This window comes from Cricetulus griseus, chromosome 5 (genome assembly GCF_003668045.3).
Source record: "Cricetulus griseus strain 17A/GY chromosome 5, alternate assembly CriGri-PICRH-1.0, whole genome shotgun sequence".
NCBI classification, from domain to species: domain Eukaryota; kingdom Metazoa; phylum Chordata; class Mammalia; order Rodentia; family Cricetidae; genus Cricetulus; species Cricetulus griseus.
In genome coordinates this window covers 116,325,315-116,469,493 of record NC_048598.1, presented here as the reverse complement: position 1 = coordinate 116,469,493, position 144,179 = coordinate 116,325,315, and the positions used below count along the sequence as shown (strand labels likewise).

General features: G+C 42.3%; 4 protein-coding genes and 1 non-coding gene across 10 annotated transcripts in view; 1 reads left to right on the top strand and 4 right to left on the bottom strand.

Moving 5' to 3' along the window:
- Sptlc2 (serine palmitoyltransferase long chain base subunit 2) overlaps positions 1-47,201 on the bottom strand; it is a 71,347-nt gene extending 24,146 nt beyond the window's left edge. Inside the window, 8 exon segments of the mRNA NM_001246680.1 lie at positions 6,198-6,417; positions 7,619-7,724; positions 12,662-12,755; positions 15,885-16,009; positions 18,730-18,878; positions 20,334-20,488; positions 32,743-32,937; positions 46,970-47,201. Coding sequence (NP_001233609.1) covers positions 6,198-6,417; positions 7,619-7,724; positions 12,662-12,755; positions 15,885-16,009; positions 18,730-18,878; positions 20,334-20,488; positions 32,743-32,937; positions 46,970-47,095 — 1,170 coding nt within the window. The 5' untranslated portion in view covers positions 47,096-47,201.
- Positions 47,202-86,824: 39,623 nt separating this feature from the next.
- Alkbh1 (alkB homolog 1, histone H2A dioxygenase) lies at positions 86,825-111,213 on the bottom strand. 5 transcript variants are annotated; one of them, XR_004770383.1, is made up of 9 exons: positions 111,003-111,213; positions 108,502-108,610; positions 107,429-107,530; positions 105,631-105,793; positions 98,910-99,000; positions 96,739-96,932; positions 94,806-95,049; positions 89,152-89,370; positions 86,825-86,947 (listed from the first exon to the last, which is right to left on the bottom strand). XR_004770383.1 is itself a non-coding variant. In XM_035445946.1 (8 exons), exons 1-8 carry the CDS (start codon positions 111,183-111,185, stop codon positions 93,032-93,034), a joined length of 1,119 nt encoding a protein of 372 aa, XP_035301837.1. In that variant the 5' UTR covers positions 111,186-111,213; the 3' UTR covers positions 92,179-93,031. The 5 variants fall into 5 exon arrangements, 4 of the variants coding, with proteins under 4 accessions (XP_035301837.1, XP_035301836.1, XP_035301838.1 ...); XM_035445946.1 differs by lacking the exons at positions 86,825-86,947; positions 89,152-89,370 and adding an exon at positions 92,179-93,064; XM_035445945.1 differs by lacking the exons at positions 86,825-86,947; positions 89,152-89,370 and having other exon boundaries at positions 92,179-95,049.
- On the bottom strand, positions 104,704-104,782 carry Mir3068 (microRNA mir-3068). The gene has a single exon (NR_162761.1). It is a non-coding gene; the product is annotated as a microRNA mir-3068 (primary transcript).
- Positions 111,214-111,256: 43 nt separating the features above from the next.
- Slirp (SRA stem-loop interacting RNA binding protein) lies at positions 111,257-115,148 on the top strand. Of its 2 annotated transcripts, none has more exons than XM_027418629.2 (4): positions 111,257-111,388; positions 112,878-112,936; positions 114,540-114,647; positions 115,033-115,148. In XM_027418629.2, the coding sequence occupies exons 1-4, from the start codon at positions 111,292-111,294 to the stop codon at positions 115,102-115,104; spliced, it is 336 nt and encodes a 111-aa protein (XP_027274430.1). In that variant the 5' UTR covers positions 111,257-111,291; the 3' UTR covers positions 115,105-115,148. The 2 variants fall into 2 exon arrangements, with proteins under 2 accessions (XP_027274430.1, XP_027274429.1); XM_027418628.2 differs by having other exon boundaries at positions 115,015-115,143.
- On the bottom strand, positions 115,145-143,759 carry Snw1 (SNW domain containing 1). Its single transcript, XM_027418624.2, has 14 exons — positions 143,653-143,759; positions 139,927-140,080; positions 134,777-134,938; positions 128,789-128,884; positions 128,593-128,699; positions 127,252-127,356; positions 125,837-125,906; positions 125,061-125,126; positions 123,012-123,128; positions 121,951-122,092; positions 119,666-119,762; positions 118,168-118,285; positions 115,870-116,033; positions 115,145-115,789 (listed from the first exon to the last, which is right to left on the bottom strand). The coding sequence occupies exons 1-14, from the start codon at positions 143,664-143,666 to the stop codon at positions 115,591-115,593; spliced, it is 1,611 nt and encodes a 536-aa protein (XP_027274425.1). The 5' UTR covers positions 143,667-143,759; the 3' UTR covers positions 115,145-115,590.
- Between the last annotated feature and the right edge of the window lie 420 nt (positions 143,760-144,179).

Here is a 144,179-nt window from a genome sequence, read left to right as displayed (position 1 = left end):
AGGCCTGGAGCAGGGTGCTAAGCAGAGCCTCAAAATCAACCAACACCATCACAGCTCACAGCTGCCCAACAAGGATGTCAGAAACAGCAAAGTCTTGGGTTTTGCTTTGTTTTCAAATTCATTTTTAAAGAATCATTCTAAATTTGAAGAACAAATCATTTGATGTTACAGATTAGTACACAAAGATGAACTAAGAAAGTGCTGAACTGCCTTTTGAGATATAATGATTCATTTTTACATGTCTACCCTAAACATACACAGTCATGCTTATATCCTAAGTAACAATTTTCCTGAGCTGGGAGTGCATCACTCAGTTGTGTAGCAAACCTTGGCAGGTGTGAGGGCCCTGAGTTCAATCTGTAGCACTCCACCCTTCCCAATATTCTTCAGAAAGAGATTCATAAATTGGCAGAAATTCATTAAGTCATTAAAATATTATCACTGAGTAAAATAAATTAATCATTCTCATCAGGATGATTAAAAAACACACACAACTGATTTTATATCAGCTTTGATTGTTTTCCTGTACCTTTTAATACCGAGTATTTTGCCTGCACATGTGTATGTGTACCAAGTGTGTCTGTGTGATCCTCTACACTCTGGAACTGGAGTTACAGCTGTCTGGTAACCAACATGTGGGTGCTGGGAACTGAACCCAGATCCTCTCCAAGAACAACAGGAGCTTTTAGCTGCTAAGCCAATTCTCTAGATCCTCATTTAAATCATTTCTGGGTTGTTTTGTTTTTTTCAAGACAGGATTTCTCTGACCATCCTAGAACTAAATCTGTAGATCAAGTTGGCCTCAAATTCAGACATCCACCTGCTGAGATTAAAGTCGTGCACCACCACCACCACCAGAGCAAATCTTTCAAAATAAAATATGCACGAGAATCTGGTATATTATTAGGTGTGATATTACATGCTTATAACTCTAATTTCGGGATGATTAGGCAGGATTGCAAGTCTAAGGCTAGTCTGGGTTACAAAGTGAGACTATGTCATAAGTGAAGAGGAGCAAGCAGCAGCATATGTACCAGAAACAGTAAAAAGACACAAAATATAACCATGAAGTAGGCTGGTGCTTCTAAAGCTCTCAAAATTGTACACTAAAGCACAAATATGTTATATCAATACAGAAATGACACTCTGTATGACTTATTATCCTTTAATTCATAACAATATATCTTATTAAAAATTAGTTAACTTCCAAAGCTAGCTTTTCTAATTAATAAAAAGGTAAAAATTGATTATGAAATTTATCAAACCTGATTAGAAGCAACTGAAAATGGGTCTTTCTGCTGGGTGGTGGTGTAGGCCTTTAATCCCAGCACTTGAGAGGCAGAGGTAGGTGGATCTCTATGAGTTAGAAGCCAGCTTGGTCTACAGAGTGAGTTCCAGGATTACACAGAGAAACCCTGTCTCAAAACCCACCTCCACCCCACCCCACCCCACCATCCCACAAAAAAAAAAAAAAGGAAGAAAATGGGTCTTTCTAAAGGCAACCAATTATTAGAAGAATGTCTTTATTCAGTCATCAGTGTCCTAGCTGGAATGAACAGACATTTGTTCAAGTCTTCCCAGGACAAGTATACAACAGAGAGGTAACTGGATGTACAACTCTAGCAGAATTTACTAGAACAATCCCAGGTAGTTAGACTGAGGCTAATGCCTAATAAGAGTAGAAGTGTTTTTTGTGAGGACTATGAATGATGCCTGCAGATATACACCACACACAAATAAAACTGAAGTGCGCGCAAGTGTTATGAAATGTTTCCTGTAGTAAATGGCTTTTCCACACACACTTCAATTCACAGCAAGACTGCAAGAGACACCTAAACATAGAAGAGAAGAGTACTGATGCCAGGCAGTGGCGCACACCTTTAATCCCAGCACTCAGGAGGCAGAGGCAGGTGGAGCTCTCTGTGAGTTCAAGGCCAGCCTGGTCTACAGAATGAATTCCAGGACCAGTCAGGGCTACACAGACAAACCCTGTTTTGAAAAACCAAAACCAAACACAAACAAGATGGTCACGATATTTTCCTTACTTAAAGGCTTCCACAATTTCTTGATCAGGTCATCCTACAAAGTCTAACTGAAGTCTGTTTCAAAGCTAACTTGGGAAGTTCTGCTTCTGAGGTGATCTGACTAGTCTATTCATTCTAACCAACAAATACCTGTAAGTATTGAACAATGTGACATTAAGAAAGGACAGAACCTGGTATCAGGTCACAGATTCCTCTCTCATGCATGGCCCCCTTTTCAGTAACACCATCTTTCATGTAGAATTGGTCCGTAACTGCTGGGTCCATCCCACTCATCAAAATTTCCAGGGTTTCTTCTGGCTGCCTGATTGCCCAAATCTGGTAAATGGAAAGTGTACAAGTAACTGTGGCCAGAAATTATGCACCCCATAATCTATTTGAGAAAACTGTTACCACATAATTCCATTTCCCCCTGGAAATTCTGGATGTAGGTACTCTTGACAACAAGGTTTCATGAAATTTTTTTAATTGAATGAAACCCACTGTAATCATTGTAAGGGGAACTGGCTGATATCACATGCCTTCAAAACAAAGCATTTCTTGCAGATAAACATGCTATTTTTAATGAATACACAAACTTCTTGCTTCCTGCTTGTTGGTTTGTGTCAGTATCAGCAGTACATATCCTTCCAAAGCATTCCACTTATGACCTAGGGTGGCACAAGGATCCTCAGACCCCTGGTCTATGCTGCACTGCTGTCAGAGAACCAAACCCCTAGCAGATTCCTGGTCCCTAGTGAGTATCCAACAACCACAGAAAACGAATTAAACTAAATCTCTTTTCCTACTAGTACTTCTGTGGGTTGTTCAAGTTTTGTTACAAAACTTCAGTTTCCTCTAACTACAATTTTATGTTAACTTTTTAAAAAGAGTAATAAAAGTGTCCTGACTTTTGTTACTGTTGGGAGTTAATGCTAAACATATGCCTGTTGGTAGCAGAGGCAAATATAGTACCCTTTCTTGTCAGGCCTGGTGATAGCCCTGGACTTTCCCATCAGGGTAGGAAAAGCACTACTTAATGACCACTGCTACACTGTATACATTGAGAATGACTATTCTTTAATGTTCCAATTGTTTAGTTCTAAGAAAAAATTCAGAGTATTTATGAGCACTTACCATATGAGTGCTTGGCATACATTTCTTTTTTTCTTTTTTTTTAATTTTTTAAAAAATTTATTTTTCTTTTTTTAATAATTTTTTAATTTAAACTAAAAACAATCTTATTTTACATACCAATCTCAGTTCCCTCTTCCTCCCATCCACCCATGCCTCCCAACTACCCCCCCATCCACTCCCCAGGGAGGTTGAGGCCTCCCATCAGGACCCATCCAAGTCTGTCACATCATTTGGAGCAGGGCCTAGGCCTCCCCCATGTATCTAGGCTGAGAGAGTATCCCTCCATAGGCAATGGCCTCCCAAAGTGCATTCATGCACTAGGAATAAATACTGGTTCTACTGCCAGAGGCCTCATAGACTTCCCTGGTCTCTCAACCAACACCCACGTTCAGAGGGCCTGGTTCAGTCTTATGCTGGTTCCCCAGCTATCAGACTGAGGTCCATGAACTCCCACTTGCTCAGGTCAACTGTTTCTATGTGCTTCCCCAGCATAGTCTTGAACCCTTTGCTCATCCCTCCTCCCTCTCTTCAACTGGATCCCAGGAGTTTGGCTCAGTGTTTAGCTGTGGGTGTGTCTGCTTCTGCTTCCATCAGCTACTGGGTGAAGGCTCTAGGATAGCATTTAAGGTAGTCATCAACCTCATTATAGGGGAAGGACATTTAAGATAGCTTCTCTACTATTGCTTAGATTCTTAGTTGGGGTCATCCTTGTGGATCCCTGGACATTTCCCTAGTGCCTGATTTCTTTTTAAACCTTTAATGGCTTCCTCTATTAAGGCATCTCTTTTCTTGCTCTCCTCTATTCTTCCCTTGACTCTATCTTCCTGATTCCTTATGTTCTCCTCCTTCCTATCCCTCCCCCTCTTATGCTCCCAATTTGCTCAGGAGATCTTGTTCCTTTCCCATTCTCCAGGGAACCCTGTATCAAGGCTGACCAAGGTATTCCACCATAGGGAATGGGCTCCAAAAAGTCAGTTCATGTATCTGGGATAGGTCCTGGTGCACTGCCGGGGAACCCCCTCCAACAGATCAAGTTACATAACTGTCACCCACATTCAGAGGGTCTAGTTCAGTCCCCTGAACTAGGTTCCCCAGCTATCAGTCCACAGTCTGTGAACTCCCACTAGCTCAGATCAGCTGTGGTTTTCCCTTTCATGCTCTTGACCCCATGCTCATATGATCCCTCCTCCCTCTCTTCAAATGAACTCCAGGAGCTCAGCCCAGTGCTTGGCTTCCATCAGTTATTAGATGTAGGTTCTATGATGACAATTAGAGTAGTCACTAATCTGATTAAAGAGGAAGGCCTGTTCAGATACCCTCTCCACTATTACTAGGAGTCTTAGCTGGGGTCATCCTTGAGGATTCCTGAGAACACACAATCATACCACAAGGACATTTGCTCAACTATGTTCATAGAAGCATTATTTGTAATAGCCAGAACCTGGAAACAACCCAGATGCCCACCAACCAAAGAAAGGATAAAGAAAATGTGGTATATTTACACGATGGAGTATTACACTGACATCTTGAAATTTGCAGGCAAATGGATGAAACTAGGAAAAAACTATCCTTGAGTGAGGTAACCCAGACCCAGAAAGACAAACATAGTATGTACTCACTCATAAGTGGATATTAGATGTAAAGCAAAGGATAACCAGGCTACAATCCATAACCCCAGAGAAGATAGGTAAAAAGGAGGACCCTAAGAGGGACATACATGGAAGGCCCCAGGAAGGGAAAATAGTTAAGATCTCCTGTGTAAACTGGGAGAGGATAGAAGGGAGGGGGTGGGGATGGGAATATGAGGGATCAGGAAGACCCCAAGAAGGGTAGGGATGGAAGGGGGAGAGCAATGAAAGATATCTTGATAGAGGGAGCCATTATGGGGTTAGGGAGAAATCTGGTGCTAGACAAATTCTCAGGCACACATTTCTTAATAATGTTACAAGTTTTTTTTTCCTTTTCCGTCTAAGAGTCAAACTGAGGTCAGAACACATGTCAGCCAGCTCTTCACTACAGAATTATAGGCCTGGCCAAGTTCTTTTCTAGCCAATAGCTTTATGGAAACATAAGTCACATTCCACCATTGTCAGCTTTGTAAAGTGTACAATTCAATGGATTTTGGCATAGAGTGGTGCAACCCTTACCATGACCTAATTTTAGAATATTTTCATCATCCTACAAGGAACACATCGGATCCATTAATGGTTATTTTCCATTTCCCCATCTCCTTAACCCCTGGCAACTACTAATCCACATTCAGTTTCAATACCTACTCTAGATAAAACAAAAGAAGACCATTATATAATATAAGCTTTTGTGACTCACTTCAGTTACCATGTCTGCAAAATGCATCTGTGTTGCAGCATAGGCACACATCATTTTAAACTATTACCACATTACAAGTCCCCCCCCATTTACTTTTACTGATGAGGACACTAAATAGTTAAAAATGCCTTCCCCAAGGTTTCACAAAACAAAAACACATTCAAATGCAGACAATACACATGATTTTGAATAGATTTTTTTCTTTCTTTCTTTCTAGACAGGGTTTCTCTGTGTACTTGCATGGATTCTTAATTGCCTTAGAGGTCATATATAATTTTAAAGGTGAAAAATAGGCTTTACAGTACACCAGTGCTAACAAAACCTTCTCTTGTTTGTGGATTCTGATCTTCCATTCCCATTGGCTCCTGCGACAACCCTCTGAAAGTGTGAGCACAACTCAAACCCAACAGAAGACTGTGTGGCAAACAGGAAGCACCACTGTGCACTCTTTTACAAAAGAGTATTCTATATTTCAGACCAGAATGTAGTTTAGAAAGAAGCTCAAATGAGCAAACAACAAACAATGAACAGAACCAGCCTTCAGCTCAGCAAGAGATAGCAGAGTCACTCCCCAGGCATCTGAAGTAGGAAGTCTACCAGCACTAGAACATGAGCCACAAGCACATCCAGGATCCCCAAATCCCATTTCAGGACCCATCTACTTCTAGGAAGGTCCCATCTCTAATTGGCCACTCCAAAAGGGCTGCTTACCTTCTTGCCTCCAATGTATCCTCCAGAAGCACCAAAGCTCTTTGTGAATGTTCCCATCATAACATCTACATCCTCGGGATCCAAGCCAAAGTAGTCTACCACACCTCGCCCTGAAGGGCCAAGGGCCCCAATGCTGTGTGCCTCATCCAGATACAAGTATGCCTTGTACTTCTTCTTGAGAGCAATCACTTCAGGAAGGCGAACAATAGACCCTTCCATGCTAGCAAAACAGGGTTAAAAAAACACACAATGAGACTTTTTAACTCTCAAAATTAGCAACTGGCCACTTTGTTTTTAATGCTTTGAAAATTAAAAACCTGAAAATTCTACCTCTGGTTTTAAACTAGTTATGTGACTTGGCAGGAAACAGGAGGTTGACTTCTCAAGAGTAAGTGCTACATTGTAATTGGTTTTATTTCACAACAGAAAGAATTAAAGTTACAGAAGATTATTTCTGTTTGCTTTTGTGGGGCTAGGGGGTTAAAAAGGGGCTCTTGCATATGCTAGGAAAGTACTCTACCAGTGGGCCACATCTCCAGCCCACAAGAGTCTTCTAAAGCTTGCAATTACAAGTAACATTAGGCTCTGTGCTCATTATACATGCCTTGAGTTCCTGCCCAGGGATTTCTTCAGTGGATTGTGGCCTCGGACATGTAAGCCAAAGCCAAATAAACCCTTTCTATGCAAGCTTGCTTTTGGTCATGGTCTTCATCACAGCAATAGACATCTAAGGTAGGCTGTCCAATTAACAAAAGAAAAACATCTTAAAATTAAAATACAGCTTGGCATGGGGCATATGCCTGTAAATCCTAGTACCCAAGAGGCAGAGGCAGAATCAGGAGTTTAAGGTCAGTGTGGCTACATGAGACCATATCTCAAAAATAAATAAACAAATAAATAAATAAAAAATAAAATAATAGTAATAACAACAAAAAGTAACTTATTTTTAATTATTTTGATGTTATTTGTTTTGTTTGGTTTTGTTTTGCGGGGCTGGACATTGAACCCCAGGGCTCATGTATGCTAGATAAGAGCACAACCACTATGCTAGGGTCCTGCCATGTATTTGGAGGTCCCCAAATAGATGGTTCACCTGTCTCAGCCTTGTGAGTACTGGAATTACAGGTATGTACTCTCACATCTAGCTTTGTCATTTATTTTTGATAAATTAGAATCTTTTATATGTAAGCTTTTCATACACAGTAGAAAAAATAACCTCGATAGAAGAAGGATCTGGGAGCGGTGTACTATACAGACTTAAAGACCTTTGGGCTCAGTGCCTCCTGTTTTCAGGTATTTAACAAGTCATGAACACTGTCTCCTTAGTTTCTAGAGCGGACTTGTCTAGCCAGCCCTTGAGCTGAAAGCTTACATGTCTTTACAGGCCTAGGCCATATATAAGCGCAATAGAGAGAGAGTACCTATATATGCCTTCCACAAGGATTAGGATTTTCTTCCAGGGCCTTCTTGTCCGAGGTTGACCATAAACAATGGCATCTTTCAAAAGCTTCTCCAAGCTTTGCATATCTATGGCACAAAGAAAGAATTCAGTCCTAAAGTATCTTTTTTCCTAACAGTATTAGAAAAATGAGAATATACATTTCTTATTCAGAAGTATCTCAGATAGCAAAGGACATTAGCATAATTAGAGATGAGAAGAAAAAATATTAAGATATTACTTCATGCCGGGCATTGGTGGCGCACGCCTTTAATCCCAGCACTCGGGAGGCAGAGGCAGGCGGATCTCTGTGAGTTCGAGACCAGCCTGGCCTACAAGAGCTAGTTCCAAGACAGCCTCCAAAGCCACAGAGAAACCCTATCTCGAAAAAAACCAAAAAAAAAAAAAAAAAAAAAAGATATTACTTCATTAATTGACATTTAAATATGCCAAATGTTCAAAGCTATCAACAAGATCAAATGACTGGTAACTATATTAGTTGGTTAGATAGAAAATTACTGTTTTTATGTTAAACTCTCAGCCTCTGAATGAGCTTTTTTGTGTTTTTAAAAATCAAACTGCATCTTTAATTCAAGTGATTCATCTAGAAACAAGTGTATAAAGACCAAACAAGAGTAAATAAAATACATGTTCCTCTTAAAAAGCAAATATGCATGGACCTGGAGAGACTGCTTATGGTTTTAGAGCACTTATTGTTCTTTCAAGGACCCAGGTTTCAAGGACCTGTGGATACTGGTAATCAAAAGTCTAGTTCCAAGGGATCTAATGTTCTCTTCTGACCTCTGTGACCACCAAGCATGTACATGCAGGTAAAACACTCACACATAAGTCAAAACAAATACATCTTTTAAAAAAAGTAATCACGGAGAAAGAACTTCAAAGTGCATGATCTATTTTCTTTTACCCAGGATGCAATCAATAGATGCTATTAAACAGCCTTCTCTTTGTACTGGTTAAAAATATTCCACTCATGCTGGGAGGTGGTGGCAAACACCTTTAATCCCAGCATAAGTGAGGCAGAGGCAGGTGAATCTGTGAGTTCGAGGCCAGCCTGGTTTACAAGAGCAAGTTCCAGAGCAGGCTCCAAAGCTACAGAGAAACCTTGTCTCGAAAATAATAATAATAATAATAATAATAATAATAATAATGATTTATAGATAGACAGACAGACAGAAAGATGCATTCCAGTCTGGGACATGGATGAGTCTAAGCTTAAAAACAAACAAACAAAATAATGATTTACAGACAGATGATAGACAGACAGACAGACAGGTACACTCCAGTCTGGGACATGGATGAGTCTAAGCTTAAGCCAGCTTGGCAATCAGTTGAGACTGTTCCATGTTCACTTCATCAGATGCACTGTTGAAAGACAGTGTTTGGGGCTATCATTAATAAGGACCACAATTTTCCTCTGGAATGCTTTGAACTCCATTGGTTCCATCTCTATAGATTTTATACTCAAATAATTTGAATGATATTTGAAAAAACTTCTCCCTAAAAATCTAAGCAACAATAAGTCTGAGGTATATGTCAAGCTAGTGGAAGACCCTACACTATAAGCTTTGATTCTGTGTTCCTTTAACTGCTTGTTATTGAAAGAGGGGGTCAAAATTGCACTACTTTGTCCTTATAATTGAACTTTGATAGGAAAGGGAAATAATGTGATAAAAACACACAGCAGGATGACCAAAGGTCACAGCTGTGTCACACCTTTCAGTAAATGCAACATAGAAATCAGTATACTGCTTGACGGGAAACAGGCAGCACTCTCCAGAGCAGTAAACCTGCCTGACCCAGAGCAGGAGACAAGTAAGTCTGTACTCACTGTTGTTGTTTCCTATGTTTATATACAGAAAGGAGACAGAATGTAAACAGTGGTTCAACATTTTAGACAAAGATAACAGGAAAAGAAAGCTGACTATAGTAGTGCACAGCTGCAATCCTAGGACACAGGAGGTTGAAACAGGAGAACAGCCTAGGCTGTATGGTAAGCTCCAGGCTAGCCAGGGCTACACAATAAGACACTGTCTCAAAAAACAAGCAAGCAGCAACAGTGAAAAGTCTACAAACTTTAGACAAAGGGAACTATCTATAACAAGAATGCTTGGGCAGATTACCTACTTAGGAAAACTATTTCCATCTTTCTTTCATCATATACCCTATAAATTCCATGTAAATTAAAATTTACATATGCCATTAAATTCCCACAGGAAAATGTGAGAACATTTTCCCCCTTAATGAAGAAGCATTAAATACAATCTAAAAGTCAAAGACATTTTGATGAGTCAAAATAATAAGACATTTAAATAAAAATAGTGCAACATAAGATACCAATAAAAAGACATCAGCTTGAGAATGATCAGCTTATAAAGAAACATCTACAAATACAATAGCTGCATAAAAAATTGCTCTACACCTAAAAAAGAAATAAGACCCCAAATATTGTGTCCTTATTAGGTTCAGAATGATTTAAAATGATACATAATAAGCCATGCTGGTGAGTGAGAACAAGTGGCCAATGCCACATTATCTGGAAAGGTATTAAAAATGTACACCCTTTTTCACTGGGCACTCTGAGGCTGCTCAACATCAGTCAGATGATCTTGCAAATATGTGAGTGGAGTACTGTTTCTAGTTTAAAAGCGGAACAATGGTGTGTCTAGACACATGACACTTAAGGATAAGAAGAGTCAGAGGTATGGACAAGAGGTTAAAAGTTTCACAATGAAAAGGTCTCAATCACAACAACACACTGTTCCAATCTCACTGTAGAACATTTTACATAAGATAAAACAGAAAAAGAATTAAGTTATTGTCATCCAATCCTTCCAGAGGTACAGACCTAATATTTTGGTCTATATTATTCTACAGTTTCATCTATATACAGTTTGGCAAAAGAAGATATTTAAAATACAACTGGGTGATCTTTCTCCTTATATGTGTTTTAAATTATGAAAACTATGGTTTTTATAAGTTTTTTTATAAGATTGTGATTTCTGCACTTTAATTTTTCAAAACTATTATTTATGCACTTTAAAAACAGCGCACAAAGGTATTTCCACTTAAGGAACAAGTTTTAGCTTTAAGATACCATTCCCTAACATCTCTGTATATTACTGCACAGAACATTTGTCTGACCTTGTTTTTCTTGTACATGTGTACATAAGCATGTGTGTGGTATGTGTGTATATATATTTGTGGATATTCATACATGTGCAGGTACACATGCATATGTAGGTATTTGTAGAGTCCAAAGGCTGATGTCATGTGTCTTTCTCAATCGTACTCCACCTTATTTTTTGAGACATTGTCTCCCCTGAACCTCATGAATTGAGCCAGATTAGCTAGCTCCGAAGATCTTCTGGCCTCCATCTCCTGGTGCTGAGATTATAGGTATGAGGTTACATGCCCATTTTTTCTGAGTGCTGAGAATCTGAACTCAGGTTTTCACACCTGTATGGCAGACACCTTATAAAATGAACCATCTCCCCAAATACTGTCTGTTGTACCTTTAATTTTTTTTAATGCAAACAGCAAGAAGTTTTATTCAGCAACCGGCTTGCTGGGGTCCAGCACATTACTCATGCAGGAGCAGAGGAGCTGGACCCCGAGCTGGGGTCTAGGGGCTTCTTAAAGGCAAAAACTGCAAACGGATGGGGTCTGGGGTGAGCGAGGGTAACAGTTCTGATTGGCCTGTTCCAGGTAGCTGACCGCAATCTCCGGGCTTATGGGTCGTTCAGGGCAGTTACATCTCTATCTCTGGGAACCGTTTGCCAGGGTGGAATTCCTCAACCTTAACGGTCCTTTCCTGTTAAGGTCATAAATTCAGGTTCTCACGTATTTGCAAAGAAAATATCTTAGGCTGGGGTCCATCAGGATCTCATTGCATGGCGGGCAAATGAGATACCACCCAGCCAAAAAGAGAAGCTTTTAAAAGGGAGAGACCATAAGGTTGGAGGCCACAAATTACAGAGTTTCCATGGTTACTTAAGGTCATACAAAGTACAGAGTTAGTAACTATACTTTTTTTTTTCTCCTCACAATTTTGTGATGGTTTTAATTTGCTATCTTCTAAACACTCATTACACACAAACCCATTAGGATGCAAAATGAATCATATCTACTTGAAGCACCTGTGCACAAGCAAACAGTACAAGATGTTGGCTGATCAATGTTTTTTTTTTCTTTTTCTTTTTAATTTAAATTAGAAAGAAGCTTCATTTACATGTCAATCCCCATTCCCTCTCCCTCCCCTCCTTCCCTGCCCCCCCCACTAACACCCTATCCAATACCATTTCTACTCCCCAGTGAGAGTGAGGCCTTCCATGGGTGTCTTCAGAGTCTGCCATAATCCTTTGGGATTAATATTTATTTTTATTATTAATTATGAGTGCATATGTCTGCATGAGTGCAAATTTCTGTAGAGGTCAGAAGAGGGTGTCAAATCCCCTAGATCTGGAGTCACACATACTTGTGAGCAGCCTTAAGTGGGTAATGGGAAGCAAACTCAGGTCCTCTGTAAAAGTTGCACGCACTCTTTAACTACTGAGCTATCGTTCCAGCCCCAAACTTTTCGTGTGTGTGTGTGCGCGCGTGTGCGCGTATATGTGTGATGAGAGGAGGAGAAGGCTCATTCCACAGCACAACTGTAGGGTAAGAAGACAACTTTATGAAGTCAGTTCTCTGTCACACAGATACTGTTTACCTGCTGAGTATCTTGCTAGTCCCATCTGTTATATTTTATTTAATTGTTTGACTATTAACATCTCTTCACTAATCTTATTTACTCCTCCTAGTGTTATAACAAGACACACTATAGGTATCCAGTAAATGTATTTGAACAAAGATTTGTAAACAAGGAAATAAGATGAAAAACTTAAAAGTCAAATCAAGGGAAGGAGTATAATTTGCACAAAGGAATCCTATCACCATTTCACCACCACTATCCCAAAGAATATCAAACATTAAAGCCAATGGCAAAGCCTAGGAGTAACTAACTCACTGTTATGCTTGAAGATTCGAATGGTTGCTCCCGACAGTCTGGCTCCTAGAACCAGTGATGCATGGTTCAGTTCATCACTCAGAATCAGGCAACCCTGCAAAATCACAAGCACAGGAAGTTAAGATACCAAAATCACTAGCACAGGAAGGTAAGATACTAACAAATGTTGGTGATTACTGTTTTTCAAAGATACTTTAGAAACACATGCAGAATTCTAGCCTATACATAATAGTTTCTTCATCTTGTCATTTTAAATATCCAGATAAATAGCAACATGTTCTTATTTAAACCTAAAATCTAGCAGTCTTTAAAAGGTTCCGGTATCTTTGAGAGAATTTTGATGTATCAGTTTTGTTAAAAATGGCGGCTATAAAAATAGTGCTTTTTCCTTCACTATTAACATGTCTCAGTTCAGGGAAGAACCTATTTATAAGCCCCAATCACATAGTATACAGGCTGTGGTTTAGCCTCTTAGAATCCCCAAACACACTTTAACACAAATTAAGGAGAGAGCAAAGCCTGACATCCTTGGTGGTTTATTTCTTACTCTTCCATCCCTCATGGGACCCTGCTAAAACAGAAACTGCGAAACAGGTTTTTGTCTTTCAAAAATGGCCTCAACGGGGATACAGGTATTATAAAGCTCAGTGGTAGAGAGTATTTGCCTAGCATGTACAAGGCCTTAGGTTGGATCTCTGACACTACAATTAACAAATGAGCAAATAAATAAGTAAATTTCCACATGGAAATCATTTCAAAATACCCCACTGGTCCAAACAAAAACAACTTAATCAATAAAAGAAAGTATTCATAGCCAGGAATGTGGTGATATCTTGTTTATATCTAACAAATAAACCTTGCCTGACGATGAGAGGGCAGAGCTAGCCACTAGTTAACCATAGTCTGGAGGTCTGTACAGACAGATAGGAAGTGATAAGGCTGGGTGGAGAGAGGAATATAAGGTGGAAGGAGGCAGGAGCTTGGCCTCTGTTTTCTGTCTAAGGATTTTGTAGAGATAAGAATTCTAGTGGCTGGCTGCTTTGCTTTTCTGATCTTTTAGCTTTTACCCTCTAGTATCTGACTCAGGGTTTTTATTATTAAGACCAATTAGATCTCTGAATTTGAGGCCATCCTGGTCTACAAAGTGAGTTCCAGGACAGTCAGGGCGACACAGAGAAACACAGTCTCAAAAAAACAAAAACAAAAACAAAAAAACACAAGACACTAATGTTGGTATCCCAAATAATGAGATACTCATGAGTCCATATAGATATAAAGAAGGAACAACTCCATAAAACTCCAATGAATAAATATAGAACCAATGAGAAAAATTACTCTAAGACTACCAAAGCATTTAACAGTCACTGATTATACATATCCACACTAAAATTAGTGTATTAAAGTTTAATAAAAAAATAACAGTTACATAGCCTGAAGTTTCTCTGCCATGGTAATTGGTAAGTTAGAGTAGAAAGTCTTGCCTGATATCTTAGCCAACAAATCAGAGTTTGTTTATATTAGTACATATATTGGTGCCATGTATCTTATGCAACACACTGAGTTGAATGTCATTTCCATAATACACACCACCAGTTGTGACCACTGATGCGGAGAGACATTCTACAAAATAGGGGCCAGCCAGAGCGTAGAAGCCAGGAAGTACACAGGAAAAGACTGGGAGCTACAAGTAAATGAATATGGAGCCTCAACAGAGGCTAGACTGGACACGTCCAATAGCAGACATGAAGTATGTTCTGCATTTGTCAGTGTGCTGCGTAACAGTTAACTTCTGAGCTTTGGGAAATGCTGCACTGGTAAGTAAGATGCTATCATAGAGGGACTCCACACCCTCTGTAGCTCTTCCGTAAGTCTAAATTGAAAACACCGGGAGAAGAGCGGTAGGATCACTCTTTTGTAAGCCATCAGAGTCGCTACTTACCATGCAAGGCTCTAATGTACCTTAAAAGCATTCTCCCAACACATATAATTCAATTTCCGTCTCTTTCCACATAATTTATTTTTCAGGCAAAATTTGCAAGGCTGTTTTTCAGATCCTCTAGTCAACATTTTTAGGTATCAGTTTGGCTTTTTTCTTTTGTCTACTGTGAGGTTCTATTACATAGTTGGTTTAAAAATAAATTGAATATGAAATATTAGGAGGAGACATCTAAGTGCATATGCTTTAGGCAGTTTGGTAAGGGTTTTAAGTCATTATTTTGTTATATCGCATGAAATAGGTATTAGTATCATCTTCAGCTTACAAAGAGAAGTCACTCTTATCCACACACGAGTGGAAGAGACTCAACACAAAGCTCCTGATTTTAGATTGTGTGTTCTATCGGCCTTTAAGATGAACAACCAATAAGTTTGGAGAGATTCAGGATCGGATTCAAAGTTACTACCCTTAAGAGATCAAACAATAGTTACTACCATTTCAACGATAATTTGGAAGATTAATCTTTAAGTTAGTCCCTTTCATATTAGTACAGGAGAAATCCAAGTCTAAACAATGATTTACTAGAGATCAAGAGGACCAGAAGTGTAATGTGACATGTTCACTGTCATGGATAAGTTTGACCATATAATCAACAGACAAGCAAAACCCAAGTCTGAGGTAATCCACTGCTTCTGTGAATGTGCTATTACTAAACATGCACACAAACAACGGAGAAAACAACTTCAGGGGTTCTGTTCAAGCTGACAGTGCTGAGCAGCTCCATTCAGAAAGCATTTTACCTCTCCTTAATTGATCTCTCACAAGTTCTATCATAAAATGGATATGCAGAGATATAGATACACGCACGCACGCACGCACGCACACACACACACACACACACACACACACACACACACACACACACACACACACACACACACGAGAGTATATTTAACTTAGCTATATTATCAAGGTAAATGCGCTTTCTTATTTTTATACTTAGACAAACCATAAACTTTCTGAATTAAACATTTCATAATTTTAATCTTTTGACTTTTTTTTATCAGAATTCCTTGAAAATTGAACAAGAGGGAAGGACCATGGGTTCTAAGAGAAAAATAACTGGTATTGGCTCTGCAAGACATACTTGCCAAAAATCTGTGATAAGAGCATCTTTGGAAATTGTGCTCGGTCTAATGTTAATAATACCTCAACTGGATCTTAATGTGCTTATCAAAACAAAACAACATATATATAGGAGAACTGCCACAAATGATGCCTTCTTACTTTGCCAACAAGAGCAGGAATGTTCATTGAATTTGTTGCAAATCCCATGCCATAAGTCATAGCAGCTTCCACACCCAAAAACCTTGCTACCAGTTTCTCCAGTTCTTCGTGCTTGTCCAGGTTTCCTGTATGAAGAAGTCAATTAACAAAATCAGTATCAACCTCAATTTTAAAATTACTACTTTATTAAGAGAAAACAGGGCCAGCAAGATGGATCAGTGGATAAAATCACTTGCTGCCAAGCCTGACCACCTGAGTTGAATCCCTGGAATGAACATGGCAGATGCAGAGAACCAACTCCTGAGAGTTGTCCTCTGACCCACACCACAGATACACATGATGCACACAACTGTAATAATATTTTTAGCAGGGTGGTGGATGGTACACGCCTTTAATCCCAGCACTCCAGAGACAGAGGCAGGAGGATCTCTGTGAGTTCGAAGCCAGCCTGGTCTACAAAGTGAGTTCCATGACAGCCAGAGCTGTTACACAGAGAGACCCTGTCTCAAAAAACCAAAAACAAATAATGAAGATTACTAACTCATGTTTTCACATTCTAGTCTCAGATCTAAGCCCTAAACAATCTAACAAAGTTTGCGTCCACATTTTTTAAATCATCAGTCCTACAAAACAGTGTAACTGATCTGTTCTAGAGAGAGGTAAACACTGGAGGATAAGCAACAAGATAGTAAAATGCTGCTGGTCAGCTAAGGTGCCAGCTGTGCCCATTACACCATCCATCCAATGGCACACTTGAAACCACTAGGAGTGCAATTATTCTCACTTTCAAATGACTGTTAGGTTTTCACTATGACTATCACAGTGGCTTTCAAATCCCTAATGACAGAATGATTTGCAAAGAGAACAGATACTGAAAAAAGGAGATTGTTGAACTTGAATGATATGCATTATTAAGACTTTGACAAATTTCTCATCTGTTGAACACCAACAATACTCCCTTATCTATCTCATGATGTTGTTATAAGGATTATGTGTGTGTTGAAAAAAAAAAAAAAAAGAAAGCCAAGCAGTGGTGTCACACGCCTTTAATAACTCAGGAAGAGGCAGGCAGATCTCTGTGAGTTCGAGACCAGCCTGGTTTACAAGAGCTAGTTCAAGGCAGCCTCCAAAGCCACAAAGAAACCCTGTCTCGAAACCCCGCCTCCCAAGAAAAGATGATGGCTGGCACTTGACAAAATTTACAGTGCCATAAAGATACACAGTGCTCACTGAACCCCATCACTGTAGTTCTCTCTTGCCCACAGCACAGACCTAACAGCCTGTGATTTCTCAAGCTTCAGCTACAAAACTTAAAGATGGAGTTTAAAGATGGATTTTCATTGAGTGGGGCAGTGGTGGCACACGTCTTTAATCCCAGCACTCAGAAGGCAGAGGCAAGAGGATCTCTGTGAATTTGAGTTCAGCCTGGTCTACAGAGTGAGTTGCAGGTCAGCCAGAGCTGTTACAAAGAGAAACCCTGTCTTGAAGCTACAGAGAAGCCCAGGGAAGGAGGGAGGGAGAGAGGGAGGGAGGGAGGGAGGGAGGGAGGGAGGGAGGGAGGGAGGGAGGGAAGGAAGGAGGGAGGGAGGAGAAAGTAAATCAACATACCCAAAACACTGGAAGACAAGAACTAAAACTCCATTTATGGAAACTTGTAATCCTTGATACAATTAGGTGAAAACTAATAAATATATAAGCATGAGTAATGTCAAAGAGTGAACTGTGCTTCACTAAAAAGACATTCTGAGGGGCTGAGGAAGGAGGCAGCTCTGTGGTAGAACAGATGTATAGCACATACAGGGCCCAGAGTCATAGTCCAGAACCAAAACAAAGTCGTAACTCCTTTTACTCAGAATGTAGCCATTTTGGAAAATCTTCACAAAAATAATCAAGATAAATAAGGCCAATGGGATTGGGCTAATAACATCCTGGACAAACAAACATATACAGAAGAGGAACAGAAGATGACAATATCTAACACACAGGAAGACAGCCATGGGACCACAGGCTAGGGAACACTGAGGTGCTGTCAGAGTGAGCTTGGTCCTGCTGACACCTCCATCTCATACTTCTCCACAATTCCCCATTTCTCATTCTTTGTTATAGTCGTCCTAGGAAGCCAACAGAGTTGGGAACTATGAGAAAGGTTAAATCTATGTCTTTATCAAGTAGATGATGATTTGATGAGAGAGGAGTGAGAACACTCATTGCATGAACTCCAGAGAGGCTTAAAGTGAGAGGCAGCAGCAATCAAGGCAGGCAAGGGTTAAAGCTGGGCTACAAACATGATATATAAAACACACAAAGCCAAGGATGGCAGAACACATCTGTTATCCCAGCATTCACAGGAGGATCACAAGTTTAAGGCTAGCCTGGGCTACCTAGGCATGCCTGACCCCTTTCCTCTTAATCCCAACCCCCCCCAAACCATAAACTCTCATTGCTGATGGGATTATACAATAGTGCAGCTGCTCTGGGAAGCAGCTCAAAAAGCTAATCATAGAATTACCATGTGATCTAGCAATACCACACCTAAGTACTAAGAGAAATGAAAATGTTATTTCAAAAATATATTCTTGCAGCCAAAAGGAAGAAATAAACCAAATGTCCATCAACGATGGAAACACACAATGGGTTGTTATTTAGTCACAAAGTAGAATGGCATGCTGATTCAGTCTATGAAATACTAATGCATACTACACATAGGTAATCTTGTGAACATACTCTGTGAAAAGAAGCTACACATGAAAGGTCACGATGTTGTATGATTCCATGTATACAAAAGTCCAAAAGCAAGTGTTTGTGGATTTCTTACACTAGCACTGTACCTGAAGCTCACACTTACCAATCTCCTGGCGAGTGCTGCACACTCCAGCTCCATACTCCTTGAGAACTTCAGCAGCTGCTTCCTGACATGATCCAGTGTTCCTTGCAAATCCAAGATAGTTGTAGGAACCCATGTTTATAACACCTTTAATTATATTCCCTGTGTACCTGTGTTTCAACAGTACAAAAATTAATGATACTCACAGCATGCCTAATACTTAAGTGTTTCATACATTGGTCACACAAAAGCATCCCACATAGAAACAGAGAGGACACTATCTGCAGAAAAGCAGCACAAACTCACCACTAACAAGGAAGATGAAAGGCACAACAAAATAACAGTGTGCACTGTGCACATGTACGAAATTGTCAAGGAATAAAAATCTGCACTTGGGAGGCAGAGGCAGGTGGATCTCTGTGAATTCAAGGCCAATCTGGTCTTCACAGCTACACAGAGACACCCTGCTTCAAAAAAAAACAAAAACAAAACCCAAAATGCTTAAAATGTTAATTTATTAAGTGATAAAAATTTAAAGTGTGATAGCCAATGTTGGCTTACAACATTCTTATAATCTAGCCTTCATTCAGTATTTTCTTCTGGAGGGCAACTTGGTACTACTTTGCACTGAAAGTTACATATATTCTGACTCAGCAATTCCACACATTGAGTACACACACACACACACACACACACACACACACACACACAGATCCTTGAAGAGCCACTGTCCTTCCATAGGCCCAGGGACCAGTGATATTGCCACTATGATGGGAGCTCAGTCAGCAAGGATGGGGAACCATCAGTCATCAGTCAGCAAGGTCCAGATGACTGATGGTTCCCCATCAACCCAAGGTGGAAGCAAAGTGCTGAAGCTTTAAGTGCCTAGGATCTGGGACTTAACCAGCATAAGATGGCTAGGGATGGCACCCCTACATTGTAGAATACTATTAGCCATTACAAATAATGAACTTATAGTGATAAACACACAGGCAATGCCTCGCCAGTATGTTAGCAAATAAAAAGAGCAAAAATAATTTATAACGTATGATCCCATTTTTGTGTATTAAAAAAGTAAGTTTGACACCAACCTGGTCTACAAAGTGAGTTCCAGGACAGCCAGAGCTACATAGTGAAATCCCGTTTCAAAAAAATAAACAATGCTGGGCAGTGGTGGTACATACCTTTAATCCCAGCACTCAGGAAGCAGGGGCAGGTGAATCTTTGAGTTTGAGGCCAGCCTATTTGCAGGACAGTCAGGGCTATACAGAGATACCCTGTCTTAAAACAAAACAAAATAAAACAAAACACAACCAACCAAATAAACAAAAAAAGAAAAAAAGAGAAAGAAACCAAACGACAAAACAAAAGAATCAAATGAAACAGAAAAAAAGATCTTAAATTTCAATGAGGACTGCGGGTGTAACTCACTGGTATAGCACCTGCCCAGCATGTTTGAGAGCCTGGATTTAAACTCCAGCACTCCCTCCAAAAAATATTTCAAGAACAATGAACAGTATTGCCAGGAAACTAATCATATTGTATCTTTAACTGCTGCTTTTGCTTAAGAGAATACTCAAAACAAATTCCTTTGTTATGAAGAAATAGTTTCTAAAACGACTCACTTGAATGACCAGTTGTAGTCATGGGACTGTCTCTCCATGATATCCACCCTGGCTCCTGGCACACTGCAGATGGGTCGGTTCCAGTTGTCTCTTATCCTCATGTAGAGGTTTCGTGTATAGAAGTTCTCGAAGTCCTGATACAATGACACAAAGTCCTGCCAACAAATAGAGAAACAGTATAAATTTAACTGATTTACTTAGAGAAAAGTCTTATGATTTTTCTTCTCATACCTCACAATGCCAATCATTTAATTAACTGACATATCAAAATTACATTTGGAGAGGCACTGATTCTATGTTTAAGTCTTTGATCAGATAAAAGTCACTTAGCTCTGGTGTTTGACCTATACTTCATGATTTCAAATAACTAAAACACAGGAATGTAGAACTGATTTAACTTAAAGATGGACTCACAGAAATAAACATCATATAACTCTGTCATTGAATCATTTCCCTTCCTAACAATCTGGGAAAAAACTGCCGTCCCACATTGCTTCTTCCATAATAAAGTAGGGGAAGATACCAGAAAAACCTTTATAATCCCAGTTGAAAAGGAAAAAAAATACAAAAATAATTCTAAAACTAAAATTTTTATCTTCTGCATATTCTCAAGGATCAAAATCAAACACCCCCCCCCCGGGGGGGGGGGGAATTAAAAAAAACCCACTAAAATATAGATTAGAGTAAATCTTTGGCCCTGGATTTTCCCTATTAGAAGGAAGTTAAGAGAAGTACATTCATTCTGGGCTGGAGAGATGACTTGTTCCACTTGCGAAAGACCCAGGTTCAGTTCCCAGGCCCCACATATCACCTGTAACTCCATCTTCAGGGGATTCAAGCCCTTGCAATGATATGCAAAATTCTACACATAAGCACACACATATACATAATTCAAAACAATATGAACAAACAAATAATCCTCTGAGTTTGAGGCCAGCATGTTACAGGACAGCCAGAGCTACACTGTGAGACCCTATTTGAAAACAAAGAAAAGTGCATTCTGACAATGGACTCCCTAGCCCACAGATTTTAGTCTTCCTTTCCTCTAAAAGCTAAAATTTAAGTCTGTAAAAAGTTAAGTTACAAAAAAACCAAAAAACGTTGTCATAGTAGAGCCAAAATGAATACACAGTACTATTCCCAGGTCAATGTGAACCCTTCCTGGAACACCATGATCAGTCCACATGAGATCTACATCAGTTCTCAACTCTCCAAGTTAAAGGGTAAGCCCAACAGAAAGAAAGTGGAAGTGTGCTTTACTGTAATCAGCACATCGCTGAGCTTGTAGCCATCAGGTCTGGGCTGGCTGTCAAACTACATTAATCTGTTAAGTAAACCTATCAAAAACATTTTAAAAACCATATGCTTCATATTAAAAAGACACTACATAAAATTTAGTGTAACCTTCCATTGACTTGGACTCAAAGGGCCTAAGCCCTATGCCTCTGAGTAGGTATCATCTCTTTAGTCAGCTCAGAAAAGTTCTTTGCATGTAAACAACAGACCATCTCTCTCACGATTCTTTATAATATTTACCTTTTTCTTAAGGAAAAATAAATGACCTCACATCCTACCATCTCTATCATTGTTCTAAGAAAATAAAGAATATTGGGGCTGGAGAGCAGTTTAAAGCATTTGCTGCTTGTGCAAGGACAGAGGCAGTTCCCAGCAGCTACAACTGTCTGTAACTCCAATTCTAGGAGATTCAATGCCCTCTGAACATGGTTCAGAGACATTTGCAGGCAAGGAACTCATACATATTTAAAAATGTATAACAATAATGTGTCAGTCACAACTGGAAGCTAACCATTTAAATCATCTGTTCCCTTTGATGGTCTCCCTTTCTATCAAGAATACCGCTGAGCAAAAGTAGGGACAGAGATACTCAAATTCTAATTAAATATTTTATTTGACTGCTATTCACCATTTTATTTATTTCCAAAAAGAAACACACACACACACACACACACACACACACACACACACACACACACACACACTCTCGAGTCTTCCATCTTCACACTGACTAGAGTAACAGTACCCATGTGTATTTTGTTGTTTTGGAGACGGAGTCGCACATAGCCCCAAAAGGTCTCAAATTCATCATGTAGCTAAGGATCCTTGGCTGTCTCCGCCTTAGGAGTGCTGAGATGACAACATGCCCTGTTTATATGGTGGTAGGACTGAACTAAGGGGCTCTGTGTATGGTAGGCAAGCCTTCATCAACTGAGCTACATCCCCAGTTCCTAACCTCTTCTAGTGAAACCACAGTATTTATCATCTCTATTCATTTTTACTTATTATTAGTGTGTACACATGCATGTGCATATATGTACTTGTGTGGGTATGCATGTCACAGCATTTGAGTAGGTCAGAAGACAGCTTCTTGGAGTTGGTTCTCTCCAAACATGAGTTCCATGGATCCAATTTAGGTTGCTAGGCTTGCATGACAAGTGCCTTCTATACTGAGTGATCTTACCAGCCCTGATAGACACAATATTTACAGATATTTTTTGCCCTACAAAATAAGTTAAATATAAAGAATTATGAGGGAGATGGTATTGTGTCTTGCATATCTGAAGAATCCTTTCTGATTCTAATAAGGGATTTTAAGCAGCTTCATTCAACTCTTTTCTAAACATCGCACATTAATGTTCAAGGATGAACTCTAAATACTTTAAGGAACTGTTTTCTCACAGTCAAGTTTTTATTAGCAACAAAAAATATGTTTTAAATATATCAGCATGGGAAACAAAACAATTCCCCCTGAGGTGGATCATGTAATAGAAGGGTTATCACAGGAAAAGGGTTGCATTGCAGGCTAGAGCATGGCAGAGCTTCACCACTCTGCCCTGAACTAAACACAACTGGTGACATCTGCTATCTGTGATTAAGAGAGGAGGAGTGAGTTCAAGTCTCCCAAGTTCAAGAGAACTTCATGATCAAGCTTCTCCTTACCACAGCAAGTCCCTGAGATGGGAGACACCAGTATACTGAATCAGAAGATGGAGCAAGGGATGCCGGGTCCAACAGCAATGGAACACAATGGTAGCAGAGAGACTCAGACCAAATTTAGCTTGTCTTGATCCCCTACCTAAGTTCTAAGGTGGCAGCTTCAGTGGCAGTTAAATCTGGAAACAGATCTAAGGACAGCTAATTAGATTCCATCAAGCTTAGCCCAGAAGAGAAATTGCTACTGAGTACCTCAGTCCCAGACACTCAGAGTGTCTTACTGTCTGAAAAATCTTGTACCTTTGATATTCTAGGACTAAGGAAAGATGGCTCAGTAGTAAAGGCACTTGCTACTAAGCCTATCTACCTCGATTCAATCCCCAGAACTCACATGAAAGGAGAGAACTGACTCCTGCATGTTTTTCTCTGACCTCTATACACATGCAGAGCATGGTTGACCTCCCTATAAACAGATAAAATTTTTAAAAATTTAATGTAGACTTGAAATATATTGAATTCTTGGACAGATTCTCAGGATACATTAAGGAAAAAAGTGGGTTGCTCTCTCTGCCAACAATGAAATCCTATCATTTCTACCCTACTTGACCATTTCTCTACCCTTCCCTCCTCCTAGCCTAGTCACTGTGGAATGACTTTAGTCAGGGCTGACCGATATTCATGATGTTCAGTCACTGAACAAACATTTACAGAGTAGTCCCTTCCAGGCACGAACTGAGCATGAGGGATAAGGTAAGTAAGCACAATTCCTATACTCCCTGAGGTCTCAGCATGGCAGCTGTACATGAGCACAGCTGATACCTGGTACAACAAAGGATGCACTATGAAGGGATCCCTGTTTAGGGATGGAGAAGGGTATCTAATTAGTACAAACAAGTCCAACAGCCTTCAAGGACGCATTCTTCATGGATATTCTTCCTAAAACTCCTTACTAGTACAAATAAATAGAAAGAACCAGTACCTAATTGAGACTATACACTATAATGTTAGGCTCAAAGATCTCATCAGTTAAGAGATTCCTTTACACAAGAGGAAAACTCATTTACAGACTTGTTAACTAGTGTTTCCAGGGGTCACTGGAAACACTACCAAAACTAATCTGAGGTCATCTTATTAAATTATAAATATCTGTTAGTAGCCTATTTAAGGCGAGCCTTTGAGAAAACATGCTACATTATTTAAAACAAAGAGATCTCACCTAGCGTAGTGTCTATGCAGGCCTTCCTTATAATTACAGGGGAGAAAATGAATGCTACCACTTTGAGACAGAACTTTCTAACTGTTGATGTCCATGATTTGCAATTCTGTCCCAACATAGGTGTCTATACATTGTTCTATAATGATGAGGTGGAAAAACAAATAATCCTAATAGCAGCATTTTGTCTTTTGAGTCCTGGGACTCAAGGTGTGTGCCACCATCACTTGGCTCTATGGCTTGCTAGTATGGCTTCTGGAATTAAAGTTGTGTATTACCACTGTCTAGCTCTATGGCTTGTGGCTAGATTTGCTTTCTGTATGCTCAGGCAATCTTTACTAAATCATAAATAAATATATCAACACATTCAATCACTGAGCGTCCATAAACAGTTCTTCCTTTGAAGTTGTTTGTCTAAAGTTCTTTAATCACAGTGAAGGACACACTAGGGTACAAATTGGACTATATCAAAAGACAAAATTTCTCTCAAACACAAACATTTGAGGCAAATAACACTGCTTTGATATTAGGATAACATGCTCAGAAATATGTCCACATAGACAATTTAGAGTTTTATCCTTGACTTTTTGTAAAGTGAAGGGAATAAAAGAGGAATGCATAAAACTATTGGAATCATGAAATAGTTTTTATGTTTATTTAAATATTGGATAAGCAAAGAAAAGAGAATGGAAAAGATAAAAAATCTATTAAAAGCAGGCAGAGGCAGGCGGATCACAGAGTCTGAGGCCAGTGTGGTCTATAGACAGAACAACATAGTGAGACAGTCCCAAAAAATTAAAACCAGGCCGGGCATTGGTGGCACATGCCTTTAATCCCAGCACTCGGGAGGTAGAGGCAGGTGGATCTCTGTGAGTTCAAGACCAGCCTGGTCTCCAGAGCAAGTGCCAGAATAGGCTCCAAAGCTACACAGAGAAGCCCTGCCTCGGAAAAACAAAAATAAATAAATAAATAAATAAACAAATAAATAAATAAATAAACAATAAAAACCAACAACATAGGGCTGTAGAGATGGCTCAAGAGTTAAGAGTACTAGATGCTCTTCCAGAGGACCTGGGAATGTTTTCCTGCATTCACAAGGCAGAAGTTCCAAAGAATTCCATGCCCTTTTCTGGCCTCTAAGGGCTCTGTATCTCTGATACACAGACATAACATACAGGCAAAACACTGATTGATATACATAAAGTAAAAATAAATGAATCTTGCCAGGAGGTGGTGTCACACATCTTTAATCCCAGCACGAGGGAGGCAGAGGCAGGTGGGATCTCTGTGAGTCCAAGGCCAGCCTGGTCTACAGAGCAAGTTCTAGGACAGGCTTCAAAGCTACAGAGAAACCCTGTCTCAAAAAACCGAAACAAACAAAAATGAATCTTAAAAAATAAAAATACATAAAAAGTCACACAGTGCTTTTAAAGGATATTCTTGTACTCTTAACTACAGGAAGTTGACACCCTCTTCTAGCTTCTGAGGCCACTACACACACAAACCACATATACATAGAGATATACATAAATACAAATAAAAAAATTAATCCTAAAAAAGTAAAATATAACTGTAATTCTCAAACTGGGTAGTGGTGGTGCACACTTTTAATCCCAGCCATTGGGAGACAGAGGCAGGTGGATCTTTCAGTTTGAGGATAGCCTGGTCTACACAGTAAGTTCCAGGCCAGCCTAAGCCACACAGAGAAACCCTGTCTCAAAAATACAACAACAACAACCCCCCCCCCCAAAAAAAAACCTACTTTTCCTGAAGGTACTAAAACATCTACCCATTTGGAAAAGACCAAGGTACTTCTGAATCTTACTCTACTTAACACTGAAGGCCATAATGAAATAAGTATCTTGATGCTGGCAGGTACTTGGTTCTACTAAAGATTCCAAAATGTTTGACAAGAATCAATGCAATAATGCATTCCAAATGCACGATACTGCAAAAAAAAAATTCTGTATTGTCAATTTTTATTTGGGCAATATTTATTTTTAAGTGAGGAAGATAACTTTAAGACAGAACTACAGAGGCTGGAGAGATGGCTCAGCAATTAAGAGCACTGGCTGCTCTTCCAGAGGCCCTGAGTTCAATTCCCAGAAACCACATGGTGGCTCACAACTATCTGTAATGAGATCTGGTGCCCTCTTCTGGCCTGCAGGCAGGCATGCAGGGAGAACACTGTATACATAATAAATAAATAAATAAATAAATAAATAAATAAATCTACAAATAGCAGAAATAGGGTTGGAGAGATGGCTCAGTTAAAGTATACTGTTCTTGTGGAGGACCCTAGTTCAGCCAGAGAAATTGGCCAGTTATCAGCAGAGAGAAGGACTGAAAGTACTCACCTCAGGATGAACTCAGGCCACACCAATAAGAAGGTCTGCAGATGGAGGAGGAACCAAAGGAGGAAAAATAGCCAAATATACAGAAGAAAAACCAAGAAATAGAAAATGTCCTAGAAGCCAGGACAAGATGACCAACTGTCAAATATAGCTGACAGATACTGCACAAAGTAAAAACTGAAAAAGCTCTATCAGATCATGTAACACAAGGGTATTGGTGACTCTGAGAAAAAATTATTTTAACAGACATGGTAGGGTCAAAAACCTGGCTGGATTAGGCTGAAGTGGGAAGCAAATACTGGAAATAGAAATGTCATGGACTTTACTCTAAAAGAAAAAGAAAGAATGGCAAAAACAAATTAGGAAGAAATGGAAATCATGAGAAAGCTTCTGCACTACAGGGCACATGCATGAGGCTCACACCTGCAGCCCCAGAAGTTACATTGGACACAGAGGAAGGGACTGAGATTGAGAGATAAAAACTTTTAAGACCAACTGAACTATTCAGAGACCTAGTCTCCAAAGAGGAGGGTAGTTCTGTAGGAAATAAAGGAATGCAACAGACAATATCTATTACAGGAGCCAAGCCACTGCCAGGCTAAATGCCTACCTGGGGGCATCAGAGGACCAGCCTACTCAATCACTCATTACTGCTAGCAAGCCCACTGAATGGCTGGATTCAAGTGGTGGACTTCACCACATTTTCACACATGGTTGTTTTGTTTTTGCTTTTTGAGGCAGGGTTTCTCTGTGTAATACCCTTGGCTGTCCTGGAACTTACTTTGTAGACCAGGCTGGCCTTGAACTCACAGAGATCTGCCTGCCTTTGCCTCCCGTGCTGAGACTAAAGTCATGTGCCACAAAGCCCAGCTACACCTTAGGTTTTGATAACCAAAGTGTTGTGGCATTTTTAAAATGCTGTAGAGACAGGTGAGGTGGCCCATGCCTGTAATCCTAGCAATTGGCAGGCTAAGGTAGGAGGATAGAAAGCAAACTCAAGGCCAGGAAATTCCAAACCAGGCTACACAATGAAACCCTGTCTCCAAAGGCTCTATAAAACAATAAATATAACTTCAGCATAGTCTAAAATATAAGGAAACTTCAATGTAGATTCTGAAACTACAATTGAAAGATCCGGAAATTCTAGTACCATTTATTTTATTTATTTTGATTCATTTTCAATACACTCTACCATTTTGACATGTCTTTCTAATTAAATTAAAGCTGTTACCTTTAATACAGTTCCTCATGTTGTGGTGACCACCAACCATAAAATTATTTTCATTGCTACTTTATAACTGCAATTTTTCTGTTATGAATTTTAATGTAAATATCTATATGCAACCCCAAAACGGTTGTGATCCACAAGTTGAGAAGTGCTAATCTAAGGAGTAACTCAGATAATCAAACAGGAACCAATTATTTATACTTTTACATTCACAGTTAACAGTAAACATAGATTCAAATAGTTATTTGCAAAGAAAATCTCAATTAAAGATTGAGTTGAAGCCTGGCAATCCAAACATTATAGCTTTTTGGATGGAAGGGACAGGAAGACAATATACTACACAGCTGCTCCAAACACAGCCCCAATAGCTGATGGGGAGGCAGAGGACTACACACCCAACACTAACACTGGAGTCAATGGATAAGGTGTTATATTTCCTGCAAAACTTTCCCCTCCCTTTAGTTTTCATTTGTTGATTTTTGAGATTATAATGACATCATTTCCCCCTTCCCTTTCCTTCCTCCAAACCCTCTCAGGTCTCTTTCAAAGTTGTTATTATGTGTCAAAATATGTCATTCAACTAATACAAAATATAACAAACTGTTGCAAACTCCTTTATTAGCAAGACCATGTGGTTTAGCTGTACCCAAAGCAGCACACTTCATTTCCTTGTGAGGAAGCATAGCACAGCGCACACTTGTCCTTGCGTACCCGCCTCTCTCTTTGGGGGAATGGTTTTAAGACAGAGTTTCTCATGTAACCCTGGCTATCCTGGAACTCACTCTATAGACCAGGTTAGCCTAGAACTCAGAGATCCACCTGCCTCTGCCTAGGATGGCAGATCTGCCTGTCTCTGTGCTGGAATTAAAACTATGCAACCACCATGCCTGGCTACTGTTTTTGAAATGGAATGAGGAAGATACTTGGGTTGTAGCTATGGAGGCAGATACCTCTGTCACAAGAGAAAATGGCAACAAGGTATTTGCACTGCATGATCCCAGCTAACACTTTCCCTCACTTTCCAGTTTAACTGGTAAGTCTGCCTGCTGTTTTCTCCAGGGCTTGACACCTATCCTCAGAACAAGTAAACGATGCTTTTATAAGAGAATGGAAATTGCTGTTTTCAACAGAAAAGAATCCTACTGGAATGAATCTGATTATTTTAGAACAATCTTTTCATAAACTATACAGACAAAGGTCCTCTTCCTTGACTCTCTCACTGTCTCCCCTTACTAATTCTTCTCGTGGTCAGAAGAGACTTTCTGTTCTGCATTTTAGTACAATACAAGCACTAGTTACTTCTTTGATTTTGCAAAAGTAAGATTTGTGCATGTATGGTTCCTCAACAAAATTAGAATCTACTTAAGAATAAAATCGTGGCCAGGCGGTGGTGGCGCACGCCTATAGTCCCAGCACTCGGGAGGCAGAAGCAGTTGAATCTCTGTGAGTTTGAGACCAGCCTGGTCTACAAGAGCTAGTTCCAGGACAGCCTACAAAGCCACAGAGAAACCCTGTCTCAAACACACACACACACACACACACACACACACACACACACACACACACACACACACACACGCCCTGAATGTCCTATTTTCACATAAAATTAAATATACATTAAGTAGCACCCAATAATTAAACTATCAACTTACCCTCCAGGAACACCACACAAGATCCAAAGATAAGGATTAATTCACAAAGTAACCCAGATTCATTGTTACAATTTCTTGTCAGCCCCCACATTCTTGGTAGCAGCTGCACAAGCCCATGACAGGCCCCCTGCTCAAATACTGCCCAGATCTCCCCATTGCCTCCTCCTTTGTCATTCAAAACTCATAAATATTTCAGGTCCTCCCAAATATTCCTCCTGCAGTTACAAAACTTTAGCTACTATCACTCACAACCACCTTCAATTTGGTCCAACAGAAAGTGATTATACAAATGAACCACTATACAGCACAGTAAGTAGCTAAAAAACTAACCGAGAGTGAACAAAGTGAGCACTTCTATGGATTCACTCTGGGTAGACGTACTCAGCTGGAATAAGAGAATCAAATATGTGTTCAGGTTTCCAATCATAAAAATTGGTTTTGTCTACTTAAGTTTTGAATAGGGCTTTACTGTGTTGTCTTTTTAAAAAATAAAACCAAAACTCTTTAAAAATGGTTTTTGGAGGGGTTTTTTTGTTGTTATTCTAAGACTTATTATTTATTTATATTTTGTGTGTATGGGTGTTTTACCTGCATGTATATCTGTGCACATGACCATATGAGTTGCCTGTAGAAGAGGCCAGAAGATGGTATCGGATCCCCTAGAACTGGAGTTATAGATGGTTGTGAACAACTATATGAGTGCTGGGAATCAAAGCCTGGAAGGAAGAGCAGCCAAAGCTCTTAACCACTGAGGCATTTCATTACCCCTGAAAAACACACTAAAAAAAAGGAAATTTTTTTTAAGTTTTTTTTTTTTTTTTTTTTTTTTTTTGAGCAGGGTCTGCTTATATAGTCCTGGAATTCATTATGTAGACCAGGCTAACCTTGAAATCAGAGATTTCTGACTCTGCCTCTCGAAGTGCTGGGACTAAGGTAAGTGTCTGTACCACCATAGCTGGCCTGAAAAATGAAATGAAATTAATTACCTTGTAGACATTTCAGGGCAATGTGTAGAAAGGCAATGTGTTATAGGGCTAGGCTGGAAAGCAGGCACAAAATGGTTGAGGTGAAAGAGAAAGACACTTGATCTTGAGTCCTCAGGGATCTGAATTTTCTTCTTTGTAAAACTTTTGTTCATTTTATGTGCTTGGGTGTTTTGTCTGCATGTATGTATGTGTACCCATGTGTTCCTGATGCCCTTGGAGGTCAGAAAATGGCACTGGGCCAGGTATGTTAGTGCATGCCTTTAATCCCAACACCAGCCTTGTCTATAAAGAGAGTTCCAAGACATCCAAGGCTATGTAGAGGAACCCAGCCTCAAAAATAAACAAACAAACAAATGAGTAAGTAAGTTGGGTCCCCGGGATTGGAGTTACAGATGCACAGGGTTGTGAGTTGCCACATAGATTCTAGGACTCAAACCAGGGTCCTCTAAAGAGTAGCTGAGCCATTATCTATAGCCTCAAGGGATCTGAAATTTCTGAGTCCATGTATATATGCACTGTTTGGGTCTGTTTTCCTAATAACTGACAAGGGCCTTTATCCAGGGTCTTGTTATGTTACCCAGGTTGAACTCCTGATCTCCAACAATCCTTCAACCTCAACCTCCCAAATATCTTAAACAGACCAGCCTGTTTTGTTTTGTTTGTTTCTGAGACAGAGTCTCACTCAATATTCCAGTCTGGCCTGAAACTCACAAGTTAGCCAAGGATGTCTTTGAACTCACAGCAATCCTTATAGACACTCACAGCTACTGGTAGATTCCCATGCTCCAATGGATGTCCCACACTCAGGCACATACAAGCAGCATAATTGAATGTAGTGGAATATTTTTTAAAAATAACTAAATGAAAAGGACAAAGTTGGGAGAGGTCCAGGGAGAATGAATAGAAGAGAGGATGAGGGTGGTGGTGGATATGATCACAACACATTGCATGAAATTCTCAAAAAGTAATTTAAAATTTTTTTTCAGCCTGGTGTTTATTAGGAATAGGTAACACATGTGCATTGTATTAAGTTGTAAAGGTATATATAAGAATATTCTGAGAAGAGTGGCCCGAAGTGAATCTGATGTTCCTCTTTGGAGAGAGACACTACCCTCTCTTTACTAAAACAGGAGCCTTTGATGCTGTAAACAGACTGCCCTAGCCACATTCAGCTTGGGGACATGTTTGTTTGGGGACAGGCACTGACCTGTGAACTGGACAAGAGAATCCAGTCTCTGTAGAACATTATAAACACAATGCAGGATCCAGAAAGAAAGGTGATCATTCCTTCCTCATCATATAAGCTGTAATGCTCCCCAACTTTTAGACACATTGCTTGTGATTTTTAGCTTTCTAATCTATGAATAAGGATACTATTGTCAGCTTCATTAAATTTTTGTGGTGTGGTTAAGTTAAAAAATTTAAATGTTGCACGGCAGTGGTAGTGCACATCTTTAATCCCAGCACTCAGAAAAAAGCAGGTAGGTGGTTCTCTGGAAGCCAGCCTGGTGTTCGATAACCAGGCTATAGAGAAACCCTGTCTCAAAAAGAACAAAAAAAAAGTTAAATATTTTGCTCTGTTTTTGTCCTAGATGTTTGTTTTACCCACATGTGAGTATTTTGCCTGCATGTTTGTATGTGGGTCAGAGGGTGCAGCTGTGAGCCCCCACATGGATACTAGGAACTGAACCCAGGTTCTCTGCAAGAGCAAGTGCTCTTAGCCACTGAGCGTCTCTCCAGCCCCAAATGTGTTGGTCTTTTCATGTCTTCAACATTGTCTTCAGCTTTCCTTGGAGTATTTTCACAAAGTTTTTGTTACAGTTGTTTGGTTTCTGCTTTGTTATGAGACAAGAGTCTCACTCTGTATCCTAGGCTGTCCTCAAAGTCACAGCAGTCCTCCTGTCTCAAAGTTTAACTCCATGTGCCCAGATTTCCACTTGGGAGGGGGAAAGACTGTGTGAAGATTGACAGCATTTCTACAAACAGATCCTATTTCACAGAACCAAAGACTCCCTGACAGTTACCTTTTGTTCTTCTCTTTCTGTTGCATGGTGGCACTTTTCAATTCTCCAATGCCTCAAGAAATCTCGAAGATATCCAAAGAGGGTGAGTACGCCATACCCTACATATGTGAGCACAGCAACCAACATGGGTGTTTCTTCAAAAACTTCATTAAACGGTCTTTTATAAAGTCCTCCATTTTCTGTAACATGATGAATCTAAGAGAGCAATTAAAAATGTATGTTGAAATCACAGCAAGAAAAAAATTTTCTACTTAAATATCTAAGTCCTGAGAGATTTGTAGAATAATATACCTTGGGAATTAAGTAACAGACTGATGAAACACTAAGGCTATGCTTATTTTCAGAGAAATGGTTTAAAAATCAATTATGAACAATGAAAGGGGGAGAGTAAGGACAGAATCAACAATGTTTAACACTGATTTTCTGAAACAGCTTCTAAGCACACTATTATATTCAGGGAGCATGATTTCCTTTGTTCTAATAAATAATATAAAAATATATAGACAACCTAGTCTAAAAGATACTGTTTTAACTTATTAACAAAGTAATCATATGTCCAAAAGTAAATTTGGTTTTATAATACAAAATATGTGCCAAGTTTTTACTACCAGCCGTTTTTTTTTTTGGGGGGGGGGCTTTTTCAAGACAGGGTTTCTATATAGCCCCAGCTGTCCTGGAACTAGCTCTATACACCAGGCTGGCCTTGAACTCATAGAAATCCACCTGTATCATCCTCTGAGTGAAGGGATTAAAGGCATGTGCAGCACGGCCTGGTCATAGCATTTTTTTGTTTTGTTTGTTTTTTTGAGACAGGGTTTCTCTGTGTAACAATTTTGGCTGTCCTGGAACTTGCTTTGTAAACCAGACTGGCCTTGAACTCAAGAGATCCACCTGCTTCTGCCTCCCCATTGTTAGGATTACAGGCATGCACCACCAGCACCCGGCTCATATTAGTCGTTCTTAATGCCAGTGAACTATAGTATTTCAAACGACTATTGGCATTAGGCTGCAGCAGGTGCCTATTAACCTTCTTCAATGGTAATGCACACATAAACATGAAAAGAGGGCTGGTGTGAGAGCTCAGCAGCTAAAGGCTTTTGCTATTAAGGCTGATTGATAACTTGAGTTCAATCCCTGGGATCCACACGATAACTGTCCTCTGACTCCCACACATGAGCTGTGTGTGGCACGCAGGTGCCCACAATAATACATGTAATATAGCCAGATGAGAAAAGTTCCTTGAAAGGGGTATGAGAAAGGGGTATGACTGTTCTTCCAGAGGTCCTAGTTCAATTCCCAGCAACCACAACCTCCTTGAATGAGATCTGGTGCCCTCTGCTGGCATGCAGGCAGAAGACATAATAATAAATAAAATCTTTAAAAAAAAGTTAAAAAAAAAAAAAAAGAAACCATGTACTTTGTAAAATAATCTTTAAAAAAAAATTAAGGGGTTTCAATGGAGGTACTCCACATGGGTGGATAAGGCTTCCCTGAGAAGACCCCTAAACACATGCACACACACTAAATAAAAATAAAAAATTAAAGAATAAAGCCTGGCAGTGGTTGCACACCTTTAATCCTAGCACTCGGGAGGCAAAGGCAGGCAGAACTCTGGAAGTTAAAGGCCAGCCTGGTCTACAGATCAAGTTCCAAGACAGCCAGGCCGACACAAACCCCCCCCCCCCAAAAACAACAACAACAAAAAATAACAAAAACAAATGAAAACCCGTCTGGGGAGTGGGAGGGAGAAGAATAACAACAAAGAAGGTAAATTTTTACTTAGGAAGGACAACTGTTAAGAACAAGCAGCAGGCTGGGTGGTGGTGGTGCATGTCTTTAATCCCAGCACTTGGGAGGCACAGTCAGAGTAAAGGTGGATCTCTGTGAGTTCAAGGTCAGCCTGGTCTACAGAGTGAGTTCCAGGACAGCTAGAGCTTCAGAGAAACCCTGTCTAGAAAAAAAAACAAAAGAAAAACAAACTAACTAGGAGCTGGGAAATGGGTGTCAGTTTGTGCCACGTAAAGCATGAAGTTCCCAGCACCTATATAACAAGCTAGTCATCTCAGTAATAGTGATATCCTGTCTCAAAAACAAATCTTCTAACAAAACAACAAAATAACCAACATTTGAAGGAAGTTTATCATTTTTGTGTTGAGTCCCATTTATAGCTATCCTGGGGCACAGGCTGAACACACCTGAGTTCTAGAGCCTCTCTAGGGAACCTTTATCTGCTTGTTAGCTCTCAACAGACCTCAGACACTGATGAAAACAAATCTATGCTGCAATCTCAATTTCTTCCCCCACAACTCTAAATTTACATTCCTATTAGTCTCTACCCTTTGGATTCCATGGCATCTCAAACTCAACAAAACATACTGAACTGATCTTCCTACCCAACCCCTCCCTCCCCTCTTACCTCTTTTGGGCACTAGTATCACCACCCAGTCCACCCTGACTCCCAAGTTTGCAGTCATCTTTAGCTCCACCTTATTTTCTGGCTTCCACCCAGAGTTAGTTCCAGACCTTCTTGTTTGGCACCAGGGAGTGTGTTTTGTTTCTGTCTTTTTAGACAGGGTCTCATGTAGCCAAAGATTATCTTGAACTCCTCCTGATCCTGTCTCCACATGCCAAATGCTAGCTAGGGTTACAGGTCTGTACCACCATACCAAATTGGCATCAGGGAATTATAAGGGGTGGGGGCCTGAAAATGTTTCATGTCTTGACAGATATAGGATTCAAACACACAGAAATTAAAATTCAACAGCTTGGTACAAGAGACTAGTGCATCCTACTCAATTATACAAAACAAACAAACAAAACCCTAAAACTCAGCACCCCCCACTCCAAAGACTACTGCAACATCCTTCTTGCTCTTTGGTCTCCACACCTGGGATCTCCCAACAGACCAATATCCATGCCCAAACAAATATAATCACAATACTCCCTTGCTCAAAAAGCATCGCTGTCTTTAAAAGACAAAGTCTCAAGTCACCATCATGGAACCCAACTAAGTCTGCAGCCTTGTGCAGCCTACATTTCTTCCTCTTAGCTCTTCCTGCATTCTTTGTTCCAGTAACAGCAAACTTTTGCCACAGGCTTTCAAAAAGAAAAAAAGAAACAAGAAAAAAAAAAAAAAAAAAAACTCCTCCAAGAATGAAACCCTTCATCAGTAATACCCACTGCTAAAAAGCCAAGACATAGTAAATTAAGTACATTACTTAGAAATGAGGAGATAAACCCCAAAAGCATGTTAAAATGAGAAAACAGAGAGACTAGGAAAGTATATGAGGCCACTAGCAGTGGGTCTAAGATCTAACACTAATGCACAAACTAACTTAGTGGAGCCCTTTCTATATGGAGAGATACCTTGCTCTGCCTAGACACAGGGGTGTGGGGGGTGGAGAGATGCCTTGGTCCTGCCTCAAACAGATGATGGGACAGATTAGTAGGCTTCCTAGGAGAGGCCTTACCCTCCTTATGGAGCAGATGGGAGGTGGGGGGCAAATGGGGGGGAGCGGGAGGAGAGGAGGGAGGGGGAACTGGGATTGGAATGTAAAAAACAAATTAAAAAACAAAACAAAACAAACCAGAAAACCACTGCCTCTGAAGAAGAGAGAAGAAAGCTGTAGTGTATTTCACAAACCTTATGGAATTCAAATGCTTAAGCATGTAAAGTTGAAGTGAAGGGATGCATTGATTGGGGGGGAGGGGAGGGACACAGAGAGAGAGAGAGAGGGAGGGAGGGAGGGGAGAGGGAGGAGCTGGAGAAATGGCTCAGAGGTTAAGAGCACTGGCTGTTCTTCCAGAGGTCCTGAGTTCAATTCCCAGCAACCACATGGTGGCTCACAACCATCTGTTATGAGATCTGGTGCCCTCTTCTGGTGTGCAGATATACATGGAAGCAGAATGTTGCATACATAATAAATAAAATCTTTAAAAAAAATGAGAATTGGAGTGGGAGGGAGGGAGAGAAAGTTGGGGAGTATAGTACAACAGTAGAGCAATTGAGTAATATGGGAGTGGAGGAAAATAGAGAGAAAAGGAGAAAAAATTCTTTCTGAGCCATTTGTGAATCAGCTACAGTTATTGTTACCTTTTAATATTTGAGGGTATTATTTATTAGAAACAAGAACACTGTATGATGGTGCACACCTTGGGAGGCAAAGGATCTCTCTGAGTTGAAGGCCTGCTTGGCATACAGGACAGTCAAGGCTACTTCAGAGATACCCTGTCTCAAACAAACAAACTAAAAAAAAGAAAAGAAAGAAAAACAGGTGCATGTGTTACACGGTAACCAATCAGAATTGATACAGTACTTTAATAATGATACTACAACATTATTAAAATTCTGCCACTTGTCCTTATGATATCCTTTACAAAAAAAGAAAATACTGGCAATATGGAATTCTGTCAGATTTGACTGCATTCTAAAATGACTTACAAAGACGGACTCCTGACTGAGTAGGTTTTCAAGAATCCCATGAAAGGATGCAGAGTAACCATACAGTGACTTAAATAGCAAAATGATTATTGGGGAAATCAAGGCATACATTTCTGATATGAACACAAGCTCATATAAGTATGACTTCATCAAGCAAATGAATGCATGCCTGCTGCACGCTAGGAGCTCAGAGTCCACTGTCTAGTGGATGGATGCTGTGTATTATTTTTAAGTCTTTATGTTCAGTTGCTGGGGAGGACTTCAGTTACAACCCCAGCACTCACATAAAAAGCCAGATAAGGTAGCATGTACTTTTTTTTTAAAGATTTTATTTATTTATTATGTATACAACATTCTGTTTCCATGTATATCTGCACACTAGAAGAGGGCACCAGATCTCATAACAGATGGTTGTGAGCCACCATGTGGTTGCTGGGAATTGAACTCAGGACCTCTGGAAGAGCAGTCGGTGCTCTTAACCTCTGAGCCATCTCTCTAGCCCCAGGTAGCATGTACTTTTGATCTCAGTGCTAGGGAGGAAGAGACAGGTGGATCCTTGGGAGTCACTGACCAACTAGCCTAACCTACGTAGCAAGCTCTAGGTCAGTGAGAGACCCTCTCTCAAAAACTTAAGTGGTTTTTTGTGCCACTTAATTGTAGCACTTTTTGTGCTACATAGTGGTTTGTGCCTTTAATCCGCTCAGGAGGTAGCAGCAGGTGAATCTCTCTGAGTTTAAGGCCAGCCTAATCTACATGGTAAGTCATGGGCTAGCCAAGGATACAAGGGATACAAGACCTTGTCTCAAATAATAATGCTGATAAATACTATGTAATAATAACATGAAATAATAAAGCAAAAGGTGCCTGAGGAACAATACCTAGTGTCCTCTCGCCTCTACATACCTCTGCATACACATGCAGGAACACACACACACACACACACACCTAACTTCCCACGTTTAACAAAATAAAATAAATAAACCTAATGTCCAATATGAGCCACCCATTTCTCTTCATCAACCCAAGAACTGTTATCATGCCTTCTGCAGTAAGGGAACCCACACATTTCCTTGTTCTTTAAAATCAGGTCTTCTAGCCTGGTGGTGGTGGTGGTGGTGATGCACACCTTTGATCCCAGCACTTGGGAGGCAGAGGCAGGCGTGGTCTACACAGCAAGTTCCAAGACAGGCTCCAAAGCTACACAGAGAAACCATGCCTTGAGAAAAACCAAATAAACAAATAAATAAATAAATAAAAAATCAGGGCTGCTGAAATTATCTTTTCACGGAATTACCCTCTCCCTACTGCATACCACACATACTAGAGGAAGAGCCAGGAGTCTCCTGAAAACCATACAAGGTATATGCCATGCTCTGAATGTGTTTCCACAAACAGTCTTGTTGATCGGCAGAGAAATTATGAAAATTAGGTAGGCCTTCTTGAAAGGTTCAGGCATTATGCTGGCCTGCCCCTGTTACCTGGTGGAATCCACTCAGGCAATACCCTGGTCAGCCCAAGGTTCCATGGGAAAGAAGTCTGCACGCAGGTGCAGAGGACCCCTTTAAAAGATAGGCCCCTGCACCTTTACGCTCTCTCTGCCCCTTTACTCTCTCTCTCTCTCTCTCTCTCTCTCTCTCTCTCTCTCTCTCTCTCTCTCTCTCTCTCTCTGTGTGTGTGTGCTCTCCCGTCTCTGTTTCCCTGCCCATTCTGCCGCGCCTTATAATAAACTTATAGTCAACATGTCTGTCTCAATATTTCTCTTTTCTTCTTTTTAAACAAAACAATAACAAAAATGTTGACTATAAGTTTATTATAAGGGCCGGTAGAATGGGGAGACTAAGAAGAGGAACAGGGTAATGGCTGACCGCCATGGCCGGTCGCCATAGAGAGACAGAGCGGGGAAACAGAGACAGGAGAGCACACACAGAGAGGGAGAGAGACAGGGGGAGAGAGAGAGACAGGGAGAGAGAGAGTAAAGGGGCAGGAGCCTATCTTTTAAAGGGTTCCTCTGCACCTGCGTGCAGACTTCTTTCCCATGGAACCTTGGGCTGACCAGGGTATTGCCTGAGTGGATTCCACCAGGTAACGGGCAGGCCAGCATAATGCCTGAACCTTTCACTTCTATTTTCTTGTAATTAGAGTAAGTCCTGAATTTGTGTGTGTTTGGTAGTTTGAATAAGAATGAACCCCATAGGTTCATATTATTTGCATGCTTAGTCCCCAGCTGATGAATTGCCTGGAAGGACTAGGAGGTATGGCCATGTTGGAGATGTATCATTGGCGGTAGGCTCTGAGGTTTCAAAAGACCACTCCAGACCCATTGTCTGTCTCTGCCTGCTGCCTATATATCAGGGTCCCAGCCATAGCTTCAGCAACCATGCCTGTCTGCTTTCCACCATGACAATGGACTAACCTGAAACTGTAAGCAAATCCCCAGTTAAATGATTTCAAGAGTTGCCTTGGTTATGGTGCCTCTTCAAGCAACAGAACAGTAACAACAGACTGAAAAGTGCTCCCCCAAACCAGCTGTAAAACATACTGTCTGCTACGACTACTCTACTGAAAACCCTAATCTTTTGCAGCTTTGCAAATGTATTTTTAAAAAATTTAGCCAAGCAGTGGTGGTGCATGCTTTTAATCCCAGCACTCAGAAGGCAGAGGCAGGTGGATCTCTGTGAGTCAGGTCAGCCTGGTCTACAGAGCTAGTTTCAGGACAGCTATGGCTGTTACACAGAGAAACCCTATCTCAACAAGGAAAAGAAATGCCACACTGACAAGCCTACAGGTAAATCTGTTTTCTCAATTGAGGTTCCCTTTGCCCAACTGACTCTAGTTTGGGTTAAGCTGACAAAAACAAAAACTAACACATACACACACACACACACACACTGAACTCCTAAGGAGTTTATAGGATATGCTAACACAACATATACCAAGCAACCACATAGGAAATTGTAAGAGCTTTTAATAGAGAAATTGTACTTGTCATATTTCAGTTGTAATGAGGTAATAAAGAAGGTTCTAGTTAAACTAAATGAAAAGGGGACTTATTGAAAGGAGGGTGGTTTGCCATAAGGGAGAAAACTAATGAGGACAAATAACTCTGAAAGACATAAAGCAGCAAGTTCCCAGGCCTCAGTAGCAGAGATTTCCTAACCCTTTCTCCTGGTAGTCAACCACCTTTCAGACTCTCTCATCACAAACTCCAATCTCTGTGACAGAGGGTTGCTGGGTTCCTTTTGGTTAACATTATGACCAAGGAAAATGGTCAAATTGCAGATGTGGCCATATGAGTCCACCCCACACATCAAAAGTGTTCTCAGACAAGAAAAATGGGTACATGTTAGAGATGTATGAGAACTGAGACAAAGAACAGGATATGTAGCAGAGCTGCCATTTGTTCAGCCTCCTATCTGAGCCTGTAATGCTGATTAATGCTTGACTGAAATACAAACTGCTACAGTGGAAGTCAGGGCAGTGTGAGACTCAAATGTACCCACAAGAACATACTGTGGAACACTTGGTCCCAAGCTGGCTGTGTTGTGGAGCCTTTGGGAGAACCCTAGCTGGTAGCAATCAGTCCTGGGAGCAGCAGGCCTTGAAAGTTATAGCAGAGCCTGATCCTAATCTAGAGCTCTCTGCTTCCTGGTCCACCATGACAGACTGGACTCCTAAAACTGTTGTTAGAGAAGGTAACTAACACAGCATTACCTTGTGCAGACATGCTTGCCCAGTGTACCTCTCAATGGGCACCTTCCTAGAAAGCTGAAGGCTTCTGTTGTGGGTTTACAGTAGGATAAATAAAAATCATGTCAAACGATGTTTCCTAGTAAGCCCTGGAAGCTAGTCTCAACCCACTTCACATGAGCTAGATACTGTCAAATGTTAGGGATTTTATCTGATAAAAGGAAATGTGATTATAACTTTGCCAATGTTTCCTACTGATAAAAACATGGCCGGCTTTGGCATAGCTTGTGTGATTTACACAAAGGCTAACACTATTCTCTCTACTATGTGTGGTATGCAGTAGGAGAGGCTAGAGCACTTCTGTAAAATTCCAAGAAAAGGCCTGCCTCCATTTTCATGGGCCTTTCTCATACCACTTCCCCCAAATTGTGTTCTTGCGCATTTAAAACTCAGTGTGTGCTACATGTATGTTATCTGAGGAGCGTTATGATTCTCTAGTGTTCTATCTTTGGTCCCTTACCAACTCCATGGCTTCAACTACCAACCATTCCCTCTCCCTCCCTGCCCGCCCCCCTGGTTTTTCGAGACAGGGTTTCTCTGTGTAATAGCCCTAGCTCTCCTGGAACTAGCTCTTTGTAGGCTGGCCTCGAACTCACAGAGATCAGCTTGCCTCTGCCTCCGGAGTGCTGGGATTAAAGGTGTAACTAAGTTTATTCTTTGACAATTAAATACATGTATATAGTGCATTCATTCTATTTAATCTCATCTTCAAGCTTCTCTTTCCTCCCACCCGTTTTCCCGTCTTTTTCCTTCAGAACCTTTCCCCATTTATGTCTTTTGTGTTGTTTTGTAACACTCTGAATTTTAACCAAGACAGTCGTGTGGTCACTCTGTGTTTTGTACACAGCTGAAGGCAACAAACTGTCCCTTCCCCAGAATCCATCAATAGCTAGATGAAGGCCCCTGGACCCCTCCCTATCCATCCATGACTGGGCTGTGCAGGCCCAGTGCAGGCAGTTGCAGATGCTGTAAGATCATGTTTGTAATGGCAGTGTTACACCATGAAAACAGCATTTCACATTTCTTCTCTGGGTCCTCTAGCAGATACTGTGTAAATGGTGTCTTTTCCTTTTTTTCTTAAGATTCGGTCTTATGTAGTCCAGGCTCAAACTCACTATGAACCTTGAACTTCTCTGTCGTCTTGTCCCCACTCCCAAGTACTGTACCACCACACTCAGGTTCTATGCAGTTCTAATGATAAAACTCAGAGCTTTGTGTCTGCTAGGCAAGCACTCTGTGATGGTGCCACACTCCCAGTCCTCTTTACTACTATTATTCTTCATACTTTCTCACTGCCTGAAAACATTGTTTAACTTCATTAATGAAATAGCCACCATTTAACTGTTTTTTTTTTCCTCAAATCACTTCCTCCCAATTGTGTTTTGCATGCCTGCTCTTCAACTTCTTCAACTCTTATGTGTATTTTTTCCAAGGAGTATTCTTAAGTTTAATGACCTTGGTATCTCCTAGTCTAGCTTAAGAACATCTTCTATATAGTTTATCAACGCCATAGCTTCAAAGACTATCCATCCCTTCAAATAACATCTCCTGAATGGTAGGCATATAATATAAACAGTAAAATCTCAAACCTTTGCTTTAGGGTTTTCAAATTAGGGGGGCGGGAGGAAGGGCTTATTTAAACTGATTCAAGATCATCACAATTGGGCTAGGGACATGGTTTATTTGGTAGAGTGCTTGACTAAACTGTATGAAGTCCCAGAATCATGGTGCTACCTGGGATTCCAACATCTGGGATTTAGAAACAGGGGGATCAGAAGCTTAAGGTCATCTTTGACTAAACAGCAACTTTGAGCCTGTTTGAAATGTTCACCTTAAAGAAAAGATCAATGATTCAAGAGATAGGCATGTTTAGCATGACTTAAACATTACACAATATAAACATGTATACATTTATTATAACATCACATAGATAAAATTTTAGTGTTTTCCTATCAATTGATTTAAAAACAAACCTGAACACAAAACAATTGTTCCAATGCTTTAAGATCTTACAGTGAATGTGCACCACTTCTACAATCAAGAGTAACAAATTTTTAAAAAAAGAAAAATAGCCTCAACTTCATTAAGAATCATGAAAACAGTATTAAAGATAACAAATGTAAAATAAAATTTCTGAGATTAAGCAGGTCAAGAGCAAAGGGTTTCCTAATATTCACAAATAATAAATTATAGAAACTACTCAGGAGGCAAGTGATTTGTGGCCACAAACCAAATCATTTATTTAATCCAGTAAGGCACAACCATTCTGCATAAAACACTGCCTCTACCCATCCCTCTCAATTGCCCATTCTACCAATAACTGAGTCAAGCAATTAGTTCTTTTGCTTAGAGGATGACAGGCTTCTAGTGTACCTGAGCACACCTAACAAATCAGCAAGTCTGTCCTCCCTGAACACCCATTTGAAATACTATCTTAGGAATCAAATTGTTTATAACTTCTTAAGAATTCTTTTTTGTTTGTTTTTCAAACCAGGGTCTCTCTTGTGTAGTCCTGGCTGTTCTGGAACTCACTATGACCAGGATGGCCTTGAACTCACAGAGATCACCACCACCTGGCTATATTGGTTTTTTAAAAAAGCAAAACCTGAGTCCAAACCTAAACTTTTATAAAGAATGGGTCTTTTTAAAAGTGAGGATAACAAAATAAAGCTGGATAACACACACAACTGTGTCATTTCCTTATTAATCAACTGTTAAATCCACAGAAATTAACCCCTGGTGATTAAGATCACTAAACAATGTTATTGCGGAAAAATTCACTGCAAACCCTCCATAAATCTTTTGGGTTTTTTTGTTTGTTTTTTTTTAAAGAATCCTATCAATCTCTGGAAATTCCCAGCACCTGGGTGGTGGTTGCAAGAGGATGAAAATAAGAAGTTCAAGGCCAGTTTGAGCTAAAAAGGTCACAGACTCAAAACAAGCAAACAAATAAAAGAACCCCAAAACAGAGACTAGTGTTAAGAAAATCTTGCAAAGAGATGAAACGACTAAATTACAAAGACACAAAGACACCATGAAGGTTCTTTCCAATTCTAATTTGGCCAGATTGTTCTCAGGCTACAAATAACCCTTTACACCTTCAATAAAGAACACTCCTCCCACTTCTTTAATGGCAGAGAGGAAATTGTTCAACTGCTATGGCTTGTGAAAACTCTCCGCCACTGTCATCATTGAACAGTAGTAACCTCTGTTTCGAAATACTTCCTTACCACATTATCTACTTATAAAACTCAGCCCCATCCAGGAGTTGCTGTTAACTCAGGCATTAATCTCTTTAAACATACCCTGTTGAGTGTATACAAACATCAGAAGTGGCTGCTTCCCCTTTAGAGAAGAAAGTCTACAAGTTTTTAATTTCTCTCCAAACCATTAAAAAGCAACATTAAGACATTCAAGGAAACAATTTTACATTCCAGCCATGTGATATTTAGTATTTTAGTGAAAGTATGACCCTTATATACCTAGTATCTTACTGTGTATTTTCAGACAGAATTGGCAGTATTTCCCCCCAGGATGCAAGGAAAGACAGGAAGGGGTTAGAGCACATACAATTAACACAAAAACTCAAAACTACTTGAAGAAATTCTCTTCTTCTCACAAACATAGCGCTCTTATTCCTCATAAATGTAATACCAGCTTTAAAATTACTTGTGAAAAATAGTTTTCTAGAAAGGATATTATAGTCCTTAGAACATTCCATTAAAACATTCTTCCAAATGCCATTGTGACTTGAGTGAAAATGTTCGATGAAAATAGGTTAAAAGAGCCAGCCAGGTGTAAGAAGATCAAACTTTTTTTTTGGGGGGGGGGAGATGAGGTTTATATAGTCCAGACTGGTTTTGAACATTCCTTCCAGCCTCAGCTTTCATCCGACAAACTAGGATTACAGGTGTTTGCCACCACACCCTGCTACAGTCACAGATTTTTATATTTCATTTTAATAACTTGGAATTTCTTCATCTTAATAGTTGGCAACCTCTTAAGAAATAGCATGCCTACAAATGCTAAATTGCTGGGATTCCAGGAGGTCAGAACTTGATTTACTGTTTAGTCAGAATATCTAGTGACTGAAAGGAACATTTAGACAGAAAGCACCTCTAACACATGACTGGCTTTGTTTGGACATCCTTTTTGCTCAACCACTCACCTATTATATCTTCTAGTTCCAACTGTTCCATTTCCCTGGTACATTCTATACAGTTACAATGTTGTCTCATTAGCCTCTCACACTGCTGGAGAAAACAGCAAGTTCTTCCAGGGCTCATACCTAACTGACCCCTCCCCTTTTGGAGACAGGCTCTCTCAACAAAGCCCTCAAAACTGTCCTCAAACTCACTCTGTAGACCTGAACTGAAGTGAGATCAGGGGCCTGAACTCACAGAGATCCACCTGCTTCTGCTTCCTCAGTGCTGGGATTAAGGCCAATGACGCCAAGCCGGGACCACAAATTGACTTGTATTACAGCCTCTCTCACATAGTCATTTTTCTGAAAACCAATCTTTTGAATCTAAGCACCTTACACATTATTCAAGGGAGGTCTTTTCTATGTATTCCCATCCTAAGCCTCCGCTCTTCCCCAGAGTCTCAATAACTCAGCATGAGCTGGAGAAAACCCTTCCACAGCATAGGGTTAACAGGTCTGTCACAGCTGCTGATTCAGGGGACAGGTAAGTATCTACGTCAACACCAAAGCAGGGCGCATCAACCTATCAAAACTGCAATAATCACATTCACTCCAGCTAAGGGGATAAAAACTATTCTTCCTGATATCTGCACACGATTTATGAGTGTTAAACTCAAAACCATCACAGCATTCTCTTCCGGCAACGTTAAGTCTTGCATCCTTTGAAGAAGCCCATCTTTATAAACATGCTTTTGTAGAGGAGTCAGTAATAAATAAATAAAAGACTGGTTTAAAAAATATAATCAGGAAGGTCGGGCGTGGTGGCCCCAGCACTTGGGAGGCAGAGGCTGGAAATTCTCTGTGAGTTCGAGACCAGCCTTTTCTAAAAAGCAGGACAGCCAGGGCTGTTATACAGAGAAACTATGTCTCGTGGGGAAAAAAAAAAAATACTGTCAGGAATTCAGAATTCTGTAAGGTATTTTAGAACTGCATGAATATGGTTGATGATTCAACTTTAGTTAATTAGTGTAAGGACTCATGACAATTTACCACTGGATTAAGCAATGCCCTCTATGATAGCTCTATTGTTTGATGAAAAGGGTCACCTAATCTAACCTGGAAAATGGGATGAGGTCTCACGTATCTCACAAGCGAACAACCCAAGGGGCTGCCCGACTAAGTCCACAGTCAAGGTTTTCCTGGTAAAGGAAGTTCAGAATACGGTAGGAAGAGGCTGCCTGGGTGTACTTTCACAACCGCACTGCTTAACTTTCTCGGAGCTTCATCTTCCTTTCGGGACTGCAAAACTCTACAGGAAGCATGTACTTGAGGGGACCGGAGGAGGAACCCTGGAGAAGGTACTGACAGGCTCCGAGGGAGTTCCTCTGCTGCCCACGGGGAGCGGCCTGCACTTTTCGCAGGATCGGGACTTGGGAGAGGAAGCCCAGCTTCCAGGGACCGGGAGCTCCGCATAGGTGAGGAGCAGGGCAGACTTAGGGAGTCCCGCGTGCCTGGGGAGCCGGGCAGAACTCGGGAACACCGCACACCTAAGAAGCCAGGTAGACCTAGGGAGTTCTGCATGGTTGAGAGCCCCTCATCGCTGGGGAGGCGGAGGCCCGCGGGGCTGGGTAGCCGGGTAGAACTGGGGAGCCCCACATGGTTGTTGAGTCTCACGCTGCCCTTGAGTCTCGCTCCCGCTCAGGGGGAGGCCCAGTCAATTCCGGGTCCCGGCCATCAGCGCACCTGAGTCGCGCCCAGCCGCCAGCCTGCCGCTGAGATCCGCCCGCGCGGCTGCCCGTCCGGCCCGGCCCGGCCCGGCCCGGCCCGGGCTTCGGCTCGCGGGGTCCCGGCCCACCGCCCCGGCCCCGCCCGGCGGCCTCTCGGTCCCGTCGTACCTGGCCGGCAGCCGCGGCTGTGGCGGTGCTGCTCCTCACGTACCCGTTCCTCACCTCCCCGTTCTTCACGCAGCCGTTCGCCCGCAGCGGGCGGCGGCAGCAGCAGCCTCCGGGTTCCGGCCGCATCGTCCCGGCAGCACCCGGCAGCAGGGCAGGCTCTGGAGGCGGCTGCGGCGCCAACTCCCGCTCCGCACCGCACCCACCTCCCCGAAACCGGAAATGGCTGCAGCGCCGCTGCCAATTCCCGGTCCGGCCGTCACGCGAGGGCGGGGCCAGCGGAGAAGATCAGGCTGGCCGAAGCCGGGCGGCCGGAGGGAGGGAACACGGGGCGGAGCCTGATGATTTCCGACCAATCCAAAGGCGAGATGGGCGGACCCCATGTTGATTTTGGCCAATCAAGGGCGAGAGAAAAGCGGCTTGCTGGCGTCAGGGGGCTTCTTTAGAGGAACCCGAGAGCTGGGCACTTGATTGGAGCCCTAGCCAAGTCGTAGGTGCGGCTTTGCTGCCTAATGGTCCAGACTGAGGAGGAGGCGGAGCCCGGAGAGAAGTAGCCAATTAGCGTGTGGAGAAAGAAACAGGGGTTGAGCCCATCTCCAGAGCGGGTTCCTGGTTCTCCAGCACAGGTGGTGGTTGCCCTCTGTGCCCTTCCTCCCGAGAGGTTCTCGGAATGAATCCAAGCCCAAGACAGGCAGCTCCCTTATTTCATTAGCAAATTCCTCTGTGGGTGTTAATAGAATAGCCTTTTTGACTGTCTCTCACCGTTCTTCACTGTGCGCTACTCGAACGCCTCTCGTGCTCATCACTTGTTCTGTCTGGGTTTTTCCCTATTCATTTCCTTGGAAGACTTTCCTTGAAAGTCCGGAGACCTGATCTATTTCCAGATCTTCTGATAACGGGAACTGAAACTTGAGAAATTAGCTACTTGAGGAGCCAACTTCTTTTAAAATTCTTCCCGCTTCATAGACTCATTTGCAGGAAATACGTTAGTAAAGCAATGGGCACCTATCAGAATACCTAATCCAAACCAATAGCAAAAGAAAGGGGATTGATCTGCATTACAGCATTACAGAGACCTTTAGTAACCCATAAAAAAATTTAGTATCATAATTAAGAGTATGACTCAGTCTGTGTTTGAATGCTGGCTGCCTCACCTACTAGCTGAGTAACCTCTATGTATCTCCTCCGCTCGGAGGAGTAATAATAGTTGCCATAAGAGAATCTAATGAGTTAATGCATGTGATGTATTTTGTGCAGGACCTAGCAATTAGTAAGTATTCATTAAGTTCTGGTTACTATTAATTGCTGAATTCGTCTGTGTGAATCCCAACATCACACAAACCCTACTCCCCGGAGCTGTAGAAATGAGTTGGCAACATATATGTTCTGCTCGATTTAGGAGAGGACCAGTCTAACAGAAACGGGAGAGAGTACAAAACTACTTTTGAGTCACAAAAATTCTGATCCCAAAATGAACATGAGAATCAAAAATAACAATATGGGGCCTGGAGAGATGATTCAGTAGCTAAGAGCACTTACTCCTTGTACAGATTACCTGGATTTGGTTCCTAGCACCCACATGGTGGCTCACAATGAGGCTTCCAAGCCTTATTCTGATTTTTGAAGGCACCAGGCACGAATCTTGAGCACATACATACATGCAGGCAAAACACTCAGAAACATAAATAAGTCTCACTTTTAAAAATTGAGGTTTTTGTTTTTCTTAAAGCTCTTTGTACCTTTAAACCAAGCATGGTATGCCTGGGTATAATGCCAGCACTCATGAGGTAGAGGCAGGAGGATCAAGATAATCTTTGACTATAAAACCAGTTCCAGGCCAGCGTGGGATATGAGTCCCTGTCTTAAACATGAGGGGGTGGGAGTGACTCAATCAATGGAAGACTGCCAGGAAAACATGAGGAGTTAAATCCAAATTCTGTACATCCAGTTAAAAATCCCAGTGCTGGGGACACAGAGACAGGAGGATTCCTAGAGTTATCTGACCAACCAATCTAACTGAAGTGGTGAGCTTCAAGTTCAGTCAAAGACTCTGTCTCAAAAATAAGGTAGAGAGGCTGGGTGGTGGTGGCATATACCTTTAATCTCAGCACTCTGGAGGCAGGCAGATCTCTGTGAGTTCGAAGCCAGCCTGGTCTACATAGCGAGTTCCAGGACAGGCCCCAAAGCTACATAAACACATATATACACTAAGAAGTGTATGCCTCATGAAGCGTACATTCCACTGAGAAACAAGATACAGGGCTGGAGAGATGGCTCAGTGTTTAAGAGCACTGGCTGCTCTACCAGAGGATGAAGATTGGAGCACCGCCTAGCTGATCATAAGCATATATATAGGTTATCTGATGCTCTGCAAAGGCATACATGCAGGCAAAACACACTCATGCAAGTAAAAAAAAAAAAGTGGTCAGTGGTGGTGCAGGCCTTTAATCCTAGCACTCAGAAGGCAGAGACAGGCAGATCGCTGTGTTCGAGACCAGCCCAGACTAGAGTGAGTTGCAGAGCTATTACATAGAGAAACCCTGTCTCCAAAAACAAAAAACAACAAAAAATTCTTTTAAAAGGATATACCCATATAAAGGAAGATTTTAAGATGAAGTTAAATAAAAGGGCAGGCAAACTTTTGAAGAAGGAGAAATAGGCAATAGGGGTTTCAAAATGGGACATTAGATGACAAAAACAAATCAAATTACCATATGCAGTAGAGGTATTCAGGGCAGAAATCTGGTTGAAAAAAAAAGAGCTAAGAGATTTGATTGGAACTTAGGTAGTGAGCTGAGAGAATGTGGAAAAGACTTGGATGAAAGATAGGCGATTAGATGAACCTCGAAAGGTAGGTGGGACTTAAAACTGGCTCTAAATGTACAGAAGAGTGTGATCTGGAGGGAAGGAGCCATGGCAGGACATGTGCAGAGCTGGACACAGCAGAGCCTGGCCTGGATCCTGGGAAGAGCCTGTCTCTTCCTCATGAGGACAGGACACCACCAGCTTGAGTTCCTTATCTTGTTCTGCCACTTACTCACCACTTGCGGCCTTAAAAGAGTCACACACACACACACACACACACACACACACACACACACACACACACACGCACACACAGCCCTGATCTCACTCACCATTTGAGGCTAATTCCTGTACTTCTTCCCTTGCTAGACTGTCATGTGCATCCATGATATAATACACAAAGGATCTGATTACTCAACAGGTTATTGCTAAATCACAAAAAGGACATCTCAGTATGAAACACCCCAGGCTCCACAAAAGCAGGAAAATAGTCCCTTCCAGATGCAGAAGCTATCTTCTCCTCATTCTATAGAACTTATATGCAAAGTCTCATACAGCTCTCCTTGTCTTCCAAAATGGCTTGAGCCACTTCTACTGTGATGCTTTTCTTGAAGTTCATCATCCCTATAAAATTAGACAGCCTGTGTCACATGGCTTTGGAATTCTCTGAGAGGGAGTGATTACAAACAAGACCTCTGTTGTCAAATACAGAAGAACTGAAGATCCAGCTCCAACACTAACAAACATTGTGACTTAGCAGAGCAGTCTAATTCTTGGTGACTCAATTCTTACGTGAGTAAAAACAGAATATACGTGCTTCACTGAGCTGAGAAAATTAACTTCTGACCCAGGGATTCAACATTGTCTTTTGCTTTCCACAGGCGCGTGCATGTACATGGTGTGCACACATGCTCACACACACACACACACACACACACACACACACACACACACACACATACACACACACACACACACACACACACACACACACGCACACACGCGCACACACACACACACACACACACACACACACACACATGCACTCACGCACCCGTGCAGGCACACACAAAAATAAAAATAAATTTTAAAAAGGAATTTTATTTTGTAAATAAAATTGTAAGGTGGTCTAATGAGGTGCACTGTTTAAATTTAGGGATGGGAAGAGGGCTAATAAAGGAAGAATCAAGGTTACAGACACGCTGAATACAGCTCATTTGTTGTTTTTAACATCCTTGCTTGAGATGTCTTTAGGAAAACATTATCTCTACTGGCAATTCTATCTTGACTGCCCAACAAGAAAAACAAATTAGGTTCCAGAGCAGGGGTCATTTCCCCTTCCCCCTTTTCATGTCCCTTAATTTTCCCTGTCTTTCTATCCCGCATCATCAGTGAGATTGCAAAAGACTCACAGGAAAGAAAGGCCCTTTTAGAAGTCAGCCACTTCTGTATAAAAAATAAATAAATAAAAAACACAAAGATGGACAGCTCATAGCGAGGATGCAATCTTGACATCAAGAGCTTATATTTAGCACCCCCTTTCCAAGTCCTCCATGCTTCATTAATTCGTCTCCCTGTTTGGCCATTCATTCAATAAATACTGTTTTGCTAGTTATTGTATTAGGTGTCACAATGATAGAAAGAAGAGCAAGGTCTCTGCCCTCAGCAAACTTTCAAGGTGTTCATGGGTGTGCTGGTGTGTACACGTGTATAGAGACTAGGTGTCATGCTCAGGGACATTATCCACCTCTTTTAAGATAGGGTCTTTGTTGTTGTTGTTCATTTTTCTGCTTTTTCAAGATAGGGTTTCCCTATATAGCTCTGGGTGTCCTGGAACTCACTCTGTAAACCAGGCTAGCCTCTAACTCAAGAGATCTGCCTGCCTCTGCCTCTGCCTCTGGAGTGCCCAGCCCAGCAAGACAGAGTCTGGAGATAACTTATTAGGCTAGGTGAGCTGGCCACTGAACCTCATGAGTCCTCCAATCTCTGTGTTCCCAGTGCTGGCATTACAAAGGCTCACTGTACCAAGCTTTTTCTTTTGGGTAACCAACTAGCTCCCAAATCATGACATGGAGACTTCTTATTAGTTATGAATGCTCGACCTAGCTTAGGTTCCTTTCTGGCTAGCTCTTCTAACGTAACCTGTTTCTCTTTATCTACCTTTTGCCTTGGGCTTTTTACTTTTCTTTCCTTCTGTATATTTTACTTTCACTACTTCCTCCACTGTCTCACTGGCTCTCTTTCGCCCTATTTTTCCCTCTTTCTCTTCTCTCTTTGTCTTCTTCTCTTGTTCCTCCCTAATCTAGATATCTCCTCCTATTTATTCTCTCTCCCTGCCAGTCCTGCCTATCCTTTCTCTGACTAGATATTGGCTGTCCAGCTTTTTATTAGACCAAAAAGGCACCTTAGGCAGGCAAGGCGAAACAAATACAACACATATTTACATAATTAAACACATGCAGCATAAACAAATGTAACACACCTTTACACAGTTAAAGTAACATTCTGCAGCATAAACAAATGTAACACATCTTTGCCTAGTTAAAATAATATTCCTATAGCCAGGCATTGGTGGTGCACGCCTTTAATCACAGCACTCGGGAGGCAAAGGCAGGTGGATCTCTTTGAGGCCAGCCTGGTCTACAGAGTGAGTGCCAGGATAGGCTCCAAAGCAATACAGAGAAACCCTGTCTCAAAAAGCCAAAAATAAATAAATAAATAAAATATTCCACAACAGCTCACCACTGTGCTGCGTTTCTGAGAGAATTCTGAAAGAACTCAGTTTGTCACACCAGTACACTAAGACATCTCCCTAGCCTTTATTTTTTTAAATACTGTGTTATGCAGTTCAGTCAAGCCTTGAATTCACTTAGTAACCCAAGATCTTTATAGTCAAAGATGACCTCGAACTCCTGACCCTTCTGCCTCCCCAACTGCTGGGATTACAGGGGAACAATACCATGTCTGCCTTCAGACTTGATTTGCAAGGGATGGGCTGGCCGTTTCCTTTTCCAGTATCCCTACTCTGATATAATACAGCCAAGGAAGCAGACTATTGTTCTCCTTGTGTTTCTGACCCCACTCTCAGTAGCATATTTGCATCTTCCAAAGCAGGACAAGTATGATTGTGCCTTCTTCTGGTCTCCATAAGTGTACCATTGTCAGGAGGATTAGGCTATGTAAAGGAATGATTGCATATAAATATGACGCTTTAGAGGGTATAAATGGTTTCTGATTACATACCTCAACAGTGCCCCCTGAGCATGCAGTAGAGTGTTTTAACCTGTGTCTTATAAAGCATTGACAATAGGAATTCTGAGCTAAGAGATGAGCTCCGGGAATGAGCCAGAGCTTGTCTCAAGGGCAGGTCTCTGCTTTTGTGTTTCCTTTGCTCTAGAAGCACCTCAGAGCTTCCCATCCAACCACCGCACCCCAAACTGCCACCCTGGGCTTCCTGTGAGCCGGCACTCAGCCAGCTAAATGTTGCAACCATCTGAGTGCAGCTTCAGGAAGAAGTGGACTCTTCTGGCTCCAGGGATTTATTACTGACACATCTCACCAGACTGGATCCAGGTGCCTTTATATTGGCACTGAGAATATGTTCCTACCCTTGGTTTGGAATCTGGTTTAGGTACTTTCTTTGGCTATGATTTAAAAACTGACCAAAACCCACTTGGAGAGGAAAGGGTTTATTTCACCTTCACACTTTCAGGTAACAGTCCATCTCCGAGGAAAGTCAGGAGAGGAACTCAAGGCAGGAAACTGCTCTAGGCAGGAACTGAAACAGAACCCACATAGAGCATTGCTTACGGGCTTGCTCTCCGAGGCTAGCTTTCTTACACAATCCAGGAGTCCTTGCACAGGAGTCCCTGTAGTAGGCTGGAATTTCCTTGTCAATCATTAAGAAAATGTTCCACAAGGCAGGATAGGCAAGTCTAAAGAATAACCTCAAGTGACTTCCCAGGTGACTCTAGTGTGTTAAGTTGACAAAAACTAACACGGGCCCCTTGCAGTTGTTTTGTTTTGTTTTCCTTATAATGACATGGCTCCTGGGAAGTATATCTTCCTTAGGACCACCTTGGAGCCTCCCAAAAGCTGAAGTTTCTAGTTCAGTGTCAGAGCACTTGTCTAGCATGTGGGGACTCTGGATTCCAATCCAGCACCACAAAATTAAACAAAGCAAAGCAAAACAAGCAAACAACTTTCCTTTCCTCGCTAAGACTGGACTTGGAGGTGCTTCATGCAGAGCCACACTGGAAAGTTCCTAACCATTGTGGTCTCAGCTCACCTTAGTCCCCACTGTGTGATGTGGCCTATTGAATTGCTGCCATTCATCCATCTGTCTATTTAAACTGGTCCTGCACCTTTGACTCACAGTCCTGTGCCTCTGCAGCTCCACTCAAGCCTGTGGTCCAGGCTTAACCCTATGATGCTACATCAACACTGTGTACCTCCCAGCAGTTCTATTGCCAGGGGCCTCAGCATCATATCTAACCATTGCACTGAGTCTCTTTGCATCTTTCCCTCTTCCTCTTTGAACTCCTTGACATCTATTTTGGTCGGTTTAACTCTTTTGTAGTCATTCAGTAGCGTGTTTATGTGTAATTAGTTACCACCCAATGTTTCATCTGAGCACCAATATTAATAAATAAGATTGGAATTTAAGGAGGGCTGGAGAAATGGCTCAGTGGTTAAAAGCACTGACTGCTCTTCCAGAGGTCCTGAGTTCAATTCCCAGCACCCAAATTGTAGCTAACAACTGTCTGTAACTCTAAGATCTGTGACACCACAGACATTCATGTCATCACACAGACATTCATGCAGGCAAAACACCAATGCACATAAAATAAAAATAAATTAATTTTTAAAAGATTGGAATATGCCAGGTGTTGGTGGCGCACGCCTTTAATCCCAGCACTCGGGAGGCAGAGGCAGGAGGATCTCTGTGAGTTCGAGACCAGCCTGGTCTACAAGACCTAGTTCCAGGACAGCCTCCAAAGGCACAGAGAAACCCTGCCTGGAAAAACCAAAAAACAAAAACAAAAAGATTGGAACATGAGAACTTGTGTTTGCCAACACCCAGCTATTAAGAGAAATTAAGACCATGTGGTTGATGAAAGTCAATGAAACCATTGTAGCTTATGAGCTTATCATTATTCAATAAATTCTGACATTGTAGAAAGACACAACATGTCCACCCATGTTTCTAGAACAGAATGTTCACAGCATTAGCCTGAGTCTTGTGCCTGTATCCATACCACCAAATCGGAAGAGATGAGTGAGTGGCAATGTCACAAAAAAACAAAAAAAAAATGTTGGATAGTGCAACAGATAGTCGTTTTATTGACCATGTTGGAGGGGGCATATATTAAGAGATAGGAACTAGGGATGCCTAGGAGACTCTCAGCATTTTTCATTGCTGTTACAGGTAGCACTAGTTATAGTCTGTTTCTTGCCCAAATCTTGATAATCCTTGATAATCTACTCTAAGATTTCTGTATGGTGACTATCTGCATTTACTTAATTTGCTAAAGTAACTGATACCATCTTCATCTTTACCAAATCATTATCCTAAAGCAATGAATAGAAATCTGCTGTTGGTGTGACTGTATAACAAAGACAGAAATACTCACAGGATATGCTGAGAATTCCCTCTGTGAAAATGGCTGGAAGCAATTCCACTCCTAGGCATATACCCAAAAGAAGCACATTCATACAACAAGGACATCTGTTCAACCATGTTCATACCAGCATTATTTGTAATAGCCAGAAACTGGAAGCAGCCTAAATGTCCCTCAACCGAAGAATGGATGGAGAAAATGTGGTACATTTACACAATGGAGTACTACTCAGCAGAAAAAAAAAAACAATGGAATCTTGAAATTTGCAGGAAAATGGATGGAACTCGAAGAAACCATTCTGAGCGAGGTAACCCAATCACGAAAAGACAAACATGATATGTACTCACTGATATATGGATTTTAGACATAGAGTAAGGCATTACCAGCCTATAATCCACACTGCCAGAGAAACTAGTAAACAAGGAAGACCCTAAAAGAGACAAACTTTGTCCCCTGGAGAAGGGGAAAGGGTCACCATCCCCTGAGCACACTGAGAACATGGGAAGAGGGGGGAGGAAGCTACGAGAGTGAGAAGGGAAGAAAAGGAAGGATGCAGAGGTCATGAGGAAGCAGAAATTTTGAGTCAGGTGTAGATTAGAAGAAAGGACATATGACAGGTACGATTTTAGTTGGGGGGGTGGTAGAGGAGGAAGGGAGGGAGAAGGGAACTGGGATTGTCATGTAATTCAATCTTGTTTGTAATTCAAATATATAAAACATAAAAAAACAAAAAACAAAAAAAGAAGAAAAAAGAAAATAGCTGGAGAGGTGGCTCTGTTAGGAAGACTTGTTACTTTTGCAGAGGACCAGGATTCAGTTCCCAGTGCCTGTAATGACAGCTCACAACTATCTGTAACTTCAGTCCCAGGGAATCCTCTACCCTCTTCTGACCCATGAGGGAAGAAACAGTGCATGTGCCACACATACATACACGAAAGCATATACATAAAAATAAATAAATATTTTAGAATAGCACTAATAGTGACAGAGGACTCATATACAACCATACTGCCTCCAAGAATGTCATATGTGGTCATTTTAAAGTGCCATGGAGGAAGATAACTAGCCCAGTGGTAGAGCAGGCACTTAGCATGCAAGAGGCCGTGGTTTCAATTCCCAGCATAGAAAAACAGTTTTTTTAAGCTAAAATGAAAAAAATTAATTATATTCTATAGCCTAGAATATTATTTTAAGATGTGTTACATTTGTTTATGCTGTGGAACATTTGTTTAATGATACAAAGATGTGCATTCTTTCATGTTGCATTTGTTTAACTCTGTGAAGCTGTGTTACTTTGCCTGTCTAAAACACCCGATAGGTCTAATAAAGAGCTAAGTGGCCAATAGCAAGGCAGGAGAGTGAATAAATAAGAGAAGACCATAAGAAGGGGATGAAGAAGCAAAAAAAGAAGAGGCCAGCCACCAAGCCAACAGATAGACACAGAATAAGAAGGAAAGAAAAGATATACAAAAATAGAGAAAAGTAAAAGCCCACAAGCAAAAGGTAGACAGGATAATTTAAGTTAAGAAAAGCTGGCTAGAAACAAGCCAAGCTAAGGCCAGGCATTCATAAGTAAGAATAAGTCTCCGTGTATTTATTTGAGAGCTAGGTGGTGGGCCCCCCAAAGAGTTAAAAAAACAACAACTACAATTCTATGTGAAGTAAATCTCAATAGGGTATCCCCAAAATGTTTTAAAATAAAAACAAGAAACCACAGCTTCTCTCTGCTTCCAGGTCCATGGTGATGTGAGCTAGCAGTCCTGTGCTCCTGTCACATCAGCTGCCATGCTGTCCCTGAACAAGATGGGCTGTGCTCATAAGGAGGCAAAACAAATGTTTCCTCCCATGGAGAAAAGGGAAGCCACAAGGAAGGAATGTTCTTCCTAGGCAGTGTGCTGTGCATATTTCCTGGGATGATGGAATTTGCCTGTAAGAGAAGCATAGCTATCCAGGCCTATAATCTCAGAAATAGGGAGGTGGAGGCAGATTCCTCAGGAGTTCAAGGGATCCTCAGGGCCAGCCTAAGCAACACGAGGCTCTGGCTCAAAACCTGAATGAATATAACAATAAGAACAGCCGGGAAGCATAGTTTAAAGGCAAAGGTGCCATTTCTCTTTATTATAGAACCTTTTAAAGACTTCCCCTCCTCTCCCTTGAGCTTTATGCTTACTTGGTAACAACACGTTCTGGACAAGATAATCTAACTTCCTTTGAAATGGTCTTGTTGGGATTTTTCTCCTTCCCTCAAAACATTCCTCCCCCCCCCTATTTTTTTCTTCTTATGGTATTGTCCCCTCACACCATCACTTCTGGCCTCTAGTGTCTGGAGGAGCCATACTGACCTGTCTTGAAGAGTGTTTTTCTCTTGTTTGTGCTCCCAGGATGCCTCAGACCCTCAGCAAAGGTTTTCTCTTTTCTTTCTTTCTTTCTTTCTTTCTTTCTTTCTTTCTTTCTTTCTTTCCTTCCTTCCTTCCTTCCTTCCTTCCTTCCTTCCTTCCTTCTTTCTTTCTTTCTTTCTTTCTTTCTTTCTTTCTTTCTTTCTTTCTTTCTTTCTTACATAGGAATTAGATGAGGGAGTGAGAGTGTAACAGGGGAGTTCAAAAGCCTTAACAAGGAAAGGAACTTTCTGTATCAGCTTTAAGACCTTGATCATGGAGTAGTAAGAGTGTAGTTTTTTGTTTGTTTGTTTTGTTTTGTTTTGTTTTCACTCTTTGAGGGCCTGCTGCTCAGCTCCCAAATAAATACACAGAGACTTATTCTTACTTAAGGATGTCCAGCCTTTGCTTCTAGCCAGCTTTTCTTATCTTAAATTATCCTGTCTACCTTTTGCCTATGGGCTTTTATCTTTCTCTATTCTATATACCTTTCTTTCCTTCTTACTTCTGACTGGCTATGTGGCTGGGTGGCTGCCCCTGGCTTCCTCCTCTCCTCCTTTTCTCCATCCTCCCTTTCTCTGTTCTGTTTATGCTCTCTGCCTGGCAGCTGACCACTCTGCTTCTCCCTAGTATGTCTCACACTTGCTTCTCTGGTTAGAAGTGATGTATTAAAGGTGAGTTGAGAATTGCTCAGGTACAGAACAGGGGTAAGGTTGACTCACTCGTGGCTCAGGGAAGGAAACCTGTTTGCCTTGAGAGGTGTGGCAGATAAATGTGAGGCTCACATGAATATCAACCATTTGGCTACCACAGGAAAGCCAACACCAGGAAGTGGGCCCGGCAGCTGCTGTGTGGTGTTTCCAGGAAAGACATGAACAAGAACCTATTCCCTAGAATAGGTTCAAGCACCAGTCAAATGAATGAATACAGTTAAGTCTGACTTGGTGAACAATGAATTTGTTAGGGTGCACACAGAAGCATAAGGTGACTCAAGGCAGCTGAGTCACAGAAAGTCCCAGCCCCAGCATGGGTGACAACCCAAGGAAGCTGCCCCCACACAACTCCCAGGCAATACCTCTGGACAGCTTCCTCCCTTACCAATGATCTAAACCTTTAGGGAAGAAACTTGTGAATCTGGTAAATTTCTCAATTCCCTGAGCTTTTTAAGTGTTGCTAGCTTCCTGAGTGTCTCCTGCCTGTCTCCAACGGGGACTGTTTAAATAAGGAGGGAATGACTATAGGTTGAGGACTCACTGACAGGTGGAGAGGCCACTGTGATTGGACAATGCCTGCAGTGTGCACTAAACATGCCAGCTGGGATGTACCAAAAAAGGCAGGTTGAAGTGTGTGTGTGTGTGTGTGTGTGTGACTCTGTGTGTGTGTGTGTGTGTGTGTGTGTGTGCGAGAGAGAGAGAGAGAGAGAGAGAGAGAGAGAGAGAGAGAGAGAGCGAGTGTGTGCATATGTATATATGTGTACATATATATGTGTGTGTGAGTGTGTGTGTGCGTGTGTGTGCATGTGCGTGTCTAATTGGGACAAGAACTATTATACTCATTCAACAAAATACTATTATACTCATTCAACAGAATACTTATTTGGTTTTGGCTTTTTTGTTTGTTTGTTTTGTTTTGTTTTTTGAGACAGGGTTTCTCTGTAGCTTTGGAGCCTGTCCTGAAACTTGCTTTGTAGACCAGGCTGGCCTGGAACTCACAGAGAATCTCCTGTCTCTGCCTTCAGAGTGCTGGAATTAAAGGCATTTGCCACCACCACCCGGCTCCTTTGAGACAGGGTGTAATGTAGCCCAGGCTGTCCTCAAATTCACTGTGTCCTATAGATGACCTCATTCTCCTGTTTCTACCTTCCAAATTCTGGGATTATGAGCATAAGCCACCATACTCAGTTTATAACATGCTAGGGATAGAACTCAGGCTCTGTGTATGCTGGGTGGAGGGGAACTACTGAGCTATATCCTCAGTTCATTAAAATCTTTTTTTTTTTTTTTTTTGTTTCTCTGTGTAGCCTATCCTGGAACCAGCTCTGTAGACCAGCCTGGCCTCAAACTCACAGAGATCCACCTGCCTCTGCCTCCCAAGTGCTGGTATTAAAGGCCTGCACCACCCCCACCCAGCCATCAAAATCTTTTTAATAATATTATTAATATTACTGAGGGGCTGGAAAGATGGCTCAGCAGTTAAGAGGTCTGATGAATCTTAAGTAAACTGCAACACATGTGAATATGGATATTCCTGTGTGGATTTGTGTGGAGGCCACAGAAGGGTGTTCTCCTCTTCCACTGTCTCCTCATTCTCCTGTTATAGGTTATCTCTCTGAGCCTGAAGCTTGCACTTTTGGCTAGGCTCGGTACCGTAAGTTTCTAGGCCAGTCTGTCTCCGAGCCTCAAAGCAGAGTTAAAGAAATGGTGGTCGTGCTGGACTTTTATGGGAAAGACAGGGACTTGAACTCAAGTCTTCATGCTTGTACAGCAGGTGCTCTTACCTACTGAGCCATCAGTCATCTCCCAAGACCCCTGGGTGTTTCTTAATCCAATTCAAGCTGACAGTCCAAATTAACTATCACGCATTCAGTTGCCATGTGCTCATGTGGGATTGTTTTGTTTTGTTTCTTTGAGACAGTCTCACTGTATAGCTCAGGTTAACCTAGAACTCTTGCCTCAGCCTCCCAAGCACTGGGATTATCAACATAAATTACTATGGCTAATCTAAGGTGGAGTTCTCTCTCTCTCTCTCTCTCTCTCTCTCTCTCTCTCTCTCTCTCTCTCTTTCTCTCTCTCCTTTTTTATTTTTTCAAGACCGGGGTTTCTTAGTGTGGTCCTGGCTGTCCTAAAATGCACAAAATCTTAAGGTCCTGTTGTGGATAATTGGCTTTCCACATTTAAGGGCTTTCCATGTTTTAATGATGCAACTGTTTATAATTACAATTAAAACCTATAGCGAGCATTGGTGGCGCACGCCTTTAATCCCAACACTCGGGAGGCAGAAGCAGGCAGATCACTGTGAGTTCGAGGCCAGCCTGGTCTTCAGAGCGAGTGCCAGGATACAAAGCTACACAGAGAAACTCTGTCTCGAAAAACCAAAATAAATAAATAAATAAAATAAAACAAAAAACAAACAAAAAATAATAATGGGGGGGCTACAAGCTTGCATTAATAACTAAAACAATTGACTAAACACAACATATTAATAAAGTACAAAACCCACAATCACTTTAATAGATGAAAAAAAGCATTTGGCAATTACCCTTACTGAGAAGTGGATGGGGGTTGGGTGGGGGGAATGTGGAGAAGATCTGGAGGAGGAGAGAGAGGGGGGAACTGTGGTTGGTATGTTAAATGAAAAATAATTTTAAATAAATAAAAAATTGGAAAAAACATTTGGCAAAATCTAACATTTTTTTTTAAAAAAACGATAAAACATTAGACACACTAGGAAAAGCCAGAGTTTCCTCAACCCCATAAAGGGCATTTATAAAACACATATAGACTGGTGGTAGTGGTACTTGGGAGACAGAGTCAGGTGGATCTCTGTGAGTTCGAGGTCGGTCTGGTCTACACAGTAAGTTCCAGGATGGCCAGGGCTACACAGAGAAACCCTGGCTTGAAATACCAAAAACAAACAAACAAACAAAAAAACAAAAACAAAACAAAAGAAACTCTAAAATAAAAACAACAACAACAAAAAGCCATCATGTCAACTAGACATGATAGTTATAAAAACCACATACAACCAGAAAGAATTACTCTAGTGGTGAAAATATGTTTTTTTTTTACCCCCAAGATCACAAACATGATGGGATGGTCTCCTATCACCACTTGTATTCACCATTTGTGCTGCAGTGTCTAGCCAGGGCAATTAAAAAGAGAAAGTTAAATAAAGGGCTTCCAGGCATGGCGGTGAAACTTTTCTAAAATTAAATTTATGGTGGTGGTTGGGAAACTCTAAGTATACCCTGGGTGGTTGGCCCCCTTTTTTCTTGTTCCTTCATCTCTTGTTTTTTTCTCCTTTTATTTATTCTACCTGCCAGCCCCACTTGTTTCTCTCTCCTGCCTTGCTATTGGCCACCTAGCTCTTTATTAGACCAATCAGATGTTTTAGACAGGCAAAGTATAACACAGCTTCACAGAATTAAACAAATGCAACATAAAAAAATACAACATATCTTTGCATCATTAAAACAAATGTTCCACAGCACAAACAAATGTAACACAACAATATTCTACAACATTTCTTTCTTTCTTTTAATTTTTTTTTGTCTGAGATTGGGTTTCTATGTGAAACAGTCTTGCTGTCCTAGGACTCTCTTTGTAGACCAGGCTGGTCTTGAACTCACAGAAACCCTCCTGCCTCTGCCTCCCAAGTGCTGGGATCAAAGGATGCACCACCATACCTGGCTTATTTTTCTTCTTCTCTTTCTTCTTCTTCCTCCCTTTTCTCCCCCTCCCCCTTTAAGATAGGATCTCATGTATCCCACTCTGGCCTGGAACTCCGGTTCCTCTTGCCTCTACCTCCCAAGCACTGGAGATACAATGTGAGCTTTCCTGCCCCTTTTAAAAAAGACATAAAGTCTCATTAACAAGCCCAGCCTGGCTCTGAGCTTAGGACTTATCCTCCTTAAGTCATAGCAGAGTAGCTGGAGGTACGGGTGCATACGGTGCTGGGAAGATCCCTTTAGCAGGTATCTTACTCAAGAGTCTTGGTTACAAGCACCAAATACAGCTAACTTAGCTTTAGTGGAACAGAAAGTTGGTGAAGGCATGCCAGATACTCTTTTCTTAGTAATGCCAGCTTCACCCCCCAACTCCAGCTTCCCTTCCCTTCCCTTCCTGAGTCTGCCTGGGTACAGGGGAGGAAACCCTTGATCTCTGAGCAGAGTCTTGCCAGTGGTGATTCATAACAGAGTTAAGGTTATACAGAAATCCAATTCACCTTTGCCACACCTTCCCCTTTCCAGCCTTCCTTGTATGGTGTCAGGGACCCAGATTTAGACACAGCAGGCCAGGTCTGCCGGGCCTCCAGGAGAGATTGGTCTTTATTAACAAAGACAAAGCCCCTTTCACCCTGGTCCCTTCTCTTCTTACATGATGCCATGATGTGAGGAGAAGGTGTCTGGAGCCATGGGAGTTATACTGAGACCATGAGACACCAAGCTGGATAATATATCAACATGTTGAATGCCAACTGGTGGAAAGAGCCTTGGTCCTCAGTGACACAGCTAAAGTAACATCTGCCTCTACCTTCTTCTACCCTTCCTAAGGCTGCAACTTGTCCTGGGGATCTAAGTCACCATTTAGACTCTCTCTCTCTCTCTCTCTCTCTCTCTCTCTCTCTCTCTCTCTCTCTCTGAGGCAGGGTTTCTCTGTATAGCCTTGGCTGTCCTAGAACTCCCTCTGTAGGCCAGGCTGGCCTCAAACTCACAGAGCTCCATCTGCCTCTGCCTCCCGAGTGCTGGGTTTAAAGTTGTGCGCCGGCACTGCTCAGCTAGGTTGTCCCTTGTTTTCTCTCAATACACCCAAATTCATACAGATTTATGCCATGTTCAGTGTGAGCCCCTAGGACCCGAGAGCAGCTACCCCTGAACTGAGGAAACAGGAACTGAAAAGCTGTCCCACTGCTGGGTGCTGCTGCTTGCTCTTCCAGCCTCACCTCTACTCCTCTCTGAAAATTGCATCAGTCCACAGCTCTCCCTCTGCGTCCACTGACTCAGCTCTCCAATGCAGAGCTGGTTCTGTGCTTCCTGTATCCTAGACAGCTAGCTCTGCAACAACTCCGGGAGCCTCATTCCAAAGCCTAGAAATGTGTGTGCCGAGCAGTGGTGGCCCATGCCTTTAATCCCAGCTCTTGGGAGGCAGAGGCAGGCAGATCTCTGTGAGTTCCAGGCCAGGCTCCAAAGCTACATAGAGAAACCCTGTCTGGAAAAACCAAAGGGAGACAGGGAAGAGGAGGGGGGGGGGAAGGAGAGGGGGAGGAGGTGGGAGAGGGAGACAGAATATGTGGATCCAGCTTTGGGTCATCTAGACCCAGACCCAATGGACCAATGGACAAGACCATGGGAACAAAGGCACACACTTAAACATGGCTGTGAAAGGCCCACCCCAGGAGTGTGCAAAGATTTTTAATTTCTTTGAGGTTTTTTGTTTGTTTGTTTGTTTTTCGAGACAGGGTTTCTCTGTGTAGCTTTGGAGCCTATCCTGGCATTCGCTCTGGAGACCAGGCTGGCCTAGAACTCACAGAGATCTGCCTGCCTCTGCCTCCCAAGTGCTGAGATTAAAGGTGTGCGCCACCAACGCCCGGCAATTTTTAATTTCTTATTTGTTTGTTTGCTTATACATTTGCAATAAGGGCTCGCTATGAAGCCTAGTTGGCTTCCAACTTGCTATCTCCATTCAGCCTCCCTTGTGTGAGGATTATAGTGAGCCCTACCACATCTAGCCTAGGAATTATTTTGGGGCGGGAGGAGAGAGGCAGGAGGGTTGAGAGAAGGTTTCTCTGTGTGCCTCTGGCTGTTCTGGAAATCTCGATGTAGACCAGGCTGACCTTGAATTTACAGAGATCCATCTGCCTCTGCCTCCCTAGTGCTGGGATTAAAGGCTTGCATGCCAGCTAGCCTAGGAATTTCTTAAGAGAAAGGCAGGCATCGGGTAAAAAGACCTTGGATGTGTCCATTATGCTCCAGTGAATGGGGCAGAAGGATAAGTACACTAGGAAGGGGTGAGGGAGACTCCAGCAAATGGAAATGGTGAGCAGAATAAGAACCAACTTAGGCTGGGCGTTGGTGGCTCATGCCTTTAATCCCAGCACTGGGGAGGCAGGCAGGCAGATCTCTGTGAGTTCGAGGCCAGCCTGGTCTCCAGAGTGAGTGCCAGGATAAGCTCCAAAGCTACAAAACCAAAAAAAAAAAACAAAAAAAAAAAAAGAAAAAAGAAAAAAACAAACAAACAACAAAAACAAACAAACAAAAACCCAACTCAGATGCGAAATTCTTCAGTTAACATGTCAGTTTCTTCCTTTCTTTTTAAAAACAGGCTGGCCTCAAACTGTGTCTTCAAAGGTCTACAATTACAGACCCCAGCAACCCTACAAGTTCACGCTAATGGGCCAATCTCTTTTGAAACAGGATTTCATTGTAGCCTTCATTGTAGCCACATATGACCTCTGAACTTCTGATCCTCCTGCCTCTCTAGTCAGTCTCTCTCCTCTCTCTCTCTCTCTCTCTCTCTCCTCTCTCTGCTTTCTCTCTGCTCTCTCTCTCTCTCTCTCTCTCTCTCCTTTTTTTCTTTCCGTGTGTGTGTGTGTGTGTGTGTGTGTGTGTGTGTGTGTGTGTGTGTGTGTGTGTGTGTGTCGCGCGCGCATCCCTGGGTTCATGAACAGGCTAAGAGGTCCTCTAGGTCCGGCTGGGCTTCATTTCCAGGCCCTTAAAAACATTTGATCGAGGAATGAGGAAGAAAGACGATAAAAGAGGAAGGAAAGGAATGGGTCAGGGGTAGAAGGCACTGTCATCAGGAAACAGAGGACCCGGTCTCTCCACCCCCAATGGTCCTCTTCTAGCAACAGAGAGTGAAAATCAGGTCACCTGCTTATTTTAGGCTCCCATCACAGAGACCGACTGTTTCCAGTCACTTAATGGCGACAACCTTTCTTTCTAGTAAGTTCACTGAAACAGATTGGGGTCAGCCTTGTCAGATCCCGCAGGGACCAGAATACTGCGCTGGACGACCTGGTGGCAGCTTCCTTCCGTGACCCTTTGAAGGGGGACCTGGGAACGGGGTAGGGGGGGAGGAAGCATCACTTCCAGCGCTGTCCTGGGTCCCCTGAGTGCTGGCGAAGAGGGAGGAGGATAGGAGGATACCCACGGGGAAGGAAGTCAGGGATGCCAGATAGAGGAGCGGGCGTGGTTTCTGGGAACAGAGGCTGGCCAGTATCCCTTCCTCCTCCTCGGCATTCCTGCCGGTTGACGTTGGAGGCTCAGCAAATACTTCAGTCCCAGATTGAGGACCCGCGGTGCACACGAATAAACGCACGGATACTCTTAAGAGGTCCGTGCAGGAGGAAGGAACTTAGGAATCTCTCTTGTGCCTTTATTCCACAGAATTGTTACTAATGGATTTGCGTATGGAAAGAATGAGGAAGGAAAATGTTCTGACCACTGGATCAGTTAGGGATCCATTGCCTGGCCCTTTAAGGGAATGGCTTGCTGACCTTTGTTCTGGAGTTCTGAGCACTTCCTTTCTGTCAGAGATCAGGTCAGACACTAGGAAGGTCAACGTGGGGTGTGTAAGAGTGAATGGGGAGGGAAGACAAGAGTAATTCTGGAGTCCTTTGGAAAAAGCCCAAAAGCCAAATGCAAGATCGGGTCTGGCCTTGGTCTGTGTGGAAGAAACGACAGGCTTCATGTAAGGTATTCTGTGGGAATTACAAAATCAAGAACACTGTAACTTACAGAGACGCCCCCCACTTTCTAACCATTGTTCTGGGCATTGTGGAGGATTAGAAACACATTTCTAGGCCACCTCCCAAGAGGCCCATAGTGCTGCCAGAGAGCAACAGTATACACTGTGGCTTATGAGAACACCGGTAATTATAGCTGACTTCTCACCAGCCTCTGTCCTTTCTCCTGTTTTATTGGTTCATACCTAATGAACACTCTAGACCAGATGCTGAGTCTTTTGCAAACACTATTTGTTGGCTTTTGGTATTGTCCCCATTTTGCAGATGAGGGGATTAAAGCTTAGGGAAGCTAATGACCCAGATGGGAAATGGTTGGAGTCAAAATTCAAACAAAGGCCAGTCTGACTTTTTATTTTTGTGGGTGCTGGTTTCTCGAATACACCAACCAAGTGCTGTACCACTGGGATGGGTCTCCAGCCCTGATTTAGAATTCATTCTTATGTGGCACATTGTATTTCCAATGACTACAGCTGAATATATCACAGCCTATGCAATGCCAGCAAAAATGATAAGGGGTCGTCCTGTTGCCTAAATTTGCTGCCAGGAGGAGGAGAACATAAACAACACCTGTCCCTTCTAAGGCCCCAATGGAAAACTGGGGAACCATTAAGTTCATTGGACTTCCTTGCAGAGAGCATAGGTGAGGAATCAGTAACAGGGGTGTGGGCACTGCTCCCAGCAACCGGCTGCACCTGGGTAGACTTTATCCAGCAGGGATGACGGCTCCCCCATATACTCTAGCTGCACCCAGGAGCCATGTACAGTTGCATATAATAGGTGGTAACAGGGAGCAACTGGTTACTCAAGGTCTTGTGACTCTCCCCAGCACACAAGAGTCAGTCAACCCAGCTGGGATGATCCTTGTGCAAAACATCACAGCTAGAGTTTCCGAAAGATAGAAGTTGCTTGGCTCAGGGGACAGTCAAGCGACAGTCATCCACAATAGGTCTGACCAAGAAAAAGCAATTACTCCAAAAAGTACTCAAAGCAGAGGGAATTGGTAGAAAAGCCGAGAGAAGTTCACAGGAAATGAGAAGCTCACAGGAGCCAGTGAGGCAGCAGTCCAGATGTGTACCTCAGGATGCTCCTAGTGCAGCTGAAGTGCAGAGGGATTATAGCCTGCCTGGGCTGCTGTAATAAAACACATAAACAGAATGGCTCAGACACTGGTGACGGGGAAACCCAAGATCCATGTCTTTGCAAGGTTTTATTCTGAGGCCTCTTCCCTTGGCTTATAGGCAGCTTCCTTGCATTGTGTGCCTTCTCTGTGTGTATACACCAACAGATCGCCAGTAAGATCCCTGCTATCTCTTGTTTATAAATTTAAAAAGAAATTTCTTTTAGGTTTTTCTCTCCCCCCCCCCCTTTCCTGTGTAACAGCTCTGGCTGTCCTGGAACTAGCTCTTGCAGACCAGGTTGGCCTCAAACTCACAGAGATCCACCTGCCTTTGCCTCCTGAGTGCTGGTGCAATACCAACACCCAGCAGGTCTTTTTCTTTCTTTCTTTCTTTCTTTCTTTCTTTCTTTCTTTCTTTCTTTTTTTGTGAGACAGGGTTTCTCTATGGCTTTGGAGGCTGTCCTGGAACTAGCTCTTGCAGACCAGGTTGGCCTCAAACTCACAGAGATCCACCTGCCTTTGCCTCCTGAGTGCTGGTGCAATACCAACACCCAGCAGGTCTTTTTCTTTCTTTCTTTCTTTCTTTCTTTCTTTCTTTCTTTCTTTCTTTCTTTTGTGAGACAGGGTTTCTTTAGACAGGGTTTCTCTATGGCTTTGGAGGCTGTCCTGGAACTAGCTCTTGTAGACCATGATGGTCTCGAACTCACAGAGATCCGCCTGCCTCTGCCTCCCAAGTGCTGGGATTAATGGTGTGTGCCACCACTGCCTGGCCAGGTTTTGGTTTTTCATGACAGAGTCTTATGCAGCCCAAGTTGACCTTGGACTTGATATATTGCTGAGGGCCTTGAATTCCTTATCCTCCTGTCCCCCACCCCAACACACACACACACACACACACACACACACACACACACACATATTGTAGCCTTGGTGGGCCTGGAACTTGTTATGTAGACCAGACTGATTTTGAACTTGCGGTGATCCTCTTGCCTCTGCTTCCTGAATGCTGAAGGCATTCACTTTTCATTGCACAACTTACTCTTGCTTTAGAAGCACATGTCCTTAGTGCATCGGGATGTTGCTTGGCATTCAAGTGAGTTCAGGGTGCAAGTACTCCAGGGCACTCCCACTTAGCTGAATAATTTAATGCGAGCTGATGTGCCCAGGCCTGAAAATTGTTTAGAAAGAACCTCTGTAGAGACGTGGTCTTCCTGATCAGTGACCCATTTGTCTTGGGGTGGAGTAGGAAGGAATCTACCCCAGGGCTGGCTCCAAAGTCTAGTTGCATCAATTGGCACAGGACTTTTTTCAAATACAGCCAGGGTCAGAGGCAGGAAGATCACTGCAAGTTCAAAGCTACTCTACTCTGTATAACAAGTTCCAGGCCAGCCAAGGCTACAATAGCGGGATTGGGGGAGGGTTGGCGGTATGTGTGTGGGGGGTTGGAAGGTGGGGGACACAGGATATTTGGATGGACTGACAGACAACACACACACACACACACACACACACACACACACACACACACACACACACACACACACGACTACAGGAGGATCAGGAGGAGTTCAAGGTCATCCTAAGCAATATATCAATCTGTAGGGGTGGGGTAGGGACAACAAGGACCTCTCAGTCCTGGGTCAGCAATGCTGTATCCTGGGAGGGGACTGAGAACTGGAGAATCTCCAAGCTTTTCAAAGGAACAGCTGAGCAGAGCTGGTGTGGTGGCAGGCTTGCAATTCCAGAGTTTAGAAAACCGAGTCAGGAGGATTACTATAAGTTTGAGGCCAGCCTAGGTTATACAGTTCCTGGCCGAGTGGGATGACAACAGCAAAACCATGTTTCAGACCACCCATTCCCTGCTCCCCCAAAATTAAAATAAAAGGTGCAGCTTCTGTTTAGCTGCAGACTGTTGTTGCTATGTGAAAGGAAAGAGAAAAGTGGTTTTGTTGGTTTTAGTAACAAGCCAGCTTTTTATGTGAAATTTTAAATACTGACAACTAATATTGTGAAGGACAAGGAAAGCCATTTTGAAGGCTGTCGGGCCACCCCGTCTGAAATCTCTGAGATAAGTATTGTGGGTAGGTAAAGATCTTGGATAAGGGGCTGGAGAGATGACTTGGAGGTTAAGAGCACAGGCTGCTCTTTCAGAGGTCCTGAGTTCAATTTCCAGCAACCACATGGTAGCTCACAAGCATCCGTTATGAAATCTGGTGCCCTCTTCTGGTGTGCAGATATACATGGAAGCAGAATGTTGTATACATAATAAATTAAATCTTAAAAAAAAAAAAAGATCTTGGATAAGAGAGATGGCTTCTGGAGGTCATGAAAAAGGAGAGCCTCCATGAAGGAATGACTGTGCTGAGGTGCACAGGGGGTGGGGCAGGTCTGTAGACAGCTGCCATCAGGGAGGGAAACTGGGGGAAGACATATGCACACAGGCGCTTTGGAAGTTCTGTGGTGGGTGGGTAGCTTCACTTTATTTGCACCAAACTGGAGAGATAGACTTTCAGCATGGATGCCTAGGGTGCCAGGTCTACACTTTTTTCTGTACAGTACTGTGAGCTTGGCTCCCACGAGGCTGGGTCACACCTGAGTTGTACCGAGTCTCCACCTTACTCTGAGTCCAGATCTCAATCTGGTTTGCTGAATGGAGAGTCTGGAAAAGCAAGTAATTCAGGATGTGGGTCTTAGTGGGAGGAAGGACTGGGCTTGAGTCCTGAGTTCCTGTTTATGTGCTCCAAGCCTCTGGAAAGTGGCCATAAAACAATGCCCTCCCCCTCCCCAACAGTGTTTAGAGAGGCAGAGATGGTGCTCACCCATTAATCCCAATGCTTGGGAGGCAGAGGCAGATGGGTCTCTGAGTTTCGAGACCAGCCCGGTCTACAGAGTGAGTTCCAGGGCAAACAGAGATACACAAAGAAACCCTGTCCTGAAAAAAAAAAAAAAAAGAATATAAGATATGTAGTTCCAAGATTAGTGCTTACTGTGCCTGACAACCCGACTTCAATCTGAGGACACACATGATTGAGGGTGAGAACTGGCTTCTGCAAGTTGTCCTCTGACCTCTTATATAGTCTGTGACATCAGCCACCCTCCCACACAATAACCTCTGACCACTAGATGCACTCTGGGTTATATGTACACTCACACCCTCATACAAATAAGTAAATAGATAATCTTTAATTTTTAATTTCTTGGGGCTGGAGAGCTGGCTCAGCAGTTAGGTGTGTATACTGTTCTTTTTTGTTTGTTTGTTTTTTGTTTTTTATGTTTTATATATTTGAATTACAAACAAGATTGAATTACATGACAATCCCGGGTCCCTTCTCCCTCCCTTCCTCCCCTACCACCCCTCCAACTAAAATTCTACCTATCATATGTCCTTTCTTCTAATCTATACTTGACTCAACCTTTCTGCTTCCTCATGACCTCTGCATCCTTCCTCTTCTTCCCTTCTCATTCTCGTAGCTCCCTCCCCCTTCTTCCCATGTTCTCAATGTGCTCAGGGGATGGTGACCCTTTCCCCTTCTCCAAGGGACAAAGTTTGTCTCTTTTAGGGTCTTCCTTGTTTACTAGTTTCTCTGCCAGTGTGGATTGTAGGCTGGTAATCCCTTACTCTATGTCTAAAATCCACTTATGAGTGAGTACATATCATGTTTGTCTTTTTGTGATTGGGTTACCTCACTCAGAATGGTTTCTTTGAGTTCCATCCATTTTCCTGCAAATTTCAAGATTCCATTGTTTTTTTCTGCTGAGTAGTACTCCATTGTGTAAATGTACCACATTTTCTCCATCCATTCTTCGGTTGAGGGGCATCTAGGCTGCTTCCAGGTTCTGGCTTATTACAGATGGTGCTGCTATGAACATCGTTGAACAGATGTCTTTGTTGTATGAATGTGCTTCTTTTGGTATATGCCTAAGAGTGAAATTGCTGGATCTTGTGGTAGACTGATTCCCATTTTCTTGAGGAGTCGCCATACTGATTTCCAAAGTGGCTGTACAAGTTGGCTCATTTACCAGCTGTGGAGGAGTGTTCCTCTTTCTCCACATCCTCTCCAGCATAAACTGTCATCGGTGTTTTTGTTTTTAGCCATTCTGGCAGGAGTAAGATGGTATCTCAGAGTTGTTTTGACTTGCATTTCCCTGATGGCTAAGGATGTTGAACACTTTCTTATGTGTCTTTCAGCCATTTTAGATTCCTCTATTAAGAATTGTCTATTTAGTTCTGTTCCCTACTTTTTAATTGGATTGTTTGGTGTTATGGAGACTAGCTTCTTGAGTTCTTTGTATATTTTGGAAATCAGCCCTCTGTCAGATGTGGGGTTGGTGAATATCTTTTCCCAGTCTGTAGGCTGTCCTTTTGTCTTGCTGACTGTGTCCTTTGCCTTACAGAAGCTTCTCAGTTTCAGTAGGTCCCATTTATTAATTGTTGATCTCAGTGTCTGTGCTACTGGTGTTATGTTCAGGAATTGGTCTCCTGTACCAATTAATTCAAGGGGTGTATACTGTTCTTACAGAAGACCTGAGGTGGTTCCCAGCCCCATGTTGGGCAGCTCACAACTGTCTGTAACTCTGTCTCTAGGTGACCCAGTACTGCCTCCTGGCCTCTAAGGGTAACTGCCCTCATGTGAATACATGAGTTTTAATTTTGAATCATCTGGAATAAGTTCAGCAGTTTCAATACATAAAAAACAAACTATTTCTGTATATTGAGAGTCAGAATCTATATTAAGAGGTTTTGGAAAATCTAATAATACCATGAAAATAGTATATAATTTTGACTTATGATGGAATCATATGGGCTTTGAACCACTTACAATTTTTTACTTATAACCTGTCTATTTTATTTATTTGCATCAGTATAGAATGTAGAGGCTCCAGAAATTGGTGTTCCTCATACAATGTGAGGAAGAATCCAATTAATTCTTTTTAAAAAAATATTTATTTATGTATTATGTATTATGTATATAGCATTCTGCCTGTATACCAGATGAGGGTATTATAGATGGCTGTGAGCCACCATGTGATTGCTGGGAATTGAACTCAGGACCTCTGGAAGAGCAGCCAGTGCTCTTAACCTCTAAGCCATCTCTCCAGCCCCCAATTGGTTCTTTTTATAAACTGAAGTTTCTTGATCCGGGAATATTTGTTGTTAATCTTTCCAAAAGAATTACTGCAAGCTCTTTGCCAGTGTACATTTTCTATCCATAATGAGCCAATTTTAGCATTTGTAAAAGGTTTACAATTACTGTTGGGTCGGAGGCTGTTAATTGATGAAGTCCTCAATTTTTCTTTCAGAATCAGTTTAGAAAACTTCTTTAATAGGACTTTAATTTTTTACTTTGTTCATGTGGCAAAACATCCATTTTAAGTTAGTGTCTTTTCTTTGTATAAGAATTCCTGTGTAAAATAACCAGTATACAATCAAGCTCTGGGTCTAAGTGACCCACAAGTGCATCTTGCAATTTCTTTTGTACCAAAGCCAATTCTCTCTCAGCCTCAGCTGATAACCTGCTTGGACTACTTAAGTCCTTATCACCTTGTAAGTTTTGAAATAAGTTACTCAGTTATCAGAGTTGTTAACCCAATTGGGGCTGGAGCCAGTTAATATCTCCCAACAGCTTTTGAAAAACATTAAGCATTTGTAATTGATCTCTCCTGATTTGTATTTTCTGTGATTGAATTTTCTGTAAACCCATTTTATATCCTAAGTAATTAATAGAATCTCTTTGTGTGGTGTCCCCTTTTTCCTTGTGGTCCACGAGGATGAAGGGGCAGAAGCGACACAGAGAGCCTCGGGTGGCTTGTGAACACAGCGGAGATAGCTTTCTGGGAGACAGCTTCATTGAGTCAGTTCAGCTTTATTCCAGAGTATAGCATTGGGCTGTATGTGGGGCAGACCCTAATTTGCATTAAGTGGCATGTTCCAATCATATAGCTGGATTGCTGGCAACACGGCCCCATGAAAATAGGTAGAGCATATTATTTAACTACCCGGTGGACAGCCTGAGAACAGCATTTGCAGCAAACTGTGTCAACGGTCATTCTTGAGATAAGTCAGGCATCAGGGCTCAGAGACATCCTCCAGGTAAGGCTAGGTAGAGAGCAGGAAGGCCCCCCTGGGGCGGGGGAGGGAGTCTTCTATTTTGTGTGGAGCCTGGGTAGATCTGATGAGATATGGCAGATTGCAACCTCTGACTAGGGTTGTATATTTTTAGGAGCAATTTGCAATCCCCAACAAGGTAAAATTCTCTTTACTTCATCAGATATTTTTTTCTAAGGTATATGTGTCTGAATCAGCTAGTAAAAGGTATCATTCATATAATGGTAAATTATAGATTGAGGGAACTGTTTACAAATTATTTTTAATGACTATTGTACAAAATATTGACACATGTTGGGGCTGTTTAAAAAAAAAATCTTCCACAAAGGATATTAAACAGCCCCACCTTGTGTCAGCATCCCTTATGGAAGACTTTTTTATTATAAGTAGGCACTGTGAAGGCAATTTTTCTCTACTCCGTTCTTGTAAAGGCATAGAAAAAAAAGCAATCTTTTAAATCAATCACTATCCTTTAGGTAATAAAGAAGGCAAGGGAATTCTAGGTTGTAAAGATCCCACTGGCTGGATCACCTTACTAATAGCTCACAAATCTGTTACCATTCTCTATTTTTCAGATTTTTCTTTTTCTTTTCTTTTTTTTTTTTTTTTTTTTTTTGGTTTTTCAAGAGAGGGCTTCTCTGTGGCTTTGAAGGCTGTCCTGGAACTAGCCTGGGATTAAAGTTGTGCGCCACCACCCGACCAGATTTTTTTTTTTAAGATTTTATGTATTTATTATGTATACAACATTCTGCTTCCATGTATATCCTCACACCAGAAGAGGGCACCAGATCTCATAACGGATGGTTGTGAGCCATCACGTGGTTGCTGGGAATTGAACTCAGGACCTCTGGAAGAGCAGCCAGTGCTCTTAACCTCTGAGCCATCTCTCCAGCCCCAGATTTTTTTTTTTAAGATTTTATTTATTATGTATACAATGTTCTGCCTGCATGTATGCCTGTAGGCCGGAAAAGGGCAGCAGATCTCATTATAGATGGTTCTGAGCCACCATGTGGTTGCTGGGATTTGAACTCGGGATCTCTGGAAGTACAGTCAGTGCTCTTAACCTCTGAGCCATCTCTCCAGCCCCCAACCAGATTTTTTTAAAATGACAAATATAGGAGAATTCCAAAGACTGGTTGGTTTTTTTAATATGTTGAACATTTAGCTGCTCCTGTGCCAGATGGTTTATTGTACACATGTTTTCCATTGTAACTGAGGAACAGCTTCCAGTATTGTTGTAGCTAAGTCTTTCCAGTGCTGTGGAATAATTCTGTTCTAAGTTGCTCATGAATTTAACATCTGCTTCACTTAGGGTGACCATATACCATATTTAACAACTGATTCCTCAACTTTCTTCAAATTTAAAACTTCTACAGTATTCTGCATAAACTTGGGGGTGCCTATCATCGGTCCGTCATTCTTATATGACAATTGGATAAACTAAGGTTGGTTTTTTAATACCCTTGAGCTGCTCCTTTTCAGTTTCATCATGCAATGGCATGGTAGCTTTGCTCTAAATTTCTGTCTGTGTATGAATATTTTTTTTAGTTTCATTTGTGGGTCTTTCTAAGGCTTGTATTTTATCAGTCAATTTTTCATATTTGGCACCATTATCAACCTCCCCCCCTTTTGTTGTTGTTGAGATAGGGTTTCTCTGTGTAACCACTCTGGCTGTCCTGGAACTTTTTTCATAGACCAGGCTGATCTTGAACTCACAGAGATCTGCCTGCTTCTGCCTCCACTTCCTGTGTGGTGGGATTAAAGGTGTGCACTGTCACCATCCAGCCCTCAACCACTTTTTGAAGGATAAAATATGAATTACCAAATTGATGATAATTATAATCAACATTATTACATCAATCCCGGCTAAGTTGGCTATCCCTTCATTTAATTTTTTTCATTTTCAAATCATTCATTGAAGAACCATACAGGGTCCTAACTCCCTGTGTTGTAATCTTGTTACCCCGTTCTTTTTTTTTTTTTTTTTTTTTTTTTTTTTTTTTTGGTTTTTCGAGAAGGTTTCTCTGTGTAGCTTTGGAGCCTATCCTGGCACTTGCTCTGGAGACCAGGCTGGCCTCGAACGCATAGAGATCCGCCTGCCTCTGCCTCCCGAGTTCTGGGATTAAAAGTGTGTGCCACCAACGCCCAGCTTGTTACCCTTTCTTAATGTGGGAAAGACTTGTTTTTAAAAATAAACCTAATTCAATACCCAGGTGTCTCACCAGATCTGTGGTTTGGATCTGCTGAGAAGGACAGCGTAGGCAGAGCTGTGTGGGGATAGCCAGCCACAGTGGCAGCGCTAGGCTGGCAGGCATAGTGGGGGTGTGTAGCTGGCTGTTACTATGCAGCATGGGTGGGCAAAGGGCATGGATGGTGCATGGACAGGTTGAGGGCCCTTGCTCATGCGCAGCAGGGACTGTGGGTGGGCAAAGCATGAGAGGGCACAGGGCAGACTGAATGACAGAGCCAACTGGTGGCGAGCAGCTGACTTCAGCAGCATTTGGGACCCAGCCACCTGCAGTGTTTGGGTTTGGGGACAGGCAACAGCCACAGGCTGCTGTGGGGACTGCAATGGGAAAAGCCAGCGACTCAGGGAGGACCTGGGGGCAAGTGGGGAAAGCCAGCTGAGGTGGCAGCAGAAACAAGGTGGTTTTGCCACCTTGGCTTGATCGAATGCCCCCACATTGGGTGCCAGAAGGTGTATTTATCTAAGTTACTCGGGCTGGGTAGTGGTGGCTCGCACCTTTAATCCCAGCACTGGGGAAGCAGAGGCAGAGACAGGCAGATCTCTGAGTTTGAGGCCAGCATGGTCTACAGAGTTCCAGCACAGCCAAGGCTACTCAGAAAAACATGTCTCAAAAAACAGACAGACAAAAAACCTCAGGAGTCAGACTTGCAGAGTATAGAGAGTGCAAAGAAGAGGAGGAGTCTCTCAGAATTGGGGGGACAGTCAGCCTGAAGGAGACAAACTTGTCATACTGAGAAAAGGTATCAAGCCATGTGGCAGGCAGAGCACAGATAAGAAATATGGGTTAATTTAAAATGTAAGATTTAGTAATAAGCTGAGCTATTGGCTGAGCATTTATAATTAATAATTAGTCTCAATCTGCTTATTTGGGAGAGGCTGCTGTGTCACAGAGAAACTCTGCCTACACAGGGCTTATTCCTTACCCTGTTAAGTATGTCTGACTGGCTTCATGTGGGGACAATGGGGTTTCTCACTTTGGGGTTCAAGGTCCACACCAAAAGGATCAGAGAAATGAGAAATATTATAATAGGCAATGCCTGCTCTTCCGGTCTGGCATTTAGCTCAGGAAATGGACTGCAGGCCTTCTAGGCCCCAAACACAGACTCCTGGGGTTTCCAGGAGGGGGACTCAGGGGCCAGGGAACATGGTTCTTGCTGGAAGCTCTGGTGGCAGCACACAAAGATGCTTAAGATAAGAGCTGTGGTTTAGAAGGCAGCAGTGTCAACAGCTGGCGTTTGGCACCTTTACAGCCAAGTGGACTTGGCTTTTAGAGCTAATGAGAGTCTTCAGTGACATGGAGCCCACAGAGCAGAAACAGAGGCTTTGATACATAAATACCAACAATTGTTCTGTAAAAAACAAACAAACAAACAAAAACCCTTAGGAAAACCCAATGAGGGGCAGCTATGCTCCCACAGGGGCCAGAGAAAGTCCCAAGAAGCAGTGACACGACCCTCAATGGCAGAGTAAAGCTGGATATGTGAGACTAGACACAGAAGAGGCATCCAAGGCATGTTCCCTGAAAAGCATGGCTTATATATAGGGATGTGTGCTTTGTGCAAACAGAGTCAATGCCTGTGTGTAGTGCCAGCAGCACACGTGTGTTGGTGTAGCAGACTCTGGTTATAGTTGCATGAGTGTATATAACAAGAAAGTGTGCCAGGCGCTGGTAGCACACACCTTTAATCCCAGCATGTGGGAGGCAGACGCAGACGGATCTCTGTGAGTTCGAGGCCAGCCTGGTCTACAGAGTGAGTTCCAGGACAGGCTCCAAAACAATACGGAGAAACTCTGTCTTGAAACACAGCCCCCCCCCCCAAAAAAAAAGAAAGAAAGAAAGAGTGTGTGAATGCTTTTGTGTGTGTGTGTGTGTGTGTGTGTGTGTGTGTGTGTGTGTGTGTGTGTATGTGTGTGTTGTGTGTGTGTGTGAGAGAGAGAACATGTGTGGAGGATGCTAACTCTGAGTGGTGCTGCAAATGTAAGCATTGGAGGGACCAGTGTATGTACCGTCTTCATTGCTGTGTCCTCCTTTCCTGCTACAGTATTGACCAGAGTATATAGGGACTTGGCTGGGTTTTGTCCTTGAAGGCCTGTGGAGAAAGGGAGAACTTGGGAGGTTTGGATCTTTGTGTTTAAGGGTTCAAAGCAGAGGAGAACTGGTAAGATACATGTTTTGGAAAGTGGATTCTAGAAAGGTTGTCCATTCTGCAGAGGAGCAGGGAGCCTGCCTGTTGTCCCTTGGATGATCACTAGAGGGAGACCGAGGCTCAGAAGTAGCTCTACTTTAGCCTGTTGAGGGTAGCCTGTGTTGGAGAAAGTGCACCACTGAGGTGGCTAGAGCCCCACTTACACAGGTAGGGGTGGACTAGTGGGATTATCCATGAGGGCAGGAGTAAGAGGAGGACTCCAGATGGGCTGTGGAAACCTGGTCCTCGAGGCACTGTCACCGTTCAGTAGAGTCTCCTTTTCATTCTATTGCTATGTGCCCCCTCCATGTGTAGACACCCGGAGGCTCACTAGGCCAAACTTTGTCCACCACTATAGAGAGATTCTCAGGCACATGGGGCAGACGAGTCGAAAGAGGACTCTTAAGACAAGGCTTGTGCATGTGGGAGAAGCAGGGTAGGCCTCTTGGGAAGAGAATACTGAGGCTCAGAGGACAGTCAGGAGGCGGGCATCAAGGGCACTGAACAACAACTTCCTTTGAGTCTGTTGGGAGGGGTGTGGCTAGAGGAGGGGGGACCTCCAAAGTGAGGACCTGAGGGTATGTGTCCTTTTATACTCTGAAGAAAAAGGATATTGTAGTGTCTCACACCTACCCTGTGCCATCACTTCTCTCCCCTCTCTCTCTTTTAAAAATTTTATTTATTTATTAAATATACAACATTCTGCTTCCATGTATAGCTGCACACCAGAAGAGGGCACCTGAACTCATTACAGATGGTTGTGAGTCATCATGTGGTTGCTGGGAATTGAACTCAGGACCTCTGGAAGAGCAGTCAGTGCTCTCAACCTCTGAGCCATCTCTCCAGCCCACTCTCCTCTCTCCTTTCTTCCTTTCCCCTTCTCCTGATCTCTTCTCCCTTCTCTTCCCCTTACCTTTCATTTGCAATGCTGGAGGTTAAACACAGCGACCTCACCCATGCCAAGCAAGAACTCTTACCACCGACCTCTGCCCTGGTCCAGATATTTGTCTGTATGCCACGTCCAGCACAGAGCTTAACAGTTAGGGAGTTTGCAATACAATGCCTTCTCTTTTCCCATCTCCTTGTGTTCTTTATTTTGGTTTGGTTTGATTTTGGTTTTGGTTTCTCAAGATAGGGTTTCTCTGTATTGCTTTGGAGCCTTGTCCTGGAACGCACTGTGTACACCAGGCTGGTCTCAAACTCACAGAGATTGGCCTGCCTCTGCCTCCCAAGTGCTGGGCTTAAAGACGCGTGCCACCACTGCCTGGCTCCTTGTGTTCTTTGCTGGTCTTCCAGTGATGAGGGGGTGCCTTCTTCCCCTTCTGGGCTAGGTTTAGCTGCTGCCCTAACAAATAAAACACAAGTGTCCATATTCAGCTTTATAAACTAGATCATCCAAGGTGCTCTGCCTTCCTCCTTTTCTTTGCCACTTGAAGCATGGCCCAAGGGAAGACAAATGTGGCTTCATGAGGGCACTGAGGTTATCCTGTGGAGTGGCACACATGATGCAGAGCTAACACCTCTGCCAATAGCCAGTCCTGTCCCACTGAGATTCCAATGCCTCTATCAACCCCTGCAGCTTGAGAACTCTTTGGGGGTGACCCTGACCCTCATACACCATCTCTGTAGGGTGTTCCCTGACAGCCTTTCTCAAGAGACTCTGAACCTCACATACCAACCTGGTAAGTTCTCCCCAAGAAAGCAAGATCTTAAATATTCATCACTTGAAGTCACTAAGTGGGCTGACTGGCCGATCACACAGCTATAAATAGCCATTACATTACAGGCTTCCAGAGGGTTCTCAATAAAGAGCACGCTCGTTTCCTTCTTGGTTTTTCAACCAAGGAAGGATAAGAATAGAAAGCTAACCCAAAAGGTGGAATAACACTTCTATTATTGATAAGAGCCAGGCAGCAGGATGTGGTCATAGGTCTTCAGCCACCAAGCCTGATACTACTGAATCCCAGGTGTTAGGTGGCCTCACCCATGTAGTCCCAAGGAGCACTGACAACAGGCACAAAGGAGGAGAGCATACTTGAGCAGGTAGGCTCCTGCCCGAGGGAGACAAGGCATAGATCTGAGCCAAGGTTGCCCAGGTATTTGTCCCCATCAAGAATGAGGAAGCTCGGGGGCTGGAGAGATGGCTCAGAGGTTAAGAGCACTGACTGCTCTTCCAGAGGTCCCGAGTTCAGTTCCCAGCAACCACATGGTGGCTTGTAGGGAGCCGTCCCTGCATTCTCCATTACAAGATGGCGCCTGCATCCGGCAGGCACCGAATGTAAACAAGATTATTGCGCAGGCGCTGGGTAAATTTCCATTCCTTGATCTCTGCCTATTCCGTGGCGTCATATGGCCGGATGAGCTGCAGCCAATCATGGGGTGACATGTCCAAGGCGGCGGTTGCCCTCCTTTATTAGGGGACGGGCTTCTTGGTTCAGGGTCTCCGCTCTGGTAAGCTTATGCTCTCCTCTCAAGACGCATTAAAGCTTTCCTGCAGAAGGATCCGAGTGTCCCGTGTATGATTTCTTGCTGGCGAGAAATACAGAGAGCGCGCGGGACATATGGTGCCGAAACCCGGGAACATGTGAACATTTCCAGCACCTCGGAGACCCCTCTAACGAGGCGGATTCAGAACTGCAGGGTGGTAAATTCGGAGAGGTATGTTTTTTCTGGACTTTGGCTTGGGAATGTTGCTATTGTGGGAGGTTAATATAGAGGCTTCTATGCTTTTACTAGGAGCTATTTTGACTTTTCTCACTGTTGTAACAATCTTAAAGAAGTCCAGAATTACATGTCAGAAACCGAATGTGATGAGAGATGGGGCGCGCCTAACAATAAAATATAAGAAAAAAGGACCTCCCGGGATGTCTAGTGACAAGGGAGTGAATAATTTGTTAAGAGAAACAATAAATAAAAAAAAAGGACCTCCTGGGATGTCTACTGACAAGGGAGTGAATAATTTGTTAGATGATTCTGTAAATAAGTTTAAAGCTTTAAATCTTGATAGCTCTGATGACTCTAAAAGCTCAAGAGATAAAGTTTTAGAGGAAACAGCTCAGCTAGATGAAAAAGAAACAAAAATGGAGGGAGAGAAAATAGGGGATAACCGGTCACACCCCGGTAAATTTAAGAGACCTGTTAATCCAGCGGGTGTACTTCCATCAGCACCCCCATTATATGAGTTACAACAAAAATTTGGTACCGACTCCTTTTTACCATCAGAGGAGCAGAGAAAATTACAGATGGCTTTCCCAGTCTTTGATAGGGGAAAAGGCCATGCATGTTATTCAACACTACTTGGAGGCCTGGGATGCCTGGGAAAAGCCTCATATCCTAAAGTTGCTCAAGTAATTTATGTATGCTTGTTTTAAAATGTTCTATTTCCTGGTACGGCCATTTTGTAGCTGGTCACATGACTGACGGTAGCCATTTTGCTGAAGTTAAAAAAAAGGATACTTAGACCGCCATCTTAACTAAAGGTTACCGCATGGAAATCAGAGGTACCATCTTAGAAACAAGTTTTTCAGTTAAGATTTAAAATGTTAATGCTTCTATATATTACAGAAAGACCTTAAGGGAATTTAAATTTCTTTTTAAAACCAGTTTTCAAATGTTTGATTTTATTAATGTTTTTACTTAAAGAGCTTCAATTTAGAATTTTTAAGCAAAGCCTGACAATGTAAAGTTCTTGTTTTTATAAAAGATGCTAATCTATTATGTTGGTAACACACACCTTTAAGCTCAGGGTGTTGGTGACACACGCCTTTAAGTTTTGGGCGTTGGCGGCATACGCCTTTAATCCCAGCACTCGGGAGTATCTTTATGAGTTCAAGGCCTGCCTGGTCTGGCAGATCAAATTCAAGGACAGGCTCCAAAGTCACAAAAAAAACCCTGCCTCAGAAAGAAGTTAAGCTACTGTTTAAGGAAGTTCAGCTGTATTACAGAAATAAGACTTTACCTAGCCACCTGTGTGCTTCTTAAAAACAGATAATGGGCCGGCTTATACCTCTCAAAAGTTCCAGCACTTCTACAGACAGATGGAAATTACCCATCTAACTGGCCTACCTTATACAAGACATTGTGGAACGTGCCCATCACACACTTAAGTCTTATTTAATCAAACAAAAGGAGGGAATGGGAGCATCCTTACCCTCGGTGCCAAGAGTTACAATATCTATGGCACTCTTTACCCTTAATTTTCTAAACATTGATGCTCAGGGCCATACTGCGGCCAAATGCCACATCTCAGAACCTAAAAGGCCAAAGGAAATGGTAAAATGGAAAGATGTCTTAACTGGTCTTTGGAGAGGCCCGGATCCTATTCTCATAAGATCCAGGGGAGCGATATGTGTTTTTCCACAGGATGAAGAGAATCCCCTGTGGATCCCGGAAAGACTCACCCGAAGAGCCCCTTTGGACCCTCAAAAGTCGGAACTCCACCCTCTCCCCGGGAGTTGAGAGCCGCTATTATCCAGATTAACTCCTGTCCTTGACGGAGGGACTGTCATCATGGATTGCTTCAGCTGTCTCCTATTTTAAGGAAATGGGTGGGGTGGGATTGTTTGGTGCAGCCGTTTGCTGCGGATTGATGTTGCTTCTCTGGCTGGTCTGTAAGCTCAGGGCTCAAACTAAGAGAGACAAGGTGGTTATCGCCCAAGCGCTTGTAGCTTTGGAACAAGGAAGCAATAGGCCGCTGGCCAGACAGCTCTTGCACACCCGGAGCCTGGGCTCATTGCACAGGGTAGAGTGCCTGGCTTGAGCAGCCCATGAGGGATGCTGAGCATAGGCATCGCACAGAGTTGCCTATTATACAGGCTTCTCTGGGAGGTACGTTGTCCTGCATAAGGGTTGCCTGCCCTAGTCTCCCTTTCCCAGAAAAACGGCAGAGGACAGGTCGAGAGTGCTTCGGGTCAAGCTAACAGCCTAGTCGCGACTCCCGTACACAGTCTTAATGTTTGATTTTGGGAAGGTTCAACCTCTGCCTCTATCCCTCAACATATGGGTGACCTATTTGCTTGTAAAAATATAAAGCCTTATCATTAATTAATAAAAAAAGGGGGATCTGTAGGGAGCCGTCCCTGCATTCTCCATTACAAGATGGCGCCTGCATCCGGCAGGCACCGAATGTAAACAAGATTATTGCGCAGGCGCTGGGTAAATTTCCATTCCTTGATCTCTGCCTATTCCGTGGCGTCATATGGCCGGATGAGCTGCAGCCAATCATGGGGTGACATGTCCAAGGCGGCGGTTGCCCTCCTTTATTAGGGGACGGGCTTCTTGGTTCAGGGTCTCCGCTCTGGTAAGCTTATGCTCTCCTCTCAAGACGCATTAAAGCTTTCCTGCAGAAGGATCCGAGTGTCCCGTGTATGATTTCTTGCTGGCGAGAAATACAGAGAGCGCGCGGGACAGTGGCTCACAACCATCTGTTACGAGATCTGGTGCCCTCTTCTGGTGTGCAGATATACATGGAAGCAGAATGTTGTATACATAATAAATAAATAAGTAAAATCTTAAAAAAAAAATGAGGAAGCTCCTGTTACTGTGCCATATCCACTAGGGGAGAAAGGAGCAACGAAGTGGAAAGTTCCAGAAATTCTGCTAATTAAACTTCCCTCATGGGAAGCAAATGTGAAGAACTTCACTGTAGTTTGATCTAAGTGGCCCCCAAAGGCCTTTGTGGGAAAGGCTTGTTTCCCCAGCATGGTGTCATTGGGGACTGTGGACCTTTGGGGAGTAGGACCTTCTGGAAGGTCTTTGGGTCATTGGGATGAATGTTCAAAGGGGGTTTTGAGACCCTGCTCTCCTCTCTTCTATCTCTGCTCTGATCTGCTCTGAGGTGAGGGTTTCAACTCCATAATACACAACGGTCCAAACTGTGAACCCACATGGATCTTTCCTCTTTACAAGGAATTGCAACAAAAATAAATATATTTTTTAAAGGGAGCTGGAGAGATGGCTCAGTGGTTAAGAGTACTGACTGCTCTTCCATAGGACCCAGGTTCAATTCCTAGCACCCACATGGCAACTTACACCTGTCCAAAATTCCAGTTCCAGGGGACCTAACAGTCATGGCCAAGCACCAATGCACAAAACATAAAAAATAAATTTTACAAGGGATTGCAGCTGTGCATTACAGTAATGGAAAGCGGAGTGACATCAGTGATGAAGAAGGATGCTCTTTCAGAGTCTTTCTTTCCATTGGGAGCCCTTTCTTGCATCTGCCACCTTTCTCCCCATGGGATGCATGCCCTCCATCTCTGCACCCAACAGCCATACTCAGCTGTCTCGCTCTTTTCTATGGTGTCCCAGGAACTCTTTCTGACATGGTCTCCACAAAATAGAGCTCAGGACTCACTGGCCATTGTCATGATGCTTCAAACTTGCCCTTTTTGTTATTGGCATTGTTGTGGTACCAGGGGTGAAGCTCATGGCATCAAGTGTAGCAAGTGAGTGCCCTACCAGTGCATTATAACCATGCCTCTTAGACTGGCTGCTTTGAAAATAGGGAGTTTTGTTTTCAGCCTGTCTTCTTTTCCCAAGCCTGCGGTTTTGTTAGATCATTCATGCGGATAGAACAGATCGCCTCTGCGGGAATAGCATACAAATGTAGAATCAGTTTTTAAAACAAAGACTTTATCATGAAGGAGAATTCTATTTTATAAGTGGGACTGTGGTTTTGACATTTTCTTCTCTCTCTCTCTCTCTCTCTCTCTCTCTCTCTCTCTCTCTCTCTCTTTCTGCCTCCCTCTCCCTCTCTCCCCCCCCTCTTTTTTTTTTTTTTCTGGAAGCAGAATCTCACTTTATAGCCCAGATTGACTTGGAACTTGGAATCCTCGGCCTCAGCCTTCCAAGTGCTATGATTAAAGGCATGTACCACCACACCTGGATTTTCTTAGAATTCAGAACTAATTATACATGCATTGGTAACTGGTTAGCAGAAAGTGAAAAATCCCATATTCTATCTGCTGTCACTCAGTGACAATATATATATATATATATATATATATATATATACACACACACACACACACACACACACACACACACACACACACACTCCTAATGTTCAGTTATCTTGGGGGATGCTTGTATTCTTTCTCTCTCTCTTTCTCTCTTCTTTAAGAACAAATATAGATCAATTACAGAGAAGTGAGAAAGAATTCCCAAGAGTGAGAGGGGCTCCAAGGGAGGAACACCCTATATCAGTTTCTTTAACAATTTTTTACTAACAATTTATTTTTCTTTTATGTAAAAGGCCAGCAGATGAAGCTGGTGGCCGGATATGAATGCCCTTTTGTGATGTGACTGACCAGTAGAATGTATCAGCTATGGTCTGGGTGAAGACCAGAGCCTGGATCTTCACAAACTCTGGTGCCTCTGCTTTCATGTTCTTGGGATACTGTCTTGGGGTCCCAGAGATGCTAGTCTCACCTCTGCATGAGGAAGGGTCCTGTGGAGACCCATGCAGCCCACCTGGCAGCAGTGTCCATGAGCTCTTCCATGCCCCATCACCAACCCACAGGTTTGGAAAAAAATAACCCATCGTTGCTTCATACAATGAGGGTGGTTTGTTCTGCAGCTAGGCAGCTGAAACAGTTCCCACCACTAACTTCATCCTTCTCAGGTTCCTTCATGTGCATTAATATTTACATGCATGTAACTTCATGGTGAAATATATTCACATGAACACACATGGATTACTTAACCCTTTAAGACTCCCTAGTATACAGATGAACCGTTTCCTTACTAATGGAGGGCTAGGCAATTGCTAATTTCTCATTATGATCTATCATACTATAATATCTCTGGACCTTCATGCCTCCCTGCTCCAATCTATCCTGCCTATCACTGCATAGCTCAAAAGACCTAATGCCTTCTGGGTACTTGCAGGGCTTTGGTCTCTGGACTACCCTGAGAAGCTGACCCCCATCCTCTTAAGAAAATATAGAAACATTTGGGCAGTGACCCCCATACTCCTCTCCTTGGGCTTTATTAAAAATCTGCAATCCAGGCATGGTATGACATGTCTTTAATCCTAGCACTGGGGACGCAGAGACAGGTGGATCTCTGAGTTCAAGGCCAGCCTGGTCTACAAAGTGAGTTCCAGGGCAGCCAGGGCTTCATAGACAAACCCTGTCTTGAACACCCCCACCCTGCCCAACCCCCCAAAAAGCTGGCATACAAAGTAGACCTATAAGGGTGGTGACACAGTTGCATTCTGGGACACTGAAACTGCATATGGACCCAGTGGCCTTTTGTGTGGCATAAGATTATTTGAAGAGACTTTGTAGTTGAGTCTCTCTACAGGTCCTGTTGTGCTCTGTGCTGCTCAGGGGTCATTGGCTGAGGCCTTAACCTCAGGAAAGGGCGAGGAGTGTGGATGTCTTTTGATAGGGAGGAGGGTCCTGGAATGCATCTGTAGTATTTCTGCCAGAGGTATGTGTGTGCTACATGGGGGCTGCTGACAGACTACTGTGTGTGCCTCAGTGTGGATGTGACCAAACTCAGGGATTTGCTGCTGTTAAATGAAGCAAGGCATTTCCATGGCAACACATCTCTCTGCTCCCAGCCAGATGCCAAGCCCTTAAATTATATTTTTCTGGCTGAAAGCATCTCAATTGCTTCTAGTCTCCAAAGCAATGGGACTGTGGGGACACCAGATGCCTCAACCTCATTTCCAACATTCAAACAAAGCCTAAGGGGTGATATGTAGGGGCACAAAGGGGTTTCGTTTGGCGGAAGGCCTGTAAGTAGCCATTAGTTAAGGGGGCTGGATCAGCTGCACGTCTGTCATCTCTTAGACCAGTGATCTGGGGTTAATATCTTCCAGCATTTCAGTCTAAAAGGAGGCTCTGTACAACAAATGTGGACAGAGATATCAATCATTTATTCCAGTAATCGGTGCTTTTCTGCCCATCCATTGTCTTTCTTTTGCTTTTGAAGATTTGGATCCTATGTGTCATCAAGCTTCCCTGCCTCCTTGGTCTGGGGCACACAGCTGACTCAAAAGTGGCCTAGATGATTCTCTTCCATTGATCTAGGTGAGGTAGTGGCAGCTCCCTGTAAGTAAAACCATCAGAGCTGCACTAAGACAGCAGACAAGACACAAAGTGGCTAAGACCACACACAGCAGGAGGAAGTAGCGGAGGGGAGGGGACAACCTCTGTGTTTTGACAGCTTGCCCGATTCTACTTCTGGGAAGCTAGAGTCTATTTCCTACAGTTGGCTGTTTTCTGTTTGGTCTTGTGACATGCTCCCTGACTAAGTAAGTACTTAGGTACTTAAGTAGTACCTAAGTACTTGGGTAGAGTTCAGCTGGTGATGCCCAAGGTGCCTTTTCTACCACAATCCCACCCACAGTAACAGAGACTGCCTCTCAACAAAGAAGGGTGCTTGAAAACAGGCAAATGCAAAACGATAGCTGTTGCTCTCCCACAGCTGCTTATTAGCAAAGACCAGGAAGTTTTCTGCACTTTAATGGTACTTTGTTGAGCAGCTACTGTGTGCTGCATACTGTTTTAGATGTCAGCGAAGCAGCTCCACAAAGGGTGCCTTTGTGGAGTTTATTCTCAGGAGGACACAAACAATAGGTGAATAAAAGCTGTCAGAACACATAGTGCGGTGGACTATGAACACAGCAAATTATTCTCAGGATATGAGTCTTGCACAATCATTACATCCAGGTTAAAAGTGTCCACAAATGTTGCCAGGTGCTTTTGTTCTCACAAGAGGGATGAAACAGTTGAGGTAATAACTGCCCTTTGACCCAAAAAATAGCAGGTTGAAACCAGGTTTTGCTTGGTGTCAGTTTTTACATCATTTGCTCCGGGAAGGCGGGCATTCAGCTCTGGGTTAAAGGTCTTTTGTATTGCACCTGTGCCTGGCCCATTATCATATCCGTATGAGACCAGCGGTAGAGCTGATGCCTACCAACACGTATCTAACACGAAGATCCTCACTGATATTCAATAGTTGCTGGAAAAATGAACACCAGGATTGGATGCCTGATCTTGTTTTTTGCAACTCTTGTTTTTTGTTTCTTTTTGTTTGTTTGTTTTTCGAGACAGGGTTTCACTGTTTTTAGCTATGGCTGTCCTGGAACTCACTTTGTAGACCAGGCTGGATTTGAACTCACAGAGATCTCCCTGCCTCTGTCTCCCCAGTGCTGGGATTAGAGGCGTGCACCACCACAGCCAGGCTTCTTGTTTTCTTTTAGGTCTTTAGACAGCTCTTTCACATAAGACCCTGTTTGGTTTAGGAACAGGTAGTTAATTGCTCAGCTAGAATATGACTGGCTTCAGAAACACAGGAGCAGGACTCTTTCTCCATGGCTGAACCTGGGTCTCTCTGATAAAACTGAAGAAGCAGAGCCCATAGGCCCAATATCCAGTGCTCTCAGAAGTGACTCCTGCTGATTGGGCACGTGGATGTGCATGGTTCAGAGCTACAATACAAACCAACCTCATCTAATACCTAATCAGAAAGAGGCACACACAATGGAGCCAGGGACCGTACAAACAGCTCCTGGTGTGTCCAAGCAGCAGACAGCTTACCTCTCATCCCTTCTGCCACCAACACTGGGTGCATGGAAATGCAAAATCGTTGGGCTCTGTGGTATTCAATGCTGTCTGCCCAGGCAGGTCCCCAGAAAACAGTACTCCTTTTCAGGATAGTAATTATTAGGGGCCTTACAAAATGGCTCAACCTCAAATTTGATTTATCTGTTGCCCTAGCAAGCAAAGCCCAGGCTTGGATGGGCATGAGGGAGGCAGACCAAGGCTGGGGGATACAGCAAGGTGCTTGAGCTTGGGATGCACAAAAGCCAAGAGGCTGGTTCTCTTGTTGGGATAGGTGGGACCACAAATTCTCCAGCCAGCCTGGCAAAAAGAGCCAAAACTGCAGCCTGTGCGGCAGCATCCCCCCCTGCCGTTTGCAATTGATGATACCAGTTCTTATTTATAAACAGAATCAGAGTAGATGGAGTTGGAGGAAGGCAAACTTCATTTTTAGTTTTATTACTGAATATAGTGGGTTTTCTGTTTTGTTTTTTTTATTTTTTTAAAGATTCTATTTATTATGTCTACAACATTCTGCTTCCATGTATATCTGCACACCAGAAGAGGGCACCAGATCTCATAATGGATGGCTATGAGCCACCATGTGGTTGCTGGGAATTGAACTCAGGACCTCTGGAAGAGCAGCCAGTGCTCTTAACCTCTGAGCCATCTCTCCAGCCCTGTTTTTATTTTTTTGACAGGTCTTACCATGTAGTCAAGGCTGGCTTTGTAACTTGCCACTTCTGCTTCAGCCTCTAGAATGTTGCGATTACAGGTGTGAGCTTCCAAGCCTGAACCTCTGCATAGCATTCTTCATAAGGTTTTTCTATGTGTAATTAAAAACACATAGGTAGCCGGGTGTTGGTGGCCCACGCCTTTAATCCCAGGAGCTAGTTCCAGGACAGCCTCCAAAGCCACAGAGAAATCCTGTCTCGGAAAAACAAAAAACAAAAAAACCAACAAACAAAAAACAAAACAAAACACATAGGTAATACATGGATGTGTTTTATAAAAAAAATTCAGAGAACACAAAATTATATAATGGAAAGTGCCCTCTACCACTTCCCAATATCTCCTCTTTAACACTACATTTGGGTGAATCTCCCCAGATATATTTACAACAGGTAGGCATGATACAATGTTTCTGCCCCCACACCCCAAGACAGGGTTTCTCTGTGTAGCCCTGGTGGTCCCGGAACTCACTCTGTAGACCAGGCTGGCCTCGAACTCAGAGATCTGCCTGCCTCTAAACACAGAACTCATATCTATTTGCCTTGTGGCACTGATAGTCTAGAGGAGGGTAATAATATAGTATTTACCACTTATCCTTCACATGTATTATTTAGTAACCTATGCAAAATATAGAATGACCAGAGGAAGAATGAGGTGTAAGCAGCTGGGAGTGAGAAGCCAAGAGACATCAGGGGTCAGCTGGCGTAAGGATTTGTAGGTGAATGATGGCACTCTGCCTTGGACTTAGGGAGAAGGGTCATGAATGGGAACGAAGAGCCAGTCAGGCTGCTATTGCAAGAATCTAGCTGAGATGGCATTGGCATGGGCAAAGGTTGTAACAATGACTTGAAGTAGAAGGGGCCATATTTGAAAAATTTAAAACTAGAGCTTCTTGGGGCTGGAGAAATGGCTCAGAGGTTAAGAGCACTGGCTGCTCTTCCAGAGGTCCTGAGTTCAATTCCCAGCAACCACATGGTGGCTCACAACCATCTGTTATGAGATCTGGTGCCCTCTTCTGGTGTGCAGATATACATGGAAGCAGAATGTTGTATACATAATAAATAAATAAAATTAAAAAAAACAACAAACTAGAGCTTCTGGGGATTAGATACAGGGTAAAAGAGCAAGGTGGATGGCTCAGTGGGAAAAATACTCACAAGGCAAGCCTGCTGACCCCAGATCCACATGGTGGAAGGAGAGAGAGAACCAACTCTCTCAAGGGAAGTGTTGGAACTGTTACTAAAATTTAGCTATTTCATTTTACCTTCTAGTAAATCATCTTATTTTAGTAAGAAATCCGACTTACCAGTGAAACCAACTGAGAGGCAACAAGCCCATCTACAGGGGAGCCCAAGTTGGGACAGGTAGTTGATCAAAAGGAAAATCAGTAACAAATGTTCCAGCCAGCTAGGTAAAATAGACCTCCATCGCTCCTGGACGAGGGGTCTTTCCCGTCTGGCTCCTCCAGCCTCTAGGGCCTGCTGAGATCAGTAGACAGTTCCAAGCCCCTTGCAGCCTCATTACCATCCAAATATGCCTCAATTGAATCCACCTAGGGTATTAGGGCTTTTCTTTTTCTTTTTTCAAATCTAATAAACAGCCTTGAGATTAAGGGGAAAGGGATAAGACCAGCTTATCTTAGTGAAAAAGGACCTTGGAAAATTGGAACATGGGAAAGCTAAATCTTGCTGAGTCTGCCCGGTTTAGCAAGTGTCTCACAAAGGCCCTGGGACCCTTCTAGGGAAAACCAGACATGGGCTGAACGTGGCACCAGACAGAAGCTCTACTGAAATAGGCAGAAAGAATGGAGGGTTCAGTTAATCATGTGGCCTTCCTGATTGTTTTCAAAAGGGGACCCACAACATAAACTTCACTGCTAGGAACTGAGCGATAGAGCTGCCCAGCAAGATCACAAGACCTGGAAGAGAGGCTGTCAGAATGAACAGGAAGACATCAGGAAGGACACCTAAGTGCAACCTTTCATAAACCTGTTGGTGCTGAGCTCAAGCATAAGCCTCATCCAGCCCCTTCAAACAATTCCCTTCATAAAGGCCATCCACATTGCAACTTATCCTGGCTACAAAAAATTGAGAATATATGCCTTTTCTACATGTATACCCACTTACAAATACTACTCTTTAATTTTTGTTTTGGGTTTCTGTGCAGCCCTGACTATCCTAGAACTCATTCCATAGACCATGGAGACCCACCTGCCTCTGCCTCTAAAGGCATGCGCCATCACTGTACTGCTAAACGTGATTTTTATGAGTGCTTTGCCTGCACCCATGTCTATGCACTACATGTATGCCAAGTGCCCTCAGGGGCCAGAAGTGTTGCATGCCCTGGATCAGGAGTTACAGAAGATTGTGAGCTGCCAAGTGGGTGCTGAGAACTGAACCTGGAAGGGTTCTCTTGCAGAGCTGCCAGTGCTTTCTCAACTGAGTCATCTAGAGGGCACAGTATTTGTTTTCTTCAGTTAACATTTTAAGCATTTCTCCCAATTGTTAAGTATTCCTCACAAAAACATACTGGTACTTTCTGAATTTTCTTTTTTCTTTTTGAGACAAGAGTCTTACTAGGTAGCTCTGGCTGTCCTGGAATTCACCATGTAGACAGCCTGTCCCTGCCTCCAAGTACTGTACTGCAAAGGTATGTGCAACTACACCTAGCATGATACTGGCATTTTTAAACATAATTCCATTAACAAGTATTTTTTAATAGACAATGCTGTTGTTCCTAGATTTGCATCCTAATTTTTGACTGAGGTCGGGTTTAAGAGTTGTTATGCTTTTCAGGTTGGGGAGATGGCGCACTGGTTAAGTGCATTTTATTGTTCTTCCAGAGGGTCAGAGTTTGATTCCTAACCACCCACCTAGTGACTCACAAACATGTCTAACTCCAATTCCTGGGAATCCATCACTCTCTTCTGGCTTCCACAGGCATCAGACAAGACAGTGGTGCACAGACATATATGCAGGCAAAACACTCACACACATAAATTACTACCTTTTAAAAGAATAGAATTTTATTTTTTAAATAAGAATTTTAGAAGATTGTCTCAAAAGTACAGGGAAGCACAAAAAAAATTCACATTTTGTTTGACAGTTTTTTTTTCTTTTAGAAACATATAAACAGGATACCAGGAATACACATACACAGGCAAAAACACCAGTAAAATTTAAATAAAAACTAAGAAATATGTAACATTCTGTAAAAAAAAAAAGTGTTGCTCTGCATAATGATCAGACTTTCATTTAAATAATAATATAAATAGTTCCCCATTTTCCTACTGTCCTGGAAAAAGCAGTAGTTTTCTGTGTAAGGGTGTAGTACATCAGCAGAGCCTCAGTTCCAGGAAGGGAGCTGCTCTGCCTAGTCACAGGAGTTCCAGAACCATTTGTGGAAAACATAATCTGATCAGCCACCTCCTGCTGCTGGCCATGTGGCTATTTCAAATCTTCTCTCTTGGATAAACATTCTGGAACAAAAGCCTCCTGAGCGGCTCTGATGCCTTTTGCAGACTCAGCTCCCAGAAGTGACCAAGGATACACCTCTGAAAACATTTCGAATAGTCACATAATTTCCTAAATGTTATCTTAGAGGTACAGTGGATATAATCTGGGACTATGTTCCACAATGCACACATCCGAGGGCAGCACTTTACATCACCTCCAGCTGAGTATTATGGTGCCAGTTCCCCTAGCAATACGTCCATGCAGCGATAGATACCATACCAATTATACTATCTGTGCTGCATTTTAATTTCATCCTTATAAGCGACAAAAGTGCTTAATTAGAAACAGTACTTCCCATTGACTCTTTCCTTGGTGTCAGGCTTGTTTCTGGGGTCTTTTCTTCAGGTGTGGTTCCCCAGGAGGTCAGACTTGTTCTGTCAAGGTGCAGATCTTTAGTTCTATAGCAATTCAACTTTTTAACCATGCACTCACATATAATATTTTAATTCAATTAATTTATTCCCAAAGGCTTAACAACAGAACACTTAAAACTTTCTGTTGGATTTACTAAATGACAACTTGTTGGTTTCAGGTGGGTCACACATTTAGTGAACATCAAAGAAAACTTAAGGAAATTTTCCCAAGGCTGAGATGTCCTATCATGCACTAATTTTAAAATCCAGCTTACATAAATGATCTGTATTAATTTTTGCTCCTTACAAAAATACTGTAGTTGCTGTTATCATATGAACTCAATAATCAAGTGCAGATAGAGGATGGGGGCAAGGCAGAGAAAGAAGGAACTCAAGCAAATCACACTGCAGACAGCAGGCAGAGGCATGGATGGCTTCCAGCCAGCCCTAGTCTCCCACACTAACAGGCACACCCAGTTTGTAGAAAGGAGCACCAGACTTCCTTTTAGTATCAAAATGCCCCCATGGAGATGACATTAAATTTACAGCACCAGTGACTGAACTGTTACGGAATGTTCTGTTATAATAGCCACAATAATTAGGGGAAACATAGACAGAGGCTTCTATAGCATGAACAATACAGCAAATATGGAAAAAAGTGAATCCCTGATACACTCTCAAAGACAGATACAGATCTTTTAATTTCAGATGGAGTGTTTATTCAGAGAAAACAGTTCTAGAGACTTTCTTAGTTCATTAAAACCAATTAAAAAGCCATCAGGAAGAGTCTGGAAACGTAAGGACACAGAGACTAGTGTCCCCTTTCCTTAGGTTTACATTTATTTGCCTCTTTAAGTAAAAGCCATGGCATGATTAACTTCTTTAGGGGGTCACTATGATGTGAGAATCATTTAGCTCAGGTTGATCTTGAACTTGTTATGTAGCTGAAGATGACCTTGAACTTGTGATTTTCTACCCTTGGCGTGCTAGGGCAGCCCTGCACCACACCTGATGTATGTGCTACACGACACTAAACCTAGGACTTAGTGTATGGTAGGCATATGCTCTGCCAATCTAGTGACAACTCCAGCTCCCGAGAACACTTTAATTCCATTGTCTTTGTGTGCATAAGATTCCTCTGAGAGCATAGAAAGAGGGAAGAAAGAGCTCAAGGAATTTGATGATGACCAGGAGTTAGGAATTCTGGTTGCTGGTTCACAAATCACTTATTGCTGGGAGGAAGACACTATTTCCCATTAATAAACCTTGAGATAGTGATACACCACAGACATATGAACTCTCTCCTTCCTCCCGCTGAGATAACAACAGAGGCTGAGAAATCCTTGTGGATCATTATTATACCTACGAGGTATGACAAACACATTACTGCTTGTACCTAGCTGGAACTGGACTTGGCCAAACATTTCTCTGAGCAAACTGTAATCAGTTTACTCTCTAGGATGTATCCAGGCAGCAGCATGGCAGATGACAACTTCCCTGCCTGTTTGTGGCTTGCCTTGGGGCTAGAGTGCATGGCAACACAAGCCTGCCAGAGTAAGAATCTAACCTTTAAGTCTTAGGTATCAGGATTTAGCCTCACCCGTTTTACTGGGCTATTCTGGTCATCCAGATGGCACAAACCATCTGTAGTAATGTCTCTTTTTGTCTCCTCCATGGTTTCTGCAGGGAAGTCCTGGTCTGTGGCCAGTACCTGTCTGACAGTCATATTAACTCGGGCAGTTTTCAAATAGGTAGCACACACCTGCCAGTCTTCCTCAGAACAGGGCTCAACAAGTGAATTGCTAGGGAGGACAGCTGGGAGAGGTGTCTCCAGGCAGTGGGGTAGGCATTCCCCATCAGGATGTGGAAGGACTCGAGGGACTGCGTGATTTAACAGGCGGCTGAAACCTGACATCACCATGATGTCACCACTGTGCATAAACATGGCTGTAGGGGCCTCATCTCTCTGGAGGCCACCCAGGAGAAAGATGGCAGACTGTCCAAAGCTACAGAAAGTAAAAATAGAAATCTCTGTTATTAGTTATACTGATGCAAGTTACTGCCAACTGCACTCATTTTCATTTCAGACTGACACTGATTGAACTCAGGCTGTGAGTTGGTGGTAGGTGCCTTCCCCTGCTGGGCCACCTCAAGATCCTTATTTATTTTTTATTTTTGGTCTGTGTGTACTTGTGGAGTCTCTCCCATCTTTCGTTACTGAAAATTTATTTCTATGTGTATGGGTATTTGTCCACATGTATGTCTGTCTGTACACATGTGTGCCTAGTGTCCCAGAGCCAGAATAGGGAACCAGATAGCCTGGACTGGAGTTACTGATAGTTGTGAGCTGCTGAGAATTAAACCTCAGTCATCTGGAAGAGCAGCTAGTGCTTTAACCACTAAATCACCTATCTAGCTCTGCATATTTTAATTCTATTCTTTATTATTATTTCTGTGTATGCATAGGCTATAGAGCATACATGGTGGTCAGAGGACATTTTGGAGTTCTCTCCTCCTACTGTGGGTTCTGAGCATCAAATTTAGGCCATCATGTTTGTTAGGGAAATACTTTTGCACACTAAGCCATCTTAGTAACTCCATCTTATTAAAAATTGCTATGCTTGTACCACAGAACATGAGTAAGAAGTCAGGATAACTTCTGGAGTTGGTTTGCTCCTTTTACCATGTGGGTCCCGAGATAAGGGTATAGGCTTGAAGCAAATGCCTTTACCTTATGAGCTGCCTCACAGGCCTCACCTTAACTGTTTTTCCCAGACAGGATCTGTCACTGAGCCTGGAATCCTGGATCCACTGTCTCCTTCCCCTACCTGCCCCCAAGCACTGGGATTAAGTAAGGCATGTTCTACTTTATGCCTGGAATTTAAATGGGTTGTTGTTGTTGGTGGTGGTGGTCCTCACACTTGTTATTTGCAGCAAGTTGCTTATCAAACAAGTCATCTGCTCAGTCTGAAAGCCATCCCTTTTAACTATTCTGGCTTGTGTTTTCCCAGGGACCAACCAACTCATGATCTGCTCTCATACATTATTATGACAGCCCATAGACTTGCTACATAATAAAGTGCAATGCAGCAGATATGCAAAGCAAGAACTGTGTTTCAACATTATCTAAGTTTTCCTGATGCATCTTTTCTTTTAAAATTTCAGCATTTCAATAAAATCATGAGTCATTTACTATGTCTCTAACTTCTTCATTTTAAAGACAATTAACAAAAGTCCCTTTCTAGTTGAGATTCTATGGACTTGTTACATATACTAAAACTTCTGTTTAAGGGAAGAGAGGGTGAACTACTCAGGCTTTGTGTTTTATTCCATATTTTGCTCCATCTTTCCAGAAAGGCTAGTTCAATTTGCTTTATGGCCTTCTAACTTGCCTATTACACATAGCAATGACAGTACTTCTCATTATAAAACTGAAATCTTGGGGCTGGAGAGATGGCTCAGTGGTTAAGAGCAGTGGCTGCTCTTCATGAGGACCTGGGTTCTACTCCCAGCACCCACATGGAGGCTCACAGCTGTCTGTAACTCCAGTTCCAGGGGATCTGGTATCCTTATAAAATAAAGTTAAATAAAGTATTAAAAAAAAACTGAAATCTTTACTAATTTTAGCTTAAAAATGACTCAGAGAAAAAAACCACCAACAACAAAACACCCCCAAATCCCCAGAATTAAGTTACCTGAAGGACAGCAAGGGTTTGGAGTGATCTAGTTCAGATCTGTCCACATGGATCCCCAGTGTGGAGTCTAGGCGGTAGTAATTCAGGATACCTGCTTCTGCTCGGAAATCCTGAAATCCACAGGCAGCAGCGACTTGCTCTGAGAGGAAAGCCAGGTCAGAAGGGAAAGGTGTATAATGATCTGCTGAGTATTTCTTTGGTAAAAGCAGAGAAAATAAGAAAAAAATAAACAATGATCTCAGAACATAGGAAATTGTGGCATAAAATCCTTTAAGTCACTAACTACTATAAACACAGGCAATATTAAGCTATCCACCCCATCACCAGTGGCTATTACTCAAGAAAATGTCTCTTTCATCCCCAGAAACCATATAGAACCACAGGGAGGGGTGGGGTTCTGTGAGATCCTCCTCCTAAAGGTTGTTTTTATTAAAAGGGAACCCAGTACTACAGTCAGCTTGCAACCTGGCTTGTTACCTATCTGCGTGGTCAATCTGATGGGGTGAAAAGCTCAAAACATCTGGATTAAATCTAATTAGAGCCAAGGTAGGACTGCCTTTTCCAGCCATTTATATTCTTAATTTCCTTCCTTCTTTCCTCCCCTCCCCTCCCTTCATTTTTTTTGAGAGAGGGTTTCTGTGTTAACCACTCTGGCTGTCCTGGAACTTGCTCTGCAGACCAGGCCTTGAACTCACAGAAATCCGCCTGCTAACTCTGGGATTAAAGGCATGTGCTACCACTGCCCAGCCTGTCTGTTTTTAATATCCATGTTCCACCAGAATGACAAGTCCACCACTAGGAGTTGGGGCTGTGCACATCTGCAGAGGATGGATGCTTCATTGCTATCACTTCTTCCTGTGCAATTTAAACTAAAATCTTATCAGAAAATCCAATTTTTTGTCTTAAAATTCCACCAGTGTTTTGGTGCAGCTAGTTGAACCAAGTCAGAAAACTGGGTAGAGTAGTGGAACCAACTATTGGCGCAAAAAAGAAAAACAAAAAACAAAAATAAAATCAAAAAAACTTTTCTGTGGGGTCTATGTGGATGGCCTTCCCTGTTTGGTTGGAATTTCTGCTTTTAAATTTATTCAACAGCATATATGAAAGGTTTCTATTTAATTCTTTTTTTGTTTGTTTCAAATAGGTTATGTCTACATAGCCCTGACTTCCTATTTAATTCTTAAACTGGAATGTGCACATAAAGAGACACATAAAGTTTCCTATATTAAGTTTTGACCCTTCAGAAAATAAGTTGGGGATGTAGGGGGTGGGGTGGAGGGGGGCTAGAGAGATGGCTCCAAGTTTAAGAGCACTGGCTGCTTTCCCAGGACACAGGTTCAATTCCCAGGACCCACATGGCAGCTCACAACTGTCTGTAACTCCAAGATCTGACACCCTCACACAGGCATACATGAAGGCAAAACATCAATGCACATAAAAATAAAACAAATAAATTACACAAACCATATAAATTCATAAAATCAGAGCTACTGCCTTACAGTTTTGCCCCCTGGGGCCTTTTTAACTGTCTACTATATTTTGAGAAAATTTCCTTCCCATTGCTTTTCTCTGAATACTCATGCAGTTTTTGATAAAAATTTCACTACTTTGAGGTATATAAAAATAGTGCACATGACATCATCAACAGTACTATGTGGCATTTTTGGGTTAGGGATAAGTGTTTAGCACAGTGAGGTGCTGCTGTTAAGACTTACAGGCACAGTCAGGCAAGTCCTCCAAGCTTTGAAAGATTTGTGTGTGTGAATGTTTGGCCTGCATCTATGTCTATGTTTGTACCTACTCCCCACAGAGGCCACAGAGTACCAAGACCCTGGGATGTAAAGATGGCTGTGAGCTACTATATAGGTGCTGGAAATGAAGCTGGGTTCTTTGTAAGTGCTCTTAACCACTGAGCCTTCTCACTAGCTCCCAATTTAATTTTTTGAGACAGGTTCTTGGTACCTGGCTTTGAACTAGTGTACTTCCTGTCTCAGCCTCCTGAGATAACAGGTAGGAGTACAGATGTGTGCTACCACTCCAAGCTCTCCAAGAGATATTTAAAGGAGGCAATATGGCAGTAGTGTTTCAAGTTTGTTCAGGAAGAAATTCAACTTCATGGGCCCAAGAACCTATAAATGTAAAAAAAAAAAAAAAATGAATAAAGCAAATACCTTACTGTCCCAGTTATAATGGTATCCCAGGGTGACCCAGCGCAGTTTCTCTAATAAACTTCGGGGTCTCCGTTTATTCACTTCTTTAGACCTGCAAAAATTGTAAACAAGAGAATTTAGTCATCTTAAATGACATCAACAATCCTTTCTATGGCTATGCATTTAGTCCAAACTGTTAACCAAGGCTTGATAAGCAGGCTGACATTAAGAGTATTAAGACCGGAGATGAGATTTTTGTTTTTAGAGTCAGAATCTTACTATGTAGCCCTGTAGTCTAGAATGGCTTTAAACTCAAGCTATCTGCCTGCCTCTGCTTCCTGAGTGCTGGGATTAAAGGTGTATACCACTGTTTCTAGCTTAGAATAGAGAGGTGCTAGCATCCAACCGATCTTTTCCAATTACCCAAAATAATTTCTAATTTCCAATGTTTTAAAAAACGCACAGCCCTAATTCCTGGCTTTCACAGCAAACAGAAATATGTTACGCTCTCTGTCCTCGCTGCTTCCTCCAGGCATTAGCAGGATGATGGATAGGAGGGCTGGTCACCCTCTGCCCTGGCCAATGTGCTCACACAGCAGTTTTCTGTTTTTATCACGACTAAGTAAGTGCTTTATGTAAGTGTAGGCATTTTTCTCAGCAATAATGTTATAATACCATTGCTTTCAAGTGAACCCTAACTGTGTGGAAATGAACCGTCCAGTTGTCCACTCTGCAGTGGACAATCTGGGCCCATATGGAAGCATTGCATTTTTCTTTCCTTAAAAAGCCACTAAACTATGACCAAATAATGTCAGCATCCTACTGTAAGGTTTTTTTTTTCTTCATTTTTAGTTTAAGGCATGACAACTATCTTTCTCAACTTTTTCCTCAGAGACCACAGCATTTTTTCATCCTTCCTCTCCATTGAACCTGGTCTTTGAAACATTTTTTTAGATGTATTAATTTTATGTGTATGCATGTTTGTGCATCTTGTGCGCCTGGTGCCCAGCCAGTCAGAGGGTGAATCCTAGGAACTAGAACCTGCAGTGCATTCTCCCCGAATAAACTTCACTTAACCTGTACTGAGACTAGTGAATCTTGATTCCCACGCAATAGATAAACCCTAGAACTGGATTTATGGATGGTTGTTAACTACCACGAAGGTGCTGGCGCTAGGACTTGAACCTGGATCCTCCGGAAGATCAGCAAGTAAGTGCCCTGAATCACTGAGCTAACACTTTAGCCAGGCCCAAACCTGATCTTGAATTTTCTGTCCCCAGAGCCATGTTCAGTTTTCTCTACCTGAATCTCTCAATCACTACTGAGCATTCAGTGTTACCATAATAGCTAACATCCCTTTGCATCACTTAATCTTCCAGCTTCTGCTTTAGACCGTTAGGCACTTCAGCTTCTTAGCTTTGCCCATGTCTGTTAAGGTGAATAAGAAACACAGGCACAATCAAATGATGCAGGCCATCTCTCTGTGCCCAAACTTTTACAGGCCTCACAATACTCTAAGCAGCCTTCCTCCTGGCTCCCCTACTCATACTATATTATATTACCTTGATAACCTTTCTCCATTGAAGATCTTTCTTCTCACACATTCAAGCCACGCTCTGTGCCTTGTTCCCTCCTCCTGTTTTACTGTTTTAATTATGTTCATGTGTATGTGCCTTTGGAAGTCAGGTGTTGATCCCCTGGATCCCGGGTTATGGGTGATATGAGCTTGGATTTTCTACAAGAGCAGAACATGTTCTTAATTGCTGAGTCATCTCTCCAGCTCACCAACCAAAATTTTAAAAGGGGAAAAAAAGGGAAAGGACTAATTCTGCTTCTACTTGGAGAGTATAAATGGTAAAATTTTCACACAAACATACAAAGTATCTCAGAAGCTATACATAAAAACCAAACCTAAGCTGCTTTAGTTAGTTACATTTTCTCCCCTTATACTTTTTATTTTGAGACAGGGTCTCTCTGCTTATTCTTGGGTGTGCTAGAACTCTCTACATAGACCAGGCTGGCCTCAAACCCCAACTCTGGGTTTGAATGTATATGCTTGTAATTTCAGCACTCGGGACCACAGGCAGGAGAATCAATACAAGTTTGAGGGCAGGCAGGGATATTTAAGTGAGACCTTGCTTTAAGAAACATTTTTTCTTTTTAAATATAGCAAGAACAGGGCAGGGCATGGTGGCACGCACCTTTAATTTAATCCTAGTACTTGGACAGCAGATGAATCTATGAGTCAGGCCTGCTTGATCTATAGAGCTATTTCCAGGACACCCAGAGCTACACAGAGAAATCCTGTCTCATGCTATAATTTTAAATTTCTAAAAACATGATAATGCTAAGCATAGTGGTACACACTTTTAATCAGGAGGCAGATGCAGGAGAATCTCTGTGAGTTCAAGATCAGTCTGGTCTACATAGCAAGCTCCAGGACTACACAGAAACGCTATATCAAAAAATATATCCCCCCCCCCCAAATCAAACCCACGATGGTGTCACATAACAAAGGATTTGACTACTAGCTCTTTTCTCTGGTTCTGGGAAGGAAATTTCTTTTTTTTTTCTTTTTTCTTTTCGAGACAGGGTTTCTCTGTGTAGCTTTGGAGCCTATCCTGGCACTGGAGACCAGGCTGGCCTTGAACTCACAGAGATCCGCCTGCCTCTGCCTCTCGAGTGCTGGAATTAAAGGTGTGCGCCACTAATGCCCGGCTGGAAATTTCTTTTTTATTCCTGTTCCTGGAGATAAAAACTCAAGAACCTCATGCATGTTGGGCAAGTCATTGAGCTACACCCACCCTAAATCTTCAGAATTTCCTGATAGCAGTCCCACTGTTAATCATGGTGGTTCCTTGCATCACACCTGGGTTTATGCTAAGGAGCGATGATTTAGGATGTTGGCTGGTAATCCTACAAAAGCCAACCATGTGATTAGAGTGAGGTTTTATGCTAAGTGGTATTAGTTGGACCTCCAGAATGGGTGGGACATCAATACTGAATTCAACCATGTGGCTAATAGCTTACATATATTCAGGTGTAAGTGCCCCCTTCTATGTATGTGGATGAGCATGGAGGCCAGAGATGAACTTGGGTGCCATACTAAGGAGGTGTCCAACTCTCTTTTATTTGACAGTATCTCTCCCAGTGAAACACAGGGCTCACTGATTACACCAGCAAGTGAGTCTCCCAGGGATGTCTGTTTCTACCTCCCTAGCACTGGGATTATAAGTAAGTGCCACCATGTTGTTTTTTTTTAATGTGGGTACAGTTGACAGGCAGTGTTGGCGCATGCCTTTAATCCCACACCCAGGAGGCAGAGGGATCTCTGAATTCAAGGCCAGTCTGGTCTACTGAGAGAGTTCTAGGACAGCCAGGGATACATATAGAAACCCTGTCTCCCCCCTTACCCCCCAAAGGTGGGTATAGGTATAGGGGTTGAATTCAGACCCTTAAGCTTCTGTGGCAAGCACTTTACCAACTAAGCTATCTTCCCAGCCTCTCTTTTTTGAGACAGGGGCTCTCTCTGTACTGGAACTTACCAAATATGCTAGTGAGCTCTAAGAATTTGCCTGTCTGTGCCTCCTCAGTACTAAGATTACAAGAAGGCAAGGCCATGTCTGGCATTTTTCCCCTCTTCCTTTTAATTAAAACAAAATAAAACACATGGGTTCTGGGGAACTGAACTCAGGTCCAGGTACATGACTAATGATTTAATCAGTAGTGACTATACAACAAAATGCACTCCCCCAAAATTCTGGACACTAAAACTTGGGAGCTCACTGGCTGGTAGAAACACCAATGTGCTATGAGGATAAATGCCCTGACTCCATAGAGAAGGGTACACAAGGCACTACACCCTGGTCTCACAGTCCCAATTTTGTGCAACTGGAAGCACAGTGTTTTCCTGAGTTCTAGGGGCTCACAGAATCACAGAACATGAAGGGGTCATGAAACACCCTGAATCTATAATCAGTGGTGTGAGCAGCCTATAAAGACCCCAAACCAGATGTCTGAAGTTTGTGCAAACTCTGCATGGCTTTATCAGAACTGAACTCCAGATGAGAAACTGTGACAAAAATGACATGACTTCTACATTCCAGGTAGAAAAGTTTGAAAAGGGGTAAAAAGCGGACTGATAAAGGTGGCTGGGTTAAATACAATGAGAAAGATAGCTTAATCTGACTCTCATGCTTACTTTGTCTTCAAGTGATAGATTTAAGGTTTTTTGGGTTTTTTTTTTTTTAGGATTTCATCTATCTAGCTATGTATTTATGTATGTATTTATTTATTATGTATACAGCCTTCTGCCTGCTTGCCAGCAGAAGGCACCAGATCTCATTCAAGGTGGTTGTGAGCGACCATGTGGTTGCTGGGAATTGAACTCAGGACCTCTGGAAGAACAGTCAGTGCTCTTAACCGCTGAGCCACCTCTCCAGCCCCAACTTAAGATCTTTTAATGGCAGCCCTAACTGTAGTTTTGTATAAGATTCTCTAGCTATACTACCCCTGAACAAAGCACAGAACTGAAATACAATTGTTTTGTTAACTCCTATTTTTCTAGTCCATTCACACACTACATCTTCATTTCCTATTTAAAATGGCCATGGAGGTCTACGGAAATAGAAGCTGAAGGATCCTAACACCCTCTTGTTCCTGGTTCTCAATGTGGGAGGATGTTGGGGACAATCAGAATCTCTGGGGGAGCTATCCAAACGTAGACACTCTCTACTCTGACAGACTTTGGAAGTGGACAGAGTTTCACGTATTGCTCACAGGACTCTGACAGACCATGATTCAAACACCTGGACAGCTTATCCCATCCGACACCTTTATTTCCCACATGAGGAAATGGAAACATAGATCACATAGTGACAGGATGGGAACTAGGAACCTAATCGATTTTCAATGCACAGTGTCTCAGACTATCAATTTCCTCCAGCCTTGACAACATAAGGTATAACCACCACTATTTTTATTTTTGCTAATTTATTAGACAAAAAAAGTATCTCCTCATTGTCTATTGAAGGATATATTAGAGGTTCATCTGAGCTATCTTAGAAGGCAGCTATGGTTTCTATAGTCATATATCAGAAGGTAAAGAATTACTTGAAAACACAGGCAGGTATAGTAATATTGAACACTTTAATTTTATTCAGTTATGGTGCTTCCCTAAAAGTAGCGCTAAAAGCTGAAGAACAGGGAAGGTTACCTGCACTGCTCCTACAAATACCTTAAGCCACAGACCTAGGAGGCTTTAAAGAAACCCACTAAATGTTATTCTTTCTCCTTTGAACCTAAGAAAATCTTGTATTTCCCCCATTAGAATCAGCATGACAGTTTATGGCATGAAGAGCAGATAGGCCACCAAGAGGATATATTTTCAACAAGCATCTTCTAAGGATTTCTCACATATGTTCACAGAAATCAAGAAGGAACTGTTAAACAAGACAACTTGCCCAAAGCTACTACCTGGGAGGTCAGGCCATCTGACTCCAGAGCTGGTGCTCTGCATTGTTATTTAAACCCTGTGCAGCTTGGCAATCCACCAGGCCTACTTCACTTACAGTTTTGTCTACCCTATCCATGACTTCCAGCATTTCTATAAATTATTCCAACCTTGCCACGCAAGTGACCATTCTCATGATAAAGTGTCAGTTCTAAACTTGTAACTGCCAATGATCTTTATCCGACACACTTTTACAGAAATCATAGAAGACAGCAACTGTTTTGATTTTCTCCTTTAGAATTGAAATAAAGAAACAGGTTAAATATCATCACTCTCCAGCATGAAAACTGTTAGGTGACAGAAACAGAATGTTGGAGTACTGCAATTCACCCAGCTACTGATTAAGCTGGTTAGAACTTGCATGAACTCCAATTACTCTCGCATACGCTGTCCCCCTTGCCTGGCCACGAGCTGGATCAGGCAAGGTCTACGGATATGCCTAAGAAATGTTTCCTATATTCTTTGAAATCTCTAACACTTGATGCATACACCATGTGCTCCTATTTCACAGAACACACTGTCTTAAATACTATCTCTCCTCAGTCTGATGAATACTCCTAACCAGACCTTTTACTATTCTGAATGGTAAATCCCTAACTAATCATTTTAAAGAATAGCTAGGGGACTGGGGATAGATTAATAGATACAATTTTTAAAAACTGTGTTTAAAAAAAATCACCCTTTCTTCTTGGATATTTTACCCTGCTTGGAAGAATTATTTTCTCCTGTTTCCCACCACTATAACATTTTCTCAGCTCTGTTGCAATTACTCCTGTACCTAGTTCCTGAGCCTAAGGAAAGTATCCTGTCTAAGCTTTGTGTCTCCAAGGCCTAGCATCATGCTTGTTACCCAACAGATTTCTCCAACGAGTATTTGTGGAATGAATGCTGAAACATCAATATCTAAACACTAGCTGTTCCACGAGCAACATTATGATCCATCATAAACGAGGTAGCAGCAACTCCATGTAGACATTTTCCCCACAAGTCTCCAAAGGAACACTTTGTATAAAAACAGATCATGTGAGGATGAATGTGGATGAACTCAGTTTCTAAGCTAATGGATCTCATCAATATAACTGTCAAAGCATCTGTCCAAATGTTCTTAGTAGGAAAAGAACACAACAGTGCTGGGCAGTAATGAGGTTTGTTAAACCCAATGCATCCACTTCTACAGCATTTGTTCAAAACAGTTTCTTCAAGAATCTTGCTCTGGCTGCTAAGACTCACCTTAGGAACTCTTTGCTCTGTTCCCACAGATTATGGGTCTCTTCTTTAGTCATGTGTTTGTCCAGGTTACATACATTAGGTTTCTGGGAGTACAACTTAAGACACTGTTTTATCCAGTGCCACTGGCATCCTGGGAGGAATGGGTTTGGGATGAAAATAAATCCTATAAAAAGAAAATGGGGGTGGGGAGAAACATTTTCAATTGTTCTGTTTCTTTTTTTCATATTCTTTCTTTTTTTTTTTGTTTTTACAAGACAGACTTTAGAGGCTGTTCTGGAACTAGCTCTTGTAGACCAGGCTGGCCTCGAACTCACAGAGATCTGCCTGCCTCTGCCTCCTGAGTGTTGGGATTAAAGGTGTGCACCACCACCGATCTTATGCCTACGATTCTGTCATCTACTTCCCATATCCTTTGGTTCTGCTTAAAGTTAATGAAAAACCAAGTTTGGATGAACAAGAGACACCATGTAAATATCTGACTTTTTTTGGGACATCCTCAAGAGAAACAAATAATTCACAAGGTTAGCTGTCAATGGTGTCCCCTAAGGCAACTTTAGAACTGAAAGTTCATCCTTAGATTTTCACCAAGTACCAATTACAGTCACAAGACTCCTCCAAGTATTTCCCTTATTGCAGGCATAGAAAGCTACTAATACTTGATTTAGTTAATCACAGGTCTTCATCTAGTAAACAGAACATTAATTATTAGTCTATCTTGTTTCTTAGCTTCAAATACAGCTTTCTTGAACTTACAAGTACCTGTAACTCCAATCTAAAAGGATCCAACACCTTCCTAGTTTCACAGGCACTGTACACATGTGGTGGACAGACTAATATCCAGCAACCTGCCCCCCCCCCAACACATGAGAAGAAAATATATTCTAACACTTTCAAAAGGTATCAGCTTAAAAAGATTCTGGGGCTGGAGAGATGGCTCAGAGGTTAAGAGCACTGGCTGCTCTTCCAGAGTTCCCAGCAACCACATGGTGGCTCACAACGATCTATAATGAGACCTGGTTCCTTCTTCTGGCCTGCAGGCATACATGCAGGCAGAACACCACATATGCAATAAATAAATGTTGTGTAAACCAGGCTGGCTTCCAACTCACAGAGATCCACCTTCCTCTGCCTTATGGGATTAAAGGCATCTGGTAATTTTTTTTATTTTATTTTTTTGTGATGGTGACTGAACTAAGACCTTAAGCATGCCAGGCAAACGCTACTACTGATCTATATCTCTAGGCTTCTTTTATGAGTTACAAACCTGCTTTTCTTTAATTTGCATTGTTTTGGGGTTCTAACACACACACAACTCCAAATCAATTTCGTCCCCCTCTTGGTTTAGAGATAGGATCCTGTTAGTGTAGTTGAACTGGTTTACTGCATCCCCTACTTTGCTTGCTTTGAGGCAGGGTCTTGCTATATAGCCCGGACAAGTCTTGTAATGTAGTGATCCTCTTGCCTCAGCATCTTGAGTTAGTTCTGGGGTTACAGGCATGCACTACCATGTCTGTTCCAAATCAGCTTTTCATTTTTCTTAATGACACACCTATGGCTTCATAGTTAACATTTACCGACAACTTATGACACACCAGGCATTAACTTTCATCACCCCCCCCACACACACAGGGTTTCTCTGTGGCTTTGGAGGCTGTCCTGGAACTAGCTCTTGTAGACCAGGCTGGTCTCGAACTCACAGAGATCACCTGCCTCCGCCTCCTGAGGGCTGGGATTAAAGGCGTGCACCACCAACGCCCGGCAAACTTTCATCACCTTTAAAAAAAAAAAATTATTTTACCTGCACCGGTGTTTTGTCTGCCATGTATGTCTGTGAGGGTGCCAGGTCTTGGAATTACAGTGTTAGCTGTCATATGGGTGCTGGGAATTGAACTCAGGTCCTCTGGAAGAGCAGTCAGTACTTTTAACTGTTGAACCATCTCTCTAGCATCTCATCATAATCTCTTAAAAGATTTATTTTTAATCATGGGTATGTGTGTATGCACCAGTGGCGTCAAAGTTAGTTTTGAGCTGTGAGCTGAACACAGGTCCTCTGTAGAATAACATGTACTCTTAACCACCGAGCTATCTCTCCAGGTCCCAAACTTCAGTCTAATCTTATGGTGGGTCCTATCTTTATGTACACTTTCACATTACCCCCCCCACCCCCCCACCCCCGTCTTTTCTTTCCCAGATTCAAGTTTCCTCCAGTAAAGAAAGGTTTTGGTAAACAGAGCTCCTTCAGAATAAGTAGAATCAAGAAGCAAACAAAACCCTCTGATCACCCTAAAAGGAGACTTTCCCATATGTTGCATCATTATACACTTATTCAATGCAGGTTACAATGGCTTTGAATGCCAAAGAAATTCCCCAGGAACACAATGAAGCCCTAATGCAAGTGGGCCTGTGACTTTGAAAATGGTAGTTAAGAGTTAGAAGTTTAAGAGCAGCCTGCTCTTGGAAGGAGAGGCCTGAAAAAAAAACACACACACACACACACACACACACACACACACACACACACACACACACAGAGAGACAGACAAGTCATACATATTAGATAAAAATAAATACACCCTGGGGCTGGTGAGATGGCTTAGCAGTTAAGAGTATATTCTGCTGTTACAGGAACCAGGTGCTTGATTTCCAGTACCAATGTCAGGTGGCTCATTTGTCTGTCACTTTTGTTCCAGTGATGCAGTATCCCATCCGCTTCTGGGTTGCTCCATTCTTTGGAAGCATTAAACAGATAACTCAGAGAAGGCACAAACAGATCCTACTCCAGGGTGGGGCACTAGTGTGTGTTTAGGCACGTGTCCTTTGTTTATCTGTTCACCACTCATTCATTCCTAGGAAATCAATGACTGTAATTACCAGGGTAGCCTTCAAGTCCATAGGCCTGCCACTTGCTCACAGGCTGAAGTCCTGCCCTACAGGCATCATGCTCAGTCACTGAGGACACATTCAGATGAAATCTGACCACCTGGAAGGAGAAAAACTTAAGTCAGAGGGTGAACAATCTTAGACGTCAACCCTAGGAACCTCAGACCTCCAAAGAGATTTTGACTATGGGTTTGTATTATTAGCTCTCCCATCTATTTGACCCATGGCCTTAGTTTCCTCGCTTACACTCTAACATATATCATATAGTTTTGCAAAATTAAGCAAAGTGGTAATAAGATAATTGGGCTTCTTTTTTTGACTAAGACAACCCTTTCCTCTGAGTATACACTTTAGGACACCCCCCCCCACACACACACACAGGGTTTCTCTGGGTAACAGCCCTAGCTGTCCTGGAACTCCCTGTGTAGAGCAGGCTGGCCTATAACTCACAGAGATCCACCTGCCTCTGTCTCCCACTGTGATTGAAGGCATGCGCCACCACTGCTTGGTAGGATTTTAAGAGAACTCATGAAGTGTTTCCTATCTTGAAATGGTATTTCATCTGGCAAACGCTAAAACACTGCTTCTGAGGCCTTTGTTATAGTTATAAACAGGAAAATGTCAGGCAGGAGTAGGCTGTGAAAATGAAAAAGAAAACCTTTTTCGTGCTTACTGACGAGACATCACACTGGTTGAAACCCAGTAAGTAGCTGGTCATGGTGGCCCACACCTTTGATCCAAGCACTCAGGAGGCAGAGGTAGGTGGTTCTCTGTGAGTTTGAGGCCAGCCTGGTCTACAAAGGGAGCTTCAAGATAGTCAGAGCTACAAAGAGAAACCCTGTCTTGAAAACTAAACTAAAATATTTGAACCAAAAACTAAAAACCAAAATACTAACATACATACATATATAAAACAAATAGAAAAAAAACCACTTCATTCTTCCATGAATAACAGATGTGGCTTGCCTTAAAGTACACTGAATGCTCCCCCACCCACCAAGAGAAATGAAATGCACTTTTTTTTTTTTTTTGGTTTTTCGAGATAGGGTTTCTCTGTGGCTTTGGAGGCTGTCCTGGAACTAGCTCTTGAAGACCAGGCTGGTCTCGAACTCACAGAGACCCGCCTGCCTCTGCCTCCCGAGTGTTGGGATTAAAGGCGTGGGCCACCAACGCCGGCTTGAAATGAACTTTATTATGAACTTATTATGTAGTCCTGGCTCTCCCGGAACTCTGAGATCCGCCTGCCTCTGCCTTCCAGTGTTGGAACTAAAGGTGTGTGGCACCATGTCTGGCTTGAGAAATTAACAACCTCCAAATATGGAGACTTCCCGACAAAATTCCAACCAGCAGGCTTACAACAAATGATTTCTTCCTCTGTGTTGCTGGGAAAATTACCCCACCACAGCACCACATGTCCAGTCTACCACTCTTTAAAAACGGCTATCTGGAACGTTCTGAGTTACTTATGGTTGATAAAATATTTTGTCATTCTCCTTTCCTCCCTCTCTCCTTTTGGTTTTCCAAGACAGGGTTTCTTTGTGTAGCCCTGGCTGTCCTGGAGCTGTATTTGTAAGCCAGGCTGGCCTCAAACACATTAGTAGCCAGACTGGGATACAGAATGAGACTATGTCAGCAAAACCAAATTTTAAAAAACCGTGACCAAGGAAAATATGCATATACCACTACAGCTTCCCCCTCTGCCGCCTTCTCATTATGTCCTCTTTCTTCTCAGGAAGAAGAAACAGAAATAGGGTATTAGGTTGTTTAGATTTACTTTACGTCCATGAGCCTTTTGTCTGTGGAGGTCAGAAGAGGGTGTATGATCCTCTGCAATGGAGTGAGCCGCCACGTGGGTTCTGGGAATGGAACCCAGGCTCTCTGGAGCAACCCAAGTGTTCTTAGCTGTTGAGCCATCTCTCTGGGTCCTTTTTTCTAGACCGGGTTTCCCTTATTTAACAGCTCTGTCTGTTCTGAAACTCCTTTGGTAGACCAGGTCGTCCTCGAACTCACAGAGATCCGCCTGTCTGCCTTTGAGTGCTGGGATTAAAGGCGTGCGCCACCGTCCGCGTCCGATTTTGATTTTTTTAAAATGCTTATTTGACATTTATGTTCACCGTGGGTGGAGTATCTCAAGATTCTACAATGACATTTTTTTTTTAAAGTCTCACAGAAGACAGGGCCTAGTCTTAAACGCGCATAGGCTTAACAGTTGGAGACTTAATTCGACGGTAGGTTGTATCTGAAGCCGGAAAACCACCCTGACGCCCGACACGACCTCCCGTAGGACTTTACACAGAACAACGAAAGGGGTAGGAGCGATTTCCAGGCTTTCGGGAGCGAGGCCGCGGGGGCCTGGGGAGAAAACGGCGGCAGGAAGACAGGGGCGGCCCAGCGCTTTGGAAGCGGAGAGCCGGCGGGCGAGCAGAGCGGCCCGGGAGGCCGACCAGGGCGCCAGGCGCGCGGGGCGGCGCGCACGCCTCCAACCTTCGTACCTTGGGCACGCCGGGCCTCGAGCCTCGGGCCTCATGCGCCGTCGAGAAGTCGATGACCGCTCCCAGGTCTGCCGTCCCCCGCCGGCTCTGCCGGTAGAAGCGGAAAAGCTTCCGGAAGGCGTCCTCTCCAGGTTCTGTCGCCAGCGTGGCGAACGAAGCCACGGCCGCCGCCATCTTCTTCATCCTGACGCAGAAGGACGGCCAGACCCGGAAGCAGAACTGCAAGCTCGGAATCCCGTAGGTCCTTCCGGGGTCACGACCCCAGGTCTAGCTTCGTTCCGATTGTAAGATGGCAGCCTCCGCCGTGGGCCGAGCAATGGCGCTGAGTACGCGTGGCAGTCAGCATGTTGCTTTCGTCAGGAGAATTCCTTGGACCGCGGCGACGAGTGAGTGATGGAGATGCCCAAGCGCGCAGCTTTCATGTTTAAGTAGCTCGTAAGGCCTCTGCAGAGGGCTTAAGTCAGCGTGGTAGATGCGTTAGGTGAGGTGGTTTGCCTTTTTTTTTTAGAACGCTTCACGAATTTGCGTGTCATCCAAGCTGGTCTCTTCTTTTGGAAGCGAGCGCAAGCGGTTTGCTGTTGAGCAAGTCACTGCGCGGAAAATTTTGCTTCCGGTTAACTGTTTAGAGATGACAACCCCCCTCTCCTCCCCCCAGCTAGGGTGCGAATCGACCGTACCCAGCGATTTGGTGGAAAGATTTATTATTTGCTTCCTTGGACTTCTACGATTTAGAGGGAACTATTTTGACCTCAGGGGAGCTTGGCTTTAAGTTGCCAAGAATATAGGTGTGAAGATGAGAAAAGATTTCATTCCGTTCAAACATGAAAACTTGGAAGCATGTCGTTTTTCAAAATAAAATTGACAGCATTGGTGCTGGTTTTAGGAGAAGGGTGTGCATTCCAGATTGCTAGCATGGGTGACTTCTGCTTTTAGGATATAGGAGGAGCAAACTGAGAGAAGATGAGGAAAAGTTGCGGTGTGTGAATTTGAGCTGCTTTACTAGTGAGGTCTCTGGCCAGCGTTTGCTCGCAGATCGTATATTGCGATCGAGAAGCGGACTGGGAAATCAGGTTGACTGTGTTAGAATTCCAAACTACTCATTTTAATAGCTGTATAATCCGAATAACAGAAGTTAATATGGGAAAGGGTCTTCTTACAAGAGATCCAGTTTAATTTTCTAAAAAAAGTGGAATCAGTAATGCCGCGACATGGAAATGGGGGATGGGGAGAGGATTAAACGAGTATATAAACTCAGTAGATGTATGCTGGAGCTTAAGTACTTAACTAGTACTAGTTATTTGCATGGTTGTTGAAGCACAGGAAGAACACTAGTCTGATGACAGAGGGTAGTTAGTTCTAAAATCACTCACCAACTTTGATTTTTGCCAGCTGCAATTTATAGTTTTATATATGTGTGTGTGTGTGTGTATGTTTCTGTGGATATGTGCGGGTGAGTGAAGGTGCTCCATGTGGCGTAGAAGCCTTGCTAACATGTGGGTCTTTAGAACTGAACTTGGGTCCTCTGTAAGAGCAGTATGCACACTTAAACGCTGAACTATCCCTCCTGTTTTTATTTATTTTGAGACAGGATATCCTACTATATCCTACCTATAGACTAGGTTCTGTTTTTATTTATTTTGAGACAGGATATCATACTATATCCTACCTATAGACTAGGTTCTGGGCGTTATAGGCGAAATACTTTGCCTCTCTAAATTAAGATTTTTAAATTTGTTCCCCAAGTTTAAAATCCAAGATAATTTTTTGGGGGGGAGTTATTCATGTATAGATCAGCCCTCTTTGGGGTTTTTATCTACAACCTACAAAGAGTATGCAAGATACACAAACTTATTTTAATATGCTTTCTTCTTACAGGTGAGCTGAGAAAACATTTTGCTCAGTTTGGCAATATAAAAAGGTGTAATGTACCTTTTGTGAGTATTAAAACAATAACAAAAAACTATTGGGGATTAGCTGGGGATATATCTCTATAGTAGAGTACTTGGTTAGTATGTATGAGGCTTTGGATTTGATCCTCAGACTACCAGAAGGAAAAAAAGTTATCATTTAATTCTTGATTTCTGTTATATACATTATGTAACACACACATAACTTGCTCAGTCTGTGTGTTACTTGTATGTATGTTTTCAGGACTGACTGACTATTCAGTCCTGGATAACCAGTTGGTGTGCTCTTCCCTGAGGAAGACTGTTTCTTCCGCACTTAGCATTCCTCAGTTGCCCGTAGTTATTTTGGGGGGCTGGGGACTCTTGAGCCTTCATTCTTTCAGGTTAACAAGTCTTTTGGTGCTGTCCTTGTTCTGTGTATCATAGACATTTATGTTCTTTTTTGGTGTTTTTGAGACAGAGTTTTTTGGTGTAACAGCCCTGGCTGTCCTTGAACTTGCTCTGTAGACCAGGCTGGCCTTGAACTCTGAGATCCGCCTGCCTCTGCCTCCAAGAGTGTTGGGATTAAAGGCGTGCACCACCACCCTTCCAAACTCCCCTGAGGTAATTGGCAAAATTTTATAAATTCTATTTATTTTTTGTGTGTGGGTGTTTTGCCTGCATGTATACTTATGCACCATTTGTGTGCAGTGTTCTAGAAACCAGAAGCCATCATTGGATCTCCTGGAACTAGTTACAGTCAGTTGTGAGCTGCCATGTTGGTGCTGGGAATCAAACTCAGGTCTTCTGGAAGAGCAGCTGTGTCCTTAACTGAGCAATCTCTCTAGCCTCTGGCAAAATTCTTTAAAATTTGTGTTTTTGAGATAGGACCTCACTATGTAGCTCAAACTGTCCTCAAAATTACTATCCTTGAACTCACAATCCTCCTGTCTCAGTTTTGAGTGGCAAGCTTCCAATTGTGTGCCACCAAGTTCCAGTTTGGCAGCAAAGGAGTTTCTCTAGTATTAAGATAGTCACATATAACATCACACTGGTGACAGTCCATTTCCCTTTGCCATATAACCTGATTGGGGAGCTGTGTCTTATCATCTTTGCCATACTGTGTATTAAAGTAAGTTATATATTCTGATTCCAGTTCTATGGTATCTAATGCTCTCTTCTATGGCATATATTTACACAGGCCCATACATATAAACATTACAACAAAGCATGTGATGAAAAGCATATGATGACAGAGGGAGTGGTGACAAGGTTCTTTGGTCTCAGAAATGGCCAGGTGGAACTAGGTTTGGGGATTTTTCTAGTTCCTAGTTCATCAGAAATAGGAAGTCAGTTTCCTTTGACTAAAACCGTTAGTGGTTTGCTCCTGGACGGTTTGACTGTTATTGTGATCTGCATCTAGGATACAGAAAGCTTTGTTCCTATCCTATTTCCTCTATTGCCAGTAGAAAAGCAGAGTAAGGCTAGGATTTAGCCTTGGGTAGGTAGGAGGGTATGCAGTTAAGGATTACTGATATGTATTATCTGTGATCTGATTATGCAAATTAAACTCCATACGTTTTATCTGGATGGAGCTCTAGGAAACTTTCAAGTTCATAGTTTATCTTTTTTCTATTATTTTCATTTTTAGGACAGAGAGACTGGCTTTCACAGAGGCATGGGTTGGGTTCAGTTTTCTTCAGAGGAAGAACTTCAGAATGCACTACAACAAGAAAATCATATTATTGATGGAGTAAAGGTAAGTATTTCTGTTGATGTGTGTTTGTTTCACGTTGCTTTTTAAAGAGTAGTTGGTGTCTTATAAGGTCCATAAGGAAAATCCATGAAGACCCCATTTTTGATGCTAGGGATTGAACCCAGAATGCCACACATATGATAAGCACATGCTCCACTGAGTTTTCATCCCCAGGTGGAAGACCCTCTGATAGCTTATCCAGGCATATGTAACACAGAATGGTTCAAACAGCAATGTAGACAAACACCTGAAATCTTCCCTTCCCCTCTCTGATTACCCAGAAGGAAGACACCAACCACCTGAGTCACTAATAAAATGATATTTGTGGAAACAGGGAAATTCTTCTTTTAATGTCATTTTTTTCTTATAGTGCTTTTTCCCTCCACAGATGGATGTTAAAGCTTGGAAAGAAAGGATTTTGCAAAGGGCTCAAACATCTGATGAAGACAGAGACTTCTGAGATGGTTACTGTAGTACCCATTAAATAAATGTAAAGAGACTTTTTCTAAATGTTTTTATTTGAAACAAGAGCTGCACACTAAGCAGGACCTTAGTTTCCCCACTGCAAGGTAAAACAGCACAACAGGGCAAATGCATTTGGTAGCACAGTTCCAGTATGTGGACATTTTGGGGTAATTTTATTCATAAAGTTCTTACACAAAATATTACCCCTGGATTAGTAATTTCACATACAAGAAAGTGGTCTTAATTCTGTTTGGGGCAGTATTTCCTATAAGTGCTGTATGATGGGAGCACAGACATAACTCATTCTTTAAAAAAACTAATCCAAAGTAGAATATTCAACCCCCATCTCCTGGAATAAAAAGTAGTGCTGGGATCTATTGCCCAGATTTGGTTTTTGTCCTGATCATTTACAAAGGGTTTCCCAATGACTTGCATCATTAGGGCTGTGAATAAGAGTCCTTTGCTTTGAAAAGAGGCCTATCTACTCCTTCCTCCGCTTCTTGCCTTCATGCTCATGTTCCTTAGGGCGACTGCTGTCAGAGGGTCTTTTAGAACCACCATGCTGTTTGGCTTCTTCCAAAAATTTATCCAAACCAAAAGGATCTTCCTCAAACTGAACTGGTCCCTCTCGGCCTCTCTGTCTGCGGTCGGAACCAGAAAACTCCTTATCAGGTACAAACCTAGGGGAAAAGGAGAAGAGGTCATGAACTGCTTTTGTTTTACTGGTGTAACCAGGACAATCAACTGTCTGTTTTGGTACCTGTTGGTCTTTATCCTGGTTTCCAGGTCATCACCATACATATCTTTGTCCAGATTTTTACTGGGCCTGTAGATACTTTGAGCCATATCTTTACCGCCTCTCCAGGCCTGATCATAAACATTATAAATTTCATCTTCTCCACCTGCAAATCCACTGTCCATACCCTGTGGAAAAATAAATGACACTAGATAACCATATACATTAATATACCCAAGCTGAACCTGAAAACTTGTGAGTACTCAGATCACTTCCATTTTTTCAGGTAATTCTCAAAGCCCCCAACTCCAACATTTAAAACACACACAGACTTGTTCATACTCATTTGAGTTCTTACCCAGAGACTTACTATTAAATTAAGGTATTCATTAAAAGTTTGATTAAGCTGGCTGTGGTCTATGTATCAAGTTCCAGGATAGTCAGAGCTATGTAAAAGACCCTGTCTCAAACAACAAAAGCTTTGACTAGCCATCAGACAAAGGACACAAAGTTGAGTGTGTAGAGAGGGTGGGGTGAATCTGTGGGGAGTTGAAGGGAGGGAGCGAGGTTAAAACTCAACTAACTGTATGCACTTCTCAAAAACTAAAGTTGAAGGATTCTACTGTAGGAACCTGACAATAATGCTGAGAAATGTAACCTCCACTGCCTGAGAACGTCACTATCAAAGCACAAGACAATTAGGTTCTCAATGAAAATCTTAAAAATTTTCACCCAACTTTGAAAAGCTTTAAGCTTAAGGTTGTAAGAGATAGAACCTTTAACCACTTAAAGCAAAGACGTTAAGAAAAAAAGCTTTGGAATCAAAGCATTCAAGGTTGAATCTCAGTTCCATCAATTACCTAACCCTGTCTCAATTATCTTTGAAACATAAGAGGCTAGGGACATAGCTCAGTGTTAAAGCACTTTCTCCATATGTATGAGGACCCAAGTTTGGATCCTCACGACCCATGTAAATGACAGGTGGGGGAGTGGAAGTTTGCCTGTAACTTCACCCTCTGAAGACGGAGACAGGAGATCCCAGATCACGTTGGCTAACAACCTTTATCAGTGAGTTCTGGTATTGACTGAGAGACCAGTATCAGGAAGAGTGATAAAGAACGATTCCCAACATCAACCTCTGCCTTACATGCATGTACACATATGTATACATGCAAACATGCATATAAATGAAAATGAAAAAATAAAAGTGAAAACAACAATATGGCTTTATATTCCCCAAACACCAACAGTGTTTTTAAAGGATTGAAAGAGATTTAGAACAATGCCAGGAACACAAGCAGTATTAAAAAAAAAAAAAAATGATTGTTACTTGGAAGAGCCTGCTCAAATGCTATCTCCATATCTTCTAAAACCATCAAATCACAATTTTATCCCCAGGAAGAGCTGACACTACACTGTGTATGTGTGTACACTCAACATAGACTTCTTTCTTTGAGGGCAGAGGCAAAGTATCTTTGATCTCACTGACTTAGGGGAATTTACAAATCAAAAATAGGTGATTAAATTGTTCTTGGCTGGTTAATTACAACCAATACTAGAAATATGATTTTCTGACAGTCTACTACTTTAATAATCCAGTCCCATAGTTTTTTTTTTTAAATATATTTTAATATTTTGAAACAGGGTCTCATGTACCTCAGGCTGACCTTGAACTCTTGTTCTTCCTACCTCTACCTTCCAAATGCTAGCATTACAGACATACATACCACACCTGCTTTATGTCATATTGGAGATCAAATTCAGTACTTCAAGCAAGCTAAGCAAGCACTCTACCAAATGAGCTACAACTACAGCTCTAAAGCGTCATTTTAAAAAGATTTCAAATTGATGGTGTTACAAAACTCAAAGAAAGGAAGGAAAAAGGAAGGAAGGAAGAAATTTAAGTTTTACCAACAAATTACCCAAGAGGTACTTTTATAGGAAACCAGCTGTTTTGGAAATAAAAGATGAGTCAAGAGGTGTTGGGGCATGCCTTTAATCCCGGTGCTTGGAAGGCAAAGGCAAAAGGATCTTGAGTTTGAGGTCAGCCTGGTCTACAGAATGAGTTCCAGGTCAGCCAGGGCTACACAGAGAAACCCTGTCTCAGGCTGGCCTTGAACTCTTATCTTCCTGTCTAGCCTCTCAAATGGGCCACCATGTCCAACTTTCATTTTTGTCTTTAAGTAAAAACATACAACTTCCAAAATTTTCCTTTCATCACTCCACCCTTGGCTAATCCAAATCCAAGTTGGGGTACTCTACCCCAAGGAAAGACATCCATACCAACATACAAGATAAAGCTGCTTTCTAAGTTCCTCATACCTTGGTTTGGTTGAAGAGCCTTTGGTCATACTGAACTTCATTGGAAGTGCGAGGATTAGGCACACCAAGAGCAATGACTTCACTGATATCTCGATTTTCATTTCTCTGTAGTTTTGACCTATTTTAAACACACAATCATTAACTGAACACATTTTACAAACAAGACGGATATATGCAATATAAATACAACCACTCTCAGAAGCACAGGAAATGCATGTGTTATGTTTTTGTCTCATGAACATACATCTTTAGATAACGCACATCACATCAGCAGCTCCCACAGCACTTCATATGCAAGACTAGAAGGTAGGCAGTAGTCTACAATTAGGACCCATTAGCTCAAAAGAACACACAACAGACTGGTTCTTGGATGCCAATGGATGCATTACACACCGTCAGTCCTTTTCACCAGGGCACACTCAGCTGTGACCTAACTATATGTGGTAATTTTTATCCTACTAGGATCCCGAGGAAAACATGGCAATGACTAAATTACTCTGCATGGCTTCTGACATTACATTAATTCCTCTGCTGTTTTAGTATGAATGTAATCGGCATCTCAATGAAACCATGGTAACTGTCACCACTTTACAAGATGCTCATGTCTTAAAATATTTCAGTAGACAATTTTATTTTCATCCAATTACAAGTTCACAGCTTTTCGGTGTCATCAATTCTCACAGCCACTTTACTGGTTTGAAAAGCCCTATTACTGTACAGAGCCACTGTCCTTTACAATGTTGCAAGTCCCCAGGCTGATACTTCTTTCATTCCTCTCTCTTCAACTTGGGTTCAATTTCTTGAGTAAACTTATCCAGAAAGAAGAAACATGCCAATTAAATAAGTAACCGCCCTAAATTCCTAGGATAACCAGAGCATGGAAAATTGCTCATACAGGAAAAAATGTTTCACATTTGCATTCAGGCCTAAACTCCAAATTCTACCTTTGCAGCACAGCATTTTCTAAACTCTGAAACAACAGAAGTCCTAGGGCATTGGTGAATCCGAAACTTCCCTGATTCCTACTTATGGCCCCCATACTTATAGTGGGTCCCACTCCAATTTGGTAAAATTTTCCCATTTGTAGAAAGTGTTCTGAATTTTAAAATAAACTACTCATGGGAGTTCAGAATCTTCTTTCAGAACTTTCAAATCTCCTTCCTACTGTACGAGGCAAAGTAAGGATGCCTCTAAGGCTATGACAGCTGGCTTCCTGTCTACACACAGGCACACAACCAGCTTATCCCACTACTTGAGTAGGCAAAGCATACACTTGAATAATTCCATTCTCTCCTTTTGACCCGGATTCCCTTTTCCTATTCCTTCCATTCTCCATATTAAATACTAGGCCTACAAGGTGATGGAAGAGCAGGTTGCCATAGGGAGAGTCAATTCTGTTGAGACAAAGTTAATCGCTAATTTAGTACCAAGCTCAAGAACTCTCAGGGACAGAAATGTCCTTTTTCCTAACGCGCAATTATGCCAAGCATCGACCTACCTCTTATCAGGAGCTGCCCTGGAAAGGTTCCGGTCGTGCTGCCTCTCTTTCCGCCTGTCATGACGGATTTCATCCCTTTCACGTGCTTCTCCATCCTCTGTGAACACAGTTGAAAATTAGATCATCACTGCATTAGCTAGTCATATTTTGCTTAGGAGGCCTTTAACCTTAAAAAATGCCATACTTTTCTATTTTTGAGACAGGGCATCATATGGCCAAGGCTAGCCTCAAACTCTGGATCTTCCTGCTCCCACCTCCCTGCTGCTGGGATTATGGGTGTGCACGACCACTTCTCTGTGGTCACACTCAGCCTTTAAAGGGTTACTTGCAGTCAATTTAAATCCAATCAGTTTGTGTACTCCTATGTCAGCTGCCTTCAACTTATTTGAAATGCACCCAAGAGGTGGAAAGGTGGGCATACAGGTGAAGAAGAAAATTCAGTAATGCTAATTGTTCTTTTGAGACAGGGTTCCTTTGTATAATAGCTCTGGCTGTCCTGGAACTCAAGATCCGACTGCCTCTGTCTCCTGAGTGCTGGGATTAAAGATGTGTGCCACCACCACCTGGCATGCGAATTGTTTTCAAAATTAACCACTGCATCTAGGTGAAGTGAGGCAGGAGTTCATCATGAGTAGTTTTCAGTTCTTCCTTATGTTTGAAAGCTGTCACGATAAAACATAAAGGGCTGACTTGGTAATGTACCTGCTGTCCAATCACGGAGTTTGGATCTCTAGCAGCCAGGTAAAGAGCTGGACATGGTGGGGTGCATGTGATTCTAAAACAGACCTACTCAGCCAACTGGTGAGATTTTGGCTCAAAAATAAAAGTAGAGAGTGACTGAGCAATGTCAATGTCAACCTCTTGCTCCAGCTGAACATGTGCATATAGATATACCCATCAACAGATACACATGCACACCGCACCAGTGGAAGGAAAAAAAGAACCATGTACAGGTTCTTGTTGAAGCCACCAGCCAGCCGAGCAAAATGCATGAGCTCTAAGCAAAGAGACAGTTTAAAAAAATAAGGTGATGTGAATGTGCCTCCTTTGGGAATATGCCCAAAAGTGGTATTGCAGGGTCTTGACCTATGTTGACCCCTAATTTTCTGAGAAATTGCCATACTGATTTCCACAGCAGCTGTACAAGTGTGTGCTCTCCACCAGCAATGGAGGAATGTTCCCCTTTCTCCATATTCTCTCCAGCATAAGCTGTCATTGGTGTTTTTGATGTTAGCCATTCTGATTGGTGTAAGATGGAATCTCAGAGTTGTTTTGATTTGCATTTCCCTGATGACTAAGGATGTTGAACATTTGCTCAACTATGTTCATAGCAACATTATTCGTAGTAGCCAGATCTTGGAAACAACCTAGATGCCCCTCAACTGAAGAATGGATAAAGAAAATGTGGTACATCTACACAATGGAGTACTACTCAGTGGTAAGAAACAATGACATCCTTCTTCAAGTGCTGGACCCTACATACTACAATACTGACCTGTCGGGCAAGATGAGTCCAGGACTATTGTGGGGTTGACCTGTTGCTTTTGAATTGGATCTCTATGAAGTTCCAGGACAGCCAGGCTATGCCAAAAATTTCTTTTTGTTTTCTTTTTGATTTTTTTTTTTTTTTTTTTTCCTGAGATAGGAGTTCTCTGTGTAACAGCCCTAGCTGTCCTGGAACTAGTTCTGTAGACCAGGCTGGCCTCAAACTCACAGAGATACGCCTGTCTCTGCCTCCTAAGAACCGGAATGTGCCACTACTGCCTGGCTAAAAGATTTTTTTAAAAGAAAAAAGTGTAATTGTCCTATAATATCCTGTAGAGACTGGTTCCTCCACCAATACCCCATGTGTACTTTGATGGGTGAATTTTCAAGTCCCTTACATAAAAATGCTACACACACACAATGGACAGTCCATATTTTGTAGGGAATAATGGCAGGAAGAGGCCTGCATAATTTGGATGCAGACACCAACTGCCCAACCTAAATACTTTCAATGTATAACTAGTTCAGTCTGTGGCTGAGCATCCTAGAGATATAGAGAACCAACTGTAGATTGATCAAAACCAAGAATTTCTAGTATACTTCCATATGGAAGATCCATTTCAAATATGTATTTCTTCATTTTTTTCTAGTTCAGCTTAATAAGGAAGAAGTCACATCCCATTTCTACGTTTTTCTGAAATATCTAAATTTTTCTTATACACTCTACTTTTGTATGCTATAAAACATGGAGACATTCTAAAATGAGATACCAAGTAAATTTCAAAATGAGACTGTCGCACCTTTTTCCACATGGGTTTTGATTCCAGCTCTCCTCTCTCTGGCTTTCTGCGCCATTTCTCTAAGTTTCTCTTCATGTTTCTCCTTTTCTTTTTGAGCCATCTTCCTCTCCACTTGGGCTCTCATTTCCACAGCTTCACGAGCCTGTTTAATGAAGTGAAATGTTGAGTGGAACATATCATAGTATAAATATTTACAGCTATATTCAAATTGCCTTCCTGAAGTTTGAGCACCAGTAATCCCAGCAGAGATGATCATCTGAGCCCACAGGTATAAAATCAGACTAGAATCTGCTGGGCATGGTGACACAGGCCATAAACAGTCTGGTCTATACAATGAGTTCTAAGACAGCCAGGGCTATGTACCCTGTCCCAAAAACAAAACAGACAGAACCACAGTGAGAAGCAGTCTCAAAATGTAAGTAAATCAATAAATAAATGTATCTGGACATGGTAATGCATACCTGAAACCTAGAACTCAAGGAGGCTGAGGCAGAAGGATTGCAATGAGTTCCAACATAGCCTGAGCTTGAAACTCAAGATCCTGTCTCAAAATACCAAAACCTACCAAAAATTTAGGTATGACTTCATCTTAAGATGAAACCTTAGTCTACGTCTGAAGACTTTAGTCAGATCCTGTTTTAAAAAACCAAAACCCACCAAAAATTTAAGTATACCTTCACCTTATGGCAAAACCTACACCTCTATCTGAAAGACTTTAGTAAAAAACACATACAAAATAAGAGCCCCCTTACTTGTATGTACGTGTGCACATTAATATAGCACTTCTTTGTAATATCAGTAGCTGATACCATTAGTGCAGCATTTAATCACAATGTTTACCTATCATCTACATTGAAAACGATGTACAACAGTATCTGGCAGTCTCCACAAAATGAGGTCAGCCTAGGAAGCCATCACCACTGCTGGGTGCAGCTCTCTACTGAGTTGTAGCTAGTTCTTGCTGTCATCAGCACACACACAAGTTAGTGTCTCTCTAGGACTAGGGGGAAAAATACGGACTCACAGATACAAGAACGTTTGGCAAACTGTAAACGACCAACCTTCCGATCAGCAATGTATAGCGCTTCAGCCAGTTTGGCAAAATTTTCGTTTATGTGTACAGTCTGAAGTCCTCTTCCATCAGCAGCCAGCCGTTTATCCAGAGGAATTGTGTAACCCTGAAGTGAAAGCAGAAAGTAAGTCAGCTCAGTAGAGCTACAGTCATCACCTAACATTAGCCTAGTGCATACCCAATTTGAGAACCACTCAAATTTCCATTTCTCACACTTCTTACACACTTATGGAAAACAACTAACAATAGGTGCTTTGGGTAGAGGGCCCACTGTTTTAATCATCCTAGTAACCACACAAGGCTGGTAACAGCACTCTCCACATCACAGAGGAATATGGGTTAGAGTGCTGTGTGATGGTGGCGGCAAGTTCAGAGTCAGTAAGTGGGTGGAACACCAACAATATGGTGCAAGAGCCCAAGCTTTAAAAAAAAAAAAAAAGTGATCGTGTTAATAACTGTGGATCACAGTGATCACAGTGAAAAGAAATCATAGCCCAATAGTCAAATAGCTGCTCCATGAGTAAAACTAACAAGTCATAAGAAGGCAGACAAACTGTTATAAGCCAGGGAATATGCTGAACATGCATGACACTTTCGGATCTGGTTTTGTTTTTCCAGATTCCTAACTCTTCTCCCAAACACTAACCTGAAGTCCATTGTCTCCTTACATAAAACAGTACTGGCTACGTGTGGGGGGTACAAGTCTGCAACCCTACTTGAGAGGCTGAAGCAGGAGGATTACAAGTTTAAGACCAGCTCAGCCTACAAAACAAGTTCCAGGCTACAGAGTGAGACCATGGCCCCCAAACCAAAAATATAAAAACAGCCCCCTTCTAAAAAGAACCCACAAGCTTAAACAAAGTCCCACAGTGTTTCTGAATCATCTCAACACATCACAGGGTTACACAGATATGAATAAACCCAAGTAAGATGGTCCCATAGCCATTCCAGTGGAGGATGAATATGTAACTTTATATTTAACTCATGGCTTAAAGTTGCTGCCTTCACCCAAACTAAATCATGAGCTGGACTCCAAGCCTATAAGGAATAGGAATTAGGAAATGTATCCCATATTTTTCCTAACTTCTGGAAGCTCTGGCAGTTAGCTGAGATACATAGAATTTTCGTTTGTTTGTTTTTGTTGCCCTGGCTGTCCTGGAACTCACTATTAGACCAGGCTGACCTCAAAAATACAGAGACTTGCCTGCTTCTGCCTCAAGGGTGTCATCATGCCATGTTATATACAGGTTTTATTTTTAGGGCTTTCAAAGACAGGATCTTTCGATGTAGCCCGACATAGCCTTCAACTTGTTATTCTCCTACTTCAGTTTCATGTGTGTAGGAATCACAAGAACGCAAACACCACACATACCTGATAACACAATGAACAGCAATGCCACACAGCAGAACAACTGGGAATTAATGCAGTGAAAACCTCAAACACTCATTGTTCTCTTTTCTCATGTGAACACTGAGACTGGTTTAATTGCTTTTTTGTTTTTGCTTGTTTTTTGAGACAAGGTTTATTTGTGGGATGGCCCTAACTGTCCTGGAACTCACTCTGTAAACCAGGATGGCCTCAAGCTCATTGAGATCTGTCTGTTTGTGCCTCCTCCCAAGTGCTGGGACCGAAGGCATGCACCACCACCGTCCAGCTGAGATTGGTTCAATTTTTTTCTGGAAATAATCTAACCTAGAAATTTGACCTTCATGAAGAATTTTATCTTCATTCAATATGGTATTTTGCTCTTATTTTTCCTTTTCTATGTGCTTCTTCTGATAGCTAGAATATGCCAGAGAAATTTACGTGGCATTCAAGCACCAAGTACAGCACCATGTCTAGTGTAACTGGAAGCATCCCATGAATCGGCTCTACTATTTTGGTGGTGCACCAGGACCTCACTGCTGAATGTGAGAGCTATGCTCTCAGCAGCTGTAACTTCTTAGGTGAATGTTTAGCTAAGTGAGGCTTTACTTGTGTTGCAGCTCCTTCCTGAGCAACCCCCATGAGATGGTACTAACAGACGGTGTGACTCACCTTTGCGTTTTTCCAGTTGGAAATACAAGGGGGGATCTTCCACTCTTGTTGCTCCTTTACAGTCATCTGAAAAACAGGTGAGGGAGAGACGTTGTTATTATAGTCTAACTCAAACCCACACACACACCCTCCCCTACATGTGCCGACACAAAAACAGCTGGTACAGTGGACACTGCTCCCGTGTAGTGGACTCTAGCCACAAGGAAAGCTAACGTGACAGACAGAGATTCCACATCACTACAAATGCTGGACAGTATTTTCCCATACTTAAAAGTGCCTGACTTAGGAGTGAGACAATGTGGCTGCTTTTGGATGAAAATCCACACTTTGCATGTCAAACAGATCATGTCCACTCCAATGAAAGCAGAGGTCAAATTACTGGTGGTAAAACAGTTAACATTTACAAACATTCTCATAACCACACTGTACTTTGATGTCTTAACCGGGTCCATATTTGCTCTTATAAAACAAAAAAGTTTAACCATCATGGTGACATGTACCTATAGGCAGAGGGGCTCTTTATAAAATTGAAAATCCCAAGTGAAGCCGGGCGTTGGTGGCGCACGCCTTTAATTCCAGCACTCGGGAAGCAGAGGCAGGCAGATGGATCTCTGTGAGTTCAAGGCCGGCCTGGTCTCCAGAGCGAGTGCCAGGATAGGCTCCAAAGCTACACAGAGAAACCCTGTCTTGAAAAAACAAAAAAAAAACAAAAAAAAAAAAAGAAAAAGAAAAAGAAAATCACAAGTGAAAAAAGATTTGACTATATCAAGGAGTACCTTCCGACTAGGAGAATGCATTACAGGTGCAGGAGGAGATGGTGGTCCCCGGGGAATTTTCTTATTAATCCTGAAGAATAAATCAAAGTAAAACAAATAATCAGAGCATGAAGTCCTCAGCTGCTTTTCGGTTTTCAGGTCCCAATCTTCTGTTCTCCTTTAATTTTTTGTTTTGATAAACGCTCATGGGACATGAGCTCATGCTCATGCTTGGTTATTAGTTAATAAGATGTGGCCACTGTCACCATTCACCTCACACTGCTACAGTGCAATACACTCATAGTTTGATGTAACTGACACAATTAATTAAACACGAAGTGTACAACCAACCATCTTCGTAACACCATCTAGACAGTGAGCATCTTCATCACCTCAATTTCTGCACATGATGTGCCTAGCCTTTTTCTTCTCCGTTCATGGGTACCCACTCATTGACTGTCTATAACTAGAAGTTTTAAAATTAAATTAATTTAGTGTGTGTGTGTGTTTGTGTGGTGTGTGTGCTGTATGTATGTACCCTGGGAAGTATGGAGGTCAGAGAACAACTTCACAAGAGTGGGTTCTCTTTTGATGCCATGTGACCACTGGACCTGGCAGTAAGTTTCTTTAACCTCTGAGCCTTCCTGCTGACCCCGTTTTCTTGAGTTATACACAGAACCATAACACTCTATTACTTGTTTTGTCTGGCTTCTTTCATGTAGCACAATTATTTTCAGAGGCATCTATGTTATTGTAGTAGTTTTTCTTTGCTTGGCTCAGTAATATTAGAGGTACTGATGTTTGCTTACGTATTCACCTACTAACGAACATGTGGGATCTTTTGTTGATCCTCATTGTACTGGGTGGTTTTGTGTGTCAACTTGACATAAGCCAGAATCATAGAGGAAGGAGCCTCAGTTGAGGAAATGCCTCCTTGGGATCCAGGTGTAAGACATTTTCTCACTTAGTGATCAATGGGGAAGGGCTCAGCCCATGATGTTATCCCTGGGCTGTTGGCCCTGGGTTCTATAGGCGGGCTTAGCAAGACATGGGAAGCAAGCCAGTAAACATCGCCCCTCCATAGCCCTCTGCATCAGCTCCTGCTTCAGGGATCCTGGCCTGTTTTGAGTTCCTGTCCTGTCCTGACTTCCTTCAGTGATAAACAGCAATGCTAAAGTGTAAGTCGAATAAATCCTTTCCTATCCAACTTGCTTTTTGGTCATGATGTTTCATCATAGCAATAGAAACCTCAATTAAGCCGGGCGGTGGTGGCACATGCCTTTAATCCCAGCATCGGGAGGCAGAGACAGGCAGACCCCTGAGAGTTCGAGGTCCGCCTCATCTACAAAGCTACACAGAAAAACCCTGTCTCAAAAAACAAAAACAAACAAACAAACAAAAAACCTCAATTAAGACACTCATGAAGCCATACTTACTTGAATCTTGGCGGCTCCATTGGATCTTTCTGCATTTCTACCATCCGAATAACCCTCTGTTTAGCTCCAGAGTTGAATGCTACTCCTTGCTGAGATGGTGTGTAGCTAAATAGATGAAAATTAAAGGTGTAATTAGTTCAAGCTTTTGGTAGGCATTTATCTTCTATTATAGTTCCACATGACTATACTTTCAATTCTTTTCAGGAAGTACTGACATAAAATCACCATACATTTAGGCAGGGCAGTCAGAAGCAGACCAGAAAAGAAACAGAAGTGAAATCAAACAAAATATGCACTTAAGTGGTTATTGACTTCCCTCTTCATCCTTTCCACATTCCACCTGGGAAATACACCTGTCCAGCTTCCCCAGGTCTAAAACTAACACCTGCTTTTAAGTCTACATTATAGAATAAAATTGCCAGGGCTGAGAGATGGCTCAGCAGTTAAGAGCACTGGCTGCTCTTCCAAAGTTCAATTCCCAGAACCCACATGGCTGCTCACCACTGCCTGCAACTTCAGTTCCTGCAACTCTTCCTCTGGCCTCGTTGGGCACTGGGCATGCAGGCAAAACATACATACATATATAATAACAATAAATAAATGAGTAAAAGTTTTTTAAAGAAAGGAAAATAGTTACAATAGTATGCCCACTGGCAACATGCAATGTATGCTGTAAAAACTGCAGCAGCAGCCCTAACTCAAAATTTTCCCTTAACATCTAGTTCCAATCATTCTTCACAAAGACAGTCCAGTAAAGGCCCTCAACATTTAGCAGCATTATAAAAGTTTATTAAATATAATCAAAAACTATAAACAATTGTCGTTTGGGTCATATACCATAGGTAACAATTATTTTCTAAAAAACTGAAAATCAAGGCGGTGGTAGAGCAGGCCTTTAGTCCCAGCACTCAGAAGGCAGAGGCAGGTTGATCTCTGTGAGTTCGAGGCCTGCCTCCCGAGTGCTGGGACCGTTAACATCTTAATGTAGGGATTAAAAAAAAAACTTCTGGGGACTGAGAGATGGCTCAGTGGTTTGGGAGGTCCTGAGTTCCCAGCACCCACATGGTGGCTCAGGACCATTTTTATGGAATTCAATGTCACCTTGTGTCTGATTCCCTTTCCTGTCCTGTAGGCATACATGCAAACAGAGCACTCTACACTAAATAAATAAACCTGAAAATTAAAAACAAACACACAAAAAAAGCCTTTTGCAAACTAGAGTTGATAGGCTTCAAAGGTCATTAAGACAATGCATTTGAACTGGCTTTGTAAGCTGGTGAGTCTTCAAAATCCCACCTAGGGAGTCTGACATGCAACTAACACTTCCAGCAGGGTGCATACCGGATATACTGAGCAGGAGCCAGCTTGTCAGCTGCACGAACAGGCATGGCTGCAGCAACCTTCTGCGACACAGACTTCTCCAAGGCTACTCTTGTCTTCTCTGTTATCTGAGATGAGAAGCAGCACGGTGAGCAGTTGGAAATTAATAAGGACACAAAGTCATCTAAAATAATCACATACACCAACCCCTAGTTACCTCTTTAATAGCCTCTTCATCAGGCCTTTGCAGGTCTGGATCATCTGCATTCATAACCTCCTTTGGAACCAGGTCAGTGTACTTGCTGTAAATGACCTAAAAGTGTTCAAACACAAGCAGCTTAGGAACACACAGGGTGGAGGGAAGCAGCCTCATTAAGTCGCTGTACATGTCAACATGTCCTTTCAGCATATTTACGCATTTAGGATACTCAGTTTTGTCGTTCAGATTTTAAAACTAAAGGAGCTTAAAATATGTACACAAATTGCTGCCCTGGCTCCAAGATGATCACTTTCCCTTGACCCCATGCATTTAAATTATTTGAAATCTTCTAATCAAGTCAGTATCCAAATACATTCTGCCAACAAAATCTTATGCATCAGTGATCTCTATTTTTGAGGCTCACTAGGACTTGAAATTAATGATGATATAAATTGCCTATAGCACCATTATCCTGGATTAAAAACTCATCAGAAATTTAAGTCCGGTTACTAAATAATTTCCAAATTCACTGGGCCTAGAAAATTCCATTGCCCTCATCCTATTTATAATGTTTCTGTTTTCTGGAATCAATTCTATTCACAAATTAGGAAAGTGAAAATGAACAAAAAGAAAAAACCCAGAATATTTTCTTCTACAAGAGTCAGAAAAAACAAAAATATATTTATATATGTGTTCTAGTTTCATTTCTGTCTGTTATAGCCTAACCAAAAGAAAATCAGGGAGGAAAGGGTTTATTTGGCTTATAATTCCAAGTTAGAGTCTATTATTGAGAGACGTCAAGGCAGGAACTCAAGCGTCTAGTCACATTATATCCAGTCAAGTGCAGGGAGAAATCAATGACTCTGCCGCTTGCTCTCATTTAGTTTTCGCCTGACTCACATAGTGGGGAACCCATCTGCCTAAGGGATAGTGGTGCCGACAATGGGCTGTCTTCTTTTATCAGTCATCAAGACAATCCCTTACAGACATGCCCACAGGCCAACCTAATTTAGACAAGTACTCAACTGAAGCTCCCTTCCCAGTGATTCAGGTTGTAGCAAATTGACAATCAAAATTAATCACCCCAATACGTAAATTGCATCAGGACCAACACCTTCCTTTTACCTTTTAGGCTGATGCTGGTGTAATGCGCTTTTGAAACAGATCATTTACTTGCCTGCTATCTATACTTCCCAAGTACCTCCATTAAAATGTACATGGCAGACTTTAAAGAAAAAAAAAAAAAAACGATACTAGAAATTTTAACCAATAGTTTAGATTTTAATACTTTTATTAGAAATTCTTTGGCACACATACATACCAAGAACAACTTATGGGGCAGGAGAGATGGCTCAGCAGTTAAAAACATTTTCTGTTCTTACAAAGGACCATGGTTCAGTTCCCAGAACCCACGAGGTGGCTCGACAGTCTGTAACTTTGGTTCCAGGGGATCTAACACTTTCTTCTATTATTTTTTATTTTTATTCTATTATTTTTTTTTTCTTCTGGCCTTCAAGGGCACCAGGCACATGCGTCCCTCATATACACATAATATATATACAGGCAAACACATTTTATATGCATAAAATGAAAACAAAGTTGGGCGTGGTGGCACATGCCTTTAAACCTCAGCACTTGGGAGGCACAAATCTCTGTGAGTCTAAGGCCAGCTTGGTCTACACTGGGAGTTCATGCCTGTAAGGGCTACCTAAGGGAGAGATCCTGTTCCCCCTCACTGTAACAATACCTAAACAATAAAAGCAAATCTTTTAAAAAAGGGCAATTTATGCAACTTATGAATAGGAAACAAAATTCCTGGTGCCTATGATCTTCAATTTTTTTTCTTCAGAAGCCAACTTATTTACTAAAAGCTAAAATCAAAACCTACCATAGCAGGCTCTTAAAACAGGTGAAAGAGGATGTAAACTGTTCTGAATTTCCTACTGAAGCAACAGTGCAAGCAACTCTGGCTACTTCTACCCTGCCTGTGCCTACAGCCTCATCTCCCTGGCTTACTCTCACTCCTTCATTGTTCATGCTGCAGGCAAAACTTGACACATCTTCTGTTCTTTGAACATCATGTATTTTTCCCAATCCTGAAGGTATGTGGAGTGCTGCCCCTAGTTCTTCAAAAGTTCTAAACCTGTGTTCCAGATTGGTTGGCATCTACCTGCCCCTCTAGCCCCAATCATTCCGCACCTGAGCACTTTGCCTACTCTTTTCAAAGCATGCGTTACACTATGTTTTTTCCTAGTCACCCTGCTAGAACAATGAAAACAATGACCACAGCTCGTATTTACTGAGCTCTGATTATTTGGTACCGTGTGGTTCTTCGGGCATGCATGTGAGATTCAGATATTTAACTTTCATATCCACCCACAAGGCTGGCCAAATCATACCTAGTTACTAATGAGAATATTCACTAATGGATTTCTGGTGCCTGCAACAGTACCTGGTCTACAGAAGGCCTTCAGTAAATACTTCTTGTATAAACGAAGAAATAAATGTAACTCTTAAAAAATGTAGGATAGCGGGAGGAGGAGAAATAGAAAATAGGGCATGTTTTTCCAGGCTGATCCCAAACTACCATGTTCAAGGGGTTCTCCTGACTCACCCTCCAATAAGCAGGGACCACACGCATGCCATCAGCGCCTGGCTCAGAACCCCACTGCATATAGCTAGGAAACAACCTCAAAAGTCTTATTTCTTTCCAGGGTGGGAAAATCTGCACCACCACCAACTAAAAACTCTCTAACACTGACACTACAATGACTTACCCGGTTTTCCATGGAAGACATTACAGGGAGATTCTAAGTAAATGGCTCCCTAGTAGTCATGTATGTTCAATATAGTCTCAATACTAATTTAGCACATAAGAGCCATTTGCTGCTTCTTACTTGGGTATTCCAAAGTTAATAACCCTTTAAATGAGCATCAGTAAGATTCTAGCATCTTACCAGACAGAGTGAAGGACATCTCAAGAGCAAGATTCCTTTGTGGTAATTAACTACAAACTCCCACAGTTTACAGCCTGAAAAACAAATGTCCTGAAGAAAGTTGGCACATCTCAGTAGGCAACACAGCTGGGAGGAGTCATCTGAAAACTATAGTCTCCCCTTGAAGGTAGGAACATAAACAGCTTTACTCATCAAGAAAAAAGCAGAGCCAGGCATGGTAAACACCCTCTTCCGGCCTCTACAGACATCAGGCACATATGTGGTACACATACATATATAAACAGGAAAGACATTCATAAATATAAAAATAAAAAACACTTGACTACTAAACTGACAAAAACAGGACTGACTGAAAGGTGAGCCGCTCAACATATCCACCATGTCATCTGCAAGCATAAACAGGTTAATAACATGGGATTTATCACAGGCTCATTTGAAGCTGTTGGAGTTTAGGAGGAGAGATTAACAGCATTCCTTTAGGTACTATCATGCATGGTATGTTTTCTACAAAACAGTTGCAGAAGGAAAACTGCACATACATTGCCGAAGTCTATAAAGTTCTATCAAAATGTATCATAAGAAATGCTTCCTCCTGGTTTTTGCTTATATCTTATGCACTGTACTTTTACATGTAGAGATCAATGGCCTTAGACTTTTCTCCAAATATGAAGTCTTTTTTCCCCCTCTTACACCTACCGCTAATATTTATGGCCTTGCTCTTTCACGATTAATATTTCAGTGAGCACTCCCTCTTTCCTAAAGAATACCAGTTTCGCCAGGCATTGGTGGCCCACACCTTTAATCCCAGCACTCGGGAGGCAGAGGCAGGCAGATCTCTGTGAGTTCGAGGCCAGCCTGGTCTCCAGAGCTCGTGCCAGGATAGGCTCCAAAGCTACACAGAGAAACCCTGTCTCGAAAACCTCCCCCCCAAAAAAACAAGACAACAAAAAAAAGAATACCAGTTTTCTCTGAAATAAACCAGAAATCTTTGTACTATATACTACAGTACAAACTCAAAATCAAACAGGCTGTTTTCATCCTTGGCCCCTGCACACCAGTCTCCTGAATGATGATCAACTTAAAAAATCCATTTTGGAGACAAACTTTGTCCCCTGGAGAAGGGGAAAGGGTCACCATCCCCTGAGCAAATTGAGAACATGGGAAGAGGGGGGAGGAAGCTTTGAGAGTGAGAAGGGAAGAAAAGGAAGGATGCAGAGGTCATGAGGAAGCAGAAATTTTGAGTCAGGTGTAGATTAGAAGAAAGAACATATGACAAGTAGGATTTTAGTTGGGGGGGTGGTAGAGGAGGAAGGGAGGGAGAGGGAACTGGGATCGCCATGTAATTCAATCTTGTTTGTAATTCAAATATATATATATATATATATATATATATATATATATATGAAGTAAACCAAAGGGGGGGAATCCATTTTGTGGGGGTGAGGGGAGGGAGAAGGGACTGATATGTGAAACAAGCTTGTTCCTAATTTGAACTAATAAAAAATTAAAAAAAAAAAATTAAGACAAAAAAAGAATCCATTTTGTACAGAAAGTCTTTCTCCTAGGACAGAAAGCCTGCGGTTTCCCAAGGAGGAACTCTGCTCCTTTGGGATTCCCTCGAAAGGCTTTGTACATGAACAGGACACTCTGGTTAAGACCACAGTGGCGGCCAGGGGAACTGCTGGCACTCAACAGGCAGCACCAGCCATGCCACACACAGTACAATTCTCAAGACAGCTCTGAACTATCAAGAAGCATCCTCCCAGGAGGTCAATGCATGTGACAGCTACTCAACCAAAGCTAAGTCAGTCAACCAAAGCTAAGTCAGTCAATGATTTCCAAAACAATCCATCCACTTTTAGCTTAAAAAAAAAAAAAAAAGACAAAACAAAACAAAAACCCAAAAGTGTTGTATGGACCGGAAGAGTGACCTCTCTAAATGACCAGCTCTGGGTTTAATTTCAGTGGCCACATTATAAACAAAAGACCTTTATTATATGCAAAGGACAATTTTTAGGAAACTTTCTTTGGCCACATACTGAAACCCCAAGTTCTACAGTTCAGTTTTAACAATCTAAGCCACAACAAAATCTGGAAAGACATAGATCACTGCAGTTACAGCTGCTACCCCTGGCAAATAAAATACCAGGAAAGCAAGGAATACCACGTATAAATGGGTATCTTTCTGTTGTTGTTTTGTTTTTTGAGACAGGGTCTCTCTATGTAGCTCAAATTGGCCTGGAACTCAAGAGATTTGCCTGCTTCTGCTGGGATTAAAGGTGTGCATCACCACAGTTGGTTCTCCACAGGTTTCTTTTACCATAAGAATATACTACTTGCAAAATACAGCTTTTTTTAATATTTTATTTACTTTATGTGCACATTTGTGGCATTATTGACTTTTGTAAGTTTGGTAGCAATTTTGGAATACAAAATAACTTTTTGAAATATAAAACAAACAAAACATAAGTAGGAAAGCTATCGTGTTAGATGTGGCCTGCAGAACTGGGAGGGTGAAGGCCAGCCTGGACTGTTCTAAAGGGGAGAATAGCTATTACCAATTTGTGCAGAATTTCAAGGCATAGTGTCATTGTTGGTCACAAAGTTAATAAAGAATGTTTTAGAGCTATATATTTTATAGCAACTTTTTTGATTTTGCTGCTCGACTCAAACCCAGGCCTTGTGCACACCAAGCAGGTGATCTACCATCAGTTAGAACACTAACTTTATTGCTATATTTTTTTAAGACTTATTTAAGCTTATGAATGTTTTGCCTGCATAAATGTATGTGCATCAGGTGTGCCTGGTGCCCTTGGAGGTCAGAAGAGGGCATCAGAGCCTCTGAAACTCTAGTTACATGTGGATGCTGGGAATTGAACTCAGGTCCTCTACAAGAACAAGTGTTCTTAACTACTGAACCATCTCTCCAGCCCCAACCTCCCTGCTATTTTTATATAATCCAAAATGACAAGTGATGTATCATTTCCACAAAATGTAAAACTTCACAAAATTTATCAACAAGAAAAATACACAAAACCAATGAGATTACCTTGTCTTTGGACTGCCCCTGTCGAGCAATTGCATCGTATTTAATTTTCCCTTCAGGGTCCACCTGAATGGCCAGTGCATTTGACATTTTCTTCTTTCGCCCCATATCCAGTGGATACTGGGCCACGTGGATTTCTGGGAAAGCACCTCCATCTCCAAAATCCTGTATATTACAAGAAAAGAAGTAAAAAGAATATTTAGTAGTAAGTAGCAATTCATTCAAGTTATGGAATCTATGCTAGGTGTGAGTGACAGCAGTAAGCAAAGCCAAGGTTTTCATCTTGTGAAGTTTATATTTAGTGGGCAAAGGTATAAAAACACACTCTTCAGGTATAGGGTACAGGAAGTACCATGAAGATCATATAGGTCCTGGGAAAAGGTACTTTCATACTTTCAGAAGAGTGGCTGTGTGTGAGACATGTCGCCTATGTAAAGAAATCACACAAGGGAAAGCCTCAATGACGAGAAAGCAAACAAAGGAAGACCCGAGGGAAGCATTCTCTTTTTCTTTTTTAGTAAGGTAGAGGGTGAGGGGTGGGTGGTGGGTGGGTGGGTGGGTGGGTGGTGGGTGGGTGTGTGTGTGTGTGTGTGTGTGTGTGTGTGTGTGTGTGTGTGTGTGTGTGTGTAGGCGCTAGCAGAGACTAGAGGAGGGGGTCAGAGTCCCTAAGCTAGAACAGGGGTGCAGGAAACTGAATAGTGTCCTCTTAGGAAAGCAACAAGTGATGTTAACTCCCCAGGAATGGAGCGTGGGACTATCCACTATTGGAGGACAGAGGAGATGATGCCAATGGACAAATAAGTAACAGAGGGGCTGTCTCGCCTGTCTCAAAGAATACGAATTTTATGTAAGAGGCCCACATATAGCTTGCAGGTGGCCTATTGTACCAATATTTTTCAGAATTTCCTGGAGACCACAGGAAACAAAAATTTTAGTACAAACCAAAGACTAGTTTTAGGATTATACACAGACATACATAGAGCATCAGGTGGAGCTAAACCTAGGAGAAATGTCAAGAAATGCTTAGAATTAGATCCTGTTAACACATCATTTTTTCATTATTATACTAGAGACAGGTAAGACAGAAAGGACCCAGAATGAGTCACCAGTCATGTCCTTGTGATAAGAACAGGGCATAGAATTTGACCATGATGTTTTAGGGAAAAAAAAAAAAAACCCAAACAAAAACCTGAGAGTAGAGGTTTTTTTTTTGGAAAGTCATTTTTTCCCCCTATTTCTGCTTCCCTAAAGGAGGGCTCTATTCGGACTGGCCAGCTCACACCTCCATCCAGTAAAGCTTTATTAGCTACATGACCCCTCCTGCTCAGGAGCTAGCATGACCTTCTCTAAGAGCTCTACGACAAAACGCTTTTAACTCACCATGAGACATGAACCCAAAAGCCACTAGCTTGGGATGGCTTTAAAGGCCATTGACTTTACAAAACCCTGGCCCACTCAAACCAGCTGCTTTGGGGTTCTTGTCTTATAAATTTGAAGAATGAAATTTATGGAGCACAGAGGGTGAGTTTTAGAAAGGCAATTCTGCTATGCTGGCCAGGATCACTGAGCACAAGTGATCCTGCTTCAGTTGGGATGACACATATGTGACCACTCAGCACACAACTCTAACGGTGATTATAAATCATCACAAGAATGAGAACTACAGTTTTTAAAGTAGAATAGCATTCTGCCAATAATTCATCAGTGTTTAATATTTCTAAAAGCCTCTGTTGTTCAAGTCTAACTCACACCTGAGCATTCTTATAAGGAAAGAACTAAAGTTCACAAATATTAGTACTAGGAGAGGTGGCAAACCCACAGCACTTGGGAGGAAGAGGCGGGAGGGTATCAGGGAGTTTGAGGCCAGCAGATTTTAGGTTAGCCAGGCTTAGTTAGCATATATGCAGAATACAAATCCAGATACTTGGACACCAAAAAGCTTTATCTCATGTGGGTGTGTGATATAAATGCCAGTGTGCAGGGGCATGCACCCAGGTACATGTATACAGAGGCCAGAATACGATATTAGGTATGTACACCTGCCACTCTTCACACTATTGCCTTGAGACAGAGCCTCTCACTGGACCCAGAAACTCTCTAGTTTGCTGGCTAGGCTGGCTGGCAAGCTCTTGGAATCTACCTGCCTTTGCCCTTCAAATGCTGGGATTATAGCTCTTTATGTGAGTGATGGGGGATTCAAATTCATCTTATGTTTACAGAGCAAGTGCTCTTACCCACTGAGTCAGTCTCCCCAGGTACAGCCAAGCTTTGTCTTTTTAAATACCCTGAAATAACTTTCTTTTAGTTAAAAAGAAAAGAAAACAAAAGCCAAGACTTTCTGAGCAATGGCATATCCTCCTGCTCTGTATTTTTTTAATAACCCCCCCCCCCAAAGGGTCTCACTATGTAACTTTGGCTGGCCTGGAACTCACTATGTAGACTTGGCTGGCTTCAAACTCAGAGATTTTTGGCCTCCCAAATGCTGGGATTAACGGCACAGACCACCAAGCCTGGTTGCCCTAATAGTTTTAAATCAATAAAGTCTGTGCAAATCCTCCAAAATCCAAAAAAACCAAAAAAACAACTCCCCCCTCGATGAAATCTGAACTACTTCTGATACTAAGTATAGTACATAAGGCACACTCAACCCATATTACCAAGAATGTTATCAAAAACACTGAAATTCATTAATAAGAGGGTATTTATTGAAAAACAAATTCATTTTTATAAGACTTTTTCCCACACAGTATTTCATTAGATCTTGGCACAATATGCTTATTTACTGGAGAGAGCTGAAAATTTTGAAAACCAACAGAAGTAAAAAGAGATATTTTCTTGTAAATTAGGCAGAAATAGTCTTCCTAAGAAAAGTGCTTCCTGTATCCAGACCATCAATTTGACATATGCTCAGATTTGCTGGAGTTCTTCAACTATAATCAGCACTTCAGAACTGTAGCTGTAGCATTATGTGGTCATTAAGGCTGCCAGAAAATCACAGCTTTTACTCTGAAAACTAGAACAAAATGCCTTCTTCCCAGAACAGTCACTCCCCTCAAAGCATCCCTGGCATTTTCAGATTAGCTGGCCATTTGAGTTTGATTTCCAAATGAACTACTCTGCTCCACCAGGACAGAGGAAACCTTTGATAATCAATTAAGACTATAAGGCTAACAGCCACCAGATGTCATAAAGCTCAAAGGCTCCCTTGTACAGAAAATGAGGCCTGCTGTCCCCACCCTGTAATCTGGGGACAGGCGCCCCAAAAGCACATCTATAACCTCTCAAAAGGGATAGCAACTACAATTCTATCATGTCAGTCACCACTACCTTTTGGTTCCAGACAGGAAGGTATTCCAGTCTCTTGGAAAACTTCTCTCTATCTTGCTGTACATCTCACTAATTCCAGAGAGAACAAAATCAAGAACAAAATCCTTTACTAACAACAGCAAGACTTCCCTTCATATAGCAGGATGCATAAAGACCAGATGAAAATAGAGACAAAAACAAAACAAATCCCCAAACAACAAAGAAAACCACCCAAACCCCAGGGCTATGCGGATCGAGGCAGGGAGGGTTTTCTTAGGTGCTTATTTTCTAGTGGGCAGCGGCATGGTAAACATGGGAGACAGTGCACACAGCTTCAGACAAGATGGTAAGCAGTGTTCTATTCAAAGACCATAAATACGCCTGGTGGCAGACACCTCATCTGTAAGGCCACATCATTGCCATGTAAGAAAGTGATACAAGGGGCTGCTCTTTGCAGAGAACTCAGGTTTGGTTCCCAGGACCCACAGGGTGGCTCATAACCACTTGTGACTCCAGTTTCACGGGATCCAAGGCCTCTTCTGACCTCCAAGGGCATTGCATGCATGTGGCACACAGATACACAGGCAAACAGCCATACATATAAAATAAATGAACCTTAAAAAACAAAACAAAAAAGAACAACAATAACTGGGTACAAAAATGATGTAGTTCATTCATAACGTTATTGCAAAATTAGGAAATGAAAAAAACAAAAACCAAAAAACAAAAACCTGTAGCAATAAGGTGGCGCATGCCTTTAATCCCAGCACTTGGGAGGCAGAGGCAGGTGGATCTCTCGAGTTGGAGACTAGCCTGGTCTACAAGAGCTAGTTCCAGGACAGCCTCCAAAGCCACAGAGAAACCCTGTCTCGAAAAACCAAAAAAAAAAAAAAAAAAAAAAAAAAAAGGAAAATATACTGGGAAAGAGAAAAGGCTTAATGAAAGCAGAGATTTTTTTGTTTGTTTGTTTTCTAGACAGTGTTTCTCTGTGTAGCCCCTGTCTGTCCTGGAACTCACTCTAGACCAGGCTGGCCTGGAACTCAGAGATCCACCTGCCTCAGTCAAGGAAATTTGTTCTTTGGTGACAGACAAATCATAGAGGTATGATCCAACCATTCTAAATTCTTCTCTGCTTATACTCACTTCTAAAGAAGTATGTAACATCATGACAGGCGTGTGCTAACGTTCTTGAACTGAAGGTTTCAAAAGCAGAGAAATAACTCCGCAAAGGAGACACCATGGGCTTTTTCCTCTACAGGAAAGTTACCTCTCAGAGTTACGGCGTGGTTTTATTCTCATTGTTGGAGGTGGGGCGGGAGTGAACACAACTCAAATGCAAAGCCCACTCTGATTCTTCCCCTTTCAAAGATTTCACATTTTTATTTATTATTAATAGTATGTGTCTGTGCGTATGTGACAGAGAGGGAGGGATGGAAGGGAAGGAGTAAGAAAGAGAGAGAGACGAGTGGGGCGCATTCACATGCCATAGTGCTTATAAAAAAGTTCCAGGGACAGGTTCTGGGAATCACACTAAAATCGTCAGGTTTGTGTGACAACAGCCGTTGCCTGCCGGCCCCATCTGTTCCTTCTTTTATTTGCATCTTACTCTCCTATTATTGTTCATGGGCTGGAAGGCCTACATTTGTAAAAGAATGCTCGGTCCTTTTGTACCAGTTCAATAGTGAAGCACAGTAAGATGAAACAGTGACTGTCTGCTGATCTCAAACCATGACAACAAGCATGTTCCTCCTTTCAGAACTTACCCCCATGACTTCCGTTAATGAACATCCTCCAGAGTTTACATTTATTTTACAAGTGTGAAGTAATAAATTTCAGCCTGTACTTACCTCTAACAATCGAGGAATCCAGCCTTTCCGATACCCGTATGGGGGAGGCTCCCTTCTTGAGGAGACCAGTGAGGTCTGCCGAGATCTCTGAGATCTTGCTCTTTCTTCAGCTTCAAGTTGGTCCTGAGATAGTTGTGTGGGCGCAGGTAAAAAGCTACAGGAAACCAGAATTAAAAAAAAAACACATTTAATTATTACAATTCAGCTACAATTTTCCTTTGTTCGGCCAATAGACTTTTCAATGATTTATAGAAGCATCCAATATTTATCACTTTCTTGTGTGTGGAAAGGAAATACTCAAAGACACAGAGAAACCCCTTCCTTGACTATGTATGTCAAGGGCAAAGGGTTGTTCAGACTTAAAAACTAAGAGGTATTTTTACAGTTGACAAGCTACCGAATTCTGCACTTCCATAGTTTACACAGAAGCCAACCTCCAGTGCACTGTTTCCTAAGACTCCTACCTGACTTTTGTTTTTGCAAAGTCTACTTATGTAGCCCAGGATGGTCTTGAACTTGCTACCTTCTGGCCTCAGACTCTGGAGCTGAGTTTATAGATAAATATTAACACAGTTATTTTTGTTTTTTGTTTTGGTTTTTTTTTTGAGACAGACAGGGTCTTATATAGATCAGGCTACTTCCCCAGTGCTGGGATTAAAGGCCTGCACCACCAGGCCTTTAATATTTGTCTGGACAACTTGTGGGAGTCAGGTCTCTCTCTCCACTATGTGGTTCTCACAGATTATTGGCAAGTTCTTTTATTCACTAAGACATCTCTGGCTGGCCCTGTACCCCAAACTTTTAAGTTACATTCTACTGCCTTAATCTAGCCACAACATTTATTATCTGGATACATTATGGTTTTTTGGTTTTTTTTAAATCTCATGTAATCTCTCTCCTAATGGAAGTAAACTCTGTGAGGAACAGTAAGTAAAAAGACACAGAAATTTACCTTACCATCGCACCAAATAATAAACAGAACACATGACACCAGATATGTGATGTACATACATACACCCAGGAAACAAGTGATGCTCCAAAAGACTGTAGCTGGGCACTTCCTAATTCAGATTCAAACCCCAGAGATTGAGGACTTAATCCCATAAAACTGCCTCTACCAATAACAACTGCCAAGATTTGGTCACCAAGATTTTAGTTACACTGGTTACACTTTTTTCCCCCTTTTTCAAGACATTGTTTCTCTGTGTAACAGTCCTGGCTGCCCTAGAAGTAGCTCTGTAGACCAGGTTCTCAAACTCAAGAGGCCTGCTGCTTCTGCCCTGCCCCCATGCCCAGTGTTGGGATTAAAGGTGTGTGACACCACTTCCCGGCCTGTTTTAAATATTAAATATTCTCTCCAGGTTTAGCATAGAGATTAACTGTGATGGATTTCAGGTGATCAGGTCCCTTAATAAAGACAGCTACTGGCAGCAGGAGTAGCTGGAATATGGAGACACAACAGCCGTCAGCAGAACTGAGGTAATTAATACCTTACATTAATAAGGCTACAGGGGAGAAGGCTCTGAGTTTAGCCTATTAGTGAAGGGATAAGGCATGGCTGACTTCCTCTACAGGTATAGTCTCTGGGACCAAGCACCCTTACCTTGCCCTACTTGGTTAGACTCATTTGCTAGGATGGCTCATGAAACTAAACAAACAAGCAAACAACACCCCACCAAAACAAACAATTTTTAAAAAATACAGGTTTATTTCATTTTCATGTGTGTGAGTGCTTTGGCTGCATGTATGTCTATGCACCACACACATGCCTAGTGCCTTCCGACTGGGAGAGGGCGTCCGATTCCTAACCAATACAGATGCTTGTGAGCCACCACCTGGGTGCTGGGAACTGAACCAGGTCCTCCAAAAGGAACAGCCACTGCTCTCAACCACTGAGCTGTTTCTCTAGCCCATACTTGCTAGTTCTTATAAAGGACGTTAAAAAACATACTAACGAATGCCAACTGAAAGCTTTGAGGTTCCCAAAGCTGGCCATTTTGAGACTTCACTTTTTGTCATTGTTTCACTAGGCACACAATATCCACCACACCCCTGGTACTGTTCTTGAATGCATTCATTTCAAATTCTACCTTTCCCCTCCTAACCCTACCAATTTATATCACAGTGCCTGAAGAACACTCAAAACATTTGCTACCTGTAACATTTTCAGTCTGCATAACTTACTCTAATTTTTCCGGACTAAGGCTAGTATTACAAATAGGCATTTTCTGTTGGTTCTAATTTCATTTCTGTGGCTGTTACTAAAATTCTCTGGCAAAAGACAATTTTAAAGGAGGAGGGGCTTATTTGGCTTACAATTCCAAATCACAACCCACCACCAAGGAATGTTAAGGCAGCAACTCAAAGGCAGCTAGTGAAATCTCACAATCAAAAGCAAGAGAGACTTGCTTTCTTGCAGAGAAGGAAGCAGGGAGGCAAGCAAGCAGGCCCGCAGGCAAGGCACCATACTAACTGCTCGATGGCTGACAGACTGGCTTATGCTCATCCAGTTTTAGCCATTCAGGACAACTTGCCTAGAGAATGGTGCTGCCCATAGTGGACTGGCTCTTCCTACATCTGTTAGCAAGAAAACAATTCCCTACAGACAGGTCTACTTGCCAATCTGATCTAGGCAATTCTTCATCTGCTATCTTTTTACCAAGTGTATTACGTGGGCAGCTGTTCTGTTTTCTTTCTTTCTGTCCTTAAACCAGCTGTATTGGCCTTGGAATTCAAGAGATCCTCCTGCCAGCACTGTTTTCCTCTATGTCCATCTTCCCGGTAGCAAAAAACAACAACAAAATTTCATTCTATATATAGCAGGCCAACGAAACATTTTTTAGGATTCGTACTGTTACAAGCCAGGGAAAATATGAGAAGTAGGCTTAACAGGTGAAAGACAACGTCCTAAAATAAATACTTGCTTTGCATCCAAACCCAATCAGACTTTTCCTGCTGAGTTCGCATGGAAAGTTTTTCCATTCGGAGCAACTAGGAGTTACATAACTTTTTTTGGAAATCTCCCACTTAGCATCTTTTTCTTAAAGGATGGGAGCGCTTTACATACGGTAACCAAGGCAACCAGGAACAGCAAAAGTCGGAGGAGGTTCTATGTACAAAAGAAATTCTAAGGTCCAAAGTTAAAGAGGGGAGAAGCGGAGCCTTTAGTAAACAGCAGTCTCTACTGTTGCCAATTAAAAAAAAAAAAAATTTTGGTCGGTTCTGGGACATGCCCAACACACACACTCTCTCTCTCTCTCCTCTTTTTTCAAAATCTTTGTTTCGGAAAAGAGAGTAGCTAGAGAAAGGGGAAAGCCCAAAGCATACAAAAGCCACGCACAGGACTGGCGCGCTTTGCTCAGCAGGGATAAACCAGCCGCTGCTTCCCACCGCGCATCCCCTCCACCTCAGGTGGGGTCCGCAAGGCGCTCGCCAACCTGCCGCGCTGCTTATGCGAAGCACACGTGAGCTCCTCCGCGCGAAGCCACACCGTGGCTCTCAGCCCCGGGGAAGGGGCGAACTCAACCCGGGAAGCCTCTAAAGAAAGACCCCGGCTTTGGCGCGGCCTAGTCGCCAAGGGAGCCCGCGAGAGGTTCTAGTCATGTTCTCGGCCAGAGTCCCTCTGTGTCCCGGGCCAGGTCACTGTCCGCGCAGTCCGGGCATAAAAAAGGAAAAGATGGGTACTCCCAGACCCTTCCGTATCGAGGACCCAAGTCAACAACCCACCTGGTGAGCGCCATCTTCTTCCGCTTCTTCCAGCGCAAGCCACAGCGTCGCGGGGCGGGTCTTGCCCGGGAACGAGGAACACGATGGAAGAAGTGCTTACTGCGCAGGCGCCTTGCCGAAAGGCAGTATGGGCTTTGTAGTTCTTTGAGCGGGAATTATGCTGGCCTCTCAAGGAAAGTGGTTGTGGAGAGCCAAAACTCTCCTCAACAAAGGAAATTCCTTACATTTATAGATTTTACAGGAGAGAGGCTCTCTGAGTTCCCAGATCCAGTCATGATGACCCAGGCAGTGATGGCACCCGCCTTTAATCCCAGCACTGGAGGCAGAGGAAGGTGGATCTCTGAGTCCCAGGACAGGCTCCAAAGCTACACAAAGAAACTGTCTCGAAAAACTAAAAAACAAAACAACAAAACAACAATAATAATAATAAACTCAAGTTCTAAAACGGAAAATTTGATAGCAAATTCAGGAAAGGTTTGCAATGGCTTCAAGACTGTGTGACACAATCTTTTATTTGCTCTAGATTT

Excerpts from the sequence above, each read along its gene's own strand:
- Snw1 (XM_027418624.2), bottom strand. Across the intron at positions 134,939-139,926 it reads GGATTCCTCGATTGTTAGAG|GATTTTGGAGATGGAGGTGC; the intron begins GTAAGTACAGGC and ends TGTAATATACAG. Across the intron at positions 115,790-115,869 it reads ACCAGGATAAAGACCAACAG|GTTTGTACCTGATAAGGAGT; the intron begins GTACCAAAACAG and ends CTTTTCCCCTAG.
- Alkbh1 (XM_035445945.1), bottom strand. The coding sequence starts at position 111,185 with ATGAAGAAGATGGCGGCGGCCGTGGCTTCGTTCGCCACGCTGGCGACA. Across the intron at positions 108,611-111,002 it reads CGAGGCCCGGCGTGCCCAAG|GTGGTCAGATTTCATCTGAA; the intron begins GTACGAAGGTTG and ends TTCTCCTTCCAG. Across the intron at positions 107,531-108,501 it reads TGGACTTGAAGGCTACCCTG|AGGACCTGAGTTCAATTCCC; the intron begins GTAATTACAGTC and ends CTGCTCTTCCAG.
- Slirp (XM_027418628.2), top strand. The coding sequence starts at position 111,292 with ATGGCAGCCTCCGCCGTGGGCCGAGCAATGGCGCTGAGTACGCGTGGC. Across the intron at positions 111,389-112,877 it reads TCCTTGGACCGCGGCGACGA|GTGAGCTGAGAAAACATTTT; the intron begins GTGAGTGATGGA and ends TTCTTCTTACAG. Across the intron at positions 112,937-114,539 it reads AAAGGTGTAATGTACCTTTT|GACAGAGAGACTGGCTTTCA; the intron begins GTGAGTATTAAA and ends TTTCATTTTTAG.